Below are 144,179 nucleotides of genomic sequence, written 5' to 3'. Positions count from 1 at the left end.
CCCCTGTGCTGAATCCTCTCCTTTCCTGTAGACTCTTCTGCATTAGTAATTTTTACCTTCTTGGGATGCATCTACACTGTCAAATCAATGCATTTTGACAACTCTTTAGCTGACATGGCTCAATGCTATGGAACCATGAGAGCTGTAGTTTGGTGATGCACAGCACACTTTGGCAGAGAAAATTAAAGACATTGCAAAACTTCAGCTCCCATGTTTCCATAGAATTGAGCCATAGCAATTAAAGTGATATCAAACTACATTAATCCTACTGTAGATGTACCCCTGGACTCATTCTGGTATTGCTCAGTCACATATGTCCCAGTTATCTTTTGCAAAATGTTGGAAGACAGGATAGGTTGAATGATTACAAGTGGGGAGAGAGGTGATTGGTCCTTAACTAAACCCACAAGATCCCCCATTTGCCTCCACTCAGTTTTGGCCAATTATTCCAATAGCTTTCTTTAAATAATACCTAAGGGGACAATCACAAAAGGGTCTCTCTCTTCATGCATGATTCCGTGTCTAAGGGCTTTATCATACAAGACTATTAAAGACTATCCCATGTTACAATGGGATAAAATGCCGGTTTATGAGGCTTATGGAATGACATTGTGACTATCCTGTAGTGACACTGCACTTGAATCATGATGGGATCATCTCATTAATTGATTGGGGGGGGGGTGGAAATCAGTGAATCCAATATTACTGTTGTTCTGCGAGTTTTGTGATAATTCCATTCTGCAAGTTCTAGCAAGATAGGAGAAAATTAAGAAAAAAAAATTAAAACACACAATGTGCATGAGCAGAAATACAGTTTAGAAGCAAGGCTATATGGAAAACTGATCATGGGAGTTCACATCAATGAAGTGCCAGCATTGCGCAATTGTGCTGAAATGTGAAGAGATATTTCTTAGGTTTTATTGGAATCTGCTTTCCTGTAATTTCCACCCACCATTTCAAGTCCTGTCTTCTGGAGCTTCAGGTGAACTTGCCCCAGTTTTTATATGACAGCTTGAAAATGAATATCATTATCATATCCCCTCTCAAATCTTCTCTTGTTCAGATAAAGCATATCCAACTCTCTCAATTATTCTTCATAACTTTATATTTTAATGACTGTTATAATATATATATTTATTTTATTAAATATGTATGTTTATGTGGCATCGAATCATTGCCTATATATGTAAGCTGCCTACGGGGTTGGGAAAGGTGGGGTATAACTAGGGCAAATAAATAAATAAATAAATTTAATACACTAATGGTGTTGGAAGCTAAGCAGGGTTAGGCCTGGTTAGTAGGTTTGTGCATTTCGGCTGAACCTTGATCCCTTTCTGCTGGCCAGCTTCTGGTAGACTCTCATATCAGTTTTCAGGCACCTCCTGAAAACGGGTGGGTATTTATTTATTTATTTATTTATCGTGTCATCAGCAACCATTGTTTTACAATTCTAACAGAGCAAAACAAACACAGAGATTAAAATGAAAAAGAAAAAAAAAGAAAAAAAAACCACACAGATTTTGTAAATTTGGTATTTGGTTAAATGTCCTTTGACCAGTATCTGGCCACTTGGAGTGCCTCTGGGGTTGCCGCAAGAAGGTCCTCCATCGTGCATGTGGCAGGGCTCAGGGTGCATTGCAGCAGGTGGTCAGTGGTTTGTTCTTCTCCGCACTCGCACGCCGAGGATTCCACCCTGTAGCCCCATTTCTTAAGATTGGCTCTGCATCTCGTGGTGCCAGAGCGCAATCTGTTCAGCGCCTTCCAAGTCGCCCAGTCTTCTGAGTGCCCAGGGGGGAGTCTCTCATCTGGTATCACCCATGAATTGAGGTGCTGGGTTTGGGCCTGCCACTTTTGGGCTCTCGCTTGCTGGGGTGTTCCAGCGAGTGTCTCTGTAGTTCTAAGAAAGCTATGTCTTGATTTAAGTCGTTGACGTGCTGGCTGATACCCAAACAGGGGATGAGCTGGAGATGTCTCTGCCTTGGTCCTTTCACTATTGGCTGCTACTTCCCGGCGGATGTCAGGTGGTGCAATACCGGCTAAGCAGTGTAATTTCTCCAGTGGTGTGGGTCGCAGACACCCCGTGATAATGCGGCATGTCTCATTAAGAGCCACATCCACTGTTTTAGTGTGATGAGATGTGTTCCACACTGGGCATGCATACTCAGCAGCAGAGTAGCATAGCGCAAGGGCAGATGTCTTCACTGTGTCTGGTTGTGATCCCCAGGTTGTGCCAGTCAGCTTTCGTATGATGTTGTTTCTAGCGCCCACTTTTTGTTTGATGTTCAGGCAGTGCTTCTTGTAGGTCAGAGCACGGTCCAAAGTGACTCCCAGGTATTTGGGTGCGCTGCAATGCTCCAGTGGGATTCCTTCCCAGGTAATCCTCAGAGCTCGGGATGCTTGTCTGTTCTTAAGGTGAAAGGCGCATGTCTGTGTTTTAGATGGATTAGGGATCAGATGGTTTTCCCTGTAATAGGCAGTAAGAGCACCTAGAGCTTCGGAGAGCTTCTGTTCTACCATCTCAAAGCTCCCTGCTTGAGCAGTAATGGCACGATCGTCAGCATAGATGAAACTCTCTGTCCCTTCTGGCAGTGGCTGGTCATTTGTGTAGATGTTGAACATGGATGGAGCAAGCACGCTCCCCTGAGGCAGGCCGTTCTTCTGTTTCCGCCATCTGCTTCTCTGGCCCTGAAATTCAACAAAAAAGCTCCTGTTTTGGAGCAGGTTTCTTATCAGGCGGGTGAGGTGGTAGTCCTTTGTGATATTATACATTTTTCTCAGGAGGAGGCGGTGGTTCACAGTATCATAGGCTGCTGACAAGTCTATGAAGACAGCTCCTGTGATCTGCTGCCTTTCAAAGCCATCTTCTATGTGCTGGGTCAGGTTCAGCACTTGCGATGTGCAGCTTTTGCCTTTTCTGAAGCCAGCTTGCTGTGGGATCAGACAGGGGTCTATATTTTCCATAATTCTATGCAAAATAAGTCTCTCCAGAACTTTGTAGAGGTGGCACAACAGGGAGATTGGTCTGTAGCTTTTTGGGTCATTACGGTCTTTGCCTGGCTTCAAGATGGCAATGACTCTTGCTTTCCTCCAGATTTTGGGGATCTGACAGGATGCAGTGCAGTTGTTCATCAGCTCCAGCAGCCAGCGCCTTGCTTTTGGACCAAAGTTCTTGATTTGTTCCATCCGTAGATCATCCAAGCCAGCTGCTTTGCCATTCTTACATTTGTTGAGAGCCATGTCCAATTCAGTAGATGTAAAGGGTTCATGGAGGTTGTTGTTCTCAATCTCTGGTTGTCTGGCTATTGGTTTCTTTCCTACTTTGGTGGCAAGGTTGGGTTTCCCATTCTTCAGGAGTTGGTGTGCTATCTGATCTGCCTTTATGTTGGCATGGGTATTAGTTTGTGAGGGATCGTTGCTCAGCCGTCTCAGCAGCCTCCACGCCTTCTGGCTGCTCCTGCCCATGTCGACCTCTGTGATCAACTTGATCCACTGTTCTTTCTTGGCTTCAGAGATGGAGGACACAATGCTCTGCGCTGCCTGAAGGGTCTGCTCACTGAATGGGTCTTCGTTGTGGAGCCTGTAATAGTTTTCCAACAAGGCAGCTGTTTCAGGAGTAATGCCCTGGAGGTAGTGGGTTCTGCAGCCTCTCGGTATGGAGGCCCGTGAGCAGGTTTTCACTATTTCAATAAAATGTTCGTATTCCTCAGGGACTGGCGCGACCGATGTGATCATGTCGTCTAACATGTCTGAGAATTTAGTCCAATCTGCCTTTCTGAAGTTGTATCTTCGTTTAAATCGAACTTCCTGAGGCCTTATTGTTGGGAACAGTTGGCATATTATTGGTCGGTGCTGTGTGTTTGGGATTGGTGGTCCCACTGATTTGGTGCATTGCTGTACGATGCTGTCGCTCACGAATAAGAGGTCTGGGTTATAACCTCGGTGCCATCTCCCGCTGTTGTAGGATGGTGGGAGCTTGCTATCATGGATGAGTGATAGTTTGTGCAGTTCAGACCAGGACAGGACAGCCTCTCCATTTCTGTCCTCTTGGGCATAGCCCCATACATGGCTATGGCTGTTGAAGTCACCAATTACTACCGCCCTTTGGTGCCTGTCAAAGTTCTCGGGGGAGGAGAAGCAGAAATCTTCATTTGGGGGCTTGTACACAGAGGTGATGGTGATGTTATTAAGCTCTACTGTTATAACCTCGATATTGTTTTCTTCAGTGTTGTGGGCACTGCTGACTTGGAGGCCTGGTTTGACAAAGACAGCACTTCCATACTGCGCATGTGGTCTTTCCGCTACTAGGATCATTCCTGGAACTTTGGGTCGTTTCTGTCGTTCATCCCTGTGTGTTTCTTGGACACACAGCACGTCACATTTCTTATCTCGGCACAGTTCATAAAGCAGTTGTTCTTTGGCAGCTGACATGCCTTCGATGTTGATTGCGATTATTGTCATGGTTGGTCCTGAAAAGGACCGTTGGTTGTTTTGCTTCCTTGTTTGCATGCTTCAAGTCGTCTCCGGTTGGGTAGCAGGATAGCCATTTTCATTTCGCAGCCAAAAAATACGGCTTGGTCTGGCCCATTGGTGGCAATGGGGAACTTACAAGGCTCCCCTTTCTGTTCCTGGAACCCTTTCCTTTCTTCCCTTCAAGGGAGTCTGGGTTTCAGCAATGGGGTTAAGGAAACAGACACGGGTGCAGGCCACGTGATGCCAAATAGGGGAGAAGGAGCCATGATCGGCTGCCACGTGATCCCGTAATAGATGAAAAACATGATGGCTGGACCCTTGCCGTTATGGTCATCCAACCAAGCTGAACAAGCCGGATTGACCAAAGGAAAATAGCTAAAATGGAACCTACTGGTTAGCTCTTTGATGAGACCAACAAAAATACTGTAGACTATATTTCAGAGGAGAAGGAAATATACAAAAATGTCCAAGATAGAGGAGAAAAGATACAGAAAGATAGAGTGTGTGCCTTTTACATGCATATATATCTTCCTCTTGATTTCCTTAAACCAGCGTTTCTCAACCTGAGGGTCGGGACCCCTTGGGGAATCGCGATGGGGGTTTCAGAGGGGTCACCAAAGACCATCAAAAATACATATTTCAGATGGTCTTAGGAAACACTTTAGCAGAGAAGGCTGAAGATCACTTTACCTGTCCTTAGTTTTTTTTTGGAAACAGATTCCTTTTTTAAATACTCCCACCAAAATACGTCCTCCTACTGTGATTGGCTGGCCTTTCAGCTGGCCTCTCAGCCAAAGGGAGCACTTTTTCTGAGATGAAGCAGGGAGGGGAGAGTAGGTGTGCTTGGCACATGGAAGCCTGGTGTGCAGTTCCATCGTTGGTGGAGTTCAGAATGCTCTTTGATTGTAGGTGCACGATAAATCCAGCAACTATAATTCCCAAATGACAAAATCAACCCCCCCCCCCCCCAACTCCACCAGTATTCAAATTTGGGCATGACAGGTATTTGTGCAAAATTTGGTCTGGTGAATGAAAATACATCCCACATATCAGATATTTACATTACAATTCATGACAGTAGCAAAATTACAGTTATGAAGTACCAATGAAAATAATATTATGGTTGGGGGCCACCACAACATGATGAACTGTATTAAGGGTTTGCGGCATTAGGAAGGTTGAGAACCACTGCCTTAAAGAAAAGAACTAGCCATTGAATATTTGCAGTTCAGTACCACTGGGGTATTTTCTAACTGATGACCCACTAGTACATTTCTATATAATGTATTCAGCCAAAGCTACATGAATTCATAATTAGATGCCCCCATATCATTTAAAACCATGTACAACATATAATTAAAAGTAATCTAAAGCTATCTAAAAATAGCAGTTAGCGATAGCGCCTCACCTTGTTGTGATAGAGCACCATTCCTTAGTAAAGAGCTTTCTTTGAAAACCTTCTGTTCTTGAAGGCCTGTCAAAAGTCTTTTACTTTCAATTTTCCCCTCAGCACTTTTCAAGAGCAAACATTTAAACACTACCCTTTTCATAACTTTCTGACACTTCTGACACCGAGAGGCATTTTAAAATAAACAATAACCATCTTGTAAAATGATTGACCAGGCACACTTTATCTGAAGAGATTTATGTGTAAGCATACTTAATCCGCCACATAAGCACTAACGTACTCCTTGAAAAATGTTTAAAATGTTCAGACTTCCAGTCAGCATGCTGCACAAATGGCAAAGAGTGGGCTGCCTTCCTGCTTATTTAGTGTGGCATCTGTGGATCTTCCCCACCATTGTCGCCTCCTTGGCAGAGCTTAGAATTAACTCATTACATATTAATTCATTAATTTGACTATTCAACATTCTAGACTCCCTCACTGAAGTTAAGCATATGTTTTAGTACATTAGATGATTGAGATTGTGGCTGTTTCTAGATTGAACTGCATTATATGGTCAGTGTAGAACCAGCCTTTATTAGAATTTCTTACAACCTCACCATATTCAGAAGAGGAAAGCATATGTGACCATCCCGTTAAGGTAGAGAATCACCCCTCTTATATCGTCAGCAGTCCTGTTTCAAGTTCTGCTTCCCCATGACATTCACAAGTGGAAATCTTAAGAGGTGGCAATACATTCATCTTGCATTCATCATCATCATCATCATCATCATCATCATCATCATCATTATTAATCAGGAGAAACAACAATATCTGAAAACCAAGAGATCCCTTACCCTGCCCAAAGCCCCTTACGTTAAATTTATTTATTTATTTACCATATTTGTACTCCGCCTTTCTCGACCTCATAGGGACTCAAGATGGCTTATATATATAGGCAACGATTTGATGCCATGTAAACATACATACATAATAGTAAAATAAACATATACATTAAAACAATCATTAAAACATACATTAAAGGAGACTGGCACAGTTTAAAACCACTTCTTTCCATGGGGATAAAATTGTTCTGCCCCCAAACCCCATAGGATACAAGAGACAATGACTCAGGTTAAAATCATTTCTTTCCATGGGATTCTATTGTTCTGCATCAAACCATATAAGATACAAGAGATTGCTGATGGTTAGGCACTGAAACAGGACAAGACACTTTGATGGTTCCCATCCCACCTGTTTTTCAGTTGGAACCATAGGAGTAAAGAGTGACAAGAGGTAGGCCCATGTTCAGAGTTCCCTCCTTTCAGGACATTTCAGTCTCTTTTCAAACTTGGAACATGTGATGAGCTCCATGCCTCTCCGTGCTTGAAAAGCGACTGAAGTGTCCTACCAAGGGAAAATTTCTCAATGTTATGAGGTCAATGTGGAGTTTCCTCCTTTCAGAATACTACTGCCTCTTTTCAACCAAGGAGGCTTGTGCATGACAGCCAGAAGTAGTTTAACTCAGTGTTTCTCCAAGCTTGAATATATGATCCCATGGAAAGAAATTGTTTTAATCTGGATCACTTTCTCTTGTATCCTATGAGATTTGATGCAGAACAATATCATCCCATGGAAAGAAGTAATTTTAACCCGAATCACTGCCTCTAGTATCATATGAAGTTTGGAGCAGAACAATATGATTCCATGGAAAGAAATTATTTCAACCTGGATCATTGTCTTTTGTACTCTATGGGGTTTGAAGCAGAACAATGGAATCCCACGGAACAAAGTGGTTTTAAGCTGGTGTCAGTCTCCTTTAATATAAGGGCTTTAGGCAGGGGAACACTTGGTTTTTGGATATTGTTTTTTCTCCTGATTTTAAAAAAGTAATGCTGATCTTGTGATGAATGTAAGGTGAATGTATTACCAGTTCTTAGGTTTCCATGTGTGAGTCTGATGGGGAGGTGGAACCCGAAACGGAACTGCTGATGATGTAAGAGGGACTATTCTCTATACTTAAAGGACAGTCACCCATGCTTTCCCCCCCTCAATGTGATGATGTCTTAGTTATGAGGTCTATCAGGAAATTTCTTGGTCTTTCAGCACAACTTATGTCATCTTCCAGCAAAAGGTTATCACACTGGAGGAACTAGAGATTCCTAGGGATGTGTCCTGTTACTTTTACAGGAGCCCTGATTCCCTAACCCAAGACAGTGTGCAATCTCATTTTTCCAGGTAGCTCTTAATCTTTAATAGTGACAATAGGAACAGTAATGGTACACAGTGCTTTGATACTAGTTTAATAGTGCTGCAACCTCAAGATTTGTAGTTTGATGGGTACTAGAGCAATCTGGCAGAGAATGTCATGGACCGCATGAAATGACACATTCTAAGTTGGAAGCAGATAGAGCTATGATGATCAAAATTGCTTTCAATTGCTTTTTTGTTGTTGTTGTGTCAGGAGCGACCTGAGAAACTGCAAGTTGCTTCTGGTGTGAGAGAATTGGCTGTCTGCAAGGACGTTGCCCAGGGGACGCCCAGATGATTTGATGTTTTATCATCCTTGTGGGAGGCTTCTCTCATGTCCCCACATGAGGAGCTGGAGCTGATAGAGGGAGGTCATCTGCCTCTCCCCGGATTCGAACCAGTCCTGCCGGCACAGGAGTTTAACCCACTGCGCCACCGGGGGCTCCTTCAATTGCTATAATAATATGCAAAAGAAACTTGAGCTATTTGCTAATTTTTTTTTAAAAAAAAGTGATCTTAAAGAGCCCATCCCTGAAATCTGATAATCCTACTCACAAACAAAGCTTGGAAAACATTTGGGATTATAATTCCCAGAATCCCCTAGACAGCATCCTAGGAGTTGTAGCCCCAAAAGTAGCTTTTCCAAGTGTTGCTCTCTACATAGGTCAAGGAGATGATTAAAAGCAAAAGGTGCTTCCAGTTAATGTATCCAAAATCCCTTTGTCATTTCCTCCGGCAGGATGAGAAACAGTGTCGTCTCGGCAAGGAGGTTTCCCATAGGAAATGAATCTGTCTTTTTTACTTCCCTATTCATTCCAGTGACCCCACAAGCTAAGAATAGCCAGAGCAGCAAGGCTGGCCTTGCTGAATTGTTTATTTTGTGGGTTTTAGCTCAGATCCTGCGCATGCCAGATTATAAAAGCCCTGTCCTTAAGCAAACTTCTGGCAAAAAGACTCCTTCGGGGCATCACTCCAGCTGCTGGGAAGGAGGGGGTTCTTCCTTCGGGAAATATTCCAACTTGCAGCTGAATGAAGGGGAAAGGGGTACAAGCAAATATTCTTGCTTGTTGACGCATATGAATCTCATTAATCTGCAACTGTTGAAGCAAATGCCGCCCACTTCTCTCAGCAATCATGAAAAGACTTGAGTTTTCTTAAATTCCTAAATGATACATTCTGCAGGAAAGGAAGGGCAAGAAAGTTTGGAAGTGTGGGGACTACAGCTATCAGAATCCCTAGCTATTGAGTAGGGATACTGGGTGGCATAGTCCTAGAAGGCCATTTTTCAGGGCTCTGGCACACATAGCCTGCAACACGCACTGGCCACCATGAGATCTTTGATCTCTGACGTATTTTAGGCTCTCCATTCTTTGTCTCTGTGTGGCTGCACAATTTGCTTTTTATGATTGGTCCAAGCCTGCTCTGATTGCAGATTTTATAGATGAGCTATCAAGCATCCCAGGGCAAAGCTGATAGCTGGAAACAAGGGCCAGGATTGTTCGGTCAGGTGTAAATCAAGAGTGCAAACAATGATTCGTCAGTGGCACCACCCCAAGATTATGGCCAGCGGTGATGGTGACTCACCAGATCCTTGAGTCATAATTCCTCTTCAGTTTGAGAAGACTGGAATGGTTGCAATGCAGTTTGCATGGAAATTCACAGCAGAAGATTTGCCTCTAAGCAAAAAAGCTATCAAGTGGCTGAAGATATACCCAAATATGTGTATATTTACATGAAGGTGATTTTTTTTTTCAAGTGTTGGGCTTTGACTCTAGAGACCAAGGTTCAATGATCTGTTCAGTCATAGAAACCCAGTGAGTGTTCTTGGGCAAAGTCACACACTTTCAGCCTCAGAAACCCCTGTGATAATTTCAGTTTTGGGTTGCCATAAATTGGAAATGACTAGAAGGTAAACAAAAATGCCTACATCCCTTTGAAGAAGTCACATATTAGAAAAGGGTTCAAAACCCGTTCATTCATGGAAACCCACTGGGTAACCTTGGGCAAGACACACACTCTCTCAATTGCAAAGAAAGGCATTGCCAAAAACCCCTATGAACAAATGCTGCCAATAAATACTACATTATAGGGTCGCCCCAAGTAGGAAAAGACTTGAGAGCACAAAACAACAACAATAACAGCAACAACAAAACATATTCTGAGATTTATTAATTAAAATTTCAGATAGGGATTTTTTCACAATAATACTGGTTTTTGTGAAAATATATTTTTGCACAAAAATGGTTTTTTTATGACTGATAGCAGAAAAATATTGGACAATATTCTACGCTGTGCAGGCAGTTAAGTGATGTATTATCAAACACTTTCATGGTCAAAATCATTGGGTTGTTGTGAGTTTTCCGGGCTGTATGGCCATGTTCCAGAAGCATTCTCTCCCAATGTTTCACCTGCATCTATGACAGGCATCCCCAGAGGTTGTAAAGTCTGTTGGAAACTAGGAAAATGAGGTTTATATATCTGTAGAATGTCCAGGGTGGGAGAAAGAACTCTTGTCTGTTTGAGGTAGGTGTGAATGTTTCAATTGGCCACCTTGATTAGCATTTAATTGCCTAGCAGTTTCAAGGTTTGGCTTCTTACTGCCTAGGAGAATCCTTTGTTGGGAGGTAATTAACTGATTGTTTCTTGTCTGGAATCCCCGTTTCTGAGCATTGTTCTTTATTTACTGTTGGAATTTTAGAGGGTTTTTTAAATACTGGTAGCCAGATTTTGTTCATTTTCATGGTTTCTTCCTTTCTGTTCAACTTCTGAGGATGCCTGCCATAGATGCAGCCAAGACATCAGGGGAGAATGCTTCTGGAACATGCCCATACAGCATGGAAAACTCAGAACAACCCAGTTAAGTGATGGCTGTGCTACACCACCCTCTTGATGAATACCAGCATTGTCCAACCAATTGTATATCTGCCAGTGTATCTGATATACTGCCTATTATGGCAAAGGCTTTCTCTTAGGGAAGAACATGGTACTCTGAAGCCACTGATTAATGTTACACACCAGACAAGGTTACAACTATATGTGCAACCATTACCCTTGTTACTCTGCTTACACAATGTTAAATGTTGAAATACAATGTTTTTACACCAAAACGTACTACAAAAATAGTATTGAGAAATGCAGAAAATTTCTCACAATCCTTACCCCATGGACAGTAAACTTTTGAATTATTCAAAATCCTACTATGCATAGAATTGTAACCATATAGCCACATTTAGGTGCCTGTCCCGGCTAAATAGTATCTCTGTTTTGGATCTAAACTTACATCTGGCTTTTGGGTTTTCTAGCCATGATTCTACATGGGGCTTGTGCTGAATAAATCTACATTCACACAACTGTGAAACTTTGTTTGTGCAACTGAACTGGATACAGGCACTCCACCGTGGCTGAGAAAGTGCAATTGCAGCATGTGTGTAATTACATCAAACATCACCAGGATGGCAGCTTTTATTAAAATGCTTAAGTTGCCAAAGTTGTCATTCTTTGTGAATCATGTTTCTGGCAGGATCTCTAGAAATAGTAGCCAAAATTCTACATTGCTGACTTAGGTTACATCTACACTGAAGAACCAATGGAATTTTACACCGCTTTAACTGCCATGGCTCAAAAGTATGTAATCCTGGGAGTTGTAGTTTGGTGAGGCACCAGCGCTCTTTGGCTGGTGCCTAAAGACTTTGAGAAACTACAACTCCTATGATTCTGTTTCAGCCATGAATCTTGGATTTCAACTGTCAAATGTTGAAGGATATGGCATAAGAGAATAGAGCATACTGAGACAATGAACCATCTGTTGATTTTCTTGAGGTTGGCTGAATGTTGTTGTTGTTGGGTTCTTGTTTTGCTTTAATTTTTGTAATTTGTGTGTGCGTCCTAAGTTACTAGGTATCATCTCCTGGAGTTTTATTGTCTATGTTTATAAACCTCTGCAAATTAGACTCTGATACCACTCAGTAGGTAGCTATTTCCAAACTTTGCAAATACAATTATATCGGACAACATTTCCCTGAATACTGGCTGGGAGTAAAAATCCAAATAAAACTAAATCCAAATAAAACTAACTATTCCAAGTTCTAGGCATTTCATATATTGCAAAAAAAATCATTGGAATACATGTGCAAAAAAATTATGTAGTGCCCCTCCATATAAAAAAGTGAAGATGACAATCATTGTCTTGTTTTTAAATCAATTGGTAATTAAATCAATTACCAGATCCATGAATACCTTTTGGGAAAAATACAGTATGGCTTAGTGAAGAAGTGCTGAACTAAAATCTGAGCGATCACCGTTCAAATCTCCACTCCTCTATGGAACTCAGTTGGTGACTCTGCATTATGTATATTTGTTGCTTCAAGTCCCCTGGCAACTTATGGCAACCTCATATAGTTTTAATTTCCCAGAAATGTACTTTTGCCAGTTCCTTCCTCTAAATATAGCTTTAACACCTGGTATTTGTTGGTGATCCCCCATCCAGGTAAGACTGACCCTGCTTAGCTTCTAAGATCAGACAGGATCCAGTACCTTTGGGGGTATTTAGGCTTTTTGTGGCCTTGTACTGGGAATTTTTTCTCAGTCAGAACTATCTTGGAGAAGAATCAGAAGGGGAAGGAAGGAAGGAAGGAAGGAAGGAAGGAAGGCTTGTGGCTGAGAGAGTAGAGCAGGCATGAGCAAACCTTTTTGCCTTGGGGCTGCATTACGAACCTGGCAGGAGGTCCGGGCCAGAAGGAAGGGGGGGCCAAGCACACACTGGGTGGGGAGGGCCCAGGAGAGGGCATTGCCCAGGAGAGGGCAGGGCCAGGAGGGAGCGGGGCAGGGCTCAGGTTACCCTCAGTTGTCCTGTCAGCATAAGGACATGGCTGCTCTCCCCATCCTTATTCCAGGAGGTAGGCGGGACACATGGCGACTGCACCAATAATCCTCCTCCAATCCTCGGGCTATCTTCTTGGCATTATGCCAGGAGGAGGGCAAGATGGGCAGCAGCTGAGAGTGCTCCAGGGAGCTCTCAGTTGCTTCCTTGAGCCGTCCTCCCAGCATAAGAATGGGGCTGCTCACAGGACGGCCTTATGCCGGGAGGAGGGCGAGACACACAGTGGCTGAGAGCGCTCCAGAGGGCTCTCAGCTGCTATGTGCCTTCCTCTTTTTGCCATAAATATACAGCAGGTCACTGTGTCCTTCTACTAAGAGGACAGAGAAAATTAAGGGAGCCTGAGGTAAGCACCCAGAGGGCCACATCCGTCCCCTGGGCCTTATTTTGCCCATGCCTGGAGTAAAACCTAAAATTGAGGGCACAATCTTTGGTAAAGAATGGGATTTGCCTTAAACTTTAGACAGCAGACAACTGATAAATGAATCTTAACCACACTCACTTATCCTTTTTGACAACACAATCCCACCTCAAGTTTCTCTTCAGTTTTGTACTAACAGCTATGACATTCTACTGAAAATAATAGTTATTTCTTTTTACCTCCGCCCCCCAAAAGCATTTCCTTTGTGCACCAGTTCGTCGGGCCGCATGTACACCTATGAGTCACAGGATTCTCGTACCCATGCCAACGGCTGCAGCCAGACTTCAAATTATTGCTGCACAAGCCTTGCCTAATAACAACTCAGCTGTTCCTGTGAAATCATAGTTTCCTACTAAAATGAAAGTTATTCCACAAAACATTTAAGGGTCAGATTTATCTTGAACTTTCTCACTCCCTCTCTACACCCCACCCTGCCAGCCTTAAAACTCTCTGCTGCCCCACTTTTTCAGCTGCTTCAGCAATGTCCCAATTCTATCCTCCTCCTCCCATTCTCCTCCTTCATCCTCAACTGACTTCAGCTGCTGTAAACTGAGTTCAAAGTAAAAAAATAGAAGGGATGGGAAGAAGAGAGAGCAAAACCATGTCCTTCTCAGTAGGTTCAAGCAAAAGCAAACTGCTGCAGTCTTTCCTAGCTTGTCTGCTCTTCCTCTTCCTTTTGCCATCTTAACCACACTAGGTATATCTACACCGTAGAATGACTGCACTTTTATACCACTTTAATTGTCACAGCTCAATTCTGTGGAATCATAGGATTTGTAGTTAAGGAGTCACCAGGATTCTATTTGTCAGAGAAGGCTAAAGACCTTATAAGACTACAACTCTAAGAAACCATAGCATTTCGCCATGGCATTTGAACTGGCATCAACCTGTAATAATTCTGCAGTGTAGATACAACCTGTACAATTGACTGGCCACCCGTGTTGCTTTTCACCTGTGAAACTTGGAGGGATATGGCACAAGAGAATAAAAATCATGGTGCATTGTGACAACAAAGCATCCATTCGCTGAGCTTGTTTTCAACTTTCATTATTGTTTTCAGATCTCGAATAAAAACTGAGCGTAAAAATGCCAAAACACCCACTTTTTTCTGGGGACACTAATTGTCTCCTCCTTTTCATCACCCAAGGTTTTATGTTTTTGTTTACCATTAAGCATGATATCTCTCGGGCATACTTACAACAAGCCTTCTGCCCTTTTGTTCACTCTCAAGCTGGAAAGCAAAGGCAGCCTTTTGTAAAAACAGCAGCAAAAAAGGGAGAAAAAAGTTGAAGGCCAAAGGCATGAAAAGCATTGCCTTGTATGCAAAAGAGGCCTGCTGTTGGCATTATGTTCCCGCTGAAAATTGGAGCACATCTGAGAAATGTTTTTCACGACTTTGTCACAGCCTTCTCTCTGACTCTGAGTCTCACAAAGGGGATCTGTTTAATGTGCTCATGCCAAACATTGGCTGCATTTAGTAAAATCCGACCAGAGACTGAAGTGACAATGGTAGGCTGGTAGCTTAAAGTTCAGGGTCACTTGCTTTTACTTTTAAGTCTAAGAGCTGTAGAGAAAAGTTAAAAAATGAAAGCAGGTTCATTGGAGATGTAGAATATTAGAACTTTTCCAAACTACCTCAAGTTTCTATAATAAAATGCTCCCAAATAATCAAAGGTTGCAGTGAAAATTAGTAGTTAGAAACATACCTTTGCTTTTAAACATTGATGGAACTGAGTGAGCTCTGTAGTCAGACAAAGAATGGCTCTACAGTATAAAATGAATGCAGTTTGACATGATTTTAACTGCCCTGTATCATTGAAATGGAATCATGGGAGTTGCAGTTTTATGAGATCTTTAGCCTTCTCTACCAAAGAATACTGGTGCATCACCGAATTACAATACTTTCTGCCCTTCATATATGAGGTTTAACTTTGGCGGATTTGATTGTTCATAGTTTTGAATAAGATGGATTTGTGTGTGTGTGTGTGTGTGTGTGTGTGTGTGAGGTGCGACTTGAGAAACTGCAAATCACTTCTGGTGTGAGAGAATTGGTCATCTGCAAGGACGTTACCCAGGGGACACCCAGATGTTTTACCATCCTTGTGGGAGGCTTCTCTCATGTCCCCGCATGGTGAGCTTGGGCTGACAGAGGGAGCTCATCTATGTTCAGCAGTGGAACTCTCTGCCCCAGAGTGTGGTGGAGGCTCCTTCTTTGGAAGCTTTTAAACAGAGGCTTGATGGCCATCTGTCAGGGGTGATTTGAATGCAATATTCCTGCTTCTTGGCAGGGGGTTGGACTGGATGGCCCATGAGGTCTCTTCCAACTCTTTGATTCTATGTTCTCCTCGGATTCGAACCTCTGACCTGATGGTCTTCAGTCCTGCCAGCACAAAGGTTTAACCCATTGCACCACTGGGGGTTAAATGGTCAGTTAAGTGGGACTAAGATGGTCAGTTAAGTGGGACTAAGATGGTCACTGGGAATATCTAGATCTTCCAGATTGATTCTATGGTCAACTTCCTCCAGAATTCAACCATAGAATTGTATTGGAGGGCCTAGTGATTCTTACAGAGAATGCCTCTCAAAGAACTTCTAGGTCTTCCAGTAGAACTTTATAGTCAATGTCCACTAGAAATTAAACAGAAACATGTGCTAGAGAACCTAGAAATTGTATTGTAGCCCTATATCTCTTTAAACCATCTGAAAAGGCAATGGGGGCCTCACCACGAAAAGTGAGGGAATGCAGAAGCAACAAGTCTAGTCCAGGGCTATCCCAGGACAAAATGCTGCCTTCTTCTCTGCTTTGTATTAAAAGGTTGGCTAGTAGATCAGTATTAGATTAATAGTAGAACAGTATTATTTCAATACTGGTGATGAGATGACATTTTCCACTGAAGAAGAGAGCAATCTAACTGGAGTATAGAAGTTGGACTGTGTTGACCACTTCTTTTCCTCCGTTATGTGCTACCAGTGACAACTGGTTGGGATCTAGACCAGCGGATGTATCATCAAGTTTGGCACCAACAGAAGGACGAACCTTCTCCCCTTTCATCCTCTTGAAACCACCTTTTAGCTTTTGCAGCCAAACACTTGCAAATTTACTAGCAGATGGAGTGTGGGGGAGCAACAGAGAAGCTTCTAGCCATGTTCTTACAGATGGTGGCTCAGGAACAGGACATCCTCTAGGACAATTCCAGGGCTCTCATCATGGTCTGGGTGAGATCAGTACAATGCATTGAGTAAGTTCTCCAATGGCTGTGATTTGGTAGGAACAGTCGTGACTATCCCCCAGCGGTCCCACTTCTTTCAGCTGCTTTTAAACTGTCCCTGTTTCAATCTCCTCCTTCCAATTCCAACACACACCTCCTTATCCTCAAGTTACTTCAGTTGCTGCAAGTTGTGTCCAAAGTGCAAAAGATATTTAGCACTTAATCATCTCAGTGTGGAGAGAAAAGAGGAGGCAGTAAAGGTCAGGCAAAAGCAAACAGCTGGATCCTTTTCTAGCTTATGTTTTCTTCCTCATTATTATGAAACTTAAATTAATTTTGGGTTTGAACTTTGGTCCTATGTCCTGGATATTTCATTCTGTATATGCAAATCTAAAATTTGAGGGGAAAATCTGATATCCGAAACACTCTTGGTCCCGAGCATTCTGTATAAGGGAGACTTCTCCTGTACTTCCTTTCATTAGTGTGATGAATAATGACAGTGAGTAACTTTCCATGAACTGTAACAAACCACAGCCCTGAATTACTTTTTTAAAGTAATTTTCTAAATGTTGGATGTTAGACACACCATTTTGATGAATAAGACCTTGTTCCAGCTGGAACTTTTTTCTCTGCAACTACTGTATATCAAATTATATGAACATGATTGAAGTTACCATGGAAATGAATATGTTGACGCAAAGAATATAATGGATATATGTACTGTGTAAATAAGCAATTGCAATGGTGCTGTATGACACATTTTGACACACAGCAAAAAGCACTTAGCACTTTATCTTAAAGCACTTAGCATGTTCACAGAACTTGGGAAATTGAGTGTTTTGAAATACAGTTCCCAGAATCCCCATACACATGATGGTTGGCAGATTCTAAAAGTTATAGCTCTGTGAATGCAATAGAAGTTATAGTCTGGAACTACAGCTTCTTTTACACAGCTCCCCCCCCCCCCCAAACACACACAAACACACACATTTCTTGATGTCTTGATTTTTAGGCCTATTACTGGGGTTATTTGGGGTCACTGACTCAGAAAATTGCATTGGATAGACCACATCAGTTGTAGTTTCTTAGATATGGTTATCATGGTTTTCTATGGGTGAGCAGATGAACACTGGTCCCCTGACATTAAGTCCAGTCATGTCTGACTCTGGGGTGTGGTGCTCATCTCCATTTCTAAGCCGAAGAGCCAGCATTGTCCATAGACACCTCCAAGGTCATGTGGCCGGCATGACTGCATGGAGCGCCATTACCTTCCCGCCGGAGCGGTACCTATTGATCTACTCACATTTGCATGTTTTCGAACTGCTAGGTTGGCAGAAGCTAGGGCTGACAGCGGAAGCTCACGCCGCTCCCCGGAATCGAACCTGCAACCTTTCGATCAACAAGCTCAGCAGCTCAGTGCTTTAACCCACTGCGCCACCGGGGGCTTCGAACACTGGTATATACCATATATTCTGTATCTCAAAAACTAGAGATGATAAGGGAAAACTGGTGCCATTTTTGAAATAAGCAGGTCAGATATACCCAGAAACAGGTTTAACATTTGAGGCAGCAAAGTGTGTGTTGGTCAGGGATTATTATTATTATTATTATTATTATTATTACTAAGAATAATAACAACACAGCATCAACAAATGCACTTTGATTTAGCCATATTTGCTGAGCCCCTCAGGTTCCCCATCAGTGGCTTATCTATAACTCTTTGCCACAACACACACACACACACACACACATTGTACATGTTGGAAAAAAATGCATCTTACTGTAGGATGAGTGTTGAAATGTTTAGATATTACTGAGATGGATAACTGGCTGAGGAAATCCGCCAGAGGGATGGAAGTTTTCATGTTTTTTCAGCAGCTGACAAATGGGATGCTTTGACCAGATAGTCAGTTTAACGGATCTAACAAACTAAACAGATAGTTCTCACTGGGAATTCTTGTAGCTTCGGCTGAATATATTATACAATAGGCTCTCCACTTTTTTCTGCAGTTAAGCAAAAAGTGGGAAAGATGTGTGAGAGTGGGGATATTTTAAATGCTTTTTTTACCCAATAGATCAGCTCTCTAGGAATCTATAGGTCCTCAGCATGATTGTCAGTGTTGTCCAGAAGACGTACAACTGGATGGAGAATTGTTCTTCCTAGGAATCTCTGGACTCTAATACAGTAAGTTCCACTTTCACAGGAGCCAACAGGAAACACATTACAGAAATATCTAGGTCCTCCAGTGCAATTCTAAAGTCAATTTCCAGAAGTTGACTATAGAGTCACACTGGAGGACCTAAAGATTCCTAACGATAACATATTAATCAAATCAATGAATAATGAAATCCACAAACATTAAATCTGCAAATGTGAAGGATCTGTATAGAAATACCAGTGAACTATCAGTTAGAATACACTCTAATGATACTGGACTGAAAGTATTCACTTCTTGGATGTTCTGTTGAAGGAATTCAAGAGGAAGATATATATGAATGTAAAAAAAAAAAAAAACCCTCTCACAGCCTGTCTGTTTGTCTCTTTTTTATCTATAGTGATTTTGTGTGTGTGTGTGTGTATCTTTTTAATTAAAATGTTAATTGGCATGACTGGATATTGAAATGCCAACTTTGCCTTAGCATGTCTTTCAGCTACAGTGACATAGCTTTTTTGAAAAGGGAGAAGGAGAAAGATCCACGTGCCTCATACTTTTGTGAAGTTCATTACTCCAGGATTGACCCTCAACATGATTACTCAGCAGGAAGCCCCAATACATTCAGTGGAAGACTTTCAACCATCCAGAACTAGGACGGCTGCCAAAATCTAATGTATGTTCACAGTTCTCTAATGAGTGGGTGGAATATAGATCAGACTTTCTCATTTGATATTTAGGTGATTTTTCAGTTCATTACAATCTTCTGATCATGTAATAATAGCAAGCAGATAGAAGTGTATTTGTTCTCTGCTATGGCATGTCTGTGCTAATTCTTTATCACTCAATCTCACTGTGTATCCCCTATAAAACACTATGCAACTCTGGATATTTGTGGTTATAATTATCCACATCTGATAAAACATCCCCTCTCTGGGTTCTCCATCAGATATTTATGGTATTCTTGGGGTAGATGTCCTTCATTTCAACAGGGTTCACTTTTATCAGTGGTTTTGCACATCCACACATAGTCCAGGAATGTATAACTCATGGATAAGACGGACATATTGTATTATCATTAAGTGATTTGTCAATTCTTCATTTAGTGATGGCAATAATAAAAATTAGGGCCATCAATGGCTATGGGGAGATACTACCTCTAGTATCAAAAGACATACATCTATGTGTGTCATTTCTTGGGAAAAGCAAGATAGGGGGAGGTGTAGTTCAGGCCTTACTAGAGAGATTCTTATAGGCAACTAATTTGTAAGTGTGATACTGGAATGCTAGCCTAGATGCATCTTTGGGCAGATCCAACAGGATTGTTCTGAAGCTGTTAAGTTCTTTAATACAGCACATTTATACTCTACTGCCCCTCCAGTGACCTCAAATTAGTATATGTAGCCCTCCTCCACAACATTTGATCTCCATAACAGCCCTATGGAGGTGGGTTTGGTTGAGAGAAAGTGAAGGTTTGACCTTCTGCTGTTCTTTTTTCCCTTTGAAACTCATATTAGTTTGGACAAACCTCCAAAAAGGCATGTCTCCAAACAGAAGAGTGCTTGGTGACAGCCCTTCAGATAAATGAGTGTCCTCTGCTTTAAAAAATTATATGTACGGATTCCAGTTTCCCAGAATCTTGCAGCCAGAATGACCAGTGGCCAAACATGTAGGAAAAACCCTGAGAGTTGAGGTTCATGAAAAGTATCTTCATAAAATAGGACATACAAAAACAGTTCTAAAGAAGGGGGAAGACTTTTTTTCCCTATAGTGTCTAGATCTAAGGAAGTAATGCTACCCCTCTATTCTGCTTTGGTTAGACCACACCCGGAATATTGTGTCCAATTCTGGGCACCACAATTCAAGAGAGATATTGACAAGCTGGAATGTGTCCAGAGGAGGGCGACTAAAATGATCAAGGGTCTGGAGAACAAGCCCTATGAGGAGCGGCTTAGAGAACTGGGCATGTTTAGCCTGAAGAAGAGAAGGCTGAGAGGAGATATGATAGCCATGTATAAATATGTGAGAGGAAGCCACAAGGAGGAGGGAGCAAGCTTGTTTTCTGCTTCCTTGGAGACTAGGACACGGAACAATGGCTTCAAACTACAAGAGAGGAGATTCCATCTGAACATTAGGAAGAACTTCCTGACTGTGAGAGCCGTTCAGCAGTGGAACTCTCTGCCCTGGATTGTGGTGGAGGCTCCTTCTTTGGAAGCTTTTAAGCAGAGGCTGGATGGCCATTTGTCAGGGGTGATTTGAATGCAATATTCCTGCTTCTTGGCAGGGGGTTGGACTGGATGGCCCATGAGGTCTCTTCCAACTCTTTGATTCTATGATTCTATGATTCTGGATAGATATCTCAGCGGATGGTATCTAGATCTCTGTTGCCTTTGGATCTTTTCCAGGAAATAAAATGTTGGCAAGAGTTTCACATCTCTGAAGCAAAAAAGCACTTGCTCTGAGCTTTCCGACCTCTGTGCCAATGAACATCTACAAGTGGATTATACTCAAAACTACTGTTTTAGAAGTGCTATTGTAAATGATTCGCCTCTTCACTTCAAAGGGGTCCGGGGGCTTGATGAACAATCCATTATGTTCTAACAGAAAACATGAAAAATGAGTCATCGACAAGATCTCCAGAGCACAATCCAAAGTGCCAGGTGTTAAGTGGAGTGTCAGATCTTTGTCCAAACAGAAACTCATTAAGGAAATCTCAAGTATTCTGAGTCAAAGCCTCTCCAAGGTTGTGCTTCTGTTCTGAGCCACCTTTCAAGCTTAGGTGCACAACCACATTCTTTGCTGCTGTTGTCATTATTGTACATCTTCAATGCATTTCCAACTTAAGAAGACTCTACAGGGAACCTATCACAACCTATTCAAAGGGATTTCTTTGGAAGTTTTGCTCTGATGTGGTTTGCCACTGCCTTCCTCACAGGCTGAGAGAGCATGACTTGCCCAAGATCGCCCGATGGATTTCCACTGTTGAATGCTGATTCGTATCCTACATTCCTAGAGTTCTGGTCCAATACTCACACAACTACACCACACTGGCTCTAACCCAGTGGTTCTCAACCTGTGGGGCCCCAGGTGTTTTGACCTACAACCCCCAGAAATCCCAGCCAGTTTACCAGCTGCTAAGATTTCTGGGAGTTGAAGGCCAAAACATCTGGTTGAAAACCACTGCTCTAACCAGTCTGCAGAGGACATTATTTAGGAGCAATTCAACCTGTGATGAAGGTTATTTGTACTGGAACCTGATTAAACCACTCACTACAAAGTTTCTTATATGGAAGGCATATTTGGGGATTTCTTTGAATGCATGAGTGCAACAAACAAAAAGAAGGATAGAGGCAGCAATGGCTTGTGATTCCTGTTTCAGTAGGCTGATAAATCTGCTCTAGAGTTTATTCTCAAATTTCAAAGAGGTCTCCATGGTGCTAAACTCAATGAGATGATGGATTTAGCACCTTGGATAGTTCCTTTAAAGATCTATAGTGCATTCAATGTCCCCTCTAACATGGAAGCCATCAGTTGCCATTGGATGTATGCTGGGGTACAGTTGGCTCTCCATATCCAGACGTTCTGCATCCATGGAATCAACCACAGTTCAAAAATATTTGAAATAAAATATGAAAACAATTCTTTATTTTACTATGCACTGAGTACTATACTAATGTGTAGGTATAACCTGCTGTGGTTGTCTGCCATTTCACAGATCCTCAGGCTCTCCCTGACACACTTATTTGTTTTTGCTATTTTGGGTATCCATTGGAGGTCTTCTAATCAAACCTCAGTGGATAAGGAAGACCCTCTGTAAAAGAAGCTACTCTTTCTTGCTCTCTGTGTATTTCTGTTTCTTACACCATGCATTGCATGTTTCCTTTTGTTACTTTCCACTGAAAAGTTACCTTTTTTCTGCCACTTAAAATGTTAGGAATCGAACATAACCTGTTCTGTTATTTGTCTTCTTTATGCTACTTCATGGTGTTTTCCACTTATTTATTTTGGTAATGAGGAGAAATCTTAGAATTGATGGGGGAAATGGCATAAAGCAAGATCTTGCATGAGAGACTACAACATGTATCTTTAAGATGATACAGCTGCCATGATACACAACCACACTAGCATGATACACAATGAAACACAGCAAAATCTATTGCATTGTGCTACAATGTCTTCCACACACATATCTCGCTGCACAATGCATTCCAATGTACAACATGACTCATTGTAGGTGTTTTGATGAAAGCAACAGGTCTCAATGTGCATTGGGGCATGTGGTGCATTGGGACTGTTGCACAACATGGGGATCATTTCGACATCAAGTCAAAACTAGGCCTGCTATTAACGCCCTTGGGCCAAAATGATTTTATCTAACACACACAGTTTTTAGAGTTGCATTATTTCAAGTGTTTTTCATAGAATCAGTGAGGTGGAAGACACCACAAGGGCCATCCTGTCCAACCCCCTGCCATGCAGAAACACCAACCACTGCTCTGCTCTGTCATAAATAAATAAATAAATAAATAAATAATTTTTTAATTACCATAGTTTTAATTCATGTGGTTTTAGGTGAGAAACTATCTTTTGCATTCTTTTAAAATTATTGTTACCAATAACTTACATGTATTGAATTGATAGTATTATAAGGTCTTTGGCTATTGAGTGGAATGTAAATATAATAATGACAACAACAATAACCATGCTGCTGCAATAGGCCCAGAGATGGTTCTCTGAATCAAATCCTCTTCTGAGAATATGAGCATTGTAAAATAATGCAATTCATTTTTACATGGCAGTTTATTATCGTGGAAATACTTTAGAGGATGGCAACATTTATTTCATATATAGTGATATTTATTTTTAATTTTTGGAATGAATGCAGCCCCACAACTTACAAAATACATTCTGGCCCATTCTGTTTCATTCTAGTTGTGCCAAAAGAACATAATCATCTATTGGGTACTTGGTAATCTTATTATGCACTGTATTGAACAGACTACAACTGGCACTTGATAACTTTCATAAAGAAAATGGCACGAGGCTGATATGCGGCAACCACACCATGTTATTCAGGTGGCTCTACCAGTCTGAGAACCTCATTAAAAAGGAGGCAAAAAGTATGGGAGAGGCTGCCACACCCTTTCGGTAATCAAAGGTGTGGAAACAGATTTAAATTACAACACAAGAGTGGTATGTTTTCTGGAAACAAATGCAATTAAAAATATATAGAGAATTGTAAAACCTATTGTCCCAGTCCTGCTGACAAAGTTGAGGTGAGAGCCTAGACAACACCTAGAATCAACCAGTTAGCATGCTGCCTGATCAAGTTGACTGGGGGATTCTGGAAGCTGTAGTAAATACCCAAGATCTGGTTTGGATGATTCAATAAGAAATAAGACAAAGTAATAGCACTCAAAGCTTGTACAGCACTTTGGAGAGCCCAAAGCATAATTATTCATTACTTTGGGGGCCTATTTTACATATGAATGGTTTTAAACCTTTGCAATGTTTAATGAACTAAATAATTCAGCATGTTTTTCAGTCTGCTGAAAATATTTTTATTATTTGAAATGCTATATTGTCTAAACCTAATTTATATATATCTATATAAATAAAAATGTAATGTTCGTTTGTGGGAGTAACATAACTCAAAAATCACTAGAGGAATTGACACCAAATTTGGATACAATACACCTATCAGGCCAATGAGTGATCATCACTCATAAAAACACTGAAAAACACAGTGGAAGGGACTTAAAAAGCCAACAAAGTAAACAGACACCTCAGCGCATGCGCAAGAACGACTTGCCCTAGCAAACAAAACACACAATAGCATATCCACACACTCTTCTGGCCTACAGCTCCCAGCATCCCCTAGACCAGGTCCTTTAGGAGAGGAGGATGAGCCAAATGCACTGCTTCCAAGCTGCAAGCTTTCTTCGCTTTGGATTTCTTTGAGAGCATCCCAATCCCTACATATTTCCAATTTCCTATTCCTGGACTGCAATTCCCAGCAATCCTCCAGATAGATAGATTAGATAGAGATAGGTAGGTAGGTAGATTGATCAGGAGGACTGCTGGGAGTTGCTGTCCAAGAATAGGTAGAGAAGGAAGAAAGGGGAGGAAGAAAAAGGGAAAGAAAAAGTGGGGGAAGGAGAGAAAGAAAGAAAGAAAGAAAGAAAGAAAGAAAGAAAGAAAGGAAGGAAGGAAGGAAGAAAGAAAGAAAGGTGAGAGAGGAAGGAAAGAGGGAGGGAAGGAGAGAAAGAAAGAAGAGAAAGACGGAGGGAAGGTTGGCCACAGCAACGCATGGTGGGTACAGCTAGTGTGTGTGTGTGTGTGTGTGTGTGTATACTCAATGACCAACACCAAAAACCTGGTGTAACCACACCCTGGTTTTCATGACAAATGATGGGATCTAAGTGTTTTTAGAAATAAACAAACAAATATATAAATAGCCACCATTGTAGATTAGCTACTAACGACCTTATGCAGCTGGATTCACTGGATAGCAAATGTTGTGAACAACAGGGATCTGTTCTGCTGTTATTTGGGATGCAGCAAACCAATCTTTCCACCTCACTCCCATTAGCAGTCCCCAATGCAGCAGTCAGAAGCAGGATTCCTGTTGCAATCCTTCCTTGCACTGGAAATCACCTGCATGAAAGGGTTGGAAGCATCTCTTAGCAACTACTAAATATTATCTACTTGTAACTCTTATAGTAATCCCATAATGTAAGTCACTCTCATACATTAGATGCTGAAAATTAGGGAAGGAATAGCTTGCCCTAAACTACATATGTATTTATTACTTTATTTTTATCCTGTCTTTCTCCTGATATAAGGACCCATTGCAGGAACAGAGACATGAAACAGGGAGTTTTCATTCTTTCACAACTATGCTATATCAGTATTCAAGGAAGATGGGATAATTAATGGTTATTAGCCATAATAGCTAACAGAGGCTGTGTCCGCTCTCCACTTATTCTCAGTGGAGCCTCACTGCTATGATATAATTGGGGCAGTTAATCTGTTCTGAGTTTTAGTCTGAGAAGTTGTCAAAAGTGATGAACTTATGTTGTAGAGCACACTGGATACCTTTGAAGCCTCCATGAAAACCTGGATCCATTGCTTCCCAAATGTGCCTACTACACTCCACTGATGGTCACCTTGTACTGGACAAAGAAGATGCTGGATAAGGGCTACATCTAAACTAATACATTACAGAATTAATATTGTTGAAGTAGTTGACACCACTTCAACTACCACGACTCAATGCTATGGAATCAAGAGACTTGCATTTTTACAAGTCTTTAGTCTCCTCTGCCAAATAGTGCTGGTGCCTCACAAAACTTCCAGTTCCCATAATTTGACAGCACTGAGCCATAGCGATTAAAGTGGTGTTGAACAGCATTAATTCTTCTGTGTAGATGCACCCTGAGACTAGAAAGATTCCTTTGATCTGATCCATCAGTGGTGACCTGAGCTTCATTGCTGCTGTTGCATTAGTGTACCCACAATTGTATCTGATCCTCATCACTGCTACTCCCTACTACCATGTCTCTATACTACTCCTTGAATGGACTAAGTAAAGAATAGTGACAGCCACATAAATTGGCCAGTCTTGTTCCTACACAGTGGTGCACGCCTGAAAGACTTGGCTTCCTCAGGTATTGTGATGGAGGTGTTTTCCAGAGTTATTACAGGATAGTTCTCTATAATCTAACTCCTTTTTATATGTGTTTACTCACTGAGCAATGCATGTTTGCACACGCACATACACTTGTGTTTGGAAAGTTCTTGTTTCCCATTGGAAGGGATGGGAAAGTTTCTGGAAAAGCCAGGTGTTGGTTATTTTAATCTGTTTAACTTATTATTATAGTATTATTCTATTTTTTATTCCAAGAGGCACTGTTTTCCCCATATAAACATCTCCAAAAATGAGGTGTGTCTTTATTTCCCTTTTGGTAGTACTGAAATTAGTGTGTGTCTTAGAATTGATGCTGTCTTAGAATCAAAGAAATGTGGCATTTGTAAGCCACCTTGAGATCTTTTTGATATAAGGCAGGATAGAAATACAATCATCCTTCCACATGTATGGGTTAAGCATTCATGGACAATAACAAAAACAAAAACGACAACAACAGTACTACAACTACAACAACTACACTTTATTTATATTCCACCCTTCTCCCCAAGGGGATTCAGAGCGGATTACAGCATAGAAACAGACATAGGCAAGCATTCAATGCCTTGTTACAATGAAATACGAGACACAAATACACAGACAAAGGTAAAGGCTTCTCCTTTCATTTATGGCTCTAGAGGTGCTCTTCTCCATTTCCAAGCCGAGGAGCCTGCATTGTCCATAGACACTTCCTGGTCATGGGGCCAGCATGACCACATGGACTGTCTTTTTGCCTTTTCCCACTGAAGCGATACCTAGTGATCTACTCACATTTGAATTTTTACAAACTGTTAGGTTGGCAGAAGCTGGAGCTAACAGCGGGAGTTCACCCCATCCTACAGATTTGAACTGCCAACCTTCAGTTCAGCAGTTCAGCAGCACACTGTCCCTGCTGCTGTTCAGAAGGGGTTTGCCTTTGCCTTCAGAGTGTGTTCCTTGCCTAATGTCTCACAGTGGGTTTCTATGGCTGAGTGAGAATTTGAACCCTTATCTCGAGTCTTAGTCCAACATTCAAACTGCTACACCACACTGGAATCCTGGTGTTTGCAAGTTAGGTATTCAGTGTTTAATTGTTTTCTTTAATTTTATGCTCATATTTAAAGGTATTCACATTGTTTTATATTTAGTGTTAGCTGTCTTGAGTCCCAGTATCGGAAGGCAGAATAAAAATAAAGCAAATAAATCAGTTATCCTCAAGATAGCTCTAGTGCCTTCTCAAACTACAAATCCCATAATTCAGCAAAGTTTAGCCATGGCAGCAATACGAAAGAGCCTCCAGGGTCAGAGAGATCAAATTACTTCAGAGTGGGGTTTTGCATCTTTCCAGAAGATATAATATTGCCCTGTAAAATGCAGATAGTGTGACCCGCATCCCCTTTCCAAGGGCCTGACTAACCATACAGGACAAATGTTGCAATGGGACATTTTCAGATTGTTCACTTCAGCTTTTCTCTCTGCTTTCTGACTCTTTTGAATTTGCCAAAATAGATGTGACAACGTGGAGGAAATGCGATGACGGTTTGTCAACCACAGAATCTTGATGACTCAGGATCAGACCTTGGGCAGTCATCCAGATGTCTGTTTCCCCAATCAGAAGTATCAGCTGGTTTGGGGAAATACCACATTGGGGAAATACACAAAATCCTGGGGAGAAAAATCTAAAGAGTGGCAAAACAATGGAGCGAGAGTTACAGGAGTTTTATATTCACATAATGTTGTCCGAATGAATGCCATAGAGAGCAGAAAACCAGGTGGGAGGTCAATGAAATGGATTTGCCTGATCATGAAGATGCAACACTACGATATTGTGTTGCAGCTCACAATTGAAATCCCAGTTTGCAAAGTCACAACTGTTACCGGGCCACAAACGGATTGCTTGCCTGACATTTCTATGCATTTCTATGCACCACCAGCACTAGCGAGAACTAGACTATGGAGAAAAATTAATGAGACACTGCCAAAGAGCCTGGAGAGCTGCCAGTTCAGAGGGCCTTGCCAATGTGAAGTACAAAATCCACATTCTTCTAAAAGCTGGGGAATGCATGCTCACATCCAAATGAGATGCATTTGTTTGTTAATCCTCACATGGTACTGTTCTTTCTTGAACTTTTTCTTTCTGAGCAAACAACATCAGCAATGGACTTTCAGTAGCACTGTGCAGCTTTGTCCATTGATGTGAGTATGTTTAGGACAAAAGTAGATACTGTATCTACTATCTAGCCTTTCTTGAAAAGCAATGTTTCATTTGTGGCAAAAAGTGTTTGTTTATCATAGCATGTGACTTTCCTCACCTACATATCTTGCATGTAGCAGGCTTTGTGTTGTGGTCTGCTAAGGTAAATAAAAGCTTTAATCTCCAGATTACTGAGAAAGACTGGGCTTAAAGAGCTGGGCATGTTTAGCCTGCAGAAGAAAAGGATGAGAGGAGACATGATGGCCATGCATAAATATGTGAAGAGAAGTCACAGGAGGGAGCCCCTGGTGAAGTAATGGGTTAAACCAGTGGTTCTCAACCTGTGGGTCCCCAGGTGTTTTGGCCTACAAGTCCCAGTTTATCAGCTTTCTGGGAGTTGAAGGCCAAAACATCTGGGGGCACACAGGTTGATAACCACTGGGTTAAATTAGCAAGACTGAAGACTGACAGGTCGAAGGTTCGATTCTGGGAAAAGTACGGATGAGCTCCCTCTGTCACCTCCATCTCCCTATGTGGGGACATGAGAAAAGGCTCCCACAAGATGGTAAAACATCAAAACATCTGGGGGGTCCCCTGGGCAACATCCTTGAAGACAGCTAATTTTCTCACACCAAAAGCAACTTGCAGTTACTCAAGTCACTCGTTACATGAAAAAAAAATAGGGAGGAGGGATCAAGATTGTTTTCTGCTGTCCTGGAGACTAGGAAGCAGGGCAATGGCTTCAAACTATGGGAAAGGAGATTCCACCTGAACATTAGGAAGAACTTCCTAACTGTGAGAGCTGTTCAGCAGTGGAACTCTCTGCCCTGGAGTGTGGTGGAGGCTTTTAAACAGAGGCTGGGTGGACATCTGCTTCTTGGCAATTGGTTAGACTGGATGGCCTACAAGATTCCTTCCAACTCTATGATTCTAAGACATTTTTGAGGAAATTTGGTTGGGAGAAAGAAATATTAATCAGAATGATGCATTAGATAAGTCCCAATTTGATATTACTCAGAAGTGAAAATTTACATAAATGTTGATTGACCAAATTCCCAAATTTTCAGAACATGGATCTACTATTCCAGGAAAGTCCTACTGTGTTTGACCAAAACAGGAAGAGCCCAACTAGACAGGATGTCAATCGCATAATCAGCAGGTGTAAATGTTTTAAGGGGAAACAGCACATCCTAAATTACACAAATGACAGTCTGATCTAGACTGGGCCTTTGCCATGGGATAAGGAGAGGTTAGCTTTTTATTTTTCATTGTCATCTCAGTAGAAGTCAAACCAAGTCAGGAGGACATAATTGCAGGGTCAGAGTGCTCATTTACTCCAACAACACTAACTTTAAGTCTGAAGGCTAGGGTGGCCAACTGCTCTTCATTTAATGTGTCAGCTATCTGAAGGGCTTTTTGGTCAGAAGAGGTTTTTTTAAATAAAAAAAATCCTAAGAAATTAGCAGGGCCTGAATGAACATCAACCATGGCACAAGTAATTATCTTAGCCAGCCTTTCCAAGCACCATGTCTCCAAAAACCCTACTGGAAACCAAACCTTGGAAAGAACAAGCTGCTCAACACTGATAGACTTGTCCTGATGGCACAGATAGTGAGTTTTCTTATCTTCTTTCATAGATGCTGTTACACTAAAAAAAGACACAGACATACATAAGACAGGCACTAGATTCCAGCTGATATAACTCAGCAGATGCCAATTTTCTGCCAATTTCTGTATTTGTTTGCAGTGTTTGCATAGGGTGAAAACCACACCAGGTGACACCATCAGAGAATGTGAAACCAGAAGGACTGTCAATAAGAAGTTGTACATTGCTTCAGAAAACATTTATTATTTTTTATCAAAATAATATTCCTGTAGTTAGGACCACATTTTTCATAAGACCAGCATATACGTACTGTATCAATATACCTACAAGGCTAAAACTCTATGCTAATTGGCTTTCTGAACTTTTTAATGTGCATGCACTCTGATCAGAGCTGCCATTTTCACTAAATAACAATGCTTCAAATCACAGTTTCATCAGCATGTCATATAAGCACACACTGTTGTTTTCATTGCTGCTAGGTTTTTTTTATATATATTGTCACTGATTTTATAAAGTTTTCTGAAATTTTACTACAATATTGTGGTCTGTTCTGGTCTCCAAGTTATCACGTTGGATGACACTCTATTATTACCAGCTGCCAGATGTGCAGAATTTAGCAAGTAAACATGCTTGTTTGTCTTCCTTTTTGGCTGCTTTTTTCCTTCTTGGCAATACGAAAGTGGTCACCATGCTAACTGTGAAGTGGCATAAGTCCCAGTCTGGGAGAATACTGGAATATAAATAAAATGATAAATGGATGGCATGAACTATTGTATCTTCTCTAAATACCAACAGCTTATCCTGCAGCATAAGTAAAAAAAAAAAAAGACTTGGAAATATATACTGTGTGGTTGGTGATGGTGCTAGAGACTGAAGGAAGAGCTTTGCTGGGGGTGAAATGGACAGCTTCCTTCCCACTTTCTAAGTCAAAATTTCTGTATGCAAATGACATCTAAATCTGCCACTCCTTCCCACCTGTTACTAAGGAGGCTGTTCAGACCTTGAACTGGTGCTTAGACGCTGTGTTGGACTGGATGAGGGCTAACAAATTGAAGTTGAATCCAGACAAGACAGAGGTCCTCCTAGTCAGTTGAAAGGCCCAATAGGGCATAGGGTTACAGCCTATGTTGGATGGGGTTACACTCCCCCTGAAGATGGAGGTTAGCAGCTTGGGAGTGGTCCTAGATTCATCGCTGAACCTGGAGCCCCAGGTTTCGGTGGCCAGGGGAGCTTTTGCACAGTTAAAGCTTGTGCACCAGCTGCGCCCGTACCTTGGGAAGTCTGATCTGGGTATGGTGGTCCACACTCTTGTTACATCACCACTCTATGTGGGGCTGTCTTTGAAGACTGTTCAGAAACTACAACTAGTCCAACGGGCTGCAGCCAGATTACTAACTGGAGCAACATACAGGGAGCATACCACCCCCCTGTTGTGCCAGCTCCATTGGCTGCCGGTCCATATCCGAACTCAATTCAAAGTGCTGGATTTGACCTATAAAACTCTATACAGTTCTGGCCCAGCTTACATGTCCGAATGCATCTCCCTCTACGTCCTGTCTCACAGTTTAAGATCATCCGGGGAGGCCCTGCTCTCACACCCGCCAGCATCACAAATACGGCTGGTGGGGATGAGAGGCAGGGCCTTTTCGGTTGTGGCCCCCCGCCTATGGAACTAGCTTCCCACTGAGGTAAGATCAGCTTCATCCCTCCTGTATTTTTGGAAGAAATTGAAGTCGTGGTTCTGGGACCAGACTTTTGGACAGCAGGCATAAGTAGCACCTTGGTTATGGAATTTGACTGGAATTATGATATAGCTGTTAATACTGTATTTTTACTGTTTTACTGTTTTTACTGTTCTATTGCTCTTAATGAATGTTCTATTTTAAGGAAGCTTCCCACTTCCAGGTAAGGAAGAATGATGACCTCCTAGAAGAGGAGAGTAGTTTTCAGGGAATTAGGGTTTGCTTATTGTTTGCTGGTGGGTAAATAAAAAAAGGTTATACTGTGATGTCAAAATGCAGACCAGGAGCCGGGACCCGCTCCTGCTTGCTTTCGTGTTGAGCTGATTTCTGTACTAGGAGGGGGCTTCGCATTTTGTGCTCCTGAAGTATCGAAAGAAACAAAAGAAATGAAGGAAACAGGAGAAACAAATTCCACGCACAATTCTACTCCTTACCATCAGAACATCAACACTGTGTGATGGGCAGGCTGGCGGCTCAAACAGAGACTAGATCCTAGGCCCAAATATCAGTCCTTCACTCAAACCATTGTTCCACATAGGCTCTCACCAGCCTTTTAAAGCCATGTAAATATGTGCCCTTTCTCATATCTCATGGAAAAGTGTTCCATAAGATTAAATATGATCAGAAAGCATAGGGAGAACTGTAACTTTTCCAGTAGATAGGCATTGCCAAAAGAAATGTGTGTGTGTGTGTGTTTGGGGGGGGGGGGGGATCTGGAGCAAGATAGCAGTAATTGCATCTAGTAGGTGCAATTACTAGATCTTCACTACTCTCCCTACTGTCCCTCGATAACATTTTCTCGGAGACAACTAAACAACAGCTTCAAAACTTCAGCCATTCTTCATTCATCTTCATGGATAAGGGCTGCTTGAAGTTTTTCAGTGGAAAGAAAAAGAAATTCTACATAAGCTCCAAAATTCTCATATCTTCCAAATCTCAACATCCAAAACCTGTTTATTGTGGATAATGGGGAGTAGAATCAATACAGTTGGAGAGTGCCAGGTTGGAGAAGAGTAGTTCAAGCCGAAGCCTTGCGGTCTTCAGTTTTAGCTTCAGGGCTACATTCCAATCCGAATGAAGAAAAAAAACTGAAATAGAAACCTACAATGAGTCACCCCAGACAGCTACTTGAACATTACAAAAGCCATAAAACCCTAATCCAAGCCAAACATAGTCACAGAGATAAAAGAGTGTACATGGCTCCCTTGCAAATGCATGTCTACAAGGCTTAAGCCGGGGTGTTGTGGAGGGGAATATGTAGCCTCCACAGTGGCTGTCAGACTCCAACTTTTGTCAGTTCCAACCAGTTTGAGCAACGATCAAAGGTGACTTGGGAAAGGGGGGTGGGCTGAAGTATGCTCTTCAAAGACTGCAAATGTTTCCTTTTAACGTCAACTCTCAGATTCTTATAGCCAGTATACAGAATAGAATAGAATAACTTTATTGTCATTGTACATAAAAAGTAAATTCAAAATTCAAAAAAAGAATATGCAGGGTGAGATGGAGCCCCAAGAATGCTCTGAGCTTTCGTTAGACTGAGGGACCTATAAAGTTCTTACAAAGAGGGCAACCAATGATTGTAAAGAAGCAGTGATCCTTTGGAGTGACTTCTATCTGCCACTGTGTAGTCACCAAACCATGCAAAGATGCAGTAGGTCAGGACACTCTCTAAAGTAGAGTTTCTCAATCTGGGGGTCAGGACTCCTGGGGGGGACGTGAGAGGGTGTCAGAGGGGTCGCCATCAGAAATCACAGTATTTCTGTTGGTCATGGGGGTTCTTTGTGGAAAGTTTTGCCCAATTCTATCATTGGTGAGATTCAGAATGCTCTTTTATTGTAGGTGAACTATAAATCCCAACAACTTCTACTCCCAAACATCAAAGTCTATTTTCCCCAAACTCCACCAGTGTTCACATTTGAGCATATTGAGTGTTCGTGCCAAGTTTGGTCCCGATCCATCATTGTTTGAGTCCACAGTGCTCTCTGGATATAGGCGAACTACAACTCCAAAACTCAAGGTCAATGCCCAACAAATCCTTCCAGTATTTTCTGTTGGTCATGGAAGTTCTGTGTGCCAAGTTTGGTTCAGTTCGTTCATTGGTGGAGTTCAGAATGCTCTTTGATTGTAGGTTATATCAGGTACTTGTGCCCAATTCGGTCCAGTGAATGAAAATACATTCTGCATATCAGATATTTACATTGCAATTCATAACAGTAGCAAAATTACAGTTATGAAGTAGCAATGATAATAATGTTATGGTTGGAGTTCACCACAACATGAGGAACTGTATTAAGGGGCTGTGGCATTTGGAAGGTTGAGAACCACTTCTCTAAAGCATAGTAGTAGAAAGTCACCAGCAGTTTTTCATTCAGTTATTGGTTCCTTAAAAGTCTCAAGTAGTAAAGTATCTGCTGGGCCCTCTTAAACAATGCTGCCATATGAGTGTCCCAGATCAGATCCTCCTTAACAGTGACACCTAGGAACATAAAACTGGCCACCACTCCACATTTATGACCAAGGGCTGGATTTCTGGTCGGTTCTTTCTGTAGTCCACTATAAGCTCCTTGGACTACAGAAAGAAGACCCAGATTACTGGGTCACAAGAGCAGCCAATCCACCTCAACCTGATAGGCAGACTCATCCCCTTCAGAGATAAGCCCCACCATGGTTGTATCATCCGTGTGATCATGCCTCATCATGGAACCTAAGCAAGAGCGGGAGTCAGCTCTTAACTGGGAGACTGCCAATGCACTGCGAGCTTTATTTCAGAGGAAGAGATGACAGGAACCACTGAAGAAAGGCCTATGAAATTCATGGTGTCACCATAGGTCCACAAGCAACTCACACATACAGCAGGATTCCTCAGGGTTTATGGCAGGCTCCCTTGATGCATGACCATCAACACTTGCAAAAAATCCACTCCTCTGCCCATCCATTAAAGGCACAGAAGTTGCTTTGAATTTTCCAGCAGAAAACCATTTTTAAAGCTCCTGCTGCATCTAAACCAGACATGGCCAAACTACAACCCTCCAGATGTTTTGGACTTCAACTCCCATAATTCCTAACAGCTGGTAAGATAGCTGGGATTTCTGGGAGTTGAAGTCCAAAATAACTACCATAGGTAGCCAAAGTTTGCCCATATTTGATCTATATGGTAGAAAGAATACAGTTTTATGCCATGTTAAATGCCAGGGCTCAATGCTATGGAAGCCTGGGGATTGTAGTTTGTGGAAGTACCAGCATTCTTGGGTAGAGGAGGCCAAAGACCTCAAAGATCTAGACTGTCTATGGTAAGCACTAGATTCATTTCTTGGTTTTTCCCGTTGTAGGTGGTTAAGACTCTTGATGGCCTCTGGAACAAGGTGAGGGAATGTCAGCCCCTCCTTATTGATCAATTAATACTATTAATTCAAGAACTAAGTTATGATCCACGGACTGACCATTACTACACCTTTGCAACGAGAGCGACTGGTCTTGTGAAACCCTCTTATAGTGCTGAGGCTTATTAAATATGGTTTTCTGTGGGCGAGCAGATGGTGACTCCAGGATGCTATATGCCTGCAAGACGTGGACTATCTGCAGACGTTACATGCAACTAGAAGAACAATTCCACCAGCGTTGCCTCCCAAAAATCCTGCAAATCTCTTGGGAAGATAGGCGGACAAATGTCTGCGTGCTGGACGGAGCAAAGACCACCAGCATTGAAGTGATGGTCTTCCACCATCAACTCCGCTGGACCGGCCATGTTGTCTGGATGCCCGACCACCATCTCCCAAAGCAGTTACTTTACTCTAAACTCAAGAACGGAAAACAGAATGTTGGTGGGCAGGAAAAGAGATTTAAAGATGGGCTCAAATCCAAACTTTAAAACTCTGGCATAGACACTGAGAACTGGGAAGCCCTGGCCCTTGAGCGCTCCAGCTGGAGGTCAGCTGTGACCAGCAATGCTGTAGAATTTGAAGAGGCACGAATAGAGGGTGAAAGAAAGAAACGTGCCAAGAGGAAGGCGCATCAAGCCAACCCCGACCGAAACCGCCTTCCACCTGGAAACCCATGCCTTCACTGCAGAACATGCAGATCAAGAATATAGCAACTGCTTTGGGAGACAGTGGTCAGGCCTCTAGACAACGTAGCTGGTCCAGCGGAGCTGATGGCGGAGGACCATCGCTTCAGTGCTGGTGGTCTTTGCTTCTTCCAGCATGCTGACGTTTGTCCGCCTGTCTTCCCAAGAGATTTGCAGGATTTTTCTGGAGGCAGCGCTGATGGAATCATTCCAGGAGTTGCATGTGACGTCTGTAGACAGTCCACGTTTCGCAGGCATATAGCAGGGTTGGGAGGACAATAGCTTTATAAACAAGCCCCTTGGTATCCCTATGGATGTCCCAGTCCTCAAGCACTCTCTGCTTCATTTGGAAAAATGCTGCACTTGCAGAGCTCAGGTGGAATTGTATTTCGGTGTCGATGTTGACTTTGGTGGAGAGGTGGCTACCAAGGTAGCGGAAATGGTCAACATTTTCTAGTGTTACACCATTAAGCTGTATCTCTGGCATTGGAAAGGAATTGGCTGTTGACTGCTGGAACAGCACTTTGGTTTTCTCGATGTTCAATTACAAGCCGAGCTTCTCATATGCTTCTGCAAAGGTGTTTAGAGTGGCTTGTAGATCTTCTTCTGAATGCGCACAGACGACGTTTTCATCAGCATACTGGAGTTCTATAACAGATGTTGTTGTAACCTTGGTTTTGACTTTCATCTGCTGAGGTTGAATAGCTTGCCATCTGTCCGATAAATGATTTCCACTCCGGTGGGAAGCTTCCCGTCAACATGGTGAAGTATCATAGCGATGAAGATGGAGAATAAGGTTGGGGCAATAGCACATCCCTGTTTGACACCTGATTCCACCTTAAATGGTGTGTATGGCACCACTGTGTGCTATTTTGTTAGCCGCCCCAAGTCCCTATGGGAGATGGTAGCGGGGTATAAATAAAGTCTATTCTATTCATTTGGATTTGGTATCAGAAATAGAGCTGATGTGGTCTATCCAATGCAATTTTTGAATCAGCACCCCAAATAACCAAACTGAATCTACAATTGACCAAATACTGATTCCTTACCATTTCAGTACTAAAGTTGGAGTAAGTTTGACACCACTTTAAATGGTGTGGCTCAGTGTTGTGGAATCAAGAATGATGAGATGCCATAGCATTGAGCCATAACAGTTAAAGTAGTGTCAAAGGACATCCCTTAGGCATGGGCAAACTTCGTCCCCCCAGGTGTTTTGGACTACAACTCCCACCATTACTAGCAAGTCTAAAAGGCTTAGACGGAGGGCCGAAGTTTTCCCATGGCTGGTGTAGATGTACCTTCTTGAAAACAGGCGACAGCCGAAGGACTCTTCCTCCACGCGTGAGAATGCGTGGGGTACCCGACCCACGAAATGTCTTTGTGGTGGGTGGCGAAGGGAAGGGAAGGGAAGCAGCCCCTCCGCGGGGCACCTTCGCTCCCACCGCCCTGCCTCGCTCTCTCGTGGAATGCCACGCGCGTGGAGCGGTGCAGTCCCCTCCCTCGCCTGCTTCCTTCCTTTCCCCAAGGGACGCCGTTGGCTTCCAGGCTCCGCCCCGGGCCCTTCCCTTCTGGCCCCACGCCTTCCACGTGGGACCGTGGGCTGGGCTCCACTCCTCGCCCTCCTCCTCCTCCTCCTCCTCCTCTTGCGCTCCCTTCCCTCCTTCGGGAGCCAGTGCGGTTTTTTTGCCTGGGTGAAAAGCAGGAGAAGTGGGCCATAGAGGAGCAGCTGTGTGTTTGGGCCACCCGTGGGAAACCCTGCGTGCTTTGGGGACCCTTTAGGGTAGAGCCGCTGGGTTCGCGGAGAAGGAGGCAGGCAGGATGGAGCTGTGATCCCGAAGAAAGGAAGGAAGGAAGCATCCCGCGAAGGAAGGAGGGAAGGAAGGGAGGAAGGAAGGAAAGCATCCAAAACAGGCGAGGAGGAGGCGGCCCGGGTAAGATCGCGCTCTGTTTCTCGAGGCTGGGGGAAGGATCCTGCGGGGATTCAGGCCAGAGAGGATTGTGGAAAGACATCTCTTGCAGGGAATCCATCCAGGACATGCAGCAAGGGAGCCTGGTCCCTTCTTTTTCTCTCCTGGTATCTGTGGAAGAGTAGACCAAGTGTACGCCTCCCTGAAAGAAAGCCCCAGTGTTATTGCGACGAGGATGGTGATGGTGGAAAGGATTGGGAAGAAGTTATGCAAGTTTAGGACGGGAAGTCCCTCAAGAATCTTTCCTTCCCTTTTCTTTTTTCCCCCTTCCTTCCTCTCTTCTTCTTCCATCCTTCCTTCCCTGCTCATTCTCTTCTAATTCTTTCTCCTCCTCCTTCTTCCTGTTCTCACTTCTTCCTCTCCCTCCTCTTCCTCTCCTTCTTTTTTCCTCCTCCCCTTTCTTTTGCTTCTCCCACTTCTTCCACCTCATCCTTTTCTTTTTATTCCTCCTCCTCCTCTTCTTCTTTTTCCTCCCATTTCCCTTCATCCTTTCCTTCCTTTGCTTTTCTTCCTCTTCTCCTCCTCCTTTCGATCCTTCTCCTACTTCTCTTCCTTCTTCCTCTCCTCCTCCTCCTCCTCCTCCCTCCTCATGTTCTTCTCTTTCATATCCTCCTTCTTTTTCCTCCCCTTCTCCTTCGCCCTCCTCCCCTTCTTTTGCTTTTTCTCCTCTTTCTTCTCTTCCTTCCTCCTCTCCTCCTCCTTCTCTTTCTTCTTCTCCTCCTTCTCTTCCTTCTTTCTCCTCTCCTCCTCCTATTCTTCTCTTTCATGTCCTCCTTCTTTTTCTTCCCCTTCATCCTTCTCTCCTTTTTCTTTTCCTCCTTCTCTTCTCCCATTTCTTCTCCTTCTTCCTTCTCCTCTCCTTCTCTTCTTCTCTTTCTTCTCCTCCATCCTCTTTCTTCCTCTTCTTCTTCTCTTTCTTCTCCTTCCTCCTTCTTCCTTCTCCTATCCTCCTCTTCTTCTCCTCCTCCTTTCTCCGTTCCTCCTCCTCCTCTTCTTCTTGGGACATTATAAGCAATTCTGAAAGTAAGGGTAGTGATGATGATGGAAAAAAGAAGTTGTTGAAGTTTTCTGTGAGATGGAACCCACCTCTGGCTTGCATCCCTTTGCCCCTTTTCATCTCCCTGTCACCTTCATCACCTCCTCCATGGTCCTTCTCCTTTAATTTGAGTTTAGTTTGTTTGCTTTTTTGAGTTGCCACTGGCATAATAAACTAGTTCAAGTTCTGGTTTCCTCTCTTTCCCACTCTCAAAACCAAAATCATGGGTGGGCTCAATAGGGCCATTGAAGTTCACTTCGTTTTGGGGTTTAATTATGGCTCCACATACACCGCTCTGACGCATTCTCCTAAGGAAAATGTTCCATTCTCCTTGTACTTATGTGAAAGGAAAATTGGCATCTGAAGTGACAGCAAGCCGGTCTGTGAAGGGATACTGAGTGTTGTGGGCAGACAGTGGGCAGCTGTTACTCCATGTTCAAGCTTGTAATTTTGTGTGCACGGTGCAAAGAACTATGTGGAGGCATCTCTCAACATTCACTGAGGTTAGGGACACAGCATACCTGAAAAGGTGAAAAAAAGTACGAGAAAGAAAATTGCTATTTTTTTCACCTGATAGAACACTTCTCTAGGAGTTTCTGCATCTTCTAGCAAGACTCCGTGGTTACCTTTTACTGGCAGCTTATCATAGAATTACATTGGAAGACCTAGAGATGCTTAGAGAGGTGGCCTCTCTAGAAATCTCTAGGTCCTCCAATATGACTGCAGGAAGAGATGGGTGTTTCAAGAGAGAACATGTTAAATCAAATCTGTAAACAAATCTGCTAAAGTATCAGACTGCAGATATGGAGGGACAACTGTACTCAGCACTTTCTTCCACCACTCCACATACAACCCTAATATCTTATGTTGTTATTATTGTTATTGCTGCAATGTGCCTTCAAGTCATTGCTAAGGTGAACCTTGAATACCAGATACTGTGGAGTGTATTTTAGAGGAAGGAACTGGAAACCACTTTTGGGTCTTACTTGCTTAAGAATATCCTCTGAAAATCATGAGGTCATCATAAGGCAAGTGGCTTGACGCAAACGCACACAAAGTGACCCTATCATGTAGGGCAGTGGTTCCCAACCTTCCTAATCCCATGACCCCTTAATACAGTTCCTCATGTTATGGTGACCCCCCAACCATAAAATTATTTTTGATGTTACATCATAATTGCTACTGGTATGAATCGTAATGTAAATATCGGATATGCAGGATGTGTTTTCATTCACTGGACCAAATTGGGCACAAATACCCCATATGCCCAAATATGAATACTGGTGGAGTGGGAGGGCGGGGGAGAGATTTTGTCATTTGGGAGTTGTAGTTGCTATCGTTTATAGTTAACCTACAATTTTGCTACGGTGTATAAAGACAGAAGGATTTTATTATATGTTGTGCCTTTGTGCAGAAGATATATCTCCGAAGACATTGGTTCTCAACCTTCCTAATGCGGCAACCCCCTCCTCATGTTGTGGTGACCCCAAACCATAAAATTATTTTCATTGCTACTTCATAACTGTAATTTTGCTACTGTTATTAATCGTAATGCGAATATCTGATATGCAGGATGTATATTCATTCACTGGCCCAAATTTGGCACAAATATCTGATATGCCCAACTTTGAATACTGGTTTGGTTGGGGGGGGGGGTGATTTTGTAATTTGGAGTTGTAATTGCTGGGATTTATAGTTGACCTACAATCAAAGAGCATTGTGAACCCCACCATTGAAAGAATTGTACCAAACTTCCCGGACAGTACCCCCATGATCAACAGAAAACATGTTTTCTGTTGATATTTGGTGACCCCTCTGACACCTCCTCATGCCCCCCCCCCCAGGGGTCCCAACCCCCAGGTTGAGAAACGCTGATGTAGGGCAAGATTTGTTCAGGGAAAATTTGCAATTGTTGTTCTCCAGGGCTGAGAGATAATGCGACTTGCCCATGGTCGACCACTGGCTTTCCTTGGTTGAGTGGGCATTCATCCACCTGTCTCCTGGAGTTCTGAGGATTCACCTGCAGTGCAGAATTGCTGTAGTTTGACACCACTTTAACTGCCATGGCTCAGTGCTATGGGTTCATAGAAGTTGTGGCATCTGCACTCTTTGGCAGAGCAGGCTAAAGAACTTGTAAAACTACAGCATCCATGATTCCATAACATTGAACCATGGCAGATAGAGTGATGTCAAACTGCATAATTCTACAGAGTAGATATGCCCTGAGTCATCCTGATTATAATTGAGAACTTAACAAGAAGGTCACAAAGCCTACTCCCTCCTGGGACTGTAGCTTTCAGATACTTTCCCACCCTACCCCAAGGGTTGGTTGTATTAATATGAAGGTTAAGGTGCGGTGAAGACCTTCTCTGTGTGCTTTTGGTATGTGGTATGATGCAGATGTCATAGGTTGCTTACAAACCGCCACCAGTGTGAACTACTTGCATTGCATTCTTGTTCTGGCCAAAATGCATAATTCTCTATGTACTATTCTAGTGTGGTCCATCAGATGGTCGATATATGTTACCCAATGGGATCTTACCGAACCACATTACTGATATTGCCAGGAGCTCACTATTCTTTCAAAACATTCCTATCCTAGGTCTTCCTCCAAACTAATTTGCAAAGCAGCTGACAGTTTTACAATTGCAATGCATTGATGTAAACAATTGGCTTTCAAATTATCATTCATCAAGAGATTATATTTGTTTTCTGTGGCTATATCTTAAATCAGAATAACTGTTCTTTTCTCTCTTTTTTCCTAAACCCTCTATATGTGAAGTTTGTTTATTGAAAGGTACCAAATTTCTCTAAACAAATTTTACAAGAATCAAAAAAACATGCTGAGGATTTGTTATAAGTTGCTGTTTCCAAGCCTGTATCAAAGTGATTTTTATGCAAGTATTTTGATAGTTGTGATCTGTACATGATATTCTACTCTCAGCCAACAATGTGCTGCCACCTATAACTTATCTTTTCAATTTTTTGGATTTAGTACCTTTTAGAAACAAAGTCTACATATGTGTTCACTGCAGAATGAATGCAGTTGGACACCACTTTTGCTGTAATGGCTCAATGCTATGGAACCTAGCAGTTGTATTATCTCTGCTAAAGGGGACAGGCATTCCACCAAACTACAAATCCCAGGAGCCTATAGCATTGAGCCATGCCAGCTAAAGCGATGATTAAAGACTTGTGAGTCTACTACAGTTCAACGCCACTTTAACAGCTCCAAACTATGGAATCTTTTGAATTGTAGTTTGGTGAGGCACCAGCACTCTTTGGTAGAGAAGGCTAAAGACCTTGCAAAATGACAACTGCCACAATTCCATACCGTTGAGCCACAGCAGTTGAAGGGGTGCCAAACTGCATTAATTTGATAGTGTAGATGCACCCTAAATCTAACAGAACAAGATTCCAAGATTTGGGGGTTTTTTTTACATCTGCATGCCTTATGCTGAATGTAATATTGCTTTACTGTGATGATACTCTCTCATTTTTTAAAACAAAAATATTATTCCATTCACTGCTTATTGGGTCCTCAAAGCGCCTTCCAACACACACTGCCAGTCATTCGCCTCAGGTATCAGGCACCTCCTTCTCCACTCTTTGTTCTGGCTTCTTGGCTGTCTCAGAACATTGCTGCAATGTTGACATAATGTTTTCTGAAGTTGCACAGATGTCATTAATAGTGCATCCTCTCCAAAATAATGAGTTGTCTCAGCAGGTTTTCTCATCCCTGCCCTCTCTTCTTGAGGGATGTAAATGTAATCGAAGAAGAGTGTTATCTTTCCCTTCCAATTTTGGCTGACGCATTATTTTGCGTCCTAAATAAAAGCTCAGATCCTCTTTCAGTTTATTTCTCTTTGAATCTGATCTGTGCTCATTACATGTCCCAAACTGCACTCATTCGCTTTTCATTTAAACCCAAAATATCATCTGAGATGTTCATGATGAATATCTATTTATGTGATAGTTACTTTTTATTTCAGCTGGATAACTTCTTCTCCAGCTCTTCCAGCTACCCAAAATATACAACTGGAATTTTGTGGGCTAAACTGCTCCTCGGGGTGCATCCATACTGTAAAATGAATGCAGTTTGACCCCACTTTAACTGCCATGTCTCAATGCGATGGAACCGTGGGAGTTGTAGTTTAGTGAGGCACCAGCTCTCCTTAGCAAAAAAGGTTCAAGACCTTATAAAACAACAAAAGTGCCCAGGATTCCATAGCATCGAGCCATGGCAATTAAAAGTGGTGTTAAACTGCACTTATTCCTCAATGTGGATGTGCCTTTGGTCCTCCCTAGAGTGAACCTATTGAAATCAGTGAGACTGCACTAAGGATGCAATTACAATGTAGAATTACAGTAATTTAAACATTTCTTATTTCTCCCTCTATGAGCGAGCTAGGAGGTTAAGATCTTCTGGGGAGGCTCTGCTCTTGGTACCACAAGTGGCGGGGATGTGAAACAGGGACTTCTCAGTGGTGGCTCCTTGGCTATTGAACTCCCTCCCAAATGAAATCAGATCAGCCCCCTCTCTCCTAACCTTCAGGGAAAAGCTAAAGACATGGATGTGGGACCAAGCTTTTGATCAGCAACAGTGCAATAAGGAAACACAGAATGGTACAATGACAATTGGAATGGCCTTGGACTATGGTTTCAGACTGCATGATTTTAAATAAGCGGTTTTAATGTTTGATAATTTTTTAGCAATTGTTTTAATGTATATGTTTTATTTTATTTGTTGTATGTTCATGTTGGCATTGAATTGCTGCCTATATATGTAAGCTGCTCCAAGTCCCCAGGGTATAAATATGGCAAATAAATACATAAATAAAGAACACTGCCAAATGTAAAAAAGCTCATCCATTCCAAAATGGATCATTGTGATGGGGAATGGTTGTGGGGAAAAGCTAGGGGTCTGCTTGAAGGTGAAAGGACAGCAGGAAGGGAGAGGACAGAAAATAAAATGCTCTTCTTAAAAATATGCCTGCCTAAAAGATGAAAATCTGCACTGATTTTGTAATTATTGAAAGAATTGTCATTCAGCTGAGTGAAATTGTATGAGGCTTTGCACATTCGTCTTTGTTGTTGTGTTGTTGGTGTTGCTTGTGGGGACTTTTCAAAATTCATTTGGGTTAAAAACATGATTTCGTTTTGCACAGAAAACTGTACATTTTGTGTAAAATACACTGGTTTTCTGCACACAAAATGTGGGTTGAGATCTTGTTGGTGAATTATGGAGGCATAAGTTAGGACCACCATGCTATAGTGATTTGAGTATTGGACTAGGACACTGGGAAAGTAGAGTTTAAATCCTCTCTTGGGCATGGAAACTCATTGGGTGACCGTGGTCAAGTCAGGCTTCCTCAGCTAACAGAGAAATACAGGGGCAAAACATTTCCATATAAACGTGGCTAGAAAACCCCATGTCAGGGACACATTAGGTTTGCTGTAAGTCAGAAAGGACTTGAAGAGACATAACAAGACACATAATAAACCCTAAAGTTCCATAGGATGCACCATCACAGTTAAGGAGGAATAACAGCTTTTACTTAAGTGATCCGTCGTTGTATGATGGCCTTACAAGTGAAGTGTCTTGGCGATGGATGCTTAGATGACTGTATTCTATTCTTGAGCCCTATTCTTGATCCGTATGTTCTTCCACAGTGAGTGCATCAGTTTCCAGGTAGAAGGTGGTCCCAGTCAGGGTCGGCTTGACATGCCTTCCTCTTGGCATGTTTCTCCCTTTCACCCTCCATTCATGCCTCTTCAAATTCTACAGCACTGCTGGTCACAGCTGACCTCCAGTTAGAGCATTCAAGGGTGAGGGCTTCCCACTTCTCGGTATCTATGCCAGAGTTTTTAAGGTTGGCTTTCAGCCCATCTTTAAATCTCTTTTCCTGTCCACCAAAATTACATTTTCTGTTCTTGATCAGAACAACATGGCCAGTTCAGCAGTTGATGGAATAGGAACATCACTTCAATGCTGGTGGTCTTTGCTTCTTCCAACATGCTGACATTTGTCTGCCTTTTTTCCCAATAGATTTGCAGGATTTTTCAGAGGCATTATAGCTGTGTATTGTACAATCTGTGTATCTGCTGGGGATATGTTCCTGGACTTCACGTAAAGGAAGTTCAAGTCTATTTTGTCCTAGAATTGCCTTTCTTGTTATGGAAGAGAACATGCTCAAATATTCATTATGTTTGTCACTTGGCTTCCCAAGCTGCTAGGTTTTTGGTTTCAGTCTAATTGGTGGATCTCATTGGTCTAGCAAAACATAAACCATAAGGAGAAGCAAAAATCCTCTGTGCTCAAAATCTACGCACTTCTGGTGTAGACATTTCATGTTCATCAATGGAGAGATCTATTATTTGACACTACTGATGATCAGTGCCCTATTCCAAGCATGGGAATTTATGACCATCCACACTTCAGTTCCCATCAATCCTGGCCATTATTGTCAATGGAGAGTAGTCAGAGCCTCAAACATTCTGGAAAGGCACTCTCATTCTTGACAGATATCTATAGATATATGGATACTCACAGAGATATACCCATGATTAAAAATTAGCCACAAATCATGGCTTGAAGCACATTGCAAAACCTGATAAAGATTTACAGCTGCCCTGAACAACACTAGACTTTACATTTTTTTCCTCTGACCTCTCTGTTTACCATGTGATAATTCGATTTAGTTTCTTCTCACAGAAATTTTCCAGGGGCACACCTTCACTAGGCATGCGAAACCATGGTTTAGCTTTGTTTATAGAATATTACACAGTTTAAATAAGCACATTATGGTTAATGGTAGGGCTTGTGGTCTGCTCATGGAAAGCCCCAGGTTCATTCAGTTCTTGGCAATTCCAGTTGAACGAGGATGGGATAGCAGAGGATCAGGTTGGTCTCTGGAACAAGGTTAGGGAATGTCAACCCACCATATGTATATCAATAAGACCCTCTAGGGATGCACTTACACTGTAGAATTAATACAGTCTTCCACCACTTTACCTTCCATGGCACAAGGCAATGGAATTGTAGCTGTTGTAGTTTGCAAGATCTTTTGTCTTCTGTTCCAAAGAGTGCTGGTGCCTCACCAAACTACAAATCTCAGCATTCCATACCAGTAAGCCATGGTAGTTAAAGTAGGGTCAAACTACATTAATTCTACAACAAAAATGCACCCTAGGATTCCCAAGTCCCAAGTCCATTGCCTGAGAAGAATGTCATTGGGTGGTTTCCAGGTTTTCAAGTGTTTTTCCTCATTTTAAAAGGTTGAAATGCCTGTCCAAAATCTGAGTTGCTTAGTTACAATAAAAACCTCAAGTGAAAATGAAGACTTTGGGAACTTCCCTGAAATTGAGTTCACTCCTTAGGTTATAAGAGCTCTCTGCTCTAACCCTAGGGAGATCTTGACCAACTTAGAAGACAGATTTAGGCTAGGTGGACAAATAGTCTGGCCTAGTTTATGGAAACGTCTCATACTTTTTCCTGACAGCAAATGTGTTAGAGTGATGGCCTTCGAGTGGTGAACTCAGGTTCAAATCTCCATTAAGACATGAAACTAGGGGTACATGTACATTGTAGAATTGACTGTAGTTTGACACTACTTTGGCACTGTACTAAAGAATCATTTTATTTATGGTGTCATCAGCAACCATTCTAACAGAGCAAAACAAAACACTGAGATTAAAAAGAAAAGAAAAAACCACACAGATTTTGCAAATTTGGTATTTGGTTAAATGTCCTTTGACCAGTATCTGGCCACTTGGAGTGCCTCTGGGGTTGCCGCAAGAAGGTCCTCCATCGTGCATGTGGCAGGGCTCAGGGTGCATTGTAGCAGGTGGTCAGTGGTTTGTTCTTCTCCGCACTCGCATGCCATAAAGAATCATGAGAGCAGCAGTTTTACACAGTCTTTAGCCTTTTCTGCCAAACAGTGGTGGTGCCTCACCAAACTACAAATCCCAGGATTTCATAGCATTGAGCCATGGTAGTTAGGATTGTGTCGAACTGCTTTAATTCTACCATGTAGAAGATGCATTATTCATTTATTTCTATCCCGCTTTTCTCCTGGATCGAGACTCAAAGCGGCGAACAACATATAAAAACAGAAACATAGCATACAAAAGAAAATAAACAGCAGTATCATAAGCATATATCTAATAAAATTATTAAAAACCCACATCAAATGTAATTAGCATCAAACCAAAAGCACAATTAAACATTCAATAGATTAAAATCCCATCTAATGTAACTTTAAAGTAACTTTTCCAAAATATTTTTTGCCCATTAGATTGAATCATTTCTATTTTGCCTTTGAGTTGTTATAATTTTCTCCTTACTGTTATGGGATGATTTTAGTCTTGCTCGGGTATCTTTAGCAGCAGACAAATGCCAGTTGCTCTACATTTTTATGGCTGGATTTTAATTTTGCAGCATTGTATCTGTTTTTATTACCCTGCAAGCAGCCGCAGAGGAGGATGCCTGCCATAGAAAAACGGAATGTGAAATCGTAAATAAACAAATGAAAAACAGAAAGGTTCCAACTTCAGTCTCCAGTATCTCTGACTCAGAAAAAAGATCAAGTTGCATGAAAGAGGAATGCTCTTTCTGCCCAAGACCTGGGGAGCTCTTGTGAATCAGAATAGACCACTGACCTGGAAGAAGTGGAAGAAGCCTGACCTGGAATAAACTGTCTGGTTTGAGATAAGGCAGTTTCCTATACTCTCTGCTGTGCCTGCTTTCAACTGTACTTTGCAGCCACAAAAACTAGTCTGGAATTCTGCGTTCGCTCGTTGTATGGCAAGTAGTTCGGCTACATGGCCCTTGTTTCCTCTTCCAACTCAAATATTCTATGATTTGGAAACATTGCAGCTTTCACGTACCTCCACGGTCCTTGTAAGTCAAAGGCACCAGGTCCTGTCTGATCTTGGGAGCTAAACAGGGCCACAAATAACAGTGTAATTTAACAGGAGGCTAGATTTGAATCAAGGAGCCTTGGGTTCAGATTTTTATTTTAATTTTTTTCCTGTCAGTACTGCAAGTCACTTCTCGTGTGAGAGAACTGGCCTTCTGCAAAGATGTTGCCCAGGGGACGCCCAGATGTTTTTGATGTTTTACTATCCTTGTAGGAGGCTTCTCTCAAGTCCCCACATGGAGCTCACAGGGAGAGCTCATCCACACTCTCCCCAGATTCGAACCTCTGATAATCTTAGGCTCCAGCTCGCAGGCACCGGATTAATGGGAGGTTTCAACCAAGTTTAAAAATAGTATGTGGAATTCACTAAACTGAGGGACTTGTACCCACTGTTTCATTTATCCACATCTGTCATAAATATGGCCTATAGGCATTTTTTATGTCCTCCCAGGCAGTTCTTTGGAATGCTTCTCCCAGACATTGACCATATAGTCACTCTGGAGTTCCTAATGATATATAGAGAAGTGTCCTCTCTAGGTACTTTCTAGATCATCCAGCACAACTGTATAGGGTATTGCTTCCAGAAGTTGTTCGTTCAATAGAATTACCTTTTGATTTTGCATGTGAAGTCCTGGAACATATCTGCCACTGATGCAAGGGTGTAGTGTACCTTTGTTCATTCCTATCCCTGCTTTCTCTACCCCAGAGGGGACTCAAGATGCCTTACAAATCAATAAACAATAAACACATCGGGTTGTTGTAGGTTTTTCCGGGCTATGTAGCCATGTTCTAGAGGCATTTTCTCCTGACGTTTCACCTGCATCTATGGCAAGCATCCTCAGAAGTAGTGAGGTCTGTTGGTCTGCTCCAGGCACTGTGAGGCCATTATATGCTAGTTTTTCCTAGTTCCAACAGACTTCACTACCTCTGAGGATGCTTGCCATAGATGCAGGCGAAACGTCAGGAGAAAATGCCTCTAGAACATGGCTATATAGCCCGGAAAAACCTACAACAACCCAGTGATTCCAGCCATGAAAGCCTTCGACAATACAATAAACACATCTCATCAAAATATAAACAGTCTTAACATATAAGCAATTGAAACACATATCAATCGATATTTAATCAAACAGATTAAAACCATACAACATGTTGAGTCATAATCTCATGATTATGACTCTCAGATTTTTCCAAGGCTGGAATCATCACACAATATGCTCACTACATTTACTAGACAATGAGTTTACTTTGATAGTTTGGATTTCACCTGTTTGCCCTTGAAAATTGTGGTGTAATCATAATGGCCGAGGCTCAGGTTGAGAGACTTCTGAGAAATTATGCAGTTTTTCCGGGCAGGTGAGGTTCTCTAGGCATATTTCTCTAAATACATAGTAGGAAAGTTTCGGACTACAAGTTTGGGGCTGCCTTCTAGCCTTATGGACTTTTCAGTTAACACATTTATTATGCTACTTCCTCAATCAGTGGAAGTCTCAGCTGATGGGAGAAATGTCCAAGATGCCATTCTCTCCCGAGGGAAGGGCTGGCTCTTCTAGGAACTGTGTGATTCTGGTGTGGAAGGGACTTCTCTTTTGCAAAGCATTGGGTGTCCGATAGAACTTGAGTGGCAAGGAAGGACTTGTGTTGCAATGGCTGTCCTGCAACTAAGGTAATGTTGGTTCTATTCCTTAAAACTGGAGAGGGATCCTTCAAATTGTATTTTAAGTAGTTGTGGGGAGCTGGACAAGTGCGGCTGAAATTCTCTCCTCTCTGCATTTCATCAGTTCAACTTTTCTTTGACATGAGGTTGTCTTTCCTCTATGTTTCTACTTAAGAGGACTTAATGAAGCACAATGTGTATTTTTATGCTAGAAACTAAAAATTACTTTTGGGAGGTAAGAACCAATGGCAGGTGATAGCTCCAATCCCATTGAGTTAGGAAATCTGATTCTGGATTGTAGTCCGAATTTCAAAGGGTAGCTGTCTAAGGTACTGAATGGATGGGGGCTCTTTAGAGTTCAAACTAAATGCAGTGGTTCCCAACCTTTGGTACTCAGGTGTTTTTGACTTCAACTCCCAGAAATCCCAGCCAGCTTGCATACAACCCCCCTGTTGCGCCAACTCCACTGGCTACCGATTTGCTACCGGGCCCAATTCAAAATATGGCGTTGGCCTTTAAAGCCCTAAATGGTTCCGTCCCAAGCTACCTATCTGACCGTATCTCTGCCTATGAACCCACCAGGACTTTGAGATCTTCCGGGGAGGCCCTGCTCTCGATCCCGCCTGCTTCTCAAGCACGGCTGGCGGGGACGAGAGATAGGGCCTTCTCGGTGGTGGCTCCTCGGCTGTGGAACGCCCTTCCTATGGACATTAGACTAGCACCATCTCTAATGGTATTCCGCAGGAAAGTGAAGACCTGGTTGTTTGAGCAGGCGTTCAAATAATTAGTGCAATGATTGGTTAATGAACATTGGAACGGAATAATGGATGACGAATCTGGATCATGTTACTGATGATGAGACGATAGCCAATAGTGAATGGTTACTGTAGTAATTGTTTATTAATCATGTAATTATGTTAGGTTGTTAACTGTTTTTACACCGTAGCATTGAATTTTTGCTGTTCTTGTCTGTTGTGAACTGCTGTGAGTCGCCTTCAGGCTGAGAACAGCGGTATATAAGCAAAGTAAATAAATAAATAAATAAATAAATAAATAAACTGTTAAGAATTGTGGGAGCTCTCCAGTATCAGGCAAAAACTATTCTAGCTACTGCTATTATATAGTTAAACAGGATATCCTTCTATCTAAATTAAAATCAATAATTCCTGGAGAGAAAAAGAAACCCCAAATTTAAGGGAATGGTTAATTAAGATGTTGGAAGTTAGAAGCATGGACAGCCTATCACAGCAACTCAGACATAGACAAAAGAATTCAATGGCAGATTGGAATTTAGTAATGAAGTATATGGAACATGAAAAAAATGGAAATATTAATATAAACATTAACAGGAGAAGGGTGGACAGTCCTTATATTTTCTAAGAAGAGGATGGTTGTACAAAGAAGAGAGAAAAACAGAAGATAGATCCCATGAAAGAGAAGATGGGAAGCCAATCAACCCCTTATCCTCCCTTTTCTAACCCTATCCCTCCCTTTCCCCTTTGTTTTAACCCATAAGCACCACCCAGATCCTTAAATTACCCACCTTACCCACCCTCCCCACCTTTCCCCATCTCTACCTTCCCGAGATCTCCTTCCCTCTTTCCCTATCTTACTATTTTATGCTACTATGAAAAACTTTTCAATAAAAATATATATTTTAAAAATGGTGGGAGCTAAAGTCCAAAACACCCAGAGGATCAAAGGTTGGGAACCACTGGTAAAATCTGGATCAGATATATAAGCCATCAGCCCCACTAACAACTATTCTCAGAATGCTTTCTCGAAGGAATTCTGGGAGTTCTGATCAAACAAGCAGCTTTTACAAGGTCTGGGATGTCCATCAGGAAAGAGGAAAAAAAGAAGGCCAGTTCATTCCATCCACCATTTATACAACTAATTCTTGAGTTAAAGGGTTGCTGTAGGTTGTTTCGGGCTATATGGCCATGGTCTAGAGGCATTCTCTCCTGACGTTTCGCCTGCATCTATGGCAAGCATCCTCAGAGGTAGTGCGGTCACGAGTTAAAGTTGCACCATCTTCTTTAGTGTGTTGACAAAAACCTGGGGGTTCATGAGCTAGAGTTGGGGGGCAGGCAGGGCTAAAAGCCACACAAAGTTTCTAGGGCTGTGCAACTCTGGTGTGTATGTAATAGAGAACATGTCAGTCTTATGTGTGTCACATATACACATTGGGTGGATTTACAGAAAATATTAAGACACCTTGCTTTGAGCAGTTTTCAGTGTTCGTTATTTGTAATGTTTGAAATTGAGGGACTGAAGTAAAACTTCATTTAGTGGGGAAAATGAACATTTGAAGGGACGATGCCCTTGCTCAGTCTCTCCTCATTCCACCATGTATCCTTGCCTTTTCCACTGTCTAGTCCTGCCCTCTGGCAGAATAGAAACCAAATCTAATCCATTTTCTTCACATCCTGTTTAGATGAAACAACAAAGAGCCTTGTTGAACTGATTCATTTTAATAATGTGTGCTGTCATGGATCACAATACACTTTTTCAGGGGCAAGATTCGTCATAGTTTGGTTCCTGCTTCTTGGCAGGGGGTTGGACTGGATGGCCCACGAGGTTTCTTCCAACTCTATGATTCTATGAATGCATGAAGCATCTACAAAAACAATATGTGAAGTGGTTTTTCGGGTTTGAAATAGCTTGTTTGCTGCCTAGAGTCGTTTTCAAGCTTGTTGCTACCGCCTGCAGAAGTGTACAGAAGAAGACTGAAATTACAGACATCTTTGAAATGGGAATTCTCATGCAATGCAATGCCAGGGGGGCTGAGAGCACCGAGAAGATGGATGATTAGCTTAGAGGTAAAAGCTAGGTCAGAGCCAACTCATCTCCCAATCTTAACTTTCTTTCTTTCTTTTCACTCAATTAAACTGGCCTGCTCCCTTGGCTGTAATGCTGAGAATTTGGGTGTGACTTTTTGACACCCTGTCCATGTTGTTCTAGTTTGCTTTTTGGAAGTTCACATTGCAGGAATGTCAGCGAACAGCAGCAATTTCAATTTGTTTTGCAAGAAGAGGGTGCAATAGTGTTTGAGTGATTTATCCTCTTGACAATGGACTGAAAACCATACAGATAAACCTTGCAAGGAAAGGAAATAAATGTCTGTAATAGTATAACAGACTTTCTCAGTAATTGTTTCCAGATGTCAATGACGGCGGATGCGGGACCAGTTTGAAGGAACCAACTATAGAAACAGGAATAAAAAAGGGCGTGTTTGTCTCGCCTTTCGCCTACTGTTGAGTCATCCTAGCCTATGCAAGCATAAGAGTTATTGCTGTCGACTGTAATTGCAAATCTGTCTCATAGGCATGTGTGGCAATTTCTCAGCCCTCTTATATTTTACTTCCATAGGAAGATTAAAAGCAAGCAAGGTTCTTAATTGATAGTGAGAACAGGAAATTGATTAAGAGATCAGAGCTGATCTTACAACTACCAAATGTACTAAAATGCCTCCTTAGTGACCAAAGACTAAAACAGCTAGACTGTTACTGGTATATATGCAAAAGCAAAACAACAATCCCCTGCCCACCAATAAAAACGAGCAGGATCTGGTGCTATATGAATTCTGCTCTAGAAATAAAAAGACAGTTCTACACCAAATTGACATTTTGTCTAAAAGTGTCACCAGATTTGGAAGCTATGCAAATCTGAACATCAGTTTATCCAGCTCATAATATTGGGGTTTGTTAATGAACAAGGTTATCTGAAGGACTATGGAGATGATCACACTGCAATTAAAGAGTTACTATCACGCTTGAAATCCTGTGGCATCCTCCTGCAGAATTCTTGGTTTTCACTGGTTTAGTGAAGACCAGGATTTCTTTAGCTGAGAATTTTAAAGTTTAGTGCACTGCCTCTTAAACTTCGGATTCTTACCCCAATTGCGGCCCCATTAGCTCAATGTTGGGTTCATGAAAAATTGGCAACAGTAACAACAATAATAATATAACAACTGTGTTTTTATACACCGCCTCCATCTCCTGAATGGACTTGGGGTGGCTTACATATGGCACAATGTGCCTAAAACAGCGCATAAATTAAACACACAATACTAGAGGGGACGTGGTTTTAAAAAGGGAATTTTCAGAGATCTTCCCAATGCCCATATGTCATGATTTACTGCCATATTTGCCTATTTCTGCAGTAGGCCTATGTTTACAGAAAATGCTGATTGTTTTAGAAATCAGTGCTCCAAAGAAGAAGTTACTATTCAAGGATAACAGTATATCCGGACAAAACCAACTAGGTGATGGCTAGTTAGAACCCCCAAGTTTTCCAGTTGCTCTGGAGCCATGTTTGCAACAGACTAACCGATACGATACAATGGACTATAGTTATATTAGTTTTGCCATTGTTAGGATCCCACGTGTGCTATAATGTCAATCAAAATCATAAACAACTAATGAACAACTGTATAGCTAACTAGGACCAATGAAATGATTTGTCTTTGCGAACCAATGAAAATGTATATTCCATTTACTATAAATGCTCTGCAGCCCCATTGGGGGTTGCGACAAACCCTTTGATTGCATCCCTGTATGCTTGTTTGTCGTTTTTGCTAGGGCCACGCAATAAATAGTTTTCTGCAGTTTAAAAGATCCAACTTTTGTGGTGTCCATCCTTGCCCTCCCCATTAGAAAGGGGGCTTCTGCCTTTTTGGGAAATATTTTGGTTTCTTTGCCCCTACACTAATATTATGAATGATATATAATACTAATATTATGAATGATGTATTAGTATTATGCTAATAATATAGTATGTTTTATGTAGATATGACTTGTAAGCCTATCTCTGACATCATGTAAAAATTTCTCAAGCAAAAAGGAGTTACAAGTGGGAAAAGTTTAAGAATCTCTGGTATAGTGTAATAATCTCCTTATCATTCCGTATGAACCTACCCAAGTGGTAAGATCTTCGGAGGAAGCATTTTAATCTGGGTCATTGCCTCGGTGTTTGGGGTAGGAGGAACACAGGAGAGGGCCTTCTTGGTGGCTGCTCCCAGATTGGGAACCCTCCAAGCCACCTTAGTTAAGATGGCTCATTCATTGCTATATTTTAGAGGCAGAAGAAGATTGTTCTATTTGAGCAAGCCTTTGGGGGCTGATTGTTAACAGGAGAAAGACTTTTTATGCTGCAATCTATCAAGACATCATCTCATCTCTAAATGAAAGCATTTGGGCTACAAGCCAAAATGTTTGCTGTCAGTCAGTTGAAATTTATTGTAATTAGCAACCAATCATTATACAAATATATTACACGTTTGGTCTTTGAATTCAAGAATAAGAGCAAACCCAATAATCTGAACCAGCTCATTCCTGATCTTGAAAGCCAAGCAAGACCACCCCAGCTAGTACTTGGAGACCACCAAGAAATCGATACTGGAGGCTATATTTCAGAGGAAGGAAGTGACAACACCATGTCTGAGTATTCCTTACCTAAGAAAACCATCTAAAATAGTGGTTCTCAACCTTCCTAATGCTGCAACCCCTTAATATAGTTTCTCATGTTGTGGTGACCCCCAACGATAAAATTATTTTTGTTGCTACTTCATAACTGAAATTTTGCTACTGTTATGAATCATAATATAAATATCTGATATGCAGGATGTATTTTCATTCATGGGGCCAACTTTGTATGCTGGTGGGGTTGGGGGAGAGGGCTGACCCAACATGATGGTAATTGTAGTTCTCCCTGTACCCAGAGAAACCTGTGACCTCCACTGATGATGGATCTGAACCAAACTTGGCACACAGACCCAACATGGCTAACTGTTGGCCAATCACAGCAGGAGGAGGGCTTTTGGTGGGGGGATTAATTGTCTGTTTCCAAAAAAGAAGAGGACAGACGGAGAGATCTTCAGCCTTCTTTTCCAAAGGAGTTCCTAAGACCATAAGAAATATATCTTTGGTGACTTCTCTAAAACCCCTTGCGACTCCTGTCCCAGGGGTCATGACCCCCAGGTGCGAAACACTGCTCTAAAATTCACGAGGATGTCATAAATCAACATCTGAGTTGAAGGAACATGCACATGAATGAGAGAGCACCAAGTCAATAACTCTGCTCAAATCTCACAAACATTGCAGCTTTTTTGATTGAAGCAATCCACCTATAGTGTCAATCCATCTCTTATCTTGACTTCCACTTTAACAATGATTTTCATCATTTCCATTAAGCCACATTGTCCTGTGATGTGTCCAAAGTATCACAACCTCTGTTTCCTTGACTTCCATTCCAGTGAAAGTTCAAGCTTGATTTGCTCACAAAACAGTCTTTTTAGCAGATCAGTTGATGACCTTGGAAGTCCCTCATTCATAAGGGTGTCATAAATCAAATTCAAGTTGACACCATAAAACAAGAACAAATCTTTCTTTTATTGAAATACACCCAGGAAGCTACAGAGCACAATTGGAGAACTACTGACCAACACATCTGAAGCCCACGTCCACATTTTTTAATGGTAGGGTTACTTAATTTTACGAAATCCCATGCATGCTTGATAATTTTATGGAACTGGGCCATTTTATAGGATTGTCAAAATTATTATTAAATGATTTTAATAACTTATTTCTCAAGCAAACAGCTTGTCCTTCATTTGATGCAGAATTAATTACACTTAGGCATTCTGTTTCCTTGAGAGAAAAAATGAACATGTTTCTGCTGTCAAACTTCCGGCTTGCATGAAGAATGCTTCGTGAATATTGGCTTTGTTCCAAACGCTTGTCCAATTCAATCATTCAGATTTTTTTACAGCTGGGAGGCTATATCTAGAAAGCATGTCTCTTTATGTTCTCCCACACACTCCTCTTACATATAGGTTTGCAGGTGGGAACCATATATAGCACAAACATTGCTGGTTGATGATCCTTTTTATAAACTGGCATGATTGTGATCTGATGACCTTGCATATAGTTAGTTTTGGTATTTCACATGGGTTGGGAGAGGGCTGGTGCAGAATTTTGGAGGGCAAACTGGAATGTGATTTATCTCTCAATTATGAAATGTGAAATGGAAATCAGACCTTATTTATTTTACAGTAAACCTTTACTATCTGTATGCGTCTCCAATAGCTATGCTGCTTTTAACTTGCATGTTCAGCCATCCTTCTGCATCTGTGGTTTTGACTTTTGCAGATTTGATTATTCACAAATGCTTCTAGAACATGGCCATACAACCCGAAAAACCTACAACAACCCAGTGATTCAGGCCATGAAAGCCTTCGACAATACATATTCACGAATTTGATTAAAACAGTTCTCTTGGATTATCTAAGTCTGGCTTTAGCCCCATCTACACCACCATATAATCCAATTTCCAAATCCAGATTATATTCTTTGAACTGGATTATATGAATCTACACTGCCATATAATCCACGTCAGGATTCAGAAACTGGATTATCTGACAGTGTAGATCCAACCTTAATGGTCACCTTCCTCCAGTTCCTGAAGGACCTGGATATTTCTAGAGAGAACACCTTTTTAGGTTTCCCAATTTTATGACTATAGAATCATGCTAAAAGACCTAGAAATTCCTAAAGAGGTATTCTCACAGGTTAAAAAGAACTAGCAATTTCTTTATGTTTTTTCACTTTCACTGGGGGTTCCTATACTCATAACCACAGAAAAAGTTGAGGGTTGACTATATATTCATGTCTAATGCCACAGACTGTTCATAATAAGTCATCACACATTTTAGTTGGCTCAGCTGCGTCTGTTTCTTTTTGATAATGGGATATAACCAGGTCGCTGTCAGTTACAATGAATTATTTTTAACAAGTAAGCCATCTCTCTTTCCTTCGTTCGGGGACCACATTGTGGGCTATTTTCTCCTTATCTCTCTGGGAGGACTATTCTTTTCTGCTACGTCATGCACAACCCGTTTAAACATTTTTGTTTATTTACAGATGTATTAATATATGGCATTGAATTGTTGCCTTTGTAAGGCCGCCCTGAGTCCCCTTCAGGGTTGAGAAGAGCAGGATATAAATGGGGCAAATAATTAATTAATAAATAAAACCCACCCAGCAGAGGCTGTGTTCTTCCATCCCCCAACCGCAACTAGTCTGCATTTGCTTCCTCTGATAGTGCATCCAAATGGAAGAACAAGACTCTGTTCTGTAGGGAAGACTGAATAAATAATACATCCAGTTGTCATAGTTCCAAATCGAGTCCCAAGAGCAGCATATCCACGACCCAGTTTCATTGCACTATGCTCATCCCCATCCTACCCTACCTCTTTTTTTTTGTTTCCTATGCGATCTATTTCTTTTCAACAGCTCATGCACAGTGGCCACACTCCTTTTTTTACTTGCAAGCTCCCCCTCCTCAAACCTCCTATTAGTTCTCCATCCTAAACTGTAACTGACAGGGACTTTGTTCTCCAACCCAGTGTTACTCTTCTTTTTTTCCCTAATTATTGCAGACACAGGTAGAATAATATCGCAACCCATCACCATTCCAAAATATATATCAAATATTATTTTCTTAGTGTTCTTAACCTTGCCTATTCCACTTTTATCCCACTTGTTCAATAGATTTTACACTCCTCCCTCACCCTCTGGGAACAGTACTTTCCTACATTCAAATATTATTTTAATTGAACAATTATAGAAAGAGAATGGTTCAGTTTTTATATTTTTCCTTTTCCTTTAACTTTATCTATCCATATAAATGGTTCGGGACCTGCCTATCTTCGCGATCACATCATCCCCTATGAACCAGGTCGTGCCTTAAGATAATCCGGAGAGGCTTTTTTTCTCGCTTCTGCTGCTGTCTCAAGTGAAGTTGGTGGGAACGAGGGAGATGCCACCTGAACATTAGGAAGAACTTAACTGTGAGAGCCGTTCAGCCGTGAAACTCTGCCCCGGAGTCTGGTGGAGGCTCCTTCTTTGGAGGCTTTTAAACAGAGGCCAGATGGCCATCTGTCAAGGGTGCTTTGAATGCGATTTTCCTGCTTCTTGGCAAGGGGTTGGACAGGATGGCTCACAAGGTCTCTTCCAACTATGATTCTATGATTATATGAATGGAGGAGCTTTCCCCAAAGCTGGAGTCCCAAAGCTCAGTCCCTCTACGGAGGTTGAGAAGATCGGAATATAAACGTTTTAAATAAATAAATAAATAAAATAAATAAGTAATTTCTAGTCATTTATTTTAAGAGGCTCTAAAGCTTCTCCAGGGTATACAACAGCCCAGTATACCCTCACAACATTTCACAGTTGAAAACTGGGATAAGTATGGTAAAGCAACATCAAAGTCTGGCTGAGATGACTAAAGATTTTAATAAGGAAGAACAGACATATTTGGAGAAGTTGTAGCAGTTTTCCTTTGCCTGATTCTATAAGAAAGGGAAAGAGTCCACCCTTTCATCACCATTCCCCCTTGATCAATTGAGTGCAAATTAATTTCCTATGTTTACTTTTTTATTTATTTACCATATTTATATACCTCTCAGCCCAGAGGCGACTTGGAGCGGTTCACAATGGGCAACAATCTGATTCCTCATCAATCATAACAAAAATAATCATGAAATACTGTTAAAAATGTTAGCATACAATATAAAAATATAAAAACCGTACAAAGCCTTAAAACATTATCGTGAGCATCTCCATGTCAAGTCATTATTCAATTGCGTCATCCAGTAATTCCATGCTTTTATATAACTATGCCATATTTGGGAAGGCCTGCTCAAAAAGCCAGATTTTCACCTTCCTTCAAAAAGTCAGGAGGGAGAGGGCCGATCTTATATCTCTAGGTAGGGTGTTGCTAAATCATAATAGTTTTTTTTTTTAATATAAGGAAGGCAGCAAAATTCTCCTGGATTAGATTGTATGCGTTAATTGTATCCATAATGTGCCATGAATGTCCCCATTGAATGCAGCTATGTTTGCAAAGGTCTTTTCCAGATCTCTTTCATAATGAAGTTTGCAATATCACCATTCCTTCCTGAGCATCTTTTTATGCTCCCAGATAATGTACTGAATAGGATTTTATTATTAAGAATTTGCTCAGCGGCTCACTTTCTATGAGGATTTATGGATTACACTCTCGAAATAAGCCTAGCATTGAAATGCGGTTACTGATCTGAAATCCATAATGGATCATTTTGCCTCCTGTGTTACAGAAATAGCTCCTCGACCACCATCCTTCATCACTGGATGGGGAGAAGGGAAGAGGTACTTTCTGTCAACTCCTTTCTCAGAAAAATGAACACAGCAGTCAGAATGAAGCTTTGACTCTTTTATTGAAAGAGCCCATGGGAGAAGTTGAAAGATGGTGAAAGCAACATGATTTTATTTACATTTTTTTTGGCCCAGAAACTTTGAATTTTTTCATCCCAGACATCCTGCAATGTAGAGGCCTTAAAAAGAGTTGGATGACAGTGTCCATCATTCATAACCAGCAGAGCACATAGCAGATGTGACAAGGTGGCTGTTGCTGCAGTTGTTTGTGTTCAAGTTCATTACAGCTCAGTCAAACATAAGGAGTCATTATGATCTAGTGCAGTGGTTCTCAACCTGTAGGTCCCCAGGTGTTTTGGCCTACAACTCCCAGAAATCCCAGCCAGTTTACCAGCTGTTAGGATTTCTGGGAGTTGAAAGCCAAAACATCTGGGGACTAACAGGTTGAAAACCACTAATTTAGTAATTTGAATGTTGAAATAAGAATGTATCTGCACTGTAGATTTAACACAGTTTGACACTACCTTAACTGCTATGGCTCAATGGTATGGAATTCTTGGTTTGTGAGGCACCAGCACCTTCAACAGAGAAGGCTAAAGACTTTGTACAACTACAGTTCCCAAGATGCCATGACATTGAGCCAAGGCAGTTGTATGACCTCATCAGACAGTTGAAGAATTGGCGGCATGCTCCACTTCACCGCCCCTTGAAGCATGGAGCCTGCTGGTTCCCATTACACAATGCACTAATACTTCTGGTGGGGCTTCATGCCTTAAAGGGGCGGTGAAGTGGGACATGCCACCACCATGTTAACACAGGAGGCTTCTTGTGTTGCCTTGGATCAATAGGAGGAAGCCATACAGTCAACACTTCCCCTGTGGGATCGTTCTGCTTATAAGCTAAGCAATGCAGGGTGTGGGGCGACTGGCTCTCTATGCCCCCTGATTGCAGTCGCTGGATTCAGTACAATGCCTGGCAATTCCACCGGCCAGTATGAAGAGGTCCAAAAGTGGTGTCAAACTGCATTCATTCTACAGATGCCCCCTACAGTTCTGGGAAACCAGGATTCAATTTTCCACTCAGCCACAGAAACCTTCCTCGATAGGTCTGTTTCCTCTTGCCAGGAAAACTCTAGGATTAGAAGTGACCTGAAGGCACAAACAACAGAGTAAATGTGTTTTCTCAGCAAGGTTTGTTCATAGGAGGTCTTAGGCTAAGACAAGGTGATGCGCCCAAAGTCACCCAGTGGGATTTCATTGCTAGGTGGAAATTGAACCCTGGTCTCCCAAGTCTTAGTCCAACTGAAACTGCTACATCTCAAGGGCTTATAGTCAAATACGTCTCTGAGTGCCATGTTAGGGAAGGTTGTTGATCACTCTTGGCAGGGGTGGCTCAACCCATTACGCAAAGTAAGTATTTGCAGTATAGTTGATTTTGCCCAGGGGCGCTCTTGAGGCGCTCTTGGGGGAAAATAGACCTTGACGAGTTGTAGTTACTGGGATGTATAGTTCACCTAAAATCATAGAGCATTCTGAACTCCACCAATGACGGAATTGAACCAAATATGGCACGCAGAACTCCCATGATGAACAGAAAATATATATCAGTGATTGGTTGGGGGGGGGTGCCAAAATACTGTTTGCTTATCATTGAAAATTACCTAGGGCTGTCTCTGACTTGTGGTAATATTATGCACCCTTTCTGCTTCCCAAAAGTGGCATAAATAAACTTTAGAGGGATACACAATACACACACACCTCAAACCTGTGTAGATATTATGCTGTGCAAACTGGCCAGTATGATGTAGTGTTTTGTGCATTAGATTATGACTTGAAACTAGGGTTCAATTTCTTGCTTAGCCACAGAAACCCACTGGGCGACCTTGGGCAAGTCACACAGTCTTGGCCCCAGAGTTATTTTGCTGCTTTGACAAGATAAAATGCCTTGTAAGTAGGATATAAAGTGGTATTGTTTGGCATATTTTTGAATTTTGAAGGTATAAATGTTGTAGTTATGTTTATGGAAGACTATGAATGTGTAGCTGCAGCCGGTGCCAAGCACATGCATCTCAATGTTTACCAAAGAAGGAAAATGAATGCAAAAATCACAAATCTTACAGTAGAAAATAAAATGTGTATTATATGGAGAGAAAGAGAATGCCTACCAATACCCAAAAAGAGAAAGGGTGCTAAAAGGATGAACCTTTATTTGCTAAAAAGCTAGCCATATTTCAGCTTGCAGATGCTTTTAATTTTTCTTCGGGGCCTATATAAAAAAATCCAAAAGGACAACAAAATAAATGCACACCGACTACTTACATAATACCATTAATGTCTCTGAACTTTGCTTATATTCTGTACATGCCCACTTGAAATTAAACCTAGAGAAATTTATGAACCAGGAAAAACCACTTACTGGCCAAACTGAATCATGTGTATAAAAACTGAAGGATTGTATTATATGTTGTGTCTTTGTGCAGAAGGTATATCTCTTAAGGCAGTGGTTCTCAACCTTCCTAATGCTGCGACCTCTTAATGCAGTTCCTCATGTTGTGGTGACCCCAAACGATAAAATTATTTTCGTTACTATTTCATAACTGTAATTTTGCTACTGTTATGAATTGTAATATCTGATATGCAGGATGTATTTTCACTCACTGGACCAAATTAGGCACAAATACCCGATATGGCCAAATTTGAATACTGGTGGGGGGGGGGGGATTGATTTTGTCCTTTGGAAGTTGTAGTAGCTATAATTTATAGTTAAATCATTCTGAACTCCACCAACAATGGAATTGAACCAAACATGACACACCAAACTCCAATTACCAAAAGAAAATAGTGGAAGGATTTGGTGAGAATTTACCTTGAGTTTTGGAGCTGTAGTTCATCTATGCCCAGAGAGCACTGTGGGATTTATAGTTAATCTACGATGAAAGAGCATTCTGAACCTCACTAGCTAACAATAGAATTCGGTCAAACTTCTCACACAGAACTCCCATGACAAGATGTCTTTTGACATCCCCTTGTGGCCCCCTCCAGGGGTCCCAACCCCAGGTTGAGAAACGCTGTCTTAAGACGTCTGGAAAAGGCCAAAAGCATCCACAGACTAAAACATATTGAGCAAATAAAGGGTATTTATAGCATTCAGCCTAATCTACGCTTTTGAAATATTCGGACTTGTATATAAATAAACTTCTATAAAAGGGGCCAGTTATATTCAGTTTCCAGATCTGTGCTCAAAATCATATCTACGAAGTAAAACATGGCTTTTGCTGTCAGAACACATCACGATGTAGTTTAAAAGCTACCACCTACATGCATGAAGGTATTCTTGGCTTTATGGAATATTTAATCCCCTGCTCTCCTTATTTTTATCTTTTATCTTGCTCTATATTTTTTCCGTGGTGTAAGCATACACACCTCACACATTTCATGCCTCAAAATTGGTATATGTGAGACCAAGTAATGCCAGTGTGATCAAGATAGCAAGAGTTATTATTGATGAGGAAGGACAGATGAACTAGGAATGGCTGCTTCTGTCTGTTTTTGCTTAAGCCTACTGGGAAAGGCAAGATTATGGATAGCTCTACACCAGGCATGGGCAAACTTTGGCCCTCCAGGTGTTTTGGACTTCAATTCTCACAATTGCTAACAGAAACTCACCCCGACCTGCGGCTTTGAACTGCCATGTTTTTTGCAGCTAGCAGTTTAACTTGCTGTGCTTCCGCAGCCCCTTGAACACAGGCAAATCTGACAGTTCCCATCCCATGTGTTTCTGTTCACATGTGTAGCTTCACATCAGTAGCTCTGAAGATGATTCCTCCCTATTCCAGCATCCTCTGTTTCCAAACACTTCAAAACAGTTTATGAACAGTCCCATGGGAGGGGTCGGCGGACATAGCTTTGCATCGTATGGTGGGCTCTGTGAGACTCTTGTCTGTAAACTGTTTCTAAAGAGTGTAGAAATGGGGGGGGGGGGTTGCGTCTGATGAGGTCCTTTAACTACCATGGCTTATTGCTAGGGCATCCTGGGATTTGTAGGTGGCTGAGTTATCAGCTGTCGCAATTCAGGATAGATTCACCTTGCTCAGAACACCACCACACACCAAGGCTGTAGGTTTTGTAGTTTATTGAAGAAAAAGCAAAAATCATAAACGTAGAAATAAGGTTGCAAAAGTTCTATAGCCAAAACAGAGTCTCAAATGCAAAGGCAGAGTTTCCAAGGTCCAAAGGCAAATAACATGAAGTATAATCCACAAACATTGGCCAAACAACTGCTCATTTGTTAGCAAGCCGATCACTTCGGCGTACCCTTAATTGCAAACGGTCCTCCCTAACCAAATCCCCATCACCAAGGCCGAATAACTCATTATCCTGGGACTGGCCAACCTGGGAATCGACAGGCACTGAGCTCACAGATGGAACAGTCGACTCCTCCACCTGCAGCTGTGACGTTTCACTCAAATCATGACCATCTTCGAAAACAACATTCCTTTACCTGGGAAACTGAAAGGCCGTCTCGTCTTCAGTATCAACACTGTCTGCATCGACAACAGGGACATGTTCAGAAATCTGTAACCCATCATCCTCCTCATCCTGAGGAAATTCAGGCTCAGAAAGCTCAGGCTCAGACTGAGCGACAACACCAGCACTCATTGGCAGAGAAGGCTAAAGCCCTCATAAAACCGCCACTCACATGATTTATTTGTCGTGTCAGAAGCGAATTGAGTGCCCACTCACATGATTCTATAGCATTGAACCATGGCGGTCAAGCTGCATTCATTCAACAGCCTCAACGCACCTGAGGCTTGTCTATTCCTATCCCACCTACTGAATTAATGGTGTATATTTTCCTATTTAAACACAATTTGCAGTACTTGAAATATGTTGAAGATAAAAAGGGAAACTGGGGCATTTTAGAAATTGGATGAAAAATGGGATGACAGAGGATTAATTTGGATTTGTCGGTAAACCTTAAAATAAAAGGCAGTCGATTTGTTTATTAGTTTATTGTGGATTTATTTATAATATTTATATTACAACAGATGACAAAAATGTCTAGATGATTTCTCTTAAGAAACTATCAACATTGCAATTGCATTGTTTTGCTACATTTTAAAGCAAGAGCTGGGGGCATTTAAGCCCTCTAGATGACAATTTCCACAGTCCTATATGGAAGGCTATATTGGGGGATCTTCTGGGAATTATAGGCAAAAATATCAAGTTTAGAAAGATATCTACTTTCCCGATTTTAAATATAGGTGTATTTAGAACCTATAAAACTAGCTAGGAAGAAAGAAGGCCCAGTGTTCCTGATGTCTGGAAAACAAAACCTTATGAAAAACGAGAGGGGTTACCCAATGTCGAGATGAGAATTGGCATCTCCATCTCTAAAGCAAAGGCCAACTACCAAATGCATCTATAAATGGCTTTACAAAGCAATTGGATCAAACAATTTCCTGGGCAACATATATCCTCCTTTAGAAGCAATGTAGTTATAAAAGTTGTTTCTGCTATTTTATTTAGAAAAGAAGAACGAAAGGTTGTGGACATACACTGTCACTGAGTTTAACTCTGATTTTATTAAGAGCACGATGTGCATTAGAAGGTCTAGCTGGCTCCTTCCTGTGACAAGCACTTGTTTTCTCTCACCAGAGACATTATAAAGCTGATGTTTATATAATGTTAACTCTGACATCCTGTTGAGCTCTCTGATGCAGCACAATTTGCTGACAGAATAATGGATTAAAAGCCTTTTTCTTCCTCTCCCCCCCCCCCTTCTTTTTGGCAAACGATTTCTCTTTGCAAAACAATAAAATAATGCAAGTGATAATGTACACTGTGCCTTAAAGTCTGTTTTCTCCATTTGGTTAAAAAAAACTGGAAGAATAGAAAACATTAAGGCTTGAAAAAACAGATGACATTCAGACTTGTGTTTCTGTACTCGCTAGCTTTCAAATAAGTCCCATTGAACTCAATTGGTCTTAAAAATGAACATGTATATAACTGTTTTTAAATTCATACATCTTGCAAAAGGCACATCTCCTGCTCAAAATGCTTATCAAATGCCCTTTACCTATAACGGGACTATGTCTAGTGAATTTCAAAACTCAATGGATCTCAATAGCCAGCAACAAATTCTTCCTGCTATGGATGTATTTCCATCCAAAACAGAGGTGAGCAATCTGGGCAGCTGGTGGTTGCTGGCAGGGGGTACCTTGCCCCCCAAAATGGTTTTGTGAAGCTATGCAAACCATGAGTTTTTAAGCCTCTCTAGAGAAGGAGACAAGAGCACTCGGTGGCACAGTGGGTTAAAGCGCTGAGCTGCTGAACTTGCTGACCGAAAGGTCACAGATTCAAATCCGGGGAGTGGGGTGAGTTCCCACTGTTAGCCTCAGCTTCTGCAAAACTGAAGGAAGGAATGCCTGAGACACAGCACTAAGCCAGACTGTCTCTGCAAGAGACAGAGGGTTTTGAAGATGATGTATTATTGTAAACCATTGTAAGCCACATAGAGAATGATTTCATTCAGGAGTGGAAAGTCTGTAGCTTTTTTGGAGTTCTAGTTCTACCGAATGCAAACCAATGAGAACGAAGTCTTAGTTTAGAAACACAATTCCCTACACATTTTACATTCAAACTAAAGAGATCACTATGTTCAGAGATGGGCAGCAACAGAAAGGATGGAACTATTGTCTTATCTCAGTTTCACCATATACCAGGTGTCAATGACATAATTTTGAACCATCTGTCCAAGATGGTTCACGCTCTGTCCAAGAATCTAGGAATCATGTCATGTTCCAAACAGTGTCCCACTTTGTAATTTTATTGCTGTGATCCTATCTGCAGCAATTTCGTTCAATGGTTTGGTCTGTTCATTTGGGATCTCTCTCAGACCACCTATCTCTGCTGGAACTCCAGTTGTTCTCTTTTCCCAGAGATGCTGAATCCCAGTTTGTAGTTTTCAATATTTCATAGACTTTTCCTCTTTCTTTAAGGTCTTCAAATCTTCTGTCCCCCCAAGTAAGCCACGGCTATAATCCTGCTTCTTTTTCTCAACCACACTTATGTCAGGCATATTATGTTCTAATTATCTATCACTTTGAATCTTCAAGTCCCAGAAGACTTTTACTTCACCATTTTCAACAACGTCTTCAGGGTTATGTAACCACCAGTTATATTATTCAGATAGGTTTCAGTGTTTTATTGCAGTTACTTCATTATGTCTTTTTTAAACCTCGTTCCAGGAGCTAGTAAGTTGGTCAACAGTTTCTTCTTCCTTTTTATAGACAAAACTCACTATTTATTCCTCCCACAGTATTTGCATTGATGCTATTTGTCTGAAATACCCTTTCCTCAACCACAAACATAGCTCATATTTGGGACAACTTTTGAAACTAAGATTGGTAGAGTTACACATATACATTAAGTCATTTTCCTTTTATGTTTTTTTATTGTTATTTTTCAAAATCAAAATATTTGGTGAGGGGGGAGCATATGCAATTAAGTCCTTCAGATTTTTTTTCCAATGTGTTGTTCAGTAATGATTTTTAGTTGTCTCCCTCTTCAATTTTTTCTTCTATGAGGTATATGTGGTGGAATGAAAGTCATGCGTAGTTCATGTTTTACCAGTCCACACACTATCTTCCCAGAGAAAATATATGCCATGCACACACTATCTTCCCAGAGAAAATATATGCCATGCAAGAAGTTTACTCTTTGTTATGCGGAGCAACATATGTACAACCATGTGAAAGACCTTCTTCCAGCAGCCCAGAAGCAAATATGTCTCTGTAAGCTCCTACACAGCAAGTTCCTGCACAGCTAAAGCCTAAATATGTAACTGTTGCCAAAACTCCCAGGTTCAGTTACCTTCTTGGGCATAACCCAAACAATCAGCTTCATGCTTTGCATTTTCAGTTATCTATTTATTTATCGTGTCAGGAGCAGACCAAACAGTTGTATTGCAAACAAACAAACAAAACACAAAGTTTGCAAGCTTGGTAGTTGATTAAATGTCCTTTGACCAGTAGCTGGCCACTTGGAGTGCCTCTGGTGTACATTTTCAGTTAACGCACACCAACTAATTTTTACATGCACCAGCAATATACTGAGGAGGAGGTGGAGAAGGAGAAGGTGGAGATTTATCACTTATTATTTATTTGTATCCCACCTTTTCGCCAACTTTGGGTGTTCTTGCATTGTTTGTTGTCTTGCAGTGGATCTCTCTGGTCACAATCACAAAGATGGTATTGTAAGTTTGGAAAAGTTACTTTTGCGACTATAACTCCCCAATTCCCCCAATTAGCATGCCTAGTAAAATTTTATTAATACTCCCCAAAAAAGAGAGAATAATTTTCCAAGCTCTGAAGAGAGTACTGGGCTAGATGTATCTTTGGTCTATCCTTATATGCTTAGTTTTCAGCCTTGCAGTTAAACAGAAGGTCTGGGAAATATTTCCTGAGGCCGGATGAATGCTGATGTTAAACAAGACCAAAAAAGAAAGAAAGAAAAGGAGAAATGTACTGAGAACAGGATGCGCCTATCATCCTAGCTAAGAAACAAAGAAGGGATGGTGAATGCATGCAAGCTTTCACTTTGTTGTCAGAGCTTTTGTTGCTGCAGGGGATCAAAAACATTTGCAAGGAGACCAGAAGGTTGTGTAGGATAGTTGCATCATTTCCCCGCTCTCTTCCCACCAGCCTCATGGTAAACAGAAGCAGAATAAAGTCTGTACAACTGATGAATGTGCTTGCTTTGTATCATTGAGCCAAGTCAGGATATTATTCACCTTCTTGGAAAGCTCAGACTTTACAGAATTTAATCATGGAATATCTGTAACTTCAGATATCTGTAACACAGGCCCCTTGGGGGTGCAGCGGGTTAAACCACTGAGCTGCTGAACTGGTTTGAATCCAGGGAGTGGAATGAGCACCTACTGTTAGCCCCAGCTTCTGCCAACCTATCAGTTCAAAAACATGCAAATGTGAGTAGTTCAATAGGTACCACTCCGGCGGGAAAGTAATGACGATCCATGCAGTCATGCTGGCCACATGACCTTGGAGGTGTATACGGACAACGCCTGCTCTTTCAATGTTTTAGACATCATTGTGAAAGAAAATACAATACCCACATCTAAAAGAGGTTTGGTCTGGACGTTTTCTAGGTCTTCCAGCACAATTCTACGGTATGCTTTTGCCAGAAGTTGAGGACCTACAAATGTTAGAAATCCTCTCTCTAGGTATTTAGTAAGTCTTCCAGCAAGATGCTATGGTACACTTACACCATGAGTGGTTCATATCAGTAGGATTAGTGTTAACTGCACTAATTTTGCACTTCCATTGTAAGTCATAGAATCCTAGAGTTGGAAGAGACTTCGTGGTCCATCCAGTTCAACCCCCTGCCAAGAAGCAGGAAAATCAGAGTATACTCGAGAGATGGCCATCCAGCCTCTGTTTAAAAGCCTTCAAAGAAGGAGCCTCCACCATACTCCAGGGCAGAGATTTCCACTGCTGAACAGTTAAGAAGTTCCTCCTAATGTTCAGGTGGAATCTCCTTTCCTGTAGTTTGAAGCCATTGTTCCGCATCCTAGACTCCAGAGCAGCAGAAAACAAGTTTGCTCCCTCCCCGCTATGACTTCCCCTCACATATTTATCCATGGCTCACATCATGTCTCCTCTTAGCCTTCTCTTCTGCAGGCTAAACATTAAGCCACTCCTCATAGGGCTTGTTCACTACATCTTTGATCATTTTGGTCCCCCTCCTCTGGACACTTTGCAGCTTGTCAACATCTCCCTTCAATTGCAGTGCCCAGAATTGGACACAGTGTGATTCCAGGTGTGGTCTGACTAAAGCAGAATAGAGGGGTAGCATGACTTTCCTGGATTTAGACATTGTACTCCTATTTATGCAGGCCAAAATCCCATTGGCTAGGAATGTATGTTTCACGGATATGGAAGATGTAGTGGGGGGGGGGGGGTTGGGGGGGTGCATTTTTGCATTTGTGGTGGTGGAAAGGGTTTTGAATAAAAATATTAGAAAACACCTTGGATCTCCTCCGAAATTCCCCCTACACACACACACACACTCCCTTTCACCTTTCTAGCCATAATATTCAGACTAAGTAAAAAATTCTGGCTTCACACTGTGGCTTGTTAAGAGGAAAAATAAAGGAGAGTTAGGATGTAATGTTAAGTTTTTCCACATCCTTGTAGGATGAGTCAAATGGGAGTCATTGGGCAGTATGGGCCAACACACTGGGTCATAACTGATAAGCTAGAATTCCTCCAAATTCTTACTAAGCATTTTGCTCAGATGTGGGCTTTCTGCATGTCGATGGCGTTACAGAAATACTTGTTTTCTGTCTTCGGTAGAGGACTTGCTGTGAATACAGCAATCAGGTGAGTGGGCAGAAAAAGGCAGAAAAGTTTGCAAGAGAATTCAATTAACATGACTATTTCATTGTATAAATAGCTGCAGAGGAGTAACACCCTCAGGACTGTTAAGGGCTGAGAAAGGGAAATGTAACCGTAGATTCTTGTCACAAAAAAACCCAGAACTTTAGGAGACAACCTGGTACCTAATTCCCTGGGAATAAGCCTCACTGAACCCTAAATAGTCACATTAATATCATTTGACTGAATTTTTGTTGGGCCATCATGGTATGCAAGGTGAGGGGTGTTGCAGAAGAGGAAGAAAAAATGAGTGAGGAGGCGTTGTGCAGGTCCCTCCAAGTTTTGCTCCAACTCCTAAGCAAAAACAAAATCCCCAAAGAATTTGATACTAATGCATTTGCAGAATTAATATTACATCTACCTTGGCCCATGATATGTGAAAGTAAGAAGCAGAAATGCTTTCCCCCAATGATTTGGAAAGAGAGGTATGCATACACCTACAACCCACCCTTCCTGCCTCTCCCATGAAGAATAGATATACCATCTATGAGTCACAGTTCAAGACTGAAGAGATTGTATTAGACAGGGTGTAGAGAGGTTGTGGGAAAGTGCAGTTGGTTGGTCACGGACATGTGGTAAATGTATACTCAGAAAAGCATCATGCCATAATGTATGAGTCAGGTTGTACATATACATGTACAACCTGACTAAGCCGGTGATACTTCAAATTAACTGGAGCTTGCTTGTTTATTTATTAATTAAACGTATTGCTGGCATCCTGTTGGTGGCATCCATGAGTATAAATCCCATTTTTGCCTGCAGATTTAAATTTACACAATGGAGACATTCATGTTTGGGGCGTAGAAGCAAAGCTCTACATGTAGCAGTGTTATGCACTAATCTGTATCATGTAGTGGTATGCAGTGTCCACAACTATAAAGATATCTGCATTTCACATTGAACATCAATGCACAATGCACATTTTTTCCACCATGCACTATTGAGGGGACTGTTGCCTAACTACCATATAACTCCATGAATGTAACATTATACTGTATATCCTCAAAGCAGTATCTTGTTCTTATATCCTGTGTGTTAAGCAATGAACTTGAAAGCATACATGGGAACAATATTTGGTTTTGCCTTACTGGAGTGGGGTACAGGGAGCTTACAACCCCCTTGCTTTGCCAGCTCCACTGGCTGCCAGTCTACTACTGGCCACAATTCAAAGTGCTGGCTGTACCTTATAAAGCCCTAAATTGTTCCGGCTCAGTTTACCTGTCCAAATATATCTCCCTCTAAGAAACATCTTGGAGATTAAGATCATCTGAGGAGGCCCTGCTCTCGGTTCCACCTCCCTTGCAAGTGTGACTGGTGGGGACAAGGGACAGGGCCTTCTCAGTGGTGGATCCTCGTTTATGGAACTCCCTCTCCAACAAAATTAGATCAGTGCCCTCCTGGCCTTCAGAAGAAAAGTAAAAACTTGAGTATGGGACCAAGCCTTTGGGCAGTAAGCAGTACAAGGAATGATCAGGGATTATGTGCTATAGATATAATATTTGGAACTGCCCTGGACTACAATTGTTGGATTATGTGGTGGCGCAGTGGGTTAAACCACTGTGCCGGCAGGACTGAAGACCGATAGGTTGCAGGTTCGAATCTGGGGAGAGGCGGATGAGCTCCCTTTATCAACTCCAGCTCCTCATGCGGGGACATGAGAGAAGCCTCCCAGAAGGATGATAAAAATATCAAATCATCCAGGCGTCCCCTGGGCAACGTCCTTGCAGACGGCCAATTCTCTCACACCAGAAGCGACTTGCAGTTTCTCAAGTCGCTCCTGACACAACAAAAAAAATGTTTACATTGATATGTTTTAATTTCATGTTTTAATGTTAAATGATTGTTGCGTTTTAATTGATAATTGTATGTTATTATCGTTACGTTAGGTTTCTGTATGTCAGGCCTTAAATTTTGCCGTAATTATTTTGGAAACTGCTTTGAGTCCCCTGCTGGGGTGAGGAAAGCAGTATACAAGTGAAGGAAATAAATAATAAATGGTCTTGTGTAGCAAAATAGGTTGAACAAAAATAACTGATCCAAGATCACTCTTTTGGCTTCCTGGATCAATGGGAATTACAAATTAGATCTGTTAAATCTTAGACCAATATATTTACCACTATACCATAGGAGCCCTTGGTGGTGCAATGGGTTAAACCCTTGTGCCGGCAGGACTGAAGACCGACAGGTCAGAGGTTCGAATCCGGGAAGAGCAAGGATGAGCTCCCTCTCTCAGCTCCAGCTCCCCATGCGAGGACATGAGAGAAGCCTACTACAAGGATTACCAAACATCAAATATCTAGGCATCACCTTGGGAACGTCCTTGCAGATGGCCAATTCTCTAACACCAGAAGCGACTTGTAGTTTCTCAAGTCGCTCCTGACACAAAAGCAAACAAACCACTATATCACAATAAAGGTTTAAGATTGCATTTCAGTGGTTGAAGTTTTGCTCAAAAGTAGATTTAGCCACTATGAAAAGCAAACCAATGACTACGAGCCAGTGTTACAACAAACCGGTTGCACTTAGCAATCTCAGAGGCTCCAATGTGCAGTCAAGTGGGACGCAAACTGCCAATTTTGGTGTTTCTGTTTTTTCAATAAGTTTTGGTGGAATGTTTCTGTCAGTTTGGCAGCATTGACATTTTGTGTGGTGCTATTTTGACAGGAAAAAAAATGGAGCCAATGCAACCACACGTGACAACTATTTCTCACAGACACACAACGCCTTGCTAAGAGACTTTCTGCTTCCACAAAACTGAAGCTGCAAAATCTATGTTTACATTCAAGTGGCAGATTTCTGCTCTATGTATCACATCTAAAGGCATTTGCAAACAAAAGAACAGCTAGCTATCATATCCCTGCTATTTTCCCTCTTCTTTCAACAGCCTGTGAAGGTTTCTTTTATTCTCGTAATCTACTAATGGTCCATTAAACACAATTCGTTCACTCAGTCATTTACTTGTTAATCTCTGTTGGCTAGCTCTAAAATAGATTACTAGGATCCAATTTGAAAAGGAAAAAAGAAAAAGAGGTTAAACGAATTGCTCATTCATTTTAAAGAGCCTCATACCTCATGGATGTTCTCAGCTGCCCGAGTCTATTGTGTTGTCAATGTTCATGCTCCTGGTGGCACAATGGGTTAAACCCTTGTGGCGGCAGGACTGAAGACTGAAAAGGTTGGAAGTTTGAATCCGGGAAGAGCATGGATGAGCTCCCTCGGTCAGCTCCAGCTCCTCATCTGGGGACATGAAAGAAGCCTCCCACAAGGATGGTAAAACATCCAGGCATCCCCTGGGCAACATCCTTGCAGGTGGCCAATCTCTCACACCTGAAGCGACTTGCAGTTTCTCAAGTTGCTCCTGACACGGGGGGGAACTGTTGGTAGATCTTGGTTTTCTTTTCATAGTGACTGGCTAGATTTCAATCTTCAAGCTTCTGTGAACTTAAGAGGTACCATTTTTGATAAAGAAGGATTTGGACATGCTTTTAGCATGTAAAATTCTGTTAGCATGCCTTTAAGAATGTGTTGTAAACATTGAGATTATGCACACATAATGTTTAGTGAAAGGAACTATGTAAGGCATTGATTTTTCACCACAACATTATGAAATAGTCTGAAGATAGCTTTCATCTGGCTTCGTGCCAAAGATCTGTCTCTGTTGAGACCTTTTATACACAGGTGGAGAGGAAACATTTTCTGTTAATGTTTTTACTTCAGACAGACTTGCAAACAGGAAACTATCCTCAGGATTTCCTGACTTACTTTGAAACTAACCAGCATATGCATCTTAAATGAGCCAGAATTATAGTAGGGTGGATCCAGATTTAGGTGAAGATTGCCAGGTCAAGTCTATCTCATGCACTGCAGTTTCAGCACAAAACCTAAGAATTAGATATTACTGCTGAGGATGTCATTACACATGACATATTAAGCATCAATCACATTGGCACCGAGTATGCCCTCTGTTAGAAAGAACTGCAGAGTGTATGTGTATATTTGTCATGCTTTCATCCCTGGTTTCCCCTGAGGGATGGAGAAGTCCCTGAGAGCTGAGAAACTGAATTTAGATACCTGAAAATGTGCTAGTGGGAAAGGGCTTCTCATATGCTCTTCTCCTCCCAATATTTTTTTCAGTCTTCTAAACGTATCCCACAAAGTCCTATACCAGAGCTTCCTAAACTGTTCAACTCAGGACCACTGTTGGCTTGAGAAATTTTTAGGTGATTTTTTTATTTTTCAGGAGACTGAAAAACTTACAGCTATATCTAATAGGTATAAAAACCAAACAAATCAGCATTTGCAAGGCATGCTAAACAGGCTGATTATCTAGGTTCTTGTGGGTTTTTTTGGGCTATAGAGCCATGTTCTAGAGGCATTTCTCCTGACATGGCTCTAGAACATGGCTGTAGAACATGGCTCTATAGCCCGAAAAAACCCACAAGAACCTAGTGATTCCAGCCATGAAAGCCTTCGACAATACATAGGCTGATTATCATTTTTGTGAAAGCGTCTTCCACTGTAAACACTGCAGGACAGGTTCGTGTAAAAGACTAAAACTGCCATTGTTCAGAAAAAAAAATTCAGGACCCCAACATTGAGCTGAGCACATTGAGCACAGTTTTAGAAGCAATGCCCTATATAATTTGGACTCTCTCTTTATGAATCTAACAGAACACTATGGACTTTATCCCATGAGTTGGGGGAAAGCATAGGGAACCATCGTACCATTTTCCCTACCAACGAGGTCCGTCTTCTGTAATGGGCATCTATCCCATGTCATTTCCCTGTCTTTCCCTGTCTTTCGCCATTAGGAGTTTGGTAACACCAGACTCCTGAAAATGTATTCTGGACTCCATTTCCATGTGCTGCAGGAACAGAGTCCCACAGAGTCCCACTGAAGATGCCCTTATGTTTATGTGATGGCCTCCATGGGACTCTGTTTCTGACGCACATGGAAACGGAGCCAGAATGCATTTTCTAGAGTCTGGTGTTACTCAACTCCAAATGGTGAAAGACAGGGAAAGGACATAGGATGGCTGACCCTACCATCCTCAATGGTAGGGTCTCAGATCTTCTCTGTGTCCCACCACCTTCCCTATTTCTTTTTTGTTAATAAGGGAGAGGGTTTTTATGGTGGCTGCTCCTAGTCTCTGGTACTCCAAAGAGATCAGGATGAGGCACCCTGTCCCTCCTTGCCTTTCACAGGCAGGTGAAAAGGTTCTCTGCCATTGAATATTTATTGTGTGTGTTTGTTACAGTGCCTTGCACTGCTCTGTTTTGTTCTTAAGTTCACTTACATTATTGCCATTAGTTCTGGTCATGGAGAGAGGAAGGGGACTCTCCCCAAACTGATAGATGCACATTCGGTCCATAGAGTCATTCTCTCAGTGGAAAGCGGGATTCATATTTTCAGATTTATTTACAGTTTGGAGGGCCAAAACCTTTAAGCCTGCAGAGGAAAACGGATCATTATAAGCAAGTGAAAACCAGCAAACTGGGGTTGTTTGTGTTCTAGTTGAAGCATAAGAAAATAAAACCATGAAAGACTCAAGACAGTAGTGTTGTTCATCTTCTGAATCCCATGAAGAATTTTCTCTCGCAACCAAGTCTGAACAAGAGTGGTGACATCTGCCAATGATTGATGCTTGCTGATATTTATGTTTTTAAAGCAGTGGATTTCCACACTTTTTCTGCCTTCAAGGAACAGGTCACTGATCGGCCTGCTTGATTGGGATATTCCTGAGCCTATGCAACAAAAGAACTTCATATTGCAAAGAATTCATGTCTGCATGCAAATGTGTGCCATACATTTATTACGGAAGGCCTGTGTCAAACACACTGGGTCATAAAATTCACATGATTGTTCCCTAAAGTTTATCAAACTTTCAGCATTAATTTTGACAGCATTAACTTGAGAAAAGTGAAGTTATTTTGTTTTTGAATTGTTGAAGGGTTCCATGGCTGAAATCACTTGGTTGTCATAGGAATTTTGTACTATATAGCCATGTTGTAGAAGCATTCTCTCCTGATGTTTTACCTGCATCTATGGCAGGCATCCTCAGAGGTTGTGAGGTCTCTTGGAAACTAGAAAAATTGGGTTTATACATCTGTGGAAAGTCCAGGGTGGGAGAAAAAACTCTTTTCTGTTGAAGCTAGGTGTGAATTTTTCAATTGGCCACCTTGATTTGATGGCCTGACAGTTTTTAGGTGTAGCTTGTTACTGCCTGGGAGAATCCTTTGTTGAGAGATGATTAGCTGTCCCTGATTGTTTCCTGTCTGGAGTTCCCCTGTGTTTGAGTTTTGCTTTTTATTTACTATTATAATTTTAGAGTTTTTAAATATTGGTAGCCAGATTTTGTTCATTTTCATGGTTTCTTTCTTTCTTTTGAAATTGACCACATGCTTTTTGTAGTTAATATAAATATCAGGCCTGTTGAAAGTAAAGAAAGCAATAAAGGGTAAAGGTAAAGGCTTCTCCTGAAATTAAGTCTAGTCATGTCTGACTCTGGGAGGTGGTGCCCATCTCCATGTCTAAGCCAAAGAGCCGGCTTTGTCCGTAGACACCTCCAAGGTCATGTGGCCAGCATGACTTCACGGAGCACCTTCTTGCCAAAGCGATACCTATTGATTTACTCACATTTGAATGATTTCAAACTGCTAGGTTGGCAAAAGCTGGGCCTAGCAGCGGGAGCTCACCCTGCTACCTGAATTTGAACCACTGACCTTCCAGTCAGGAAGTTCAGCAGCTCAGCAGTTTAACCCGCTGCACCACCAGGGGTCCCTAAACTTCCTGCAGAAGTGGCACGTATTGATCTACTCACATGTCTTCAAACTGATAGATTGGCAGATGCTGGACCTAACTGTGGGAACTCACCCCGCTCCCTGGATTCCCTGGATTCAAACTGCCAACCTTTTGGTCAGCAAGTTCAGCAGCTCAGCAGTTTAACTCGCTGCACCACAATGAAATGAAATGAAATTATAAAACTGCTAGCAAATGCATATCAAAATAAAAAGAAATAAGCCTGATTATCGGTTGCCTGGCCTCTCTCCAAGGAAAACTAAAACTGCCTTCTAGCAGCATTCCATCATTCTGAAAACTGGAAAATGCAAAACAATCATTTCATATCCAATACCTCTGAGTTTGTCAGGAGAATTAAAGACATGGAAAGGTCATTTTCAGACGATTGCATAACGGAGTTTAATAACCTTGGGGAAAGGAAAGCAACGGTTTTGAGGTTTTTTTTCCCTCTCCTTCCATATAAATTTCTCCTTTTCACCAAGTCTAGTTTCTTGAGCTTGGCCCATTTCTGATGGAAATTTTTCCCAGGTCAGGAGCAAATGAAGGCCAAGAGGTTTAGCTAGAAATAGCTGCTTGTCAAAATCGCACTGCTGTTATTACTTTGGCATGCATATTATTCCCTGTTGCTTTACACAAACAGCTTATTCATTGCTTCACATTTTTCTACCATTGCTGTAGTAGCTTTTCTTTTTCGTCTTTCTTTTTAGCAACTGGGCAGTTATCCAAATCATTCAGAATTCTAGGATGACAGAGAAAACAGTAACTAACAGACCAACGCCAACCATTGTTCTTTTTCATTTCTCATATTTTTCTTCCCATTTTTTCCTGCAAGTTGTTGAGTACATGTTTTTTCCTCCATTTTATCCTCACAAAATATGTGTGTGGCATGTGAGGTTGGACGAAAGTGACTGGCCCAAAGGCTAACCTCAATGAACTCTGTGGTCAAACGTGGGTGGCATTTATGCATTTGGCAATGAGAAAAAACAAAAGAGGATTAGATGTGTATAATATTTGCACATGCTAATTTATATTATAGATGCATATTTAAAAATGTTGTACATATGCAGTTTTGACATTTTTGGATTTGATTGTTCATTGATTTGATCTGAAAATGGATAAAACTCTTGTGCCGAAAAGTCGGCGGTTCAAATCCGGGAAGTGGGGTGAGCTCCTGTCTGTCAGTTCCAGCTCCCCAAATGGGGACATGAGAGAAGCCTCTCAAAGGAAGGTAAAACATCAAACATCTTGGCATCCCCTGGGCAACGTCCCTGCGGATGGCCAAGTCTCTTACACCAGAAGCAACTTGCAGTTTCTCAAGTCACTCCTGACATATTAAAAAAATCTGAACATGTTCTCTTTAGGAATGTAGCTCAACTTCCTCCTGTCCTGCAGAAAGACATAGACATTTCTAGAGAGTATCTAAGATTATCTACATCCTCCAATGCAGTTCTGTCTTCAGCTACCAGGGGAAGTTGACCATAGAGCTGTGCCTAAACATTCTTAATAAAAAATATATAGTAATTTCTTTATTTATGGATTTTCTCCTTCACGGGGGCCCTGTGTCCCTAACCCCAGCAAATGAAGAGGATGGACTGTAATTTAACTAGAAACCTAATACATTTCGTGTTAATAGGGAAGACTGTATTCTGGGCCCCATTCACCATACACAGTTATGACCATATTGTGTGTGTGTGTCTTCAAGTTGCCTGTTTACTTGTCCCTACACCATAGTGTTTTTCTAAGGCAGTGGTTCTCAACCTGTGGATCCCCAGATGTTTTGGCCTACAACCCCCAGAAATCCCAGCTAGTTTATCAGCAGTTAGGATTTCTGGGTTGAAGGCTAAAACATCTGGGGACCCACAGGTTGAGAGCCATTGTTCTAAGACAAGGAATGGAGTCAGTCCCCCATATCCATGGATTCTGCATCCATGGATTCAACCAATCAAGGTTTGAAAATATTCAGAAACGAATCCAGAAAGTAAACATTGATTTTGCTGCATGCCAAGCATTCAGTGGTTCCCAACCTTTGGGCCTCCAGGTGTTTAGGACTTCAGCTCCCACAGTTCCTAACAACTGATAAGCTGGCTGGGATTTCTGGGAGTTGAAGTCCAAAACACCTGGTTGAGAACCACTGCATAATGTGTTGCCATGCCCTGCTTTAGTTTGCAGCCATTTCACAACCCTCAAACTCTTTCCAGCACTACGTCAATGGTACATAAAGATAATTCTCCCCTAGTGGTACTGAAATCTGGGATGTTGAATCTGTGGAATTCCAGATATTATTGGACTACAACTGTAACCATTCCTTGGTATTTGCTCTGCTGGATAGAGATGGCAGGAGTTGCATGCCAACATCTGGAGGACCAGATTTTAACTAATTTGTCTTTAAGCATCAGGAGACTATGACACAAGCTTCAGGATGTAAAACAAATATATTTTGTCATTTCATTCATTTTTAAATTATGAGAAAAACAGAGACCCTATCCCACCTCCAAACACAAGACTCCTGTGAAATTATTTTGAAACCTGCATAATTGATTTGATGTGTTTTGATTGAAATACTGTAATCGGATCACATGAATATCATATGGTTCAACACAGAAAACTGGAAGTAAAGCACATTCCTTTCTGCTGACTCGTTTCTATTGTGAAGAGCTGAATTTGGCTGTAAAAGCTGTCAAAGTTTGAACAGAATGAAAGACTTGTGTTCTCAGAATATTGTTGAATAAATATGGACATTTATAACTATCAAAATTGGAGTTGAAAGCCATGCATATCAATTGTATGTTATTGATTGTCCTTCCCAGGGTGATGTTCTCCAGATATGTTCTCCAGCCACCCAATAATACCATCAATGTTATCAAGCCTGCTTCTCTATCTAATGCCCCTACTGGTAGTGTTGTACTACCAGCTCCAACATTCCCAGCCAACATGCCATGACATGTTTAAGTACTTGGATGCTGGCTATGAAAGAAGTATGTTGCATTCGAAAATAGTTGTAGTTACCAAGCTGGAAGTGATTGGGAGGGGAAAAAAACATTGGGAAAATATAAGGGAAGTAGCCTTGACATCTGAACCAAATTTAGCTCAATACTCCAAGTAAACCTATTGACTCTCATTTTCCTGTTCTTTCTGCATCCCAGAATAAAATGATGGATGAAAGCCCTGGAATTCCAATACAATATGACCACCTTAACAATAAATTTTGTATCCAGTTTCACTTCCCCAAACTCCAAATAAACCGCCTTCCCAAGTATTTATGGGCATCTCTTGGTGCAATTCTATGAGATTTTTCCAGCCCAAATATATCGAAAATATGGTGTTTGCTATTATCCAATGTCCTGATATCCATGGTGGGTGGATGTGTCCTGGAAAGTATCTCCTGGGGCTAAAAGGATTGTACTGTGCATCATCCAGGTCATTCACATTAAGACTTCCTGATTCAACGTTGGGACAAGTTCTATATATTGAACACATTTAAAATTTCCTCAAGCCCAGCATTTCACAACCTGGAGGTTGGGACCACAAGGGGGTTTCAGAGGTGTTGCCAATGACCATCAGAAAACACAGTATTTTCTGTTGGTCATGGGGGCTCTGTGTGGGAAGTTTGACCCAATTCTATCATTGGTGGGGTTCAGAATGCTCTTTGATTGTAGGTGAACTATAAATCCCAGTAACTACAACTCCCAAATGTCAAGGTCTATTCTCCTCAAACTCCACCAGTGTTCACATTTGGGCATATTGAGTATCTGTTCCAAGTTTGGTCCACATCCATCATTGTTTGAGTCCTCAGGGCTCTCTGCATGTAAGTGAACTACAATTCCAAAGCTCAAGATCAATGACCTTCAAACCTTTCCAGGATTTTCTGTTGGTTAGGAGTTCTGTGTGCCAAGTTTGGTTCAATTCCATCTTTGGTGGAGTTCAGAATGCTCTTTGATTGTAGGTGCACTATAAATCCCAGCAACTACAACTCCCAAATGACAAAATCAACCCCCCCCCCCCAATCCCACCGATATTCAAATTTGGGCGTATCAGGTATTTGTGCCAAATTTGGTCCAGTTAATGAAAATGTATCCTGAATATCAGACATTTACATTACAATTCATACCAGTAGCAAAATAGAATCATAGAGTCATAGAGTTGGAAGAGTCCCCATGGGCCATCCAGTCCAACCCCCTGCCAAGAAGAAGGAATATTGCATTCAAAGCACTCCTGACGGATGGCCATCCAGCCTCTGTTTAAAAGCTTCCAATTACAGTTATGAAGTAGCAACAAAAATAATGTTATGGTTGGGGATCCCTCAACATAAGAAACTGTATTAAATGTTTGTGGCATGAGGAAGGTTGAGAACCACTGCTCTAGGCTATGATAGAGCTAAGCTAACCTTTCTGCAGCACCTCAGAAATCTTGAATGGCAGTCTTAAATGTCTCATATAGTAAAGTGTTTATTGGGGGGGGGGGGGACTAAAGATGCATCCCACATTCTTTTAAGCTCTCAAAATTTCTGCTTGCTTTATTCTCCATTAAAATGAAAATTATTTTTACCAGAGGAAAGCTAAATGCTATTTATTTGGTCAATCTTAGAGGTGCATTCATGGAGTTTCCGCTTTTGTAACTCTTTTATTATGGAAATTCTTTAATTACCCATTTTATTCTAGAAGGTAACATTTATTCTGTTATTAGAGGGAAGCATATATTTGTGCTACTCATTTAGTCATCCCTTGAAAAGCTGCATTTTTACAAGTATTTTAAACAAATATGTAATGTGTGTCAAGTGTATTTCCAAACTACCTGTTGACTTATGGCAATGTCTTGAATTTCATGGGATTTTCTTAGGCAAGGGATACTCAGAGATGGTTTTGCCACTCCCTTCTTCAGAAATATAGCCAACAGCATCAAGTATTCATTGGCAGTCATCCAACTATTAACCAGAGCTGACCCTACTTAGCTTCCAAGATCAGATATGATCTGGTGCCTTTAAGATGCCTATGTAACCCTTTGAGCTGCTAGATTCGTGGTTTTGCATGCAGAAACAAAGAGTGATGTCTGCAATGTATTTGTATAAGGATTGCTAGTAAATGTTGCCTGACAGACTGGAAATATTTTGGCTTGTTCCCCAAATATTTTCATTTAGAGTTGAGTTGATACCTTGATAGATAGCCAAAGCTTTCCCAGCTTTTGTAGCTTTTTAAAGGTGTGCTCTATGATTGTTTCCTGATTTGAGTCAGCTGTTGTCTTTTTAGTGAGAAATTCTGAAAATTAGGCCTTTTGAGAAAAGGAATGTCCAAATTAAATGAATTACCATTATGTTTTAAACTAAAAGCATTGCTATCTCCAGCCAGCCTTTGAAAGCTGGAGATTGGCTTTTCTTTGGATAGAGAGGCCTTTCATCCCAAATAAATTTCCCGAAATGCTAGTTAATATCATTAAAATGTTAGAAATGTAGCATATCCACACCCTCCAACATTTCATAGCTGGAGATCTGGTCACGTGTGACCAAACCACATCAGAGAGTGTGGTTAACATGGGAAAAGTTATTAATGATGAAGAACACCAGCTAGGAGAGCTTGCAGCAGCGTGTTTTTGTCTGAACCTTCTGGAAAGGACAAGGTTCTTCCTCTTCTCTTCTTTCTGCCGAATTAGTGAAAACTACTTTGGACTTTGAATTCAGTTTGCAGGGATGAAAGTCAATTGAAGATAAAGGGGAAAAGTGAGTAGATAAGAACAAAACGGGGACATTTTAAAATCAGCTGAAAAAGTAGTATAACAGAGGGTTAATTTGGGACTGTCCTTGCCAAATCGAGACAGTCGGAAGGAAGGTATGCAATAATAGTAGGGGTGGATTGCTAGTGTTACATGATCTATTCTGTCTTTTGTCTTCCCTGACCTGTTCCAAACTTGCTTTTATTGATGTCCACAGGATCACATCATGCTTCCTGTCTTTCAGTCCAAAATCTTTCATTTTACTAGTTGTGTAGATAGATATAGCATCCCAATCATATCATGCTTATCTCTGGAGGAGGTTCCTATAGTAAAGACATAGTTCTCTTTCTTTCTTCTTTTTACTTATTCCAAGCACAAGCTTCCATGTAGATTTGTATACTCACCATAAGCCTCATTGCTATCTCAACTTGTGGGGACCCACAAGTTAAGAATCACTGCTTTAATGGCATAGACTTTATGTAACAACTTTACAGAGAGGTCTAGCCACTCTCAACATGAGAACCACTGCTGTAGGGTGACCAAAGATGCATCATAGATGGGTCTTATCTTGGGGATAAGAGCAAGGATGGGGGAAGGCAGTCTCACAAAAAACCAGAGCACAGTTTTCTTAGAGAGCCTTGGTGACTTGCTTATCTAGGGCAACATTGAGGAATTGGAGCAGTAGCAATATAGTATATACTCTTATATAAGCCCAGAAATTTTACTCAAAACCTCACCCCAAAAATATGTTTGAAGGTATCATTTAACTACTATACCTAAACTCTTACTTAATAAGGACCCATCCTCTTATCTGAGTAGAGTGGCAAAAAACAAAGAGAACTTTAAAAAACCATTGACCCACTTGTACTCTCTCCACAGAGGTGTCACTTTTGGCTATAATGCTTGGGCAGGGAAATGGCAGTAGTAGCTGGCCCACTGAGGTAGCATTGATGCTTTCTCCTCTCCATGAAATGATCCACGACTTATGCAGTAACACAGATCACATCAAAATCCATATTTTTAGCATCAATTCTTGTCCTTGACTTAAAAATGAGCTTAACTTATACACTTGTATGTAAATATGTGCTGGTAACACCCGAATAAGTATTTTCTCTGGGAATTTAGGAGTTGTCCTTGGGCCTTGATCTGTCTGTGGATTGGGTCACCAGTCTTTTAGGGACACCCATGACTAAAGTGCAGAACTGTGTTGTTGGAAAATGCAGGTGGACTTCTGTCTCATTTTCTTTTCTCTCGCCTTAGGTGCAACCAAGCAAAATGTCAGCCAAGAAGGAAGGCGCACACAAGAAATGGGCAGCCTTGAAGGAGAAGCTGGGGTCCCAGGAGTCTGACCAAACAGAGGCCAATTTGGAAAATGCAGAACCAGAGCTCTGCATCCGGCTCCTGCAAATCCCTTCAGTGGTGAACTACTCTGGGCTCAAGAAAAGACTGGAGAGCAGTGATGATGGCTGGATGGTCCAGTTTTTGGAGCTTTGTGGGCTTGATCTTCTACTGGAAGCCTTGGATAGACTCTCTGGGAGAGGTGTCTCCAGGATTTCTGATGCTCTTCTACAGCTGACATGCATTAACTGTGTGCGGGCAGTAATGAACTCGCAGAAAGGCATCGAGTACATTGTGAGCAATGAAGGCTATGTCAGGAAACTCTCCCAAGGTGAGAACACACTTTCTGAGTCTTGTCACAATCATTAGTATGCTTGCACAGGGACATTATTTGTGCACCATATTGGCTTCCAGACATTTTACCATAAAGACATGTCACCTCCTTGTCTTCTGTTCTCTAGCTCCCTAAGTCATTTCTCATAATTTGGTTTTGAACTAAAATACTAGTTGGACTTCTTCTCACTTTGCCTTCTCTCTTTTCAGCACTTGATACTTCAAATGTCATGGTCAAAAAACAAGTTTTTGAACTTCTGGCTGCTCTCTGCATCTACTCAATGGATGGACATGCTTTAGCTCTGGATGCTCTGGATCATTACAAGGCAAGCAGAAATCAGAGGCATAATAAAGAACTCAATATACATGTACAACAGCCCCTGTATCCATGGGAATGGCATCCATGGTTTTATGTGTTCATGTCAGACAGAACTAGTCCTCTCTAGACATTTTAGGTCCTCTGTTTCAATTCTATGATATTCATGGGTCAGAAGTCTTCATGCAGTCTAGGAATGGATCCTCCAAAATACAAGGCTTCTATTGTAATTCAAAATTGAAGTTTGGAATTCATACAGAGGCTCAATTATGCAGTCCTCTTGTGTTCCAATATAACAAACTAGAAAGCGAGCAAGCAATTGGTGGGAAGACATCCATTTTAAAATATTTAAGGATAGTTGCATGGTAGAGTTGAATGGTGTTTTAATGTGTTTTAAACTTTTTTTAAAAAAAATCTGAACTATTTTAAATGCTTTCATTGTTCATTATGCTTGGGACCAGAAGTGTTCCATATTTTGGATTTTTTGGAGTTTGGATATACATAGTGAGATATCTTAGAGGTGAGGCCCATATCTAAATCCAAAATTCACTTGTTTCATATACACCTTATACACATAGTCTGAAGATAATATATTTGTTTGTTTGTTTGTTTATGCTGTTTATATGCCGCTCTTCTCACCCCGAAGGTGAATCAGAGCGGCTTACAAGATATATATACATACAATACAATAAATATTATTAGCATAATACAATATCAGTATTATATATTCCTATATTGCACTATACCATTATATTGTAATATTATTAGTAATATTACATATAATATAAAATATATAATTACAATATGTATGCACAATATTTTAAACTTTTTTTATGCATGAAGCTAAATGTGTGTATAGTGAACCGTTGAAAAGCAAAGTGTCACTATCTCAACCACCTATGTGGACAGTTTTGGAGTCTGAAGCATTCTGGGTAAGATCTGTATTGCCTCCCAGCAGGAAAACTCAACCAACAGTATATAAAGAAAATAATCACTCCTTGATTTTTCACCCCACACCTGACAATCCATTTAGTGTGCAGCCTTTGGTCCTGGCTGTTCAGTGGAAAAAAATTGGTCATTAGCCTTTGATATAGTTACTCTCTGTTCAGTGATCTCTAGTCACCTTTTAAAGTTTTCAAAGGTTAGACTTACACATACAGGAGAAACACAGCTTGTCAGTGTTACATTTTGGATTGCAATTCCCAGTTTCCTCCAGCCAGTGAACTAGGAGATATTGAAAGATTTTATTTGTTGTGTCAGGGCAACCAGTCAATTGTATTACATTTCTAACAGAACAAAACAAACAAACAGACAAAATGCAAAATTTATGAGTTTTGTAGTTGATTAAATGTCCTTTGACCAGTAGCTGGCTACTTGGAGTGCTTCTGGTGTTGCTGCGAGAAGGTCCTCCATTGTGCATGTGGCAGGGCTCAGGTTGCATTGCAGCAGGTGGATATTGAAAGATGTAATTTTTTCAAGGTCAACGAAGGATTGGCAGGGTAAATCATAACAAATTCAGATTGAAAAGCACCTATTCTTCCACCTCCTAAAAATTCCTCATTAAAAAAGCACATCACTGATAAAAAGAATTAGTTCAACCCTTGTTAGCTTTCAACTTGCAAATGGATTTTTCTCCCACGTGCAAAAGGAATCTCAAAAAGTTGGCGCCCACCTCTCTACCTGCATTCCATTCTCCTGCCTGATTCTTGCTTCATGCTGCTTCATGCTGTTGCACGTATCAGCCAGACTGAAGTCTGTGGTCATTATTAACACCTCTTTTGGCAGGGAATTCCATCTCTGTATGACGCACTGTGTGAAGAAACTCTTTTTCTTCTTGTTTAAATACTGAACCTGCTGCCAAATGCCAGTTGATTTCAGTGACACCCAACTGCTAGTGTTATAGAAAGTACTCCTACACTGAGGCAGCAAGAAGGGAATTGAAAGGCTTGTAGGCGTTGTCATAGAAGTTTTAGATTCCCTTGGGATGAACTGAGTTGCTTTTCATTTCACAAGGCGATGATTGCCAACATTTGGAAATGTTATTTGTTGAATAATAGCCCCCAGAATGCAGTATGGTCACTAGTTCAGAAAAGTAATTTTATAGGCTCTTGAGTATAGCTTGATAGTAGTGCACATATAGTAGTTGATTGCAAAAGTCCCCAAATTCAATTTTTGATCTCCCTAGAATCAAGTAGTGAAAGAAAAAGACCTCTCTCTGAGTCTGCAACAAGCTGTTGTTGGTAGAGTAAATAATACTTAGGCAGTACTAAATAGTAGTTATGGGCCCAAAACTTGTCCCATTCGTTTGATTTGTGTTTCCATTTCATTCTGTCTATTCAGATGGCACGAAACGGAAAAGCCCCTCCTGGAACAAAAATACAATTGATACAGAAGGCAGGCAGGAGCAGGTACCGGCTCCAAGCCTGCTTTTCTGATCTATTGCCTGGGACCTGGCAGGGCCTGCAGCCGAGCCCTGAGTTAGGAGCGCTTCTTACTCGGCGTCAGCTGCAGGCCTTGCCATGCCCAGGCACAAAGCCTGCACCCATAGGCCTGGCCGTTTTGGGCCTGTGGGTGAAGTCCTGTCCCCCCATAATGGGCCGAAAGAAAACTGATCTTTTGGCCCCAAAACCAAAAAGCAAATATCTGGCCTCCTGATTTCGGGAGGCTCAGACAAAATGGATTGGGGGGCCCATCGAAAGCTGGAACATGAAACGGATGAAGGTTACTCCCAAATGCACATGACAACTAGATAGCCAAGTATTTTAATTTGGAATAATGCAGTTTTCTGGGGGTTTTTTTCCCCAAAGATTTGGAACCCAAGTCTTTTGAAGGAATGATATAGGGAGCTGCGTGTGTTTAGATTGAGACATGGTAGCTATCTTCTGAAGGGATGTCATGTAGAAGATGGAGCAAGCTTGCTTTCTGATGTTGCAGAGGCTGGAACACAAAATTTATTTATTTACAGCATTTTTACCCCGCCCTTCTCAACCCCCAGAGGGGAGCTCAGAGCGGCTAACACAGGCAGCAATTCGATGCCACAGTATCAATAAAGACCAATATAAAACCATAAATACATAAAAGGTTAAAAACAGTAACAATTAACTATATAATCACACAATCACCTAATCACATATCCGTTTCCAATTATCATAACAGTAATCAGGTCTAGTTCCATGTTCAAAGTGCTGCTGCGCCCATTAGCCGAAAGCCTGGTTCCAAAACCACGATTTTAGTTCAGATCACTATGGATTCAAATAAAAAGAAAAGAAGTTTCACCTAAACATTAGAAATAACTTTTTATATGCAAGAGCTGTTCAATAGTGGAATAAGCGGCCTTGGGGGATAATCAATTCTCCATCTTTTGAAGTCTTTAAGTAGACATTGGATGGATGTTTTTAGGGGTGCTTTAGTAGCAGAGCAAGGGGAGTGGACTAGGTGTACCTAGTGGTCCTTCTGAACTCTAAGATGTTATGATTTCTAATTTGATCGCAGAATCTCTCCTTTGATCCAACATATCAATGATTTTCCCTCTAGACTGTGAAAAACCAACAGTACCGGTTCAGCGTCATAATGAATGAACTCTCAGCCACAGATAACGTGCCATACATGATAACACTCCTGAGTGCCATCAATGCAGTCATATTGGGGACAGAAGAACTAAGAGCGAGGACACAGCTCCGGAATGAGTTCATCGGTAAGCTTAGTTGTTCCTTACACAGTTGAAATGGTCTTAGACCCATGGATCCTGTACCAGTGCCTGGCCGCTGAGATGGACTGGATGAGGGCTAACGAGCTGAAACTTAATCCAGACAAGATAGAGGTCCTCCTGGTCAATCATGAGGCCAATTGGGGTATAGGATGGCAACCTGTGCTCAGTGGGATTACACTTCCCCTGAGGACACAGGTCCACAGTTTGGGGATCCTCCTGGACTTAGTGCTGATGCTTGATGCTCAGGTATCAGTGGTGGCCGGGAGGGTATTTGCACAGTTAAAACTTGTGTGCCAACTGCGACTGTACCTCAAGAAGCCTGACTTGGCCATGGTGGTCCACATCTTGGTTACATCTAGATTGGATTACTGCAATGCACTCTATGGGGCTGCCTTTTAAGATGGCCTGCAAATTGCAACTTGTGTAGAGGTTGGCAGCCAGGTTGTTAACTGGAGCTAGTTATAGGGAGCGGATGACGCCTCTACTAAAGCATCTCCACTGGCTGCCAATAAGTTTCTGGGCCCAATTCAAAGTGCAGGTTATTACTTATAAAGCCATAAAAGGTTCAGATCCTGCGTATCTTCATGACCATATCTCCTTCAAATAACCTGACGTAAATGCTAAGATCTGCCAGGGAGGCCCTTCTCTCACTTCCACCTCGATCGCAAGCGTGGTTGGTGAGGATGAGAGAGAGGGCCTTCTTGGCGGTGACCTCCTGGCTCTGGAACTTTCCCTGGAGAGAATAGATTAGCCCTCACCCTGTCCACCTTTCAGAAAGACTTAAAAATTTGGATGTTCCAATGTGCCTTTCAGTAATGGTTTAGTTAGTAATCAAGTCTGCCTAGCCCTCATCTTTTGGTAGTGTCTCCAGCACTTTATTCCCAGCTCTGGCCCAACAGTTTGTGTTTGCACTAGCCCTTATCCTGCCCTATTCGTCTCAAATCTGCACGTACCCACTTTTCCCGGGTATTGGTTGTTTGCTGCTTGGTTTATTTGTATGATGACTTACATTTAATTGATTTTATTGTTTTATTATAGTTGATATATGTTTTTAATTGTGTTACTTTGTAACCTTTGTTTATATTGGGCTTGGTCCCCATGCAAACTGCCCGAGTCCCTTCGGGGAGATAGAGGTGGTATATAAGCTAGTAATCAAGTCGTTAGTAATCAAGTTGTTGTTGTTGTTGTTGTTGTTGTCCTCACTTAAGTGCCATGGTTCTGTTCTTTAAAATCCTGGGATTAGAGAGAGGAGCATTTATAGTTCTCAACCAGAGTGCTTCCTTGCTTCTCCAAACTACAAATCCCAAAAATTCAATGGGGCAGAATCATGGCAGTTAAAATGAGACACGAATGCTGTAATTCATAGTGTTAGTGGGGTCCTACTCTATGGATTCTGCAAAATACTTCACCTTAGTAGATCAGCGCATTAATTTTTCCTTTTAGTACTTCAAGTATCTTTTATTTTGTCTTAGAAGTGCCATTCTGTTAGCCCATTTACAAAAAATGGAGCACTCCCATCTTTGCAGACCCTCCCTACTCACTAAGGTTCCCCCATTGAATTTTTATCCCATTTAGGCATATCATTTGGCAATTTCCAACACCATCTCTTTGCACTGCAAAATCAGTACTATTACAGAAAAGGACCTATTGATTTAAAAGAAATGTTACTATTACTCTCCTTATTATTTTCTAGAGTGTCTGTTTCATTCTTTTAATGGATTTTAATATAGTTTTATGTCAAGCAGATCATATTATCAACTCTTTTTTCATTCCCTACTTCTAGGTCTCCAACTGTTGGATATTTTGAATAGACTGCGGTAAGTTCAAGAGTATATCCTGAACATATAATTAAGACTTCTTTAAAACAGTAGTAATATATCACATAATGCTTGGAGGCTGTACTTTCCATATTGTTATTTCTTTTTATTCCCACGCACATTGTATGACTTATTTTTCCATTAAGAGCAACCATGGTAGGAGGCAGATCAGGGTTTGAACCACAGCAATACTTCCAATCGAGAACAGGGTCTGACTAATCCCTATAATTAATGACACTTTCTTGCACTATCCACTTCATCATATTCTTCTGGGCCATTTCTATAGGATGGGACTTGGGAGCACTGTTATGCAGTGATTATGGTCTTTCTTGAAGGGGCGAACTGAGAAAGTGGTGCTAGGAGACTCTTGTTCAGCACCCTGACCTTTGGCCTATGGGGTCCTTTGTGCTGTTTAACATCCACATATGCAGTCATCTAGAGTTTTGGGGTTTAGTGTCACTATATGTTCAAGACACCCAACTCTCTTTTCTTCCCATCTGATGTCAAAGAAGCAGCCTTGGTACAGAACCAATGTCTATTGTCAGTAATCAACAAGATGATAAGAAACATATTGAAACTTAATTTAGACAAGACAGATGTGTGCCTAGGCAATTAAAAGGTAGATTAGAGAATAAGGGACTCTGTCTCTCTCATTGAAATCTCAAGCTCATAGTTTGGGTCTTCTCCTGGACTCAACTCTGAGACCAGATGTCCAAGGTTTTAGCACTGATCAGGAGTGCATTTGCATCTCTAAAACTAGTACTCCAAATGTGTACTGTTCTTTGAGATGTCAGATCCAGCTGCAGTTAGACTTATGCTTTCATTGCATCTCACTTGGACTTCTGTAAAACACTTTACATGGAGATGCCTTTGAAAACTGTTCAGAAACTTCAGTGGGTTCAAAATGATAGCGTCAGAAAGCTGCCTGAGGCCCATTATAAGGAGTATATAACTACCTTGTTAAAACAGCTTCATACTGTTGCCCAGATACAATTCAGAATACTGGTTATGAGTGCAGCTTAAGCCCAAACTATCTGAAAGACTCTATCTCCCATACAGATGTGTCAAAGTTCTAAAACACTTGGTCCTACTGCCATCATTGTCTCACTTGGTAAAGTCACAAAAAAGAGTCTTCTCAGTGGTTGCTCCCACTGTCTGGAACTCCTTTTCATGGGATGCATTCCTTTTGCCAGAAGGCAAATATAGTTTTGTTCAAATAAGCTTTTAATCTGTATTTTTGTGTCAGATGGCTTTAATTTCAACAAGGTTAGTTATTATTTGTTATTTCATGTGTCCTTGTCTATGAATATTATTTGTTATTTCATGTTTTCATGTCTGCGGATATGGCGATTGTACTGTAGTAGAAATGGGAATCATTCAGCCTAGAAATGCTCTAGTTGGACTGCAAGTCACAGCATTCTTCATCATTGGCTATGTTGATGGGTGTTGCAGTTCAGCAACACCTGGAGGGCTACATAATTCCCAGCTTTGGAAAGATTAAAATAGTCAACTATTTGAGGATATCAGTTTCGATGTATATGTAAATGGAAATTAATTTTATTATCATTATGTTAATATAATGAGTGTTGGCTCCATTCAGAGACATAGAAGACGTGGACTTGCTTATTCAGTGTGAGACATTCGAAGAGGCTAAGTCTGAAGATGATGAAGAGTTGTTGAAGATATGTGATGGGATTGACATGAGCAACCATCAAGAAGTTTTCTCTTCTCTATTCAACAAAGTGAGTATGATCGTCTTTTAAAAAATATTTTAAAGGAAGTCATATAGTACATAATAAGAATATACAAAGAAAACAATCTACACAAATATTAAACAAGGAAAAAAAGGAAAAGTGTGAAATATAGAGAAAGGAGAGTGAAAAGGTGTGAGGGGAATAAAGTGACCTCCACACTTTTCCACATCTGCTTCCTCCATCTTTTTAAACATTCATTAAAAAATACATTTCTTTCCAAAATCTGCCAATTTCATTAGTACATATAGGTATATTAAAAAGTTGTCTCAATATCTAAAAGCTCATGTTGAGAATGGGTTAGACCTCTCTGCGAAGGTTCTACATAAAGTCTATGTGGAGGACCTAGAGCAGTGGTTCTCAACCTTCCTATTGCCGCAACCCGTTAATACAATTCCTCGTGTTGTGGTGACCCCCAATCATAAAATTATTTTCATTGCTACTTCATAACTGTAATTTTTCTACTGTTATGAATTGTAATATAAATATTTGATATGCAGGAAGTATTTTCTTTCACTTGACCAAATTTGGGACAAATACCTGATATGCCTAAATTTGAATACTGGTGAGTTTGGGGTGTTGGTTTTGTCATTTGGGACTTGTAGTTGCTGGGATTTATAGTTAACCTACAATCAAAGAGCATTCTGATCTCCACAAACGATGGAATTGAATCAAACTTGGCACACAGAACCCCCATGACCAACAGAAATACCAGAAGGGTTTGGTGGACATTGACCTGCGTTTTGGAGTTGTAGTTCACCTACATTCAGAGATCTGAACCAAACTTGGCGCACAGATCCAACATGGCCAACTGTGAATACTGGTGGGATTTGGGGAGGATTGACCCATGATTTTGGGAGTTGTAGTTCACTTGCATTTTTAATGGGAGCTTTAATAAAAAAAACAAAAGGAAATACTGCCTTTTTCTAATAAATAATGTTACAAATTACCCAAGCGGATTCTGCTGCTGCTCCCCCTCCTGATTCTGCTGGGCCACTTTCAGTCCCACGTCACACAAGCACTTTCCCCCCTGCCTTGAAGAGACTCACAGGCACCAGCTTCACGCACTCTCTCTCACCCACGCATGCGCACCAAGCTGCCATGCACCGAGCATAACTGCTCCCCCCGCCTTGCTTAGAGTCTCAGAAACAGCTCTCCCCTTGACTGAGAGTCCAGCTGAGAGGTTGGCCAATCACAGCAGAAGGAGAGCTTTTGGTGGAAGGATTCATCGTCTGTTTCCAAAAAGGAAGAGAAGGACAAGCAGAGAGATCTTCAGCCTTCTCTGCCAAAGGGGTTCCTAAGATCATCTGAAATAAGTGTTTTCTGATGGTCTTTGGTGACCCCTCTGAAACCCCCTTGCGACCACCCCCAGGGGTCCCAACCCCCAGGTTGAGAAACGCTGACCTAGAAAACTTGAGGCCCTCCAACTTCTGATCAAAGTGGAGCATAGAGTTACCCTGGAGGGCCTAGACATTACTAGTAAGACCATATTAATCAAATCTACGGATAATCAAATCTACAAAGGTTAAACCCATAAATGTGGAGGTCTGACTGCACATCACAGGAAGACACCAAAAACCACAATTATTTCAAGAATGAGTTGTCAAAGGCCTTATTCACCACCACCCTTCCAGGGCTGCATAACCTAGAAGATAATCCTTCCAGATCTTTTTCCATTAAGGAATAAAAACACCCTCCAGGCTGCACAACTCTCCTTTACAACATGTTTTTGCCTTGCATTTTTTAAAATCAAATTAAGGTTTTTAGTTCAAATAAAATGTACCAGACACATTCAGCTTCAGGAACTGTGTGGATCACAGAGAATCCTTGTGGTCTGAGTCCCTCTATGGAGGTTGAGAAGATCGGGATATAAAAATTTAAAATAAATATTTTTTATATAATTTTGGGGAGAATTAGCCCCTAGATCTCTGAACATATCCATCCCCGGTTTAAAGCATTCTTCTCTATTCCAAAATGTCATAATTCCAAACGAATTCCTATATACATTGCTTTTCATATGTGGAGGCTGCACCCTAGTGGCAGCTGTTTCCTCTCTTTTTCCTGCAGCACCTAGAAAAATAGCAAATAATCCTGGAAGTTGTGCCTTCTTCTCCCATGATTCTTACATTCTCCTTGCTGTTTTTTATATTCTGATTGAAAACTTTCTGGTTTTCAAAAACTTTTGAAGCTTTAGTTTAATATTATTTTATCATCCTATATATTGGGTTGCCTTTGGGTTTCATTTGAAGGAACCCAACAACAACATTTTGATGCCATGTGTTTGTCACATGGAATCAAAATGGTGTTTTAATGCCATGTATTTATCACATTGGAGCCCCCAGTGGCACAATGGGTTAAACGCTTGTGCTGGCAGGACTGAAGACCAACAGGTCAGGAGTTCGAATCCGGGGCGAGTGTGGATTAGCTCCCACAGTCAGCTCCTCCCCATGCGAGGACATGAGAGAAGCCTCCCACAAGAATGGTAAAACATCAAAACATCTGGGCAACGTCCTTGCAGATGGCCAATTCCCTCACACCAGAAGCAACTTGCAGTTTCTCAAGTTACTCCTGACATGGAAAAAATTATCACATTGCTTTTCTTATATTGTATTTTTATTATATCTGGATATAAACTCTTTTAGAATTATATATATTTTTTGTTTGTCTTACTCCGCCTAACATATGTTAACATATGTTAGATTTTATATATATTGGGACATGAGAGAAGCCTCCCACAAGGATGGTAAAACATCAAAAAAGCATCCGTGCATCCCTTGGGCAACATCTTTGCAGATGGCCAATTCTCTCATACCAGAAGCAACTTGCAATTTCTCAAGTTGCTCCTGAAACTAAATAAATAAATGGCAGAGCTGACTATTTGTTGTTGTTATTTAAATTTAAAGCATCATGTACATCAATGGCCGCATATAATAAACAACAACATTAGGGATCCTGGTTACTCTCACTGATATTTAGAAGAACTACTTGTTTTGTTTCTTCAGGCATTCCTGTTGTGTTTTGACAGCTCAGAGAACTGTGCAGACCACGGCTTTGGGTACCTGTGGACTGGAAGTGAAAGTATTTTCAGTGCATTCTAAACAGTTCTGCAAATGACTATGGTGTCAGATAATGTTGAAATTTGTAGACTTGCTGTTAGGGGATAATCTTCTGGATTGTTTCAATCTAGTCCACTTCATTGCATCAAACTGTTCAAACAAATTGCACAACATAATATTTTTTGTGTTTGCTGACAGTCACATTGCATCATGACATCTGTAATGTGAGTACAAAGGGATAGTTTATCATGTTAATTTCACACATCTTTTGAATAGACATGACACTACTATACAAAGGCATATTTTGCCTACTGGTGAATGGATGAACATTGTAATTTCTACCATATATCCTGGGGCTTCTTCTCAAAATCTGATTGACCATTACAGAGACATCAGTGCTGATTACAGCATTTTATCTTATGAAAGTGTAGTATTACTGTCATGTAAAACTGATATGAAGAGTGGTTCAGTTTGTAAATGGCCTTTTTATCTTTCAGGTGAGCAGCTGCCCGGCTTCTGTCCAACTCCTGTCCATTCTCCAGAGCCTCTTGCATCTCGAACCTTCCCACCACTCCAGCCTACTGCTCTGGGAAGCCTTAGAAATCTTAGTAAATAGAGCCATCCTGCTTGCTAGTGACAGTAAGTTATAAGCATGCCCTACGAAAAGGGAATGTAATTGGTTTTAGGTAAAGTGAGCAACCGTGGGAAGCTGGAGGATGCATTTGTTTCCAACGAGACCTTGGAAAGCTAAACTGCACCCACCCCACTTCTAGAAGGAATGGGGAATATTTTATTACATATATTTGGAGGTCAACAGGATATTAATTGATCACTTCCTATTCACTGTCTGTGCCTAAAATGGTTTTGGGGAGACAAAGTAGAATGAAATGAAAACCCATTCATTATTCATTCCTGAACAGAGAATGAGGAATAGAGGGTTGCATGTGGACCATGAGCCACACTTGCTCACTCATGGTTCGAAGTATGGTTTGAACCACTTCCTCTCCTACATGCTCAAGCTTGTGTGAATTGTTTTACAGTACAAGGCAACAGTGTGGAGGAAGTTATGGAGAGACTGTTGTCCATCAAGAAGCCCCTAAAGAAAAGAAATTCAGAATCCCAAAAATCAGCCAACAGAGTGAATGAAAGCACTCAGACCAATGAAGATTTGGGAGAACGTTCCAAAGCCACCAAGAACTCTCCTGCTATGACTTGCTCTTCTGATATCCCACCTGCTACAGATGTATCTGAGAAGGTGGCAGCATCCCAGCTACCACCCTGCTCTGCTTCGCCAGGCCAAAACTCAACTCCATCTAGTACCCTTCCATTGTCATCAACCCCTTCTCCTCCACCACCTCTTCCTCCACCTCCTCCACCACTCCCCGGAGCACAAATACCACCACCGCCACCTCCTCTCCCTGGCATGAAAGGGATGCCACCTCAGGCTCCCCCACCACCCTCTACGGCCGGGGTCCCTCCACCTCCACCCCCACCCCCATTGCCTGGTATGGCAATAATCCCTCCGCCTCCTCCCTTGCCAGGTTTGCCACCACCACCACCTCCTCTGCCAGGTGCAGCCATGATTCCTCCACCACCACCCTTACCAGGCATGCCACCCCCACCTCCTCCATTGCCAGGAATGGCAGGGATTCCCCCACCTCCCCCTCTCCCAGGTATGCCACCCCCTCCTCCCCCTCTACCTGGTATGGCAGGGGTGCCACCACCACCTCCATTGCCTGGGATGGCAGGCATCCCACCACCTCCGCCGCCACTAGGAGGCAACATGGAGGAGGTCGTTGTTGCAAGGGTTGACTATTCCCTTGGATGTGCCAGACCTATCCACAGAAGGGTGAAACCTCCGACACTACGGATGAAGAAACTGAATTGGCAGAAGCTTCCTTCCAATGTGGCAAGAGGTAGGTTACTTTGGATGCCTTTCACTTCCATTTCAGCCCACCCTGCATATTATTATATTTTTTGTTACAGTCCTGTTCCATATGTACACTCCATCCAAAATATAGTGGGTGGAAAGGCAAAATAGCACCTTCTTAGTAATTGTGCAAATATAATCAAACTCTCTTTGGTTATTTTTTCTCTTTTTCCTTTTAAAAAAAAACAGGATATAAATACAGTAAGACACCCATGTCTATGGGGGTACATTCCCAGCCAGAACAAGGTTACCTGAAACTGCAAATATGACAGAACACCATTAAATTACCTGACTTCCTATCCCAGCATAGAGCTACCCTAAAGGCACTAAAGATTGTGTCCTTTGACATGGGCTTTGCTTGTGGAAAGCAAAACCTCTCTAGGAAATTACAAGGTAATAGCACAACTTTATGGTACCTTCCACGTGAAGCTTACCATGGAATTGTACTGGAGGAAATAGCAAATTCCTGAAGAGACCATTTTCCCTAGACACAAATAAGTGAGAGTGAGGATATTGATTCAGTGGTTACTGAGTCTTACTGTATTTCAGTACATAAATATGGGTAAAGTTTGACCAACTTATTTAGAATTGTTCAATTATTTGTGTTATCCCATGCCTCAAAAATTACCTTGTTAAATCAGAAATATTTGTATTTTTAACTTTTCAATGAAACTGTTTATAAGATTTTGAGGTATTTAGCTTACACGTGCACAATTTACTTCTGGGATCAATTGCTTTTTAGAAAGTTACTTAGGGATTTTGTGTCTGGTGCATTACACAGAGTAGGCATGGGCATATAGAGGGAATCAACCATCTTGAAAGCAACCCAAAGAACTTCTGAAAGCTTCTTGGCTTAGTAGATATCTGTTTTTGGACTTTGAAGCTCCACTTTGGAAAATAAAACCCAGATTCTGTACTTCATATTCTTCAAGGGGTGCTAGATAGGGTGAAGTTCAGAGAAGAGCAGGAATGGGAATAGTCTTCTGGATATTGTTGGATTGCAGCATCCATCAGTCCTAACTGCTCTAACCAGTATTAAAAACTGATGGGAGCTATAATCCAACAATCCATCCCTGGTACATATCATTGATCTCTGGCATCTCAAATCAAAGAGCAGGGCTATTTAGAACTACAAGTTCCAGCATTTCTCAACCTATATAGACAGTGACCATTCTAGCAGGCAAATCTTGGGATTTGCAATTCAATTTAGGATTCTAACCGTCCGTCCCCCCCAACCACCACCACTCTAAATCTCTAAAGGTAACTTCATATGCTCACCATTAAAAAAATCCAATGATATTTTTCAAAGATAGTGGAATAAGCTTTGGAACTGCATCTACCTTTATTCTGATTCAAATATCTGTTAATTATCCATTGCAAATGCATGAGTAGATGTTTTCGTTCCTGAGGACACTATTCAACACAAAGGTCCCACATTTTTGTCTTCCAGAGGGTCATTCCATGTGGGCTTCAGCGACCAGCAGTAGCGAGGAGACCATTGAGCCGGACTATACCAGCATAGAGCAGTTGTTTTGCTTTCCACAAGCAAAGCCAAAGTCAAAAGAAGCAGCTGCAGTGAAGACAGAACCCAAAGAGGTAGGAGGATTCTTTTAATGTTCATATTAACCTCTCTTAATCTTAAGATTGCTTAGTTAATTGAAAAACACAAATAAATTGGAGGCTTAAAGAAGTGCCTACGATAGAGGACTGGCAAAACAAGGTATTGGAGATAATGAGTATGGATAAACTCACGTACTGGATAACACCAAATCAAGGGTTCCCCAAAAAACAAACGAACTGGGACCCATTTAAGGTGTCACTCATGCAACCGCTACCAATTTCACCATGCACGTGTGGAGGTAAAACCAAGAAGTTCTCATAACTTTTGCATACATGTTTGAAAACTTGACCTTGAATACTTTACTTTTCATAAACAGATCACATTTTTGGACTCCAAGAAGAGCCTCAATCTAAACATCTTCCTGAAGCAGTTTAAATGGTAAGACAGTTTTCTTTATTCTCAAAATATCAACATGATCAACCTTTTTGTACCAAAAATCTTGGCTAATCTCACTCTAGGCATATTTTTTCATGATATGTTTATGAGGGCCTTCCACACTATACAGTTCTAACACTTTTATTCATTGCCATGGTTCCATTCTATCTAAACTTGGCATATATTTCATAATGTGGCATTTATAATTCTGCACCAAAAAAATATCCTTGTGAGTTTCATGCAGAGGGAGCGAGGTGAACTCCCGCTGTTAGCCCCAGCTTCTGCCAACCTAGCAGTTCAAAAACATGCAAATATGAGCAAATCAATAGGTACTTCTTCTGCAGGAAGGGGAAACCTTTACCTTTATCTTCATGAAGAGTAAGTGCAAACTGTGAAAACTTTTGTTAGTCCAACATTATCTTTGTCAGGTTCCCCTAAAACTTGAGAAACATACTTTCACCATTTGAAAAATATTACTTAATATTGTTCCCATCCTTGCTATATATGCACAGAGATCTGCATTTTTCAAGTACGTTCATGTAGCATTTTTTTGGAATAGTTTCCGTTCTTGAACGGGACCCATTTTATTCATCATTACATTATGCTAGCTGCAGGTTTCAATTTATTCCTGGCAGCTTTTCACTTGCAGCTATATAGAACCAGCCCTTAGCTAATATGTATACTTGACATCTGGTATACATTCATTCATTCAATTTATATCCCACCTCTCCCCCAGATATATTGTGAATTGATATATCACCAGAAAATATAGATAATTTTTTTTTGTAAATCAATGCAGATGTTTTATTGATTAGGTTTTATATCGTTATTTAAATTTGTTTGAATACATTTTGTTTAATATATTGATGTTAGGTTCTGATGTTATTTTCATATATTTTCATTATTTTGGATTACTTGTTAACATTTGTCTTATTTTGTTGAGGCACTGAATTTTTGCCTTTTTGAATGTTGGAGTTCACCCTGAGTCCTCTTTGGGAGATAGGGTGGAATATAAATAAAGTTATTATTATTATTATTATTATTATTATTATTATTATTATTAATGGTAATTCTCAAGATGAAAATTAACTTCATGTGGATGATAAGCATTGTTTGCTCTATCCTCCTTGTGATTAATCCTTTTGAAAATTCATTTGAGACAATTAATTCTACAAAGTGTATTGAGTATTGAATGAAAAAGTGGAGTTTAAAGTCATCTGGGGAGACCCTGCTCTCGATCCCACCACCCTCGCAAGTGTGACTGGTGGGGACAAGAGACAGGGCCTTCTCAGAGGTGGCCCCTCATCTGTGGAACTCCCTCTCCAATGAAATCAGAACAGCCCCCTCCATCCTGTTCTTCAGGGAAAAAACTTAAGACATGGTTATGGGACCAAACATTCAAGCAGTAATTATAACAATGCAATATTTGAGATCTCTTAAAGTGACAGACTAATGGACTGATTCTTTACTATGATTCTGAACTTGTCTGATTTTAATGACTGTTTTAACCATTTATGTTTAACTAGCTGTCTCCTGCCACACGTTGCTGTGGCCCAGTCTGTGTATATGTGCGTGTGTATATTTGTGTATATATATGGTTTTGCGCATGCATTATAATGTGGTGGGGGTTTTTTTTTTTTGCTTTTTAAGTCCCTTCTGCTGTGTTTTTCAGTGTTTTTATGAGTGATGGTCACTTATTGTCCTGATAGGTATATTATGTCCAAATTTGATGTCAATTTGTCCAATGGTTTTTGAGTTATGTTAATCCCACAAACAAACATTACATTTTTATTTATATAGATTGCTGGTTTTAATTGTTATTGGGGTTTTTTGTGGGGAATCTGTTTGTTGGGCATCTAATTGTTGTCGGTTGTGAGGCCGCCCTGAGTCCCCTTCGGGGTGAAAAGGATGGGGTACAAGTATGGGAAATAAATAAATAAGTGGTTTCCTTCATGTGAACTGAACTTGTTTTGCATATTCATTTCATTGGATGGCCTTTCACCAAGGAGAAAGGAGATGGGGAATTGTTTTCTGTCTTAATTCACTCTCTCTGTTGATAGCTATAAACTTACAGAGCCATGGTTGCATCTATTCATCAGCCTCTTTTCTCTGTAGCTCAAATGAGGAAGTGGTCGACATGATTCAGAAAGGGGATCGAACCAAGTTTGATGTTGAGGTTCTCAAGCAGTTGCTGAAACTCCTACCAGAAAAGCATGAAGTAAGAAAACCAAAGCAGTTCTGATTTTAGTTGCAATGGCTTGATTCAGGCACCATGATAAACTGTCATTTACCATTATTTAGTATAATTCAAGATTTGTGATCTGACACTAAAAGGAAGTCAACAACTGTTCTCCTTTCTCCTTAGATAGAAAACTTGAAATCCTTCAAAGAAGAAAAGGAAAAATTAGCAAATGCAGATCAGTTCTATCTTCTTCTCCTTGGTGTCCCAAGGTAAGGGTTATCTATCCAAACGCATCTCTTTCTATGAACCCACTAGGAACTTGAGATCGTCGGAGGAGGCCCTGCTCTCGATCCCGCCTGCCTTGCAAGCACGTTTGGCGGGGACAAGAGACAGGGCCTTCTCTGTGGCAGTCCCTCGGCTGTGGAACTCCCTGCCTAGGGATATTAGATCACTTCCCTCCCTCCTGACCTTTCGAAAGAGAGTGAAAACCTGGCTCTTCGAGCAAGCATTTGGAACCTCAGGATAAATAGACAAATTTGAATCAGAAAATGACCCAGGAACAGCCAAGACAATGGAACGGATGAGGATTTGAACGAGAGGACATAGTTTTTAAATTTGTATTATTTATTGTTTAAATGTATTGTAATGTTTCTTTTTTGCTTTTTATCAATGTATGCATTTATATAAGGCTTCGAATTGTGCCAACTTTGTATGCCGCCCTGAGTCGCCTTCGGGCTGATATGAGCGGGATAGAAATAATGTAAATAAAAAAATTAAGAAAAATAAAATGTGCATATGCATAAAATTAGTATTCATGCATTTACTGTAGCAGCTGTAGTCTTGGAAGAGGTATTCCCACTGTGTGCTGGAGGAAGAGGATTGATTGAATGTATAACCTAGCATTTTCCCCAAGTGCTTTTCACATCTCAGAGCTTCATTCGGAAACAAGATTGTTCTGCTGTCCCTCTTTTCATTCAAACCACTGAGTTTAGTAAAAGCTTGAGGTATATTTAGGCCACCCCAGGTAAGTAAATCTTGTTGATGTGGGAAATCCCTCAGAGAGAAGCATGGGAAGGAAGCTTGTTGTCAGGCCATCACAGATATCTCCAGCTAAAGCAGGGATGAACAAAGTATGGTCCATGGGATACCTATGGCCTTCAAGTCTTGTTTTTCAACATTCTACCCATAACAGTGACTCACCTGAGAAGTCTTATATTTCTCTCTCAGGGGAAAGCAACATGCTCAATTTCAGATTAGTCTTCCTCAATAACAAGAAAGGTTTATGAAAACATATGGTCCTTAAATCCTAAAGTACCATCCCTTGCTATCTCAATAAATGACATCTCCATTGAATACTGGTTCTCCATTCTAGCTACCAGCTCCGGATTGAGTGCATGCTGATGTGTGAAGAGACTGCTGTTCTGCTGGAGATGCTGCAGCCGAAAGCGGAAACAATCAGGAGGGCCTGTGAAGGTAAAGAAGGGCTGAACCCTTTAGTGTAGCTTTGGCGTTCTGAGCAATTAGAGAAAGAGCTTTCCCAACTCAGCAGTCTCCCATTAAATGGAACCACAGCCTCTTCTTTACTGTTAGTAGAGTAGAAGCTAGATGGATATCTGTATTGGTAAGGGGGTGGCTTAACTAGCCCTTGGAATTGCCTCCAATTCTGTGGTCCTGGGATTTTAAGTACTTCTGGGTGTTGTTCTGGGTGAGTACATCAGTTATGGCACAAATAATTTTGTTCTTTAGTATGAATATTTCCAATAGCAATTTCAATGCTCCAAGGTTTAGTTATTAGCAAATATGAAGGCTTAGTTAGTTCTTTTATTTTGTACCTTTAATCCATGTTCAAGCTATTTATATTGCCTTTATTTTTTAAAAAAATCTTCCGTCCTAGATCTTCTCATTAGCCACCGGTTACCCATTTTCTGTCAGTTGATTCTCAAAGTTGGAAACTTCTTGAACTATGTAAGTAATCCAATTTAACCATTTGGCAATCATAAGTAATAAACAAAATAAAATGTGATTATAGGAAGTATTATTCATGGTTTTTTTTAAATTTGGTGTGTGTCTTTTTTTCTCTTAGGGAAGTCATACTGGAGATGCAGATGGCTTTAAGATTGGCACTTTACTCAAGCTAACAGAAACCAAAGCAAACCAGACTCGTATTACACTGCTGCACCATATTTTAGAGGTATTCTTTTCTGGTTTTTTTTTTTTTCATTTGGCAAATCAACTAATATTACCTCATCACACTAGAGAAAAAATGGCCTCACAAAACTACAAACCCCAGAATTCTGCAGGAGGCAGAAACTGGATTTTAAATGGATTTTTTTCTCTACTGTGATGAAGTGTAAGTTCATCATTCAGTTGCAAGTAATGTCGGACACTCTTAGCTTCCAGTGGAGCTAAATCAAAAAATTATGTTCAAGGTACTTTAAAATGAGTTAACTTTCTGTGGATTCTGGTCAAAATGTTACGCTTGGAAGCAGTGGAGTGGAACGGACACTTTACCACTGTTCTGTTTTTTTAAAACGTGCTGAAAAATTCTGGGTTGATTTATAGAATCATAGAAGCAAAGTGTTGGAAGAGACCTCATGGGCCATCCAGTCCAACCCCCTGCCAAGAAGCAGGAATATTGCATTCAAATCACCCCTGACAAATGGCCATCCAGCCTCTGTTTAAAAGCTTCCAAAGAAGGAGCCTCCACCACACTCCGGGGCAGAGAGTTCCACTGCTGAATGGCTCTCATAGTCAGGAAGTTCTTCCTCATGTTCAGATGGAATCTCCTTTGAAGCCATTGTTCCTTGTCCTAATCTTCATGGAAGCAGTAAACAAGCTTGCTACCTCATCCCTGTGGCTTCCTCTCACATATTTATACATTGCTATCATATCTCCTCTCATTCTTCTCTTCTTCGGGCTAAACATGCCCAGCTCATTAAGCCGCTCCTCATAGGGCTTGCAAAAGGCACCAAGAAGGTAGAGCACATCTAGCTAGTTTCTGCCAAAAGTTAAGATGACTCTTTTAGAAGTTTAGCAGGCAAATATAGTGCAAGCCACAATCACTGTTACCGACAAATAACCCAAAATCCTTTGTTTTCTTTTTAGGAGGTGGAGAAAAATCACATAGATTTACTACAGCTTCCCAAAGATATTGAATATGTTGCAAAGGCTTCTGGGTAAATATGCATTATATTTGTGCTTCTCTGTGCATATGTATATATGCATTTTTTTAAAAAAGCTATTGCGCTGGAGGAGGGAAAAAAAATCAAACTCTTCACAACTGAATTCTTTTGCTTTTCATTGTTTAGACCAGTGGTTCTCAACCTGTGGGTCCCCAGATGTTTTGGTCTTCAACTCCCAGAAATCCTAACACCTGGTAGACTGGCTGGGATTTCTGGGAATTGTAGGCCAAAACACCTGAGGACCCACAGGTTGAGAACCACTGGACAGGTAGATGTACCAAACCAGTTTTTCTCCTCCATCTAGTCTCTATTCTAACAGTAGGAGCATCTTGTGAAGTGCATCCCCATACACACAGTGCTCCCAATTTCCTCAATTTCATCTGAGACCGTATCAAAATTGTAATGGAAGGCAACATTATGTCACTTTCACCATTTTGAGAACATCTCTATATCTGGGGATTCTGGGCAGTTCTTGGGGACTTGCTAACTAATGCTAAAGGTACTTTTGAGCAAAAAAAACAACAACTGTAAGTCATTGCAATTTCTTATAGAAAAATGGTGATGCAGGGGGCTTTGGGGAACTGTTTCAGGGAACAAAAAAGTAGGACCACATTTGAGCCCCAGACTCAATAGAGGGGTAGCATGACTTCTCTGGATCTAGATACTATACTCCTATTTATACATGCCAAAATCCCATTGGCTTTTTTTTTTTTTTTTTTGCTGCTGCATGACATTGTTGGCTCATGTTTAACTTGTTCACAAGGACTCCGAGATCTTCAGAAACCTTGATTGCCAAATTTTTCGTGACCTCAACGTTGAGCTCACATGAGACACCATTGGGATCAGGACTCACAGTTTCAGAAGCAACGGTTTAGACTATAGGCTTTTAAAGGTTCTGTGAAATTAGGACAATGTTTTTTGAGAGTTTCATCACACAACCTATGCCTATCCATTACTGCTTCATATTATACAAAAACTAGAATTCGTGATTCATTCTTCTTTTTTTCCAGAATCAACCTGGATGTGATACGTTCTGAATCCAGTTCCAATATAAAGAAACTTATGGAACTAGGGCGAAAGTTGTCATCATCAACAGAAGAAGTGAAAGCCCAGTATGAAAAAGCAATTCAGGTTGGTCTGAGATGAAGTGAAGATCCATCACATTGTGCTTTGAATATGTCTATTTTGTCAATACAGTTAGCTTTAAAAAAACATTGACTGCAATGTCTTTCAGGATAGCATAAATGCCAACCAGAAATTAGAAGACGAATTTGAAAACGTTGAAGCAAAGAAGGTGGAGCTTGCCAATTACCTCTGTGAGGACCCAAACAAATTGTCCTTGGAAGATATATTTAACACCTTGAAAACCTTCAGGGACCTCTTCATCAAGGCGTTAAAGGTTGGAATCTAAATAGCAGGGTCTCAATTGTTGTGATGTCTTATTCTCACATAGAACAAAGAGGGTGGTAAATTGGTTTCTGGGCTCCATCCAAACAGATTACAGGAAACATTTCACATGGTACGTAGAATTCTCCCACAAGCATCAGAGGAAAAACTTCCTATTCGTGAAACTAAAATGACAGGGACCAGGACAGAACCAGTCTGCTTGACCTCTGCTTTTCCATTCAGAAAGGGGGGAGGGCACACAGAGAAAAGCAGTGATTGTATGATCCACTCCTTAAGTACCATGGTTCACAGATAGGCCTCTTCTAGACTTTTTCACAAGAAGAATTTGCCTGCAACTTATTGATTTTCAAATATTGGGGGAATTAATCTCTTTGAATCTCACAAATCAGTTTATTTATTTATTTCAAGCAATGATATCCCATCCTTCTCACCTCCGAAGAGGTACTCAGGACAGCTTACAATATGTACCCATCAGGTGCCGACGCAGTACATTAAAAATACGGATACAATTAGGCACAATTAAAACATTTTAAAAACATTCAATTTAAAAACAGTTCACCGGTTCAAAACATAGTCCAGGACAGTACATTGCAGTCACTAAAATATTCACTTTCCAGTTATTCCATCTGTTGTTCAAAGGCTTGACCCCACAGCCAGGTTTTAAATGTTTTACGAAAGCTCAGGAGGGAGGGGGCAGACCTAATTTATTATTTACAGTATTTATATTCCGCGCTTCTCACCCCGCAGGGGACTCAGGGCAGATTACAGTGTACACATATATGGCAAACATTCAATGCCAAAGACACACAACAGATATAGAATTTTAACAAATATAAATTTATTGGTATTTCAATGGGAAATGTGGGCCTGCTTTTGGCTGATGAGATAGGATTGTTGTTGTTTTGTGCTTTCAAGTCATTTCAGAGTTAGGTTGACCCAGAGCAAGGGCCAGGTAAATGACCTTGGAGGGCCATATCTGGCCCCCAGGCCTTAGTTTGAGGATCCCTGTTCTAGAGGCATTTTCTCCTGACGTTTCGCCTGCATCTATGGCAAGCATCCTCAGAGGTAGTGAGGTCTGTTGAAACTAGGAAAATGGGTTTATATATCTGGAATGACCAGGGTGGGACAAAGGACTCTTGTCTGTTGGAGCTAGGTGTGAATGTTTCAACTGACCACCTTGATTAGCATTTGATAGCCTGGCAGTGCCTGGGGCAATCTTTTGTTGAGAGGTGATTAGATATGCCTGGTTGTTTTCTCTGTGTTGTTTTGCTGTTGTAATTTTAGAGTTTTTTAATACTGGTAGCCAGATTTTGTTCATTTTCATGGTTTCCTCCTTTCTGTTGAAATTGTCCACATGCTTGTGGGTTTTAATGGTTTCTCTGTGTAGTCTGACATGGTGGTACTGAGAGTAGTCCAGCATTTCTGTGTTCTCAAATAATAAACACATAATTATTTTTAAAACTCCGTAAAATACATATATTAAAACGTATTTCCATAAAATACATATTAAAATACACAAAAAATTTAGACATACCTATACAAAAGTTTGGGGACAAACTCACTGTGAGAAACTGAAAACGGTTGGAGAATGGAAGCCATTATCTCTTTAAAGGTTTGCAGGTGAAATACTGAACACTATTTGGCACTGAGTCAACTGAGAGAGAAAGAGAAGGGCAGTGTGTCGTTGAAGAAGCGGATCAAGGGCCAAAGGTGGAGTACATGGCTATAATTTAGATCTGTTAAAAGATCCCATCATCTTATGGTGAAGTATCAAGAAGCAAGAAAAGCCTGTTTATATCTCCAAAATAAAATAGAAAAGAACAGGAACAAAAACTTTTTAGTTTTCATACTCACTTTGGATTTGTCCCATATCTACGGTGTTGTTTCTCTTCCCTTTTCTCTTTCTCTCTCTTTACTATTTTATATAATGGAACTTTTTTCCATTCTATGGCTCCATTCAATTCTATGGTTAGTTACCCCAAGTATTGTGATTGCATTAGGAAGATAAGTTATAAATGCACTCATTGCAGTTTCATCCTGGTTTGCAAAGCAGGGTTTATTTCTATTAGACATGTAGCTCCTATTAGATGCTCCTTTGACATGTTGATATTCTTTTCCTTAGGAAAACAAGGATCGAAAGGAGCAAGCAGCAAAGGCTGAAAAAAGGAAGAAGCAGCTGGAAGAGGAAGAAGCAAAGAGGCAAAAAGGAGAAAATGGAAAAATAAGTGAGTGGCTCCTTCATATGCACAGATATTAAGTAGTAAGCCCTGTTTATCTAATCAGATTTTATTTCTGATTATTTAATTGTTTGTTAAAATATTTATATTGCACCCTATATCATGGGATTTCATGGTATTATGGAAATAAAACAATATAAGTAGTCTAAAACAACCCCAAATAATTTTAATTCAATTATTTAAGCAATAATTGAATTAAAAAGTTAAATGCATATTAATTTAACAGGATGAAACCACTGAAAGGTTATTGTGACAGATCCCACCCCCTTCCAGGCTGACTCTATAGCTCCAAACTTCAGTCTTCTTTCACTCATCTTACCCCCTTTCTCTTATGCTTTCCTTGGATTGCGACTAGGTTCTTATTGGGTATTTATTGCCCTGCACATATGGAAGGGACTGAAGTATGAGTTCTGTTTTTCATGAAACTTGAAGCCCCAATTATCTAGGGCTTTTGAGGTAATTTAGACTCTACTTCTGTACCCACATCCCTGGCTTTAATGGGCTTTGTCTTGTCGAAGGCATTCATGGCCTGAATCACTGGCTTGTTGTAGGATTTTCAGGCTACATGGCCATGTTTTAGAAGCATTCTTACCTAACATTTCACCTGCATCTATGGTAGGCATCCTCAGAGGTTGGAGGTCTCTACAGGGAGAAACAGTTTCAATACACATGAAAATTGGAAAAACTAAGGTCCAGGAAAACACATCTACTGTGTTCTCTGACTTTTCTTCTATGCTGCAGAGACACAGATACTATCCCATAGTTTCTCATAGCCAAAAGGACTTTCAAAACAGGCTCACGATTTCTATGACCTCCTGGAACGTAACATCTTACAAGACCTCACAACCTCTGAGGTTGCCTGCCATAGATGCAAGCAAAATGTCAGGAGATAATGCTTCTAGGACATGGCTATATAGCCCGAAAAACTTACAACAAGCCATTTAATAGGCTTTATTCTGAGCAGAGATTTATAGTATTGCACTATAAGAAAAGATAGAATTACATTATCTACATTTCTTTGTGAGTGCAAATCTGACTCACAATTACTCATATAATGATAAAGGTAAAGACGCTTGACATTAAGTCTAGTCAAGTCCAACTCTGGAGGGTGGTGGTGCTCATCCTCATTTCTAAGCCGAAGAGCCAGTGTTGTCCATAGATGTCCACTGTTACCTTCCCCCTGAAGTGGTACCTATTAATCTACTCATATTTGCATGTTTTCGAACTGTTAGGTTGGCAGAAGCTGGAGCTAACCATGGGAGCTCACTCTATCCCGTAGAGTCAAACCACCAACCTTCTGGTCAGCAAGTTCTGCAGCTTAGTGGTTTAACCTGCCGTGCAGCCCCTACATCTCATATAATACCTATCCCTTTATAATCTAAAATAGATTTGGGGTTTTGGGAAGACCTTCTGGTCCAGGAGGAATCATTGTGAAGCTGTTTTCAAGATTTAGAGTAGCAAAGCATAGAAATGAAATGTTTCAATCATATGTGAACAGCCTTTCTATAAGCCCACCTCAACCATGGTATGTTTTCAAAAAAATTAAAATATCGGTACAGGTAGCTCCACGTCAAAAGGAGACAGTGATTGAATGAAAATAAAATGCACTGGTTCCAGTCAAGTCCATCAACAAGATAGCTAACTTTCTCTTTGCTTCTCAAATGCAGTTAAAAAAGGAGTCGTGAAGCAAGATGACGTGTGTGTTATTGACGCGTTGCTGGCTGACATAAGGAAGGGCTTCCAGCTTCGGAAAACGGCCAGAAATAAAGGTGATCCGGATACTCCTGCCAAAGGCTCACCCAGTCAACCTCAAAAAGGGAAAGACAATGGTATGAATAAAAAAACAATTTGTCTCCATCCTCCACACTTTGGTACACACCCAGGTTTCCTAGGAGATGGACACCATCATGGAATAGGAGGTCACACTGGCTGCCAGGTGGACCTTGGAGAGCAGAACTCCATGCTGTCTCTCTCCCTTATCACCTGTTTTTGATGCCAGCTGGTGGGATCTGATCAAATAGGATCTGATCTGATACTGTAAGAATCTTGTGGGGAGACTTGTTTGGTGAAGGGAAGCCAAAAAGAAGTCTTGAGTGAACTATTAGCAGTTTTGTCAGAAAGTGGTGTTTTGTGGAAAAGCGAAGTATCTCAGGCAAGGATAATGTGACAATTTCGTGATGCCAGAGCACAGTCTGTTTAGTGCCTTCCAAGTCACCCAGTTTTCTGTGTGCCCAGAAGGGAGTCTCTTATCCTGAATCAGCCATGGGTTGAGGTTCCCGGTTTTAGCCTGCCACTTTTGGACTCTCATTTGCTGAGATGTTCCTGTGAGTATCTCTGTAGATCTTAGAAAAGTATTTCTTGATTTAAGGCATTGGCATGGTGGCTGATATCCAAACGGGATGGGCCAGAGATGTCACTGCCTTGGTCCTTTCATGATTGGCTCCTACTTCCCAGCGGATGTCAGGTGGTGCAATACTGGATAAACAATATAATTTCTCCAGTGGTGAATAAGAGAAATGAGAGAAAGTAAGGATTCACCTAAATAATAAGGAACATAGAGAAAAGCAGTAGCTTAAATCTCAAAATTAGGAGATATAAAGGGTTAGGGTTAGTTAATGTAATACCTCGATATTAATGGCACAATATTAATGGCACACACTAAAAACAAGTCCTCAAAGTACCTAAATGTTTAATTTTAATGGCAGAAGTACACAATATCTCATTCTTATATTCCTTTCCTGTTTATGACTATATCCAGAAGCACTGTAACTGTCAGAGAGAAGGAGAGGCAGAGAACCATAACATTGTTGTGACCTGTTCAAAATTAGGACATCCAACCTCTGTTTTAAAATCTCCAAAGGAGAGTCTGTCATGTTGTGGGGCAATTTGGTTTTTCCTGGCAGGGACTTGTATATGCATAATACATCACTTCTAATGAGTTGGTGGGGGAAAATCAACCAGAATTCAAATTTTCTCCCTTTTTGTGAAGAGAGACAAAATAGTAGTACCGTATCCCATCCGTGAATATTCATCAAACATCTTTTCATTTGTCATTCACAAAATACCAAAATGATGAGTAGAAACAGGGCTGAATTTCTTGCATTATGTTGATTTTCCAGGCCCAACTGCTCAGGCTGTAAAAGACGCAGCAAAGGAAGAGGATAGTGTGATCGTGCAAAATAACCTGCAAGGATTACCAGAAAAAACAGTCCTTTCAGGCGTTGATGTTACAAATGCAAAGCAAGAGGATGTTGTCGACTTGCCAGCTTCCCACACATCTTCTGGTGATGGTGGAAATGGCAGGCATTCTCCAAGCCATCCTGATCCAGAGAAGAGCTCCTTAGATTCATTTACATTGGAAGGAATAGTGGAGCCCAACAATGGAACAAACTTGCAAGAGAGGACTATCTCCCACACCATCCAAGATGTGAATTGTAATGATTTGGAATTTTCTCAGTCATCTTCTTTTATCAAATTTGGGAGCACTGATTCATCCAGCTTGAAGAGTGGAAGTGGCCTAGTTTGCTCAGGAGGCTCCGATTTTGGATTTTGTTCACAGAGCAGCCTAAATTCAAATGATCAAGTAAACAAAGCCATCAGCAAAGCCAGTGTAGAGCAGGACTCATCTGGGAAAGCCCAAGGGCTTCCAACTCCAGAGGTTCCTCCAATTGTGACAACAAAGGAGTCAACGAAAGAAAATAATGAGCCTTCCATAGACTCCTTGCTTGAGAAGTCCTTTTCAGAAGAGCCACAGACTGATACTACATGTTCAGCAACAGTCCCATCAGAGCAAGCTCTTGTTGAAAAAGACAGCCAAAAAGGATCAAACAAGCGACGAAAGAAAAAGAGGCACAGCAAAAGCAATCCAAGTAAGTCATTTCAATTGCTAATGTTGAAGATTAGGGTTGAGTCAAAAGACTTTCCCCAGTCAGATTGACTTTGAAGACAATTAGGATGCATTTAATTGTTAGTCCTAACCAATGTTATATCTATGGAAACATAGTAAGTTTATATTTGATGTGAATTGAGAGTAATAACTAGATTTAGGTTCTATTTTCCCTTCACGAGATTGGGTGAGTGGAGTGAAAGTGTTTGTCCAATATGGCTATGGCAGCCATGTTCCTTGCTCCTCCTGGGCACCATTTTTCCTTTTTGAAATAAATACCAGAGTGTGGTTAGGAAGCCATCACTCAGAATAGAATTGATATGAAATCAATATGGTTTGGCCATGTTGTGATCTCTGATATCAACTCAGCCCAGAGAAAACACTGTCTGCCCTCCTTCTGATTGTCTTAAGGCAAAAGTAAGGAGCATAAGTCACTAGAGACAATGAAGAAAGGGTGGGAAAAAAGCTGAATAGAAGAAGAAGGGTGAGAAAATATTCCCCATGTTATCTCAGGCCAGTTTCAAAACAAAAGGTTTTGGGAACCATTGTCTCATAGAATCATAGAGTGATAGAATCAGGAGACCTTGTGTGCCATCCAGTCCAATCCCATGCTAAGAAACAGGTGAATTGCATTCAAAACACCCTCGATAGATGGCCATCCAGCCTCTGTTTCAAAGCCTCCAAAGAAGGGGCCTCCACCATACTCCAGGGCAGAGAGTTCCACTGCTGAACAGCTCTCTCTCACAGTTAGGAAGTTCTTCCTAATGTTCAGGTGGAATCTCCTTTCCTATAGTTTGAAGCCATTGTTCAGCATCCTAGTCCCCAGGGCAGCAGAAAACGAGCTTGTTCCCAATACAAATAACTTCAAGGGAGCGTAGTTTTCAACACAGAGACAGCCCGAGGAATTATTAAAAACTACTTAACGGAATAACCAGGCATGCACCAAGTTATCATATTTATTTAACTATAAGAGTCACACTAATTTCAGTACCACCAATAGAAAAAAAGTGCTCTCTATATAAAAAGCACCCATGATTCTAAGACGCACCCCATTTTTAGAGATATCTGTATGAGGAAAAAGTGCATCTTAGAATCAAGGAAATATAGCATTATATATGGATATATCATTTTATTGCAGTTGCTTCTTAACAGTTAAAATTGCAAGAATGGCAAAGATCACCTTGAAAGAGGCATTTCTCTCCATGGCTCCTGTCTCTTCAAGACCATTTCTAAGACATTGGCCTAAAACCTGGCATTTGACCTTCCTCTCTCTTCCCATTTGAAATGCTTCCTCTCACCCCCAAAAACAGGTTTGGAGGTTTTCCCCACACACATTACAAGTTTTGGAAGTACGTATACAGGGAACTCTAAGGAGGAGAGAGTCACCCACTTTCCATATCTGCCGACTAAATGAGATCTATCAGCAAAGCAGCCTCTTTCGGTTTTGGCCAACAGCTGGCTAACACATATCACATAGAAAAGCATAATTTGCTTTATGAGTTGCTGTGAGTTTTCTGGGATGTATGGCCATGTTCCAGAAGCATTCCATCCTGACGTTTCACCCACATCTGTGGCAGACATCCTCAGAGGTTGCGAGGTCTGTTGGAAACTAGGCAAGTGAGGTTTATATATCTGTGGAATGTCCAGGGTAGGAGAGAGAATTCTTGTCTGTTTGATGCAAGTGCAAATGTTGCAATTGGCCAGCTTGATTAGCATTGAATAATCTTGCAGCTTCATAGCCTGGCTGCTTCCTGCCTGAGGGAATTCTTTGTTGGGAGGTGTTAGCTTGCCCTGTTTGCTTCCTGTCTGGAATTCCCCTGTTTTCTGAGTGTTGTTCTTTATTTACTGTCCTGATTTTAGAGGTTTTTTTCAATACTGGTAGCCTAGTATTCCCCCAGGCAGGAGGCAGCCAGGCATTAGAGCTTTAGCACAGCTGGTAAATCATTAGCAATGTTAAGATCTATCAACCAAAAAGTTGCCAGTTCGTAGCCCCGGATAGGCATGAGCTCCCAACTGTCAGCCCAGCTTACTATTTACCTAATCAGTTTAAAAACAGCTTGAGCTGTAAATAGAGAAATTAGGTACTGCTTTAAAAAAAACAAGTGGTGGGAGGTATTTTACGACACTTTGAGTCGCCTGAGGGCTGAGAAAAGCGGTATATAAATAAAGTAAATAAATAAATAAAAGATTGGAAAATGCCCTGTGAGAAAAAGGAAGGAGGAAATCCTGATGACTCTTCATCATAGAGGATGGAGCGACAGCACCCCCCGTGGCTGGATTCAAGCACAACCTCCAAGGTGCTAAAAAGTTGGATGTCGACACAACATACCTCCTTTCTGTTCTGTCTGTCTATGCCCTTTCTATCCAAAATGGCATTGAATGTTTCCTGTTTATGTGTACTGTGATCCTCCCTGAGTCTCCTTGGGGAGATAGGGCGGAATATAAATAAAGTGTTATTATTATTTGAAGCTGCAAGGCTATTCAATGCTAATCAAGCTGGCCAATTCCAACATTCACACTTGCCTCCAACAGACAAGAGTTCTTTCTCCCACCCTGGACATTATTCCACAGATATATAAACTCCACTTGCATAATTTCCAACAGACCTCACAACCTTTGAGGATGCGTACCATAGATGTGGGCAAAACATCAGGAGAGAATGCTTCTGGAACATGGCCATACAGCTCAGAAAACTCACAACAACCCAGTGATTCCAGCCATGAAAGCCTTTGACAACACATTTTGCCTTCTGCTTTAAACCTGGTTTCCCCATGCTGAAATGTACTTCGTTAATCTATTAATCAACTAGAATCTGTATAATTAATTGGCACTGATGTGTTTCATTGATCGACATCCCTGTTTCCCTGCCCATTGACATTGACTTGATTGCTAATATTGTCTGGCTACATTCAGTGTCTTCTCTTTTATTTGAAAGCAGTGGTTGACACTGATTTAAAAGCGGTGGGTGATACAAAAAGAGGTTGTGAGATACAGTGAGGTATGTAAATCGTCAGGGCGCTTCTCTGTGTAAACTAACCGTCACGTTGGGACTGACTCACACCTAATGACGCTGTTGATCATCACCACGTAAAACTGTGCTTCTGCCTCTGTAGCTAATTATATGCGCTGTTTTATTATTATTTATTCTTCTTATTTTGATGATTTTTTGCTATCTGGGCTCAATTCCTGCACTACTGGAGTTGCAAGTGATTTTTCTGTTGCTCAGTATTGGGCCCAAGATCTCAGTCTTCTGTGTCAGCCAATCATCATTTCCTTGCAGGAAAAATGTTGTCTTTTGTTAAAACTGTTAAATGTTGTCAGCCATGTTGGGATAACTGCAGATGTCTTCCCTTTTATACAATCCCTGTTTTCCATTCCCTAAAATCTTGTAAAAATGCCACTTCAGTTATGTGCATCTTCTTGGAAGGAATCCAGTAAGACAGACCACAGTTGTCCTGACTAAATCGTCTGAACAAAACATTTCAATGTCAGATCTCCAGGGTTACATTCAGATTGTGTATAAATGGCACAACTGTATGAATAATACTTTGAAAAGTATCTAAGGGGCTGTAGCATGGAGGAGGAATCTGTCCCATAGGTTATGTTCATTCCAGAGCTGGACAAAAATCTTTAATTCTAGTAAAAAGATGTTCAAGTCTGAAATGCTCTCTGACTATTTCCAGAGATGGTGAAGACATACAGAGGAGAACATCAGCACATGAACGAGAACTGATATCCTTGATGGGACAGACACACACCCCTCAAGCCTTGTTAATTGGAGCTCTGGCCTAATCCTAATACAATAGAGTCTCACTTATCCAACCTTCGCTCATCCAACATTCTGTATTATCCAATGCAATCTGCTTCCCGCCCGGATCCACAGCTGTTTCAATACATTGTGATGTTTGGTGCTAAATTCGTAAATACAGTAATTACTACATAACATTACCATGTATTGAACTGCATTTTCTATCGATTTGCTGTAAAACATGATGTTTTGGTGCTTAATTTGTAAAGTCATAACATATTTTGACATTTAAGAGACTTTTATTTATTTATTATTTATTTAGTACATTTCTATACTGCCCTTCTCAGCCTTCCGGCAACTTGAGGCAGTTTACAAGGCAAGAATTCAATGCCACCAAGGATACAATTACAATATACAATATAAAAAACATCAGCAACAATAAAATCAAATAAAATCAATAAAATCAAACATTGTAATGAAACATACTTCAATCGATAACCATTAAAACAATGTCCAGTTTCCTTAATCCTTCCTTATTATTCAACTTTTTGCTGGTCTACTGACCCATTTATGTTGGATAACCGAGACTCTACTGTACTTCTATTATGGACCTTTAGCTATTTGGTCTCCAAAAAATCATCTGAACTTTCACTGATGAGACTATTCAAGATTTCATCCACCTTGAAGCAAGAAGATGGCCATTTCTGTAGTTGCATAATTACTCCTTTTCCTTATGTTTACAAGCAACCATAACATAACCAAATGAATCAAATAATTTCTGAATATCTTCTTATATGATCAATGTGTTTGTTGTACCAACCTTTTCTGAGTTTTTCCAAGTGTGATTCCAGTGACTGTGTCCATTATTTTAAAGGAGAGTTGGATTAAGATCACTCAACAATTCCTACTTAGCTAGGATGCCATTTAGATTTCTTTCATTTTCCCTATCATCACCCAGATCAGTGATTCCAAATCTTTGGTACTCCAGGTATTTTGGACTTTGGCTCTCACAATTTCTAACAGCTGGTAATCTGGCTGGGATTTCTGGGAGTTGAAGTCCAAAACAACTGGAAGACCAAAGGTTAGGAACCACAGATCCAGACAAAAACATCTGGAAACCAGGAGCAGGCAGAGCAGGGCTTAAGACTCTTCCAGCCACTCAGAAACCCCAAATAGCCTCTCCATAACAAGCTCTCTTAATGCAATGAATGATCACCTACTTAGCACATGTTTCAGGAACATTGCTTGGAGGGTAAATCATAGCGAGCATAGCTACTAGAATGGTTGTGGCAATCTGGAAGTGGATTATAGCAGCCCAGTTGCCCCAGCACTGTAGCACATAGGTTTGCTCTAGATCACAGGTGATATTCATGTGATCTAGATATATGGAGTTTTGAACTGTGGTCCCAGCAGCTCCCACTCCATAGCGAGTTGTGGAAGATACTGGAAGGCACAGCCCAACAAAAATTGGAGAGGCACATAATTGCCAAACTAAATTCAAATGAAAGAAATTCTGGAAGCCAGAATTCAAAAAGAAGCAATCAAATTCGAAATGGCCATCTCAATAGCAAAGTGATTAGTCTTGTAAATACATGCCTGGATATTAAATATGCAAGCAATTTTTAGTCACAAGCAATTGTGTGGAGGCCCTTGTGGCTTCTTAAATGGAGGTCCCCAGAAGCATATATCCTCGTCCCTGCAGGTAGCCCCTTTCCTTTGAAATGGCAGATAAGGTAAATTTCTACTGGCGTTTCATTATCACATTCAATTTGGAAGATGTGCCGACTAAAGTAATTCTCATATGTGGCCCCAGAAAATGATCCAAGGATATAGCATTAAAGCAAAGTAGATTGCAGCCTGGATAAAACTCACACAAAATACAAGCCCTGGATTAAGGAAACAAGTTATTTAAAATGGTACTAAAGAAATTGGTTTCTGCTTTTTCTCTGTAGGTGGCACTGCAAGACAGAAAAAATGACTACATAAACTCCAAATCCTGAAGTATATACTACAACAGCCAGCATCTACTATGGGAAACAGCCATGATAATGAGCTGGCAGCTTTATTTTATCTGGGAAGACTTTGGATATATAGCAGATAACACCCAGATGTCAAACAAAAAAAATGTCCAAGCATCAAAGCACCTTTGATATGTGCCTTATGCAAAGTTCCAGGTTGTACAAATTCCCTTCTGGTTTCACGCCATAGAGAAAGGACTTTGGTCAAGCTCACGATTGGATGAAACACTTTTGAATAAGCAGAGATCCTATTTCTGCAGAAACAAAAGGAAAGCATGGGTTAATTGGTTCCTCTGAAACCAAATGGCAGGGAAGTTTCAGCCACAATGTTGTCTTCTGATTGGATGTTCTCTTGGCCACTCAACAGACTCGACAGTTGAACCCTATGTGGGACCAAGTTACAAACTTTGGCATTATAATAGTATGGTTGTGCTATAAGAAGTGCAAACCCTCAACTTCCTGACAAATGGCTACCTGTTCTTGCAAAGAAAAAAATTCAGATGAGTATAACATTTTCCCAATTTATATGGATAGACATAAATAGGGAAATAATTGCTTTAAATAGGAATACAAAACAGTTCAGGTTGGTGGAGGAGAGATGCTACAAGCAGGTTTATGTTTCCCATATTCTTATCTCTGCTGTCTGGATGCTATATGTTGATAGGTAACTTTGAGGTTGGCTTCTGTCCATCTTTTTATGGTTCTTTCTCTTCATATTGGACTTGGACTGGACGTCAACCATCTTCTAGCCACAGCATCTGTTGGATCATAGACAAAATGTTAGCAACTGTTTGAGCCACAAGACAACCCAGAAAATAGGAACTAATCAACAGGTTATGCATGTAGAACCTCTCTCAAAATTCTTCCTATCAAGCCAGAAATTAATCAACTCTTTTGTTGGGAAGATGCTAGAAATGGCAGTCCTTCCATGTGGAGAGCAGCCACATTGAGTCTCCATTCTAGTCATGGCACGGGTTGTTCTACCCTCATATTATCCAGCAATGGCAACAATATGCCTCAGAATGAGGTGGCCATTTTTTTTGAGGAGACAAAATACACTGTCTTAGTCGAGCCAGGGTAACATTTTTGAATGCTGCTTTGTATTCAAAGAAACAACAAAAATTTGCAAAAATTTCTATTTCAAAAGCAGTCTGATAAGTAAGTCTAAAACACTTCCCCCTAATAGAGCAATTGGTTTATATATGACAAAATCAAAAACGACAGTCCCATTAGCCCCTAACAAGGAGTTAGACCTTAAAGCATCCTAAAATACCATCAATTATAAGTGTTTATTTATTTATTTATATTATTTCTATCCCACCCATATCAGCCCAAAGGCAACTCAGTGTTGATCACTCATGTCGATATCTTGTCTTCAATTCAATCCATTCAGAGGGTTGGGTGTAGCCTTGTCCTTCCCTTGCCACTTGGTCTTTACAACGACCCTCTGAAGTAAGTCAGGGTGAAAGAAAGAGTATTTGATCCAATATTGCCCAGTGAGTTTTATGGCTCATGGGGGCTGGAAATGGGTTTCCCAAGTCCTTTCCTTAACCCTGATACTAATGTACCATCCTGGCCTTCTAAATCATTTTTGTCTCCTCCATCTTTGATACATGCAGATCAGGTAAAATTATTTGGGGAAAAAGGTCTCCTGACTTTACCTTTAATGAAATTAAGGGTATTTTTCTCCTCACAATTCATCAGTGCTTTCTCAAAATTCACCATCACTTTGCAAGAACAACTTCTGCCAGAGTACAGTCAATGCAAACTGTCTTTTAAGCCAAACTTGTTATTTTCTGCAGCGAATCTCTTGTTGAGTACATGTGTTTTTGTTTGTTTTGTTTTTCTGCCTAAACTGAAGAAAAGCTATACAGGCTATAGCATAAATGGAATCAAACCTTTTGGGCAATCATAATGGGAACCTGATGTACTACTATAATGACTTAGATATTTTATCTCAGTGTTTATAATTAATGTCAGGAATCACAAAGACTTGTACATAGCTTGATATCCTGTATATATTTATTCAGATAATATTGATATATTATTAAATAATTTCATAAGCTGAGCTTGGTAACAATATTAATCAAATGAATTTGTGGCCATTGGAAGGTATATGATCTTCAGAATATGAGGTGGAAATTGTGTTGTGGATTCTTCTACTTGGAATTAGATTTATCAACACACTGGTGCTCTCCAGTTACTTTGGAAAATTGCATCCACTCAGATGACCTTTGGAAAAGGTCCAAAGACTCCTATTTGTCTCAACATAGCCTAGCTAGTAGCACAAGATGTCTAAAACACTTGGTTGGGCCATTTACCACCACCACCTGAACTTACTGTGCAGCCCCTGAAACCACCATCTCAGAACAGCTATCCCTGCCTCATAGGAGCATCTGACTATGCCCATGTAGCCAGAAGTAAAATAATTGCAGCCTCTCTGACACCCTCCTTCCCACAGGACTGGTAGATCATAGCACTGATGTCATCATTCCATGCCTGGTAAAAACAAGACAATTCTGCATTCCTCTCTGCTCTCCATGAAGAAAGGACATGGTTTGAGTCTGTTCAATAAATAGGCATTCTCCTGAAGCACCCCAAGCAGGACATATGCATGAATATGGAAAACGGAAATTATTGTACTTTCATTAGAAGGCAGAATTCATTTTTAAAAAGGTAATGATGCTTGATAGAATACCAAAAAAAGGTACGATGCAGTGGGAAAAGAGGAAGATCACACTACAGGCAGGTCAACTCAAGTAAGGAAGCCATAGCCCTGAGTTTGCAAGATCTGACCAGGGCTGTGGACAACAGTGTGACTTGGAGGTCTCTCATTTGTAGGATCATCATAGGTCAAAGTCAACTTGATGGCACTTTGCAACAACAACTAAGGTGCTGTATGCATGTGTAAAAGATATTGCACCTATTGCAACCGCTGTACCACCAATTATAAGGAACCTGGGGAAACTATAGCAGGCGATTGACATTAATTATAAGGAACTTAGCAGGGAAAGTATCATGGAATTTAAAATAGTAATTCCCTCAAGCTGCCAACCCAGGTGCAGGGGGATTTTTAAAACAGGAAAGAGGCAATTTGATATATATTTGAATTAAGCCTGAACTGGGAGGTTATGAAACTGTTTCTTCAATTGTTTTTGCTGCCACCTTTTGTTTGGTATTCAGGCTGAGTTGTAAGTGGAGAGGATACTTAGTAACACCCTTTTGTGTTACAATAGTGTTTGTTTTCTTAATAGGGTTTAAATCACAATGATGGTCACACCGAGGCTGTTATAAAGTGCTAAAAAAAATAAAAGGTTTACTTAACAGGCTTAAACTTCTTTTGGTACAAATGCGTAGTGATTTTACTGGTACATAAGCTTCTAGTTACATTTTATGAACAATTCTTAGATGGGTGCTGGGTTCAAATCTTGATGTTAACAAAACAGGAGATTATCTCAGGAAATTAATAGCTGATAATAATTCCAAACAAAATTCCGCCCTTTCTGGAATCTAGCCAATAACCTTTGGCCTAGCCTTCCACAGGGTTAAAAAACAGACCACATCTAGGGTCCTGTTCCTCTATCTGTATTCCCAGCTAATTTCTATAGCTCTTGAATACCACAAAAGATTAACCCAGCTCTCCTATCTAACACTAACCAAACTGTTATACCAACTGACAAAACCCCCAACGGACAAATTCCAACTGTCAACTCCAAGCGTCAGTTCAAAAGGTACATTTTTTTTCCTTTTTGAACGCTAGGCTCCGCCCCCTATTTTCTAACCAATCCTGGCCGTCTAATCTCTGCTTCCTGGATTAAGACACGCCCCCTCTAGAAAACTCTTAACTAAGATGGCATCTCCTTGTTTCCCTATCCTAAAATGGCCAACAGGGCTTCGCCAGGCCCACATTCTAGCTGCTTAAGGCAAGGGTTCTTCACAGCATGCATATACCCTTAACAGGATACTAGCCAGAGTGTATTAAAATGGTTCATGTAACCTACATGTGCCAGATCTAGCATCTTAGTCCCCAAGCATGGCTTTTCCCATGGGGAAGCTGTATCCACAAGATCAGCTATAATCGCATAAGTAGAACAACAAGGTCGGGAAAGAGGCTGCCTCCTCTTTTTAGTTTGAGTAAACTTGAACTAAGAAGAGACGGTTTTAGGAAAATAGTAGTGAACTAGAGTTACCTCTGAGAAACCAAATAATAATCCATGGACAGAAACAAAAAAAATGGGATGTCTCCATAAACATAAAACACCTCACAAAATAATTATAAAAGGAAAAATATACACCCCAAATCATATTCACATGCAAAATATGATAAATATGTAATACCATGGACTACAAACACTTATGAGCACTCAATGTTGAATGGTAACCACCCATATGTAACACAGTAATGTTAGAAGGCTCGGAATAGCTATGAAAGAACAAGACAAGATCCCGAAATGTAAAGTTCTATTACAATACTAAAGTTAGACTAGTCCATATCATATACTTCCCATTTCTATATATGGTAGTGAAAGTTGAACAGTGAGAGAAGCTGATAGAAAGCAAATCAACTCATTTAAGGTGGGATGCTGAAGAAAGTTTTGAGGTTACAACGTAAATGGGTCCTAGAACAAATCAAGCTTAAATTCTCCCTAGAAGCCAAGATGACTAAATAGGTTGTCATGCTTGGGACATATAATGAGGAGAGGTGACTCTCTAGAAATTATTATAATACTTGGTAATGTGTAGAGCAGTAAATAAAGAGGAAGAGATGGTTAGCCTCAATCAAGGAAGCCATGATCCCGAGTCTGCAAGATCTGGGCAAGATTATTGATGATACATAGGGTTGCCATAAGCCAAAATCGACTTCAAGATGGCTAACAACAACAGTAATATTATTATATTATATTTATACTTTTCACGTTAATTTGGTTTGAGGTGTATGTCTTCTTCAGGACAAGAGTCAATGACAATTGTGAAAGCTATGAGACTGTATTCTGTCCTAGTAGAATAAGTAGCATTCACTGAACGTAACTGTCATAGGCTATCCATAGTCTCCCCCAGGTAACCAGGTGTAAAGGGAGAATACCTTAAAGCCATATGCAGAAGAGAGCCGAGCTGCAACTCTTTACTCTTGCATATCAAGCTACAGCTGGCTAGAAGTAATTGGAATTTACTGTCATCTTATTTTAAAATGTGTCTTGAGAGTCCTGGTACATAAATGTAACAACAGCTGTTGGACTATGTGAATGGACTTCCATTGGATTGTGTAAAAAGGCAGAAGGAACTTGTGATAATTTCACAACAGAATGTCTCCAACTTTGTGCATATGCATACTATCCGAGTGCAATAAACATGCTTATATTTAATAAACTTTCTGGTTTAGTCTTATTTTTGTAAAAGACGCAACATTTCATGAAATTAATGCTGGAATATATTTTAAAAATACATTGTTAGAGTTGTTCCTGTTACCTAAAGCAACAGGAACATGCATAACATGGAAAATGACTGAATAAGTTCTGATTCCCAGCCTTCAATTCACACAAAGTAACAGACATTTCTAATGACCAAGCTGGTGCCCCAATTATGAATTCCAAAGTCCTTTGCAACAGATGAACATTTCTGAAACACACACAGTTATAAAAGATTATCTTTTATATGATTGTATTTTAATGTGTTAGTGTATTATGAGATGTTATTTTTTAAACTTTTGTTTATGAATCTTTTGTTGTGAACCGGACTGAGTCCCTCTGCGGAGGTTGAGAAGACCGGTATATAAAAGTTTTAAATAAATAAATAAAATAGATTTTAGAAATCCCAACTGGATGACCTCCCGCGAGGGTGTTCCTCCAGGGGAAAATAAAGAATAGCCAACATGGGAGTCCCTAAATAGCGGAGTGGGCGAAGTGGGCAGATCAAAACACAACCTGGCAAAATGGCACTACCTAACAGAATCCCCCACCTTGTGTGACCGTGGAGCACCACAGACAACTCCACATCTGTATGCTTGTCCACTATGCCCTGCCTCGTGTAAGGAAGAATTGTTGGAGGCTATAGACTATTTATTTATTTATCTACGACATTTCTAGGCTGCCCTTCTCACCCCAAAGGGGACTCAGAGCGGCTTATTTATTTATTTATATTCCGCCCTTCTCACCCCACAGGGGACTCAGGGCAGATTACATTGTACACATATATGGCAAATATTCAATGCCAATGTTTGACATACAAACATACAGACATACACAGAGGCTATTTAACTTTTTTTTTCTGGCCGCCAGGGGAGCTGTCGCTTTCATCGTCCATCTGCAACGCTGATGAAGCACTTCCGCATTCCCCGCATGCTTCCCCGCTGGAATGCTTTGCTGGAGTCTTCTTTATGGCCTCATAAATCAGTTAATTTAGCCTCCCCACACTTTTAAGGTGGTACCTAATTTTCCTATTTGACAGATGCAACTGTCTTTTGGGTTGCAAAGGTCGACAACAGGCTACACACAATTGGTTGGAAACCCACTCCAACCCGGGCTGGCTTCAAACTCATGATCTTTTGGTCAGAGTGATCTTAATGCAGCTGACACTCAGCCTAGCTGCGCCACAATCCCGGTGCTTACAAGTCATACCTACATGAAACATACTATATTATTAGCATAATACTAATACATCATTCATAATATTAGTATTATATAATATTATATTGTTGCTGGGGGAAGAGCTCTGATGTTGCAGGAGACAAGATGGAACTGTCTTCTCTGCTCCCTTTTTCACTCTGGCACCAGATGTCGTTGCTGCTGCCCGTTTTTGGTCAGAAGATATTTAGCCACCTGTGCTCCTTTTATTTTTATCGGTTTGATACTAATTTATGCAATGCTTTTGATATGAAATAAATAAAATCTTTTAAAAATCAGCACATTCTTCAAGTTGGTGGCTGCCACAGTTACAATAGGATCCTGCAGTTGCACTGGTCTGGACTGAACTGAGGGGAAAATCTTTTGTGTCAGCAATCAGCTTACCCAATATCCACTGATATCCACTGGCATTTGGTTCCAGGATGACGATGATGATATATCAGAACACCAGATCATAACTTAATTTGACTTGTTCATTTAAATAGCAATTCCAAGTATAATAACATTTCTGACTTCTTAATTTCAACCTATTAATGAGAAGGCTGATGCTGCATTTCATTTGCAAATATTGTTATATTGTATTCTGCATTCCAAACTTACTTTTGGGACAAGAACAAAACATGATTTATCACATAAGTATATTGTTACAAAAGGCACAGTACTTTTATGACCATCTTCAAAATCTGTTCATAAGTGAACTCTGAAATTTGGAGGCACAAGGTGGACAACACTAGATTTTGGTGCAGCTGCAAAGGCGGTTTTGGGTTATATTTGAGGTGCAATTAAATTATCCAACCACCAGAGGGCTCAAATTTTAAGAAATAAAAGAAAATTGATTTTGGGTTGTTGTGAATTTTCCGGGTTGTATAGCCATGTTCCCGAAGCATTATCTCCTGACATTTCGCCTACATCTATGGCAGGCATCCTCAGAGGTTGCGATCTGTTGGGAACTAGGAAAATGGGCCACCAGAGCGGCCATTGGTGGTGGAGGAAGGTCTCTGATGTCGCAGGAGACAAGATAGAACTGTCTTAGAATCATAGAATCATAGAATCAAAGAGTTGGAAGAGACCTCATGGGCCATCCAGTCCAACCCCCTGCCAAGAAGCAGGAATATTGCATTCAAATCACCCCTGACAGATGGCCATCCAGCCTCTGCTTAAAAGCTTCCAAAGAAGGAGCCTCCACCACACTCCGGGGCAGAGAGTTCCACTGCTGAACAGCTCTCACAGTCAGGAAGTTCTTCCTAATGTTCAGATGGAATCTCCTCTCTTGTAGTTTGAAGCCATTGTTCCGCGTCCTAGTCTCCAAGGAAGCAGAAAACAAGCTTGCTCCCTCCTCCCTGTGGCTTCCTCTCACATATTTATACATGGCGAGAGGAAGCCACAGGGAGGAGGGAGCAAGCTTGTTTTCTGCTTCCTTGGAGACTAGGACGCGGAACAATGGCTTCAAACTACAAGAGAGGAGATTCCATCTGAACATTAGGAAGAACTTCCTGACTGTGAGAGACTCTTCTCTGCTCCCTTCTTCACTCTGATCCCAGAGCTGCCGTTGGTGGTGGGGGAAGAGCTCTGATGTCGCAGGAGACAAGATGGAACTGTCTTCTCTGCCCCTTCTTCACTCTGGCTCCAGAGTGGCTGTTGGTGGTGGGGGAAGAGCTCTGATGTCACATGAGACAAGATGGAAATGTCTTCTCTGCTACCTTCTTCACTCTGGCCCCAGAGCAGCCATTGGTGGTGGGGGAAGAGCTCTGATGTTGCAGGAGACAAGATGGGACTGTCTTCTCTGCTCCCTTCTTCACTCTGGCCCCAGAGCGGCCGTTGATGGTGGGGGAAGAGCTCTGATGGCACATGAGGCAAGGATGCTTGCCATAGATGCAGGCGAAACATCAGGAGAAAAATTGCCTCCAGAACATGGCCATATAGCCCGGAAAAACCTACAACAACCTATGGATTCCGGCCATGAAAGCCTTCGACAATACAATGTCTTCTCTGCTCCCTTCTTCACTCTGGCCCCAGAGCGGCAGTTGATGGTGGGGGAAGATGTCACAGGAGACAAGATGGGACTGTCTTCTCTGCTCCCTTCTTCACTCTGGCCCGAGAGTGGCCGTTGGTGGTGGGGGAAGAGCTCTGATGTTGCAGGAGACAAGATGGGACTGTCTTCTCTGCTCCCTTCTTCACTCTAGCCCCAGAGCAGCCGTTGATGGTGGGGGAAGATGTCGCAGGAGACAAGATGGAACTGTCTTCTCTGCTCCCTTCTTCACTCTGGCCCCAAATGTTGTTGTTGTTGCCCGTTTTTGGTCAACAGATATTTGGCCTCCTGTGCTCCTTCTATTTTTATCAGTTTGATACTAATTTATGCAATGCTTTTGATACGAAATAAATAAAATCTTTTAAAAACCAGCACATTCTTTAAGTTGGTGGCTGCCACAGTTACAATAGGATCCTGCAGTTACACTGGTCTGGACTGAACTGAGGGGAAAATCTTTTGTGTCAGCAATCAGCTTACCAATATCTACTGATATCCACTGACATTTGGTTCCAGGATGATGATGATGATGATGATGATATATCAGAACACGAAATCATAGCTTAATTTGACTTGTTCATTTAAATAGCAATTCCAAGTATAATAACATTTCTGACTTCTTAATTTAAACCAATTAATGAGAAGGCTGATACTGCATTTCATTTGCAAATATTGTTATATTGTATTCTGCATTCTAAACTTACTTTTGGGAGGAGGGGGAGAGACAAGAACAAAACATGATTTATCACACAAGTATATTGTTACAAAAGGCACAGTACTTTTATGACCTTCTTCAAAATCTGTTCATAAGTAAACTCTGAAATTTGGAGGCACAAGGTGGACAACACTAGAGTTTGGTGCAGCTGCAAAGGAGGTTTTGGATTATATTTGAGGTGCAATTAAATTATCCAACCACTAGAGGGCTCAAATTTTAAGAAATAAAAGAAATTTGATTTTGGGTTGTTGTGAGTTTTTGGGGCTGTATGGCCATGTTCCCGAAGCATTATCTCCTGTCATTTTGCCTACATCTCTGGCAGGCATCCTCAGAGGTTGAGGTCTGTTGGGAACTAGGAAAATGGGTTTTTATATATCTGTGGAATGTCAAGGGTGAGGGAAAGAACTGTTGTCTGTTTGAGGTAGATGTAAAAAGCTATTGTCCTCCCAACCCTGCTATATGCCTACAAGACGTGGACTGTCTACAGACATCACATGCAACTCCAGGATCGATTCCATCAGTGCTGCCTCCGAAAAATCCTGCAGATATCTTGGGAAGAGAAGCGGACAAATGTCAGCATGCTGGAAGAAGCAAAGACCACCAGCATTGAAGCAATGGTACTCAACTGTGCTGGACTGTCCATGTCCGAATGCCCAACTACTGTCTCCCAAAGCAGTTGCTCTACTCAGAACTCAAGAATGGAAAACCGAATGTTGGTGGACAGGAAAAGAGATTTAAAGATGGGCTCAAAACCAACCTGAAAAACTCTGGCATAGGCACTGAGAACTGGGAAGCCCTGGCCCTTGAGTGCTCCAGCTGGAGGTCAGCTGTGACCAGCAGTGTTGTAAAATTCAAAGAGGTATGAAAGGAGGGCAGTCTGTGGTCAGAGAACCGCAGGGAAAGCTGGTTCTACTATGTTGAGAATCAGGACGGTCGAGGCTTTTAGCCTGTATGGTTTAGATAGGCCAAGTTGACTTATTTAGATTAGTAGAGTTTGAGCAAAAAAAAAAAAAAAAAAAAGGAAGAGAATCCTAGTAAGAATCTTTACTGTAACAGAAATAACAGAGGTAAAGAATAGGCTAGTACTTGGAGTGATCTGTTAAGGAAAGAAACACATTTTGAGGGAAATAAGTTTAAAACCTATCTAGCGGAAAGAACAGTCCTAACTGGCAAACTGGCTGAGGATTTCTGGGAGTTGTAGGCCAAAACACCTTGAGGACCCACAGGTTGAGAACCACTGGTCTAGGTCTTTAAAGGTCAAAACCAGCACTTTGAATTGTGTCCAGAAACAAACTGGCAGCCAGCGGAGCTGCTGCAACAGGGAGGTTGTCTGCTTCCTGTAGCCAGCCCCAGTTAGCAACCTGTCTGCAGCTATTTGGACCAGCTCAAGTTTCTAAGCACTCTTCAGAGGCAGCTCAACGTAGAGCACATTGCAGTAATCCAGATGGGATGTAACTAAGGCATGTACCACTGTGGCCAGATCCAGCTTCTCAAGGAAAGGGCACAGTTGGGGCCCAAGTTTTAATTGTGCAGAGATCCTCCTGGCCACTAATGACACCTGTGCCTCCAGGTTCAATGCTGCATCCAGGAGGACCCCCAAACTGCAAACCTGTGTTTTCAGGGGGAGTGTGACCCCATCCAGCACAGGCAGGATCCCTATTCCCAGGTCTCCCTTCCAACTGACCAGGAGCACCTCTGTCTAAGTTTCAGTTTGTTTGTCCTCATCCAGTCCATTACTGATGACAGGCACTGGTTTAGGATCAGGACAACTTCTTTCGCATTAGGTGGAAAGGAATAGAGTTGGGTATCATCTGTATATAGGTGGCACTGTACTGCAAAACTCCGAATTACCTCTCATATATATGCTAAACAGCATGGGTGACAAAATGGAACCCCAATGAATCCCACAGGTTAATGGCTAGGGGTTTGACCAGGAGTCCCCCAGTATCTTCTGGGTACAGTCCTCCAGGAAGAAACAGAACCACTCTAAGACAGTGCCTCCCAGTCTCATCCCAGCAAGATGACCCAGAAGGATACCATGGTCAATGGTATCAAAAGCTGTCGAGAGATCCAGGAGAACCAACACAGACATACTCCCCCTGTCTAGCTCTCTTTGTAGGTCGTGCACCAAGGCGATTAAATGAAATATTTGTGTAGTTCAGGGCACCACAATTCAAGTTGTCCAAAGAGAAGGGTGACCAAAATGGTTAAAGGTCCTATAAGGAGAGGCTTAAGGATCGGGTGGGTTTAGCTTGGAGAAGGGAAAATTGAGAGGGGACATGACAGCTGTGTTTAAATATCTGGAAGGATGTAACCTCGAGGAGGAATGAAGCTTGCTTTCTACTACTTCAGAGACTAGGACACAGAGCAATGGTTTCAAATTGCAGGAAAAGAGATTCCACCTAAACATGAGGAAGAACTTCTTCCTGTTTAGAGCTGTTCAGCAAAGGAATATGTTGCTTTGGAGTGTGGCAGAGTTTCTTTCTCTGGAAGTTTTAAAAAAGAGGCTGGACTGCCATCTGTCAAGAGTGCTTTGATTGTGTGTTCCTGCATGGCAGAATGGGGTTAGACTGGATGGTCCCTGGAGTCTCTCAACTCTATATTTCTATGCTATGGACTGTCTTCCAAACTAACAAGAGAATCCAATTTCCAGAAAAGGCAGAAGCAGAGAAGGTGGGAAATTCCAGCTCTGCTTTAAGACCACTTGTCTTTTGAGCATAGTGGGCTGTTGTAAATCTGAAAGAATTTGTTATAACCCTTTTCACAGTGGGAGGTTTGCTGCCTTTCATGGGAGTGTGTGAGGGAGAATGGGGGAGATACACTGCTATGATGGACTACAAAGAATAGGCAGCTTTTCACAACATAATCAAGGAAACTTTCAAGCAAGTCACATGGTTTCTCGACATCTGTTGCTTTTCTGAGCTGTGATGTAAGCCACAAATTACTGCACGCAGAGACACAGATAGAGGAAGAGTAGCTTTGAGTCACCCAATGTGGGAGATGGGTTTTCCCTCTGGATAGCATTTGCATTCCTTCTGTGGCCTCTCTTGTTCTTCAAGCTTTTCAATGCAAGCCAAACACTATTCTGCATGGCAGGAAATGTTTATATACTGATATACTGCTATATTGATGTGAACTATTTTTCTGTTAACCAGGTCTTGCTTCTTTTCTCTAAGTTTCCATAGATCTGAATTTTCCTAGTCCAGGATTTTGGGATTAAGTGAATCTTTAGATTCAATAATCAAGGCTGGCCCAAGACATTTGGAGTCCTGTAGAGTTCAGAGAGGTCCCCCTCTTTTTTTCTTTTTTTTAACTTTTACAAGCTGTTGTTGTCTTTTCTCCTCTCCCTCCTTGTAAGGTTTTTATTGAATATCATGAGTGTGTAGTTCACATTTGTTTGCACACTCATTCGCACAGTGCAACAGCTACCCAGTCATTCATCTAATTCAGGTGTACATTATATAAAGATATTCTCCAATGCCTTGGTATAGAACAGTGTTTCTCAACCTTCCTAATATTGCAGCCCCTTTATACAGTTCCTCAGGTTGTGGTGACACCAACCAAAACATTATTTTCATTCCTACTTCATAACTGTAATTTTGCTACTGTTATGAATCATAATGTAAATATCTGATATGCAGGATTTTCATTCATTGGACCAAATTTGGCACAAATACCCGATGCACCCAAATTTGAATACTGGTGGGATTGCAGAGGGATTGATTTTGTCCTTTGGGAGATGTAGTTGATGGGATTTATAGTTAGCCTACAATCAAAGAACATTCTCAACTCCACCAATGATGAAATTGAACCAAACTTGGCACACAGAACTTCCATGACCAACAGAAAATACTAGAAGGTTTCTGTGGGCATTGACCTTGAATTTTGGAGTTGTCGTTCACCTACAACACTGTGGACTCAAACAATGTTGGATCTAAACCAAACTTGGCATGAATACTCAATATGCCCAAATGTAAACACTGGTGGAGTTTGGAGAAAATAGACATTGACGTTTGGGAGTTTTAGTTGCTGAGATGTATAGTTCAGCTACAACCAAACAGCATTCTGAACCCCACCAACAATAGAATTGGGCCAAACTTCCCACACTGAACCCCCATGACCGATAGAAAATACTGTGTTTTCTGATGGTCTTTGGCAACCCCTCTGACACATCCTCACGAATTCCCCAGGGGTTCCCAATAAGGTTGAGAAACACTGGTGTAGAATCTTAGCCGTCATCTGAGAAATCTGTATAAAGCAGGTTTCTCTTGGCACTTGATTGTTAATTTACATTTAAAGTCCAACAGTCAAAATGTGAAAAGTGTCATTATGAAGAAAAATCAGTATCATCTGCAATCATAGAATTGGAGGAGATCCCAAAGGTAACCCAGTCCTTGTCCTGCCATCCAGGAATACACTGTCAAATATTTAAGCATTATGAATGGATTCCTGAGTTAATACATACAACACAATAGCCCACTTGCACACAGAAAGAAAAATAAAACAGTTCAGCCAATAATGTGACTGGTGAAGCTTATTATACAGTTCCAAAACATAGCATTCAGAAAATAATATTATATGTGTTTGGTTCAATCACTCAAAGAAGTATCAACGCTGTATGTTCTTGCATCGAGTAGAACAAATCCGTAGTCCAGGACCTCAATCCAGGCCTTCCTCTGGTGGACTAAAATTATATATATATATATATATATATATATATATATATATATATTACAAATAAATTCATAGACAATCATGTACATAAACACATATAAAGATACAGATAAGAATACTAACAGAGTTATGAACTTGATACTTATCATATACACCAATGTTTGTTGTAAATACATCCATTCAGCATCATATATTTCAACATGTTTAAAGAAACTCACAAGATTATAAACTTGATACTTGTTCCCCTTAGAAATATAGGTTTTTATGTTTAGTGGGATCTAAATCAAAGGAACCAAATGTGGCTGTGAACATTTAAAAGTTACATATACAGAAAATAAATATTTAATCTGATTATAAACATATTTCACAAAATAGGTGTACTCACAAGATACCCTGCTCTGTGTTTGATTCTAACTGTGAGTATGGGAAATGTCTGGGAATTCCCTCAATTTAAAGGGGTGGAGGGACCACATGCGATGTTAAAAAGATAGAGAAGCTCATAGGAACTGTTGGAATCAAAAATGTAAAATGTAGACACCAGATGGCGCTATATTTCTAAGGGGAACAAGCACCAAGTTTATAATCTAGTGAGTATCTTTAAACTTGTCTTTATTTGTAGTAAATATTGATATATATATATAACTTTAGTCCACCAGAGGAAGGCCTGGAGTGAGGCCAAAGCCAGCCGTGGACTACGGATTTAAGTTCTACCCGATGCAAGAACATACAACATTGATACTTCTTTGAGTGATTGAACCAAACACATATATTATTTTGTGAATGCTATGTTTTGGAACTGTATAATAAGCTTCACCAGTCACATTATTGGCTGAACTGTTTTAATTTTTTTGTGTGTGTGCAAGTGGGCTATTGTGTTGTAAGTATTTAAACACGACAGTCATGTTGCCTCTTAACCTTCTTTTCTTGAAGGTAAACATACTCAGCTCCGTAAGAGCATGACTTCCAAATTACCTAGAGACAGAAGTAAGGTAAAGCAGTAGAACATGCTACTGTCATTTGTTGGAATCTGTGTGAGGCATTATCTAAGGTGAAAGTTATTTATAATCCTGATTTTATGCATACGTTTTCACAGGTCATTTGATTTTATAACATAAGAACCCATACATTCCACATATGCTCCTGAACATTCCAGGAATATTTTGTGGTTTTGCATTTTCTGTAAGGTTATTGTTGGGACTGGCAGCATTAAACCCAGAGAGTTGGCCTGGTAGGCATGTCTGAAGACTGAATATTTATCTGGAAGTCAACTGTGGTCAACTGTGGCCGAAAAGCTCTGCATTTTAAACTACCTAATCAAAATGAGGAATCTATTTTGGTGATATGAGGTAGCATCTTGGATTTCTCCTTGGACTGAATCCTAGAGTGAGTTTACTGCTTCGTTGACAAGGAAGTATTTAGAAATGATGTCTGTGATATCAAGTAGAAATACAGCTCACAAGAGCGGGGATGACTATGAGCACTGCCTGATCATCTACTTGAGTTATTTTTTCTGCAAAACATTGTGTCATTTTCCTCCACTTTGAACACAGTAATAATTGTAATATTTTGGTTGAAGACACCTGTTGAAAAGTATCATATTGCCAAACAGCAGTGCTTGAAGACTCTCATGTCAATAGAGCAATAAATCTACTCTGGATTTTGGTGTGAACTTAGCTATCCAAAGTGCTGAACTTATTGAGAAACATGCTTCAAAGTAATGTTCTTCCCACTAAAATAGGACTAGATTCACTACTCCATTGAAATTGAAGTATACTGGTATGAGGGATATTAACTAATAAATATATTTTATCTAACCTGCTTGTAAGTCTTATGGAAAGATGTGTATGGTAACAACGTGACAAGTAATGGCCGATATCCTTCATGGATGACATAGCTATGGTGGTGTAGCAACAATTGTCCTCTCTTGCCAGCATACTACATCTCTACTCTAATTACATGTAACTTTAAAATTCACCTCCCCCCCCCAACACAAATTAGTTTTAAAAGAGGATTTCCTGCTTCCCTTTTGCCAGTTTCTCTATAGTTTAACATTTCCCCTCATCTTATATCCAGAATGTTAGTTTTTTTGTTTGTTTCTACATTACGAAATGAATATCCCAACAGTTTATATATCTCCATACCTGTACCTAAAGTCTTCCTCTTTCCCTCAGATATATATTTCTTTGTTGTTGGTGAACAGAGGGATCAGCAAAGAAGTGTCCAGCTATTTTCCTGTATTTGAATGTGCTGGAAAGGCCTCCTCAAAGACCACCGCAGGAGATCTCTGCAGATGAATTCTTGAATTCTGACCTTTGAAACAATAAAAAATGGAGCTGCAATGGCACACATGAAATCATAGAGTTGGAAGAGACCTAATGGGCCATCTAGTCCAACCCCCTGCCAAGAAGCAGGAAAATTGCATTCAAAACACCCCCGACAGATGGCCATCTAGCCTCTGTTTAAAAGTCGCCAAAGAAGGAGCCTCCATCACATTCCAGGGCAGAGAGTCCCACTGCTCAACACCTCTCACAGTCAAGAAGTTCTTCCTCATGTTCAGATGGAATCTCCTTTCTTGTAGTTTGAAGCCATTGTTCCACGTCCTAGTCTCCAGGGCTGCAGAAAACACGTTGCTCCCTCCTCCCTATGACTTCCTCTCACATATTTATACATGGCTATTATGTCTCCTCTCAGCGTTCTCTTCTTCAGGCTAAACATGCCCAGCTCTTTAAGCCGCTCCTCATGGGGCTTGTTCTCCAGACCCTTGAAGAACATCCAATTTATACTATTGTAATTCAGCAACAAAATTCCAGATAGTGTTTTAAATTGTTGCCTCGTGTGCCAACTGCATCATTAGTAACGTTTTATTGAAATGGAGCACATCAATATTCAAAATCAAAACAAACCCAACAGCTATTTTTCATGTAGGGCATGACAGGTTCTGAATGTGAGGAGCATGTTGGCTCAACAAGGGCCTTTCCCAATGGGCCTCTCTGTTGGGCTATAATTCACTCCAATGTGATAAAGAGAAAGGAATGCATTCTTTGCCAGTTTACTATATTGTCCTTTCCTTCCTAATGAATCATGGCTGTCTAGTATTCTTTGCCACCTGTTTCTTTTTCTTTCTCTCCTCCTTTGAAAGATGGAATAGATCTTTATCATTCTTCAAAAGCTTGGAAACATTAGAGGCACCTGACCTTTGTAAACACAGATGCACTGATGAAATGCCATTGCTGGGGAAAACCCTTCCTCTTGCTCTTACAGTAACAAGAAAACAAATAGGAGTTTCTTTCTCAGATGTTGAACAAATAATAGGGTGGGGCAGACAGTTGCCTGCACACAGTAGTAGATAATATGTACAGTAGCTAGTAAAGTAGAGGAAACGACCATTAAAGGCACGCCAAGAACTAGAAACAACTGCACGAGTCCATAGAATCAGAATCATACAGTTGGAAGAGACCTCATGACCTGTCCAGTCAAACCCCCTTCCAAGAAACAGGAAAATTCCATCAAAACACCCCCAACAGATGGCCATCCAGCCTCTGTTTACAAGCCTCCAAAAAAGGAGCCTCCATCACACTCTGGGGCAGACAGTTCCACTGCTGAACAGCTCTCACAGTTAGGAAGTTCTTCCAAATGTTCAGGTGGAATCTCCTTTCCTGTAGTTCAGTGGTTTTCAACTCATCTCCATTTCTGAGCCGAAGAGTCGGTGTTGTCCATAGACACCTCCTAGGTCATGTGGCCGGCATGACTGCATGGAGCACCGCTAGTTCCTTCAATACTCTTGGATGTAGTTGATCCTGCCCTGCAGACTTGAATTCATTTAGAGCGGGCAGAAAACTATTTGCGTCCTGCACCTGTGTAAACTCCTCTATAGAAGTTGTTGAACATGTTTGCACAATGTTTGCACCCAGTTCAAGTGGTAGAAGAAAAATAGTATATGCAGTACTCTTGTGCAAATGAGCGCAATTCTGCAACATTTCATAAATGAAAATAGGGATCTGTGTAGCCAAACAACATCAGAATATAGAAAAGATGGCAAGAGTTATTAATCAAGGAAAGCTAGGCAAAATAGAAGCACTTGGATGGGCAAGATTCTGCATTCTTCTTTCCTCACCCTGCAAGGTTAATCAGGTGCAAACTATTTTTGTATCTTGAACTCAATTTGCAGGAATTGAAAGAAAAAAAGTGAGAGAAGAGAGAGAAACTGGAACCCTTTAAAACAGCTGAAAAAGTGGGAAGACAAAGACTTAATTGGGACTGTACCTGACTAGGAGGAATAGTTGGAGCACATGTGTCAAACTCATGGCCCAAATCCAGCCTGCCATGTTATCTTATGCAGTCCTCCAGAGAGTGGACTCCTGCATTCCTCGTCATTAGACAGCATGGCTAGAGGCGATGGGAGTCATGATAGTTATATCTAGAAGGCTGCAATTTGTTCTATTTAGTTGGGAGAGTGGGGTTTGGATTGAGATACAAGGCTTGTGGATATCATGTCTGACTTTAACATGCCATTTAATGTTTCTCCAACCTCAGGGGCACAAGTGCTATTGTGCTGCAATTCCCGTTATCCCCAATCTGCATGGTAGATAATTAAAAGTGATGGGAGTTGCTACTAAATAACATCTGTGGTCCCAAACTGTGTAAAAACTAAAGAGTGCTGTCTACTATGTAAAACAATGATAGTGTCCCTCTAATACCCACAGATCCCCCGCCAAGGAGCCCTAAGGTTGAGTAGGAGGGTATGACACATTCTGTGCTGATGTGTGTCTGTCCACACGTGTCTAAATTGGCAGTAATATTGCTTCAGTTGTGCCTTTGGTTGCACATTCTACTTTTATTCATTTTGGCATTTAGTTTTGCAATCTTGTGATTTGATGTAAGGGTTGCATTGCATAATCAATAATTAATTTGTCATGCAGAGATATACAGATATAGCGAAGTCAATAAGGAAGGCTGAGTGAAGGAAGATAGATGCTTTTGAACTGTGGTGTTGGAGGAAAATTCTGGGAGTGCCTTAAACCGCAAGAAGTTCAAACCAGTCCATACTCCAGGAAATAATGCTTGACTGCTCACTGGAGGGAAGGATATTAGAGGAATAGATGAAGTATTTTGGCCACATTAGAAGAAGACAGGAAAGCTTGGAGAAGATAATGATGCCAGGACAAATGGAAGGAAAAAGGAAGAGGGCTGACCAAGGACAAGATGGATGGATGGTATCCTTGAACTGACTGGCTTGACCTTAAAGGAGCTGGGGGTGGCGACGGCCGACCGGAGCTCTGGCGTGGGCTGTTCCATGCGGTCACGAAGAGTCAGAAGTGACTGAATGAATAAACAACAAAGCAAACTCAATGGATTCCTGGGTATTTGAATCTTCCAGCCAGCCTTAGGGTTGCAATAAGTCGGAAATGACTCAATGGCACAGGACAACAATAAGCCTCATATATTTTATTTATTAAAATATTGCTATCCCCCATCTAGTCTGAGATCTTGGAATGCTGTATAACTATATAAAAACAATGCAAAACATTTCCAAATAAGAATGTTCATGCAATATTTTTAAAGGATCAATCAATCAAAAATTATAACAGCAGAAAAGGCTAAAAATAGTTTAAAAGAGATTAGCCCCCCAAAGCTTTAGCAAAAATGTGTTTTAACTTAGCATCTAAAAGAAACCGATGTGTAATGTGGCTTTTCCTTTCACCAGGCTCTGCCCTTGTTATGCTGTCCATTTAGATGGCCAAAATAATAGACTTGCTCATTTGGATATGTAGGTACCCAGTGGGCTTCCAAGGTGAGGGCAATCCATAAAAGGGGTACCACAGCAAAGAATGCTACAATGGTCGATCCCAACCGCCAATTACATGATGATATAACTTTACTGCCACCAATCTAAATGTAGTGGTCTATGACCATTCACTCTTCCCTGCCCCATGGCCCACCGACTACTGGAGTCAGTTCACAGAGCCACTCAAAAATGGAAGGAAGCTCTGACTTAAAGAGTGATGGCTGTTATCCAGACAGACCTCCTTCTTATATTGAGGCATAGAAAGACACAATAGTTGTGGTGAAGTATAAACAGATTTATGAAGTTTATTTGAACTAGAACAAGGCTTCTCAGATATTAGGAGAGGTTCAGACACTTAGTGATTTCAGAAGATTATCAAGCTGTTTCCTTAAAAGAAAAATGGTTCCTTAACTTGTCTTCCACAGAACTATATTCCCCCACAGGTGAACTAACCGGGCTCTTCAAAACCCCTCAGGCCTCCCTTCCAGAGGCTCTTAATATAAGCACTCTGTCCCTTAGAGGCTCTCTAAAAATTTGGCACTTCTCATCAAAGGCTATTTTTAATTCCCTCCTCACAGAGGTTTTTCCCTCCTTCCTCCAAACACGTCTTTTTTCCTGCTTATGACATCGGGGGTGACCCTCCCTCCCGGACTCTGTAAAAAGAGAATTCAGAGTTTTGCCAAGGACACCAGGCTGGAATGATCCCATAATCCCCCCATCTCGTCCCCATGTGGGAACCTAAGGATTTTTTTTCCATGGCCCCATGGCCCCACATGGCAACACCCCTGTAACCCAAACTTTATGAATTTTTTCCAACTTCTATAAACTTTTGGGAACTTTTATCAACTTTTGAGGACTTTTAAGACCTTTAGGAACTTCCATGGACTCTTTGTCAAATCCCTGTGATCTGTGAACTCTTATGAACTCTGGGTTGTTGTAGTTGTTTTCGGGCTATATGGCCATGTTCTAGAGACATTCTCTCCTGACGTTTCACCTGCATCTATAGCAAGCATCCTCAGAGAATTTTCCATGCCTTCTCAAAACAAGAGACAGAAACAACACACCAACACTATGGTGTTAATTGACTAATACTGTATATTTTAAAAAGGGATCTCAAAGTGCGTGCACAGCATTGTGAGAATTTTTGAGTACACCAGCTTTGATCTTTAATCTGTTTTTCCTGGTTTGAACAGATGTTGCGATAAGCTGGGATATAGCCTCTGTACACTTGCCAAAATACATGAGAGACACTTGCATTAACACTGGTGTGGGAACCATTGATTTTCAGGTCCTAGTTGTTCACAGTTCAATAGTGCCTTTTAGCAAAACTGTTTTTCATTTTTGTGTTTGGCACATACATGAATATTATGTTCTTGTTATATGTCAACTTTGACTTTTGTCAACTCTATGGATGAAAGACCCAGTCATCACCAGCTCTGCTTAGGCCTTGAAGACCCAAAACAATGGATTCCTTGATTGCATCAATCCACCTGTAAATGCAGTCTTCTCTTTGCTTTTCATTTTCCCTGTCATTCTTGTCATTTCCAATGACTCATTAAAAAGGCAAAGGTTTCCCCTGACATTAAGTCTAGTCGTATGTGACTCTGGGGGTTGGTGATCATCTTCATTTCTAAGCTGAAGAACCGGCGTTGTCCAAGGTCATGTGGCCAGCATGACTGCATGGAGCACCATTATTTTCCCACAGACTGTGTTGATCCACTCACATTTGCATGTTTTCAAACTGCTATGTTGGCAGAAGCTGGGCCTAACAGCAGGCGCTCACGCAGTTCCCCGGATTGGAACTGCCAACCCTTCAGTCAGCAAGTTCAGCAGCTCAGCAGTTTAACCTGCTGCATCACCAGGGGACCCATTAATGACTCATTATGTGACCAAAGTATGATAGTCTCAGTAAAGTAATTTTAATGGCTGGTGAGAATTCAGACTTGATTTTCTCTAGGACCCACTTTTTGTCTTTTTGTCTATCTGTGGTATCTATATTACTCTCTTCCAGAGTTACATTTCAGATGAATGAATATTATAGCTACTGCCATAATTTATTGCAAGCCCTTGCCCCAAAAGATATAACTAACCTCTGTGATGCATAGTTTCTGGGTATGAAGCCATCTCTGAACGATAGTAAAGGTGGGGTGAAGAACACATTCCAGATAATTTGGGCTTCAGTTCCCACCATCCCCATCCAGTATGGGTAATGGTTATGGACACTGAAATCCAAAGCATCTAAAGGGTGTCCACTTTGTTCTAGGAGCAGTGCAAGTATCATTCAGAGAGGAAATTGATTCCTGTAAGCAACATAGGAGGTCACTGTATAAATCTCTCCAGTCATCCAGTTGAAAAAATCCCCACATTCCAGAACTTCCAACAGCAGTGATTGAGCCAAATGGTCATCAGTCTGTTGTGTTCCCAGAGTTTATAATGAATAAACAAAGCAAGCTTAGACTAGCCAAGAGAGAGCAAAGTTTTTTTATCAAGCAACTTGTTCCCTCTTAATTGGTATCTCTTTTGCCAGATTTGGAATGATCAGTGCTGTCATGTTGAAGGAGGCTGTTTCATTGTAAGCCAGACCTCCTGGATTGCAAAGGCTTCTTTGGTTGCAACAAGGAATTTTTTCAGCCAAAATTATTTATGCTGCCTTTCCCAGGCAACCTTCCCAGCTGGGGAGGCCATCGAAGTGGGATAGATTTTAGAGTTCCAGAAAAGGGAAACTGAGTTCACATTGTTGTGGTGGTCAAAAGAGAGTATTTGCCTTGTCTCTTTTAAAAGCAATATCCTTGTTCTCTGTGTTTTCATACATTTCTTCATTTTTTTTCTCAACCTGGCCACCACTGTCCATTCTATTTCCTGAGATCTACCTTGTCAGTCTAACACAGTAGAAACAACAAAGAGGAATGCATAAATGAATGTTTACAGATCTTTTGCACTTCCACTTTAGAATCATAGAATCAAAGAGTTGGAAGAGACCTCATGGGCCATCCAGTCCAACCCCCTGCCAAGAAGCAGAAATATTGCATTCAAATGCAATATTTGCTAGATTGTAATTCATAAAATTCAATGCCAAGTTAAGGAATCTTTGGCTTGTGATTTCTATAGCCCCATAAGGCATTGGTAATGGAGAAGGAGTGTGGGAACTGGTACTCAGAGCTGCACAATTCCAAATAGTTTGATCAGTATCCTTTGTGAGAAGTACATATGCATAAGCACTATAGTCATACTGCTACCTCTCCCCGTCGCATCTCCACTTACCAATAAGCAGCCACTGCAATCAACAGGGATCTGTTATCCTTTTGTTCAGGAACAAGAGAACACTGTTTCCACCTTGTCCCAGGAGCAAACCTCAATGCAACAGGCAGAAGAAGGATTCCTGTTGCACTCCCCTCTCACGCCAAAGGTGGTCTGCATCAGATTGCGTGGTTGAGAACATCAGCCATTTGCTTCCAAATCGACAGGGAACAGAACCTCATCAATCACAGCAGCTGCTATCTAATTAGTTGGGACTGTGAGACATAACTCCTATATATATAACATGAATGTATGAATATAGAATGGTCACAAGTGCATAACTCTAGGTCAGGCATCCTCAAACTGCGGCCCTCCAGCTGTTTGGGCCTTCAACTCCCAGAATTCCTGACAATTGAACTAGCTCGTTAGGGCTTCTGGGAGTTGGAGGCCCAAACAGCTGGGTGGCTGCAGTTTGAGGATACCTGCTCTAGGTTATTCTAACTGCCATATAGGATTACAGCTGTAAGCCTTTACGACAGCTTTATTTATTTATTTAATTTATAATTTATAACCCATTTTTTCCTACTATGGAAACTAAGCTGGCTCACAGTGTAGAATTAAAACCAAATATGGTTTAACTAATTTATGGCACACATGTTTTTTTAACTTAAATGAATTATATTGCTATATTTAAAACAGATTTTAATGGCCCTGGATTACGATTGTGGGTGGTGTGGTTTTAACAATGGATGTAATTTTTTTAATGTCTGAATGTGTATTAGTTTTAATCTTAATTTAAATGTTTATTTTAATTGTATGCTGTTTTTACAGCATTGAATTGTTGCCTATGTGTAAAGCCGCCTTGAGTTCCCTTCGGGGTTGAGAAGGGCGGGGTATAAAGATGGTAAATAGATAAATAAGTAACATATAAAATGTGAATCAGGGGGGTCTACTGATTTATGTGTTGGATTACAACTTCAGTAGATCAGGATTTGAATTTTAATTCAGTCATGGAAAGACCTTGGGTAAACCCACATCACCTCATCATACAGGGCGCCTCAGACTTAGAGGAAGGCAATGGCAAATCGCTTCAGAATAGGAGCCACTCACCATAAACTGAAGTTAACCAAATACATTACACGCCCCATTAAAAGACCTACTGCCCTTTATAACTAGAGTTATCAGTATGAGAAATATTAAAAATTAACTGGGTATTTTTGCTGGAAGTGAAAGAATTCTGATATTTATAAGGATGCGTTAAAGCTCAAGAATCCATCTCTAACCATTCCAGCTGAGGCTAGGACTGAACTGGCAGAGCAGAAAGGGTGCTTGCACATATGGCATGTTCACACAGAGACAGTACTGTACACTCAAATGCTGGACACAAGGAGAAAGACTGGGGAGAGGTGGTGGCTGAGGCATATGGGTCCATTGTGGTATTTACCGGGCCAGCTCTGCAAGGGAGAAAATGGGCTTTCACCATATTTTCCCACTCTATCTGAACCCCTTGTGGTCATCAACCAAAGATTTGGGTTGGCCAGGTAGCTAGTCACTTTACCCAAGATCTTACATGAAGCTTGTAAAGCATAGATGTGTGCTGGCAGCAAGGATGTGTTTGTGCTACACATCCTTGCTGCTGAATACCAATAGCATGCGATTTGCTGGACATCTGCAAATGGGCACGTGGTTTCCAGTGAATCAGGTGGCACACTGAATTTTTCTAAGAATCCAGAACTGCATGTGCAGAAGTTATACTTTAAGGGAAATTTGCATGTCCATATAACACCAATAGGATGGTCACTGTCTAACCAAAATCATATTCAACAGTCCTACTTGCACAGGTATCTCTGTAGTTCACTTTCAATGTGTTGGTTGCATTGTTAAATGGGCATAGAGGAGGATGGTTCAATTTCTTCATGATGGTCTTGATTTTAGTGGGAACCATGTAGAGTCTGACCTTATAAAATGTTGAATAGTATTTCTACCAATAAGCACGAAGCACCAGAAGATATGAAATCATAACCAGAATGGAAAACATAGGAGTTGTCCTAAAGAAGGAGAGCTGTATAAATAAGTCTTGTGCTACAGGAAGAACCGGGTTTACAGTGAGCTTCTGGTGTTTAACTTTTAAAAACATTTGTGGGTTTTTGTTTAGGTGCCTGATGAGGGATCGTTATTCATCCACTTAAATTAAAATAGCAAGAGGACTAAACAGATATGAGGGAGGGTACGAACCCCATCGTTTTCCAACCTTAGCAGCTGATACTAGATTTTACTTCCTTGGCAATCCTTCTGAATTCTTCCTAGAAACTCAGATTGGATTTCCGTGGGCAATTGGTGTCCCTGAACCAGCACATTCCATAACAATCCCATGGCAGATTATTTGACTCCACACCTAGAAGCAGAAAGACGTTGCTGGTTTCAGAGTCTAGACTTGCAATAAGGTTTGATCTGCAAGCTCTGTTGAGATCATGAAATGGAGAAAGAAATCCAGCAAAATCTGCAGAGAGCCACCTTATTATTGTTATTATTATTATTATTATTATTATTATTATTAAATTTTATCCTGCCTTTTTATTGACATAAAGACTCAAAATGGCAAACAATAAATATAAAGTAATACTAATTAAACAATGTAAATACATAAAATAAAAATATAAAATGTAAAAACAAAATAGTGTTTTTAAAATGATTAAACATTAAAAATATTAAAATGCATTAAAATGTTATACTCCCCTTAAAACCCCAACCACACTGCTTTTTGATGCCTGACTTTATGTCCACAGAACCTGGAGGGCCAAAGTTTGCCCATGCCTGCTGTAAAATAATAATAATACATAAAATAATAATAATATATTTTCATTTGTTACCCACTTCTTCTAAAGGCTTGAGGCAGGGTACAACAAAACGTTGGAACATGGAATACATCCATCCAACATGTGAAATAGGAGGTCCCAGTGGCGCAATGGGTTAAACCCTTGTGCTGGCAGGTCTGCTAACCAAAAGGTTGGTGGTTTGAATCCGGGGAGTGAGGTGGAGCTCATGCAGGGACATGAGAAAAGCTCCCCCACAGGATGGTAAAATATCTGGGCGTCCCCTGGGCAACATCCTTGCAGATGGCTAATTCTCTCATACCAGAAATGACTTTCATTTTCTCAAGTCACTCCTGACACACAAAAAAAGGTCCACAGGGTTTTGCCCGAATTGCACTACCCATTTTGTTACAGAATTGTGACTCTGCACAACTGAATAAGGAATCCTGTGAAATCATGTAATCGATGTGCAACAGTGTTAAATGCCATAATATCCATAGCTCCTTTTTGGTAACCTTCAACTGAATAAATATTAGCAGAATTGTTGGAGAACTTACACATGTGTAAGACACCAAAAGAATGCCATCTGTTCCTTCATGGTTGCACATTTTCATCTTCAGGCTGGGGATGCTGG

At 41.0% G+C, this 144,179-nt stretch overlaps 2 protein-coding genes across 3 annotated transcripts; both read left to right on the top strand.

Moving 5' to 3' along the window:
• Window positions 1–37,596: 37,596 nt before the first annotated feature.
• INF2 (inverted formin 2) lies at window positions 37,597–110,031 on the top strand. Of its 2 annotated transcripts, XM_067463016.1 has the most exons (20): window positions 37,597–37,965; window positions 84,030–84,438; window positions 84,651–84,766; window positions 88,291–88,450; window positions 90,249–90,282; window positions 91,883–92,024; window positions 95,587–95,728; window positions 96,130–97,005; window positions 98,470–98,615; window positions 98,957–99,018; window positions 101,131–101,233; window positions 101,381–101,466; window positions 102,570–102,670; window positions 103,092–103,162; window positions 103,281–103,388; window positions 104,303–104,373; window positions 105,390–105,510; window positions 105,614–105,778; window positions 107,909–108,011; window positions 109,691–110,031. In XM_067463016.1, exons 2-20 carry the CDS (start codon window positions 84,045–84,047, stop codon window positions 110,014–110,016), a joined length of 3,327 nt encoding a protein of 1,108 aa, XP_067319117.1. In that variant the 5' UTR covers window positions 37,597–37,965; window positions 84,030–84,044; the 3' UTR covers window positions 110,017–110,031. The 2 variants fall into 2 exon arrangements, with proteins under 2 accessions (XP_067319117.1, XP_060611074.1); XM_060755091.2 differs by lacking the exons at window positions 91,883–92,024; window positions 95,587–95,728; window positions 96,130–97,005; ... (10 more) ...; window positions 107,909–108,011; window positions 109,691–110,031 and having other exon boundaries at window positions 37,598–37,965; window positions 90,249–90,286.
• A 508-nt stretch (window positions 110,032–110,539) lies between these two features.
• LOC137097095 (uncharacterized) lies at window positions 110,540–123,042 on the top strand. The gene is made up of 4 exons (XM_067468398.1): window positions 110,540–110,549; window positions 111,104–111,892; window positions 114,845–114,907; window positions 117,610–123,042. The coding sequence occupies exons 1-3, from the start codon at window positions 110,540–110,542 to the stop codon at window positions 114,904–114,906; spliced, it is 861 nt and encodes a 286-aa protein (XP_067324499.1). The 3' UTR covers window position 114,907; window positions 117,610–123,042.
• Window positions 123,043–144,179: the final 21,137 nt, after the last annotated feature.

Source organism: Anolis sagrei, chromosome 1 (assembly GCF_037176765.1).
Source record: "Anolis sagrei isolate rAnoSag1 chromosome 1, rAnoSag1.mat, whole genome shotgun sequence".
NCBI lineage: Eukaryota > Metazoa > Chordata > Lepidosauria > Squamata > Dactyloidae > Anolis > Anolis sagrei.
The sequence above is the reverse complement of the archived record's forward strand: the minus strand, read 5'-3'. Positions and strand labels throughout refer to the sequence as shown.

Coding starts and splice junctions, on each gene's coding strand:
- INF2 (XM_067463016.1), top strand. CDS start 84,045: ATGTCAGCCAAGAAGGAAGGCGCACACAAGAAATGGGCAGCCTTGAAG. Junction 103,389..104,302: donor TGCTGCACCATATTTTAGAG/GTATTCTTTTCT, acceptor TTTTCTTTTTAG/GAGGTGGAGAAAAATCACAT. Junction 105,779..107,908: donor TCTTCATCAAGGCGTTAAAG/GTTGGAATCTAA, acceptor TCTTTTCCTTAG/GAAAACAAGGATCGAAAGGA.
- LOC137097095 (XM_067468398.1), top strand. Junction 111,893..114,844: donor GCACAGCAAAAGCAATCCAA/GTAAGTCATTTC, acceptor TTTATTTGAAAG/CAGTGGTTGACACTGATTTA.